At 40.1% G+C, this 144179-nt stretch overlaps 1 protein-coding gene and 1 non-coding gene across 2 annotated transcripts; one reads left to right on the forward strand and one right to left on the reverse strand.

The window, feature by feature from the left end:
- The first annotated feature begins 257 nt into the window (after positions 1–257).
- Positions 258–87771, forward strand: LOC128106999 (cadherin-related family member 3-like). Its single transcript, XM_052732359.1, has 19 exons — positions 258–267; positions 457–653; positions 3387–3558; positions 20704–20792; positions 46918–47012; positions 50763–50870; positions 51598–51794; positions 53509–53686; positions 57208–57370; positions 58685–58787; positions 62577–62675; positions 68590–68822; positions 73457–73628; positions 75129–75370; positions 76379–76578; positions 79594–79613; positions 80718–80785; positions 82348–82396; positions 87277–87771. Exons 1-19 carry the CDS (start codon positions 258–260, stop codon positions 87441–87443), a joined length of 2562 nt encoding a protein of 853 aa, XP_052588319.1. The 3' UTR covers positions 87444–87771.
- LOC128108141 (U6 spliceosomal RNA) lies at positions 50445–50552 on the reverse strand. Its single transcript, XR_008217348.1, has one exon. It is a non-coding gene; the product is annotated as a U6 spliceosomal RNA (small nuclear RNA).
- Positions 87772–144179: the final 56408 nt, after the last annotated feature.

The following is a 144179-nucleotide window of genomic DNA, read 5'->3' on the forward strand; positions in this document are numbered from 1 at the left end:
CTGTTATCTCTTTATAGGTAGATGCATTCCCCAAATTTGACCCTATGAGCTTTTGATTTTCCAGCCTTTTATTCCTCCCCAATTTACTCCACTTCACAAAATAATTTCAACCATATAAGAGCATAGGATATGAATCTGGCAATTTTGGGTTAAAATTCTAGCGCTGCCATTGGTTAACTGTGACATTTAAGGCCATTTTTGTGCCTTTAACTTTCTTCAGCATAAAACAGAACTGACAGTAGTTGTCTCAGGCTAACATGCTAGCTCGTGAGTAACAAAGGTCCCAGATCCTCAACAAGCCTACCAACCCAACTCAACTCATTATCAAGAATCCCAAGTCAAAAAAAAAAATGTACTCAGTATGCATTGTGCTTTTCCTCTGTGGCTTCAAATATGAAAGATGTTGAGAAGCCTCACAGAAATCTTTATAAAGTATAGTTTTGTGTTTTCTCTAAGGTGTTCGAGCTGCTCCGACGTTTTTTGTGGAGAATGCTAGCTCCCTCCTGGAAAACGCCTCTGATCACACAGTGGTTGCCATGGTCACCGTGTCTCTCTCACCTCACACTTCTCTGGTTGGAGATCCTGTTATTCTTAATGCCAGCCCTGTGGTGCATCCTTTCGTGCTGGCTCATAGATTCTCACATCGGTGGGATGTAAGTATGGAGGCAGGTAGTATTAGCACACTTTAAGAGATCTAAATGAGACCATCTTCTCTGCCTTACTTTCTACTGCTTGTGTAATTTGGTATGTGTGTGTTCTTTGTTTCAGCCTTTTTATTTTTTGAGACAGGGTTTCTCTCTCTGTGTAGCCCCTGGCTGCCCTGGAACTCACTCTATATATAGATCAGGCTGGCCTTGAACTCACAGAGATCCTCCTGCCACTGCCTCCCAAGTGCTGTGATTAAAGGTGTACATCACCACATCTGGCTAGTTTTAGCCTTTTGAGATTGTATAGTTTTAGGTGGCCTTGAACTCCTGATCCTCCTTTCTTGCCACTCCAAATCCTGGGATTATAGGCCCTCTTGCATGCTTTTAATTAATTTAACATTCTACTCTTTGGGACCTATGATGTGTCAAATATTCTCAGAATCCATGAGAATAACAAGGAACACCAGTTTTGCAGGTACTTATTAAGGATCCAGTCAGATGCAAGGTAATGCCTGCTTCTCATTGCATCTACTTGTTTGTAGGAATACATGCAAATTAAGTGTATACACACAAATATAAAATTGTCAATATTACCCGAGGAATGAAATACAAATCTCAGGTGAGAGTACCAAACAAGGACATATGATATAGTCAGGGTTCCCTTCAAGTAGAATTATATGCAGTTATTATTAGTAGTCTGTAGAATGGGCAGAAATTGAATAAATGAAGGAGAGAATGTTATAGGTCATGTCGAAAGGTGATGTAGGAAGAAGGATCTTGATAAAGAGAAGGGACTAAAGGATCAGTGTGACCAGATCTGAACAGGGAGCGTGGTGCGAAATCTGACTGCCAAGGAGATGAAGGACAGAGCTTGTAGGGCCTGAGAGATGTGCTGGGAAATGCTATTTATTATTTTGATCTTATAAAGCTAATTCTCCTAATGGGGTGATGTTCAGATAGTCATATTGCTCATTATAAGAGCTTTGGGGTCCCTAAGATCAGGGTTACCCAAATATGCTGTAAACCTATTGCATGCATAGCATTCACCTGGTCCCTTTGCATTGCCCCCAGAGACCTACAAGAGGATTCAGTGTAACACATCTTCAGACACAGTTGAACTGCCCTAGGCTGGTTTGGCCCCAGGCTGTGCTTCTCTCTCCCTCCAGGCACTCAGTACAGTTACTTGCAGAAGCATCTTCCATCAGGGTGAAAGAAAGCAAGAGGATACTTGCTTGAGCCCAGGTGTACATTTAAAGACTCACATCTACTCATAAGCTATTGACTGAAGCAAGTCACATGTCTAAGCCAAAGGAACTGCAAAGTCACATGGCAAAGGGCATGAGTACAGGAAAGAGCAAAGCATCAGAAACATAAAAACTGTGGAGTGTGCCAGAAAAGAGACATGATCTGCTAATGCTCTAAAAGGATCAGCTAGAAGCTGCAATGGGCACATATTCTAGGGCAGTGGTTCTCAACTTTCCTAATGCTTTGACACTTTAATACAGTTCCTCATGTTGTGGTGACCCCAACCATAGAATTATTTTCATTGCTACTTCATAACTGTGATTTTGATACTGTTATGAATTGTATTGTAAATGTCTGATGTGCAGGGTATCTGATATTCGACCCCTGTGAAAGAGTTGTTTGACTCCCATTAGGTCACAATCCACAGGTTGAGAACCACTGTTCTAGAGGAACAGGGAAGGTATTTAATAGGACCTGGGGTATCCTTACCAAGTCTTGGCATTGTCAACCTTTAAAATTTGATCCCACTATGAATTTGGTAGAAAATGCCATCTTGTACTTGTTCTCCATTCAACTTCCATTATAAGCCCAACCAGCAAAATGGTGCCAATCTCGCTGATCACCATTTCCTGTTGTTATAATCATGAGGTAAACTGAGAAGCCTACTTTTCCTCCGTGGCTCCTCTGGTTATGAGCAATATGAACTTGGGTAAATTACTTGATTTTCAATGTTTCTGTTTTTTTTCTGTAAAATGAGATGAACAGTTGTTGATAAAACAATTCTGTGAGATAGTGTATGTAAAGTTCCATGCTGCTGCTTAGGCCATTATAAACAGTTGATACCTAGTATTTGTTCTATATAAACATATTTATAATTCAATACTCCACTATGTTACAATTATTAAAAAACAAGAAATGTGGCCACATAATTAAAATGATATCCTCACTATGTGTGTAAATACACCCCTTTAATCTCAGTACTAAGGACTGAGAATATAGAATCACAACTTTGAGCCTGTCTGAATACATGATGAGGCCTTTGGTGTTGGAACAAAATCAAATTGTCAGGTGTGGTGGCTCACAGTTGTAATCCTAGAATTTGAGAGGCTGAGACAGAAGGATTGCTATGAGTTTAAAGCCATCTTGTTTTAGAAATCAAGATATAGGTCTACCTGGGCTATTGTATGAGACTATGTCTCAACAAACTAGCTAATCAACCAACTAACTAAAACAAAAAGACCAAACCCAAACCAAAAACATACAGTATCATAGACTAGCACTAGATAGCATTAAAATCAGTTTGATGGTGAGATAACTTCATAGTATAAAAACATGCCTGCAAATGAAGATCCACCTTTACTATTGCACAGGAGAAGAGGGCGCCCTCCATTTTACTTAGGGCTTTACATCTGTGTCTTTATTCTTTCTTCTTTGCTCTCTATATGAAGCCAATCATTTGATCCTCCTTTATTGTGCTCTTTTTTACAATTTTAGTTAATTATCACTGGAGTACCCAAGCTGGACTTTGAGGTGGTAGCACTCTACTCCTTAACAATATATGCCAAAGACAGCCACGAGGCAACAGCATCACAGACCATTTTTGTTCAGATTGAAGATGTGAATGAGCCACCTACTTTCACTGGATCGCTTGCTCAGGAAGATCAAGGTACCAGGGGTCTGTTTTGGGGAAAGGAAGCCCTGTGGACATAGATATAGGTCCTATACCATTATGTCTTATGTGCTTTTATGGTACCTTGGCTGTAAAACTAAAGGGGAATAATAATTGGCAATGGTTGTGCTGGTGTGATGGCTCAGCAGGTAAATGCATTTGTGATGTAAGCCTGATGATCAGAATTTGACCTGGGAACCCACGGTAGAAGTAGAGAATTTCCTGAAAGTAGTTTCCTGAATTCCACACACATTATGATATATGCATGCTCCCCTACACACACACACACATACACACACTCACATGCACACATATATGTACAAACACACACATATTAAATAGCTGATGTGTACTGGGCCACGACTATGTACAAACACCATCCTGAAAGCTTTAAGTGGATTGTTTTGTTTAATGCTCACAACACTGGAGGTAAGTTCTTCTTTCCCTTAGTTCCACCACACAGAAAATAGACTTAGGTCTATTAGCTAGAGTTTTCCTGCCTGGCCCAGTCAGGACAAATCTCTCTCACCCGCCATTCCCACAGCCGCTCAGACCCAACCAAGTAAACACAGAGACTTATATTGCTTACAAACTGTATGGCTATGGCAGGCTTCTTGTTATCTACTTCTTCTATCTTAAATTAACTTATAGATAAATTAACCCATTTCTATTTATCTATAAGTTGCCACATGGCTTGTAGCTTACCAGTATCTTTACATGTTGCTTGTCATGGCGGCAGCTGGCAGCGTCTCTCTGATTCAGCCTTTCACTTCCCAGCATTCTCCTCTCTGCTTGTCCCGCCTATACTTCCTGCTTGGCTACTGGCCAATCAGTGTTTTATTTATTAACCAATCAGAGCAACACATTTGACATACAGAACATCCCACAGCATTTCCCCTTTTCTTTTTTTCAAAAAGGAAGATTTTAACTTTTACATAGTAAAATTACAGATAACAAAACAAATGGTGCCCAACATGGTGGCAAGAGTTTCCACCTAAAACCTCAGAAAGAAGATTCCAAAACGGACCTTAAAACAGCTTCCTAGTTGTCTCTCTCAAGTTAGCAGCAGCCTGTGGGTTTGAGCTACTCTATGGCAGGTTTGTGACATACATGCTTGACCTACGCACAGAGGTGTCTCCAAGCTGCACACTCTGCTGTGTGTTGGATATAGTTTTTGCTAGTTAAAAAAAAAGAGATTTCTGGGCTACACACTGCTTTGATAGAAGCATAGGACCATTGTTTCTAAGAGTAGATGGCTCCCAGAGCTGGTGGTAAACTGTACCACTGCCATGTTGGGAAGCCGAGGTGGGCGGAGCCAGCAGCCACAGCAGGCCTTTCAGTCTTAGAATGCTGCAGTTTAAAGCAATAGTTACACAATAAGGCATATTCAGATGGAACAAGACTTTAAATGCTTTACAATGTGTGTAAAAATGTATGTAGACTTGGAAGAGAGAGAAATATATATATATATATATATATATATATATATATATATATATAAAGAAAGAAATAGATAGTTTTAAAAAATAAAATCTTTAAAGAGACAGTAAAGGTAGTATAAAAAATAAGCCATGTAAAGATGGATATTGCACAGAGAATCTGGATTGTGTTGTCTTTGGGATTTTTAACTGCAGAAAAACAATTGATCGTAAAAGCTATTGAGTTAAGCCAATGTATATTTTAAAGGCACCTTGACTTCAAAATTTGGATCTAAGGACATGTTGCTTTGGAAAGGAGGCTCTGCTTTTGTTTCCACAGAAAGTCAGAGACTATGTATTTGTTCCAGATTAAGATACATCAGGTTTGACCAGCCAAGACCCCCTGAAAAGTCTCCGATGACACCATGGCCCAGGTGATCCAACATCCAGAAGAGTTTCAAGGCAACTGGCTCAGATGATACACCCTCACAGACTACTCCACAATCCTAAAATTTTCTTTGTGTCCCCATAAGATACAGTGCCCCCCTCCAGCAGGGCACCCTACAGAAGTAGTAAGAGAAGCTATGCCCAAATTCCCAAATGTACCAAGCTGACTTTGGAGATGGAATTGGCTCACTCCTTCTCTAAACCCAAACATATTGCTAAAATAAAAAAAAAAAGGTTAAGAGATTCTTTTGTCCCATATCAGAAGATCCCTTTGGTATGGGACAGAAAAAAAACAGTATTTTTATTTAAAACAAGTTGATTATAAATGCAATCTCTTTCTTTTTTTTCTTTTCTTTTCTTTTTTTTTTTTTTTTTTTTTGGTTTTTCGAGACAGGGTTTCTCTGTGTAGCTTTGCACCTTTCCTGGAACTCACTTGGTAGTCCAGGCTGGCCTCGAACTCACAGAGATCTGCCTGGCTCTGCTTCCCAAGTGCTGGGATTAAAGGCGCACAACACCACCGCCGGCGCAATCTCTTTCTAAAGAAGAAAGGAGGATAGTATAGATAATGATAGGATGAAAGGGTAGATTAATGAACTTACTTTCAGAGAACAACAACTTGCTTATAAATGTTTTACAATTGCTATAGATTTTAGTTTGTTGATACAAATTTAAAGTTAATTTTGTTATACTGTATGTACATTTCTACTCTTGTTTGAGGTATTATGTTTATGTAACTCATTTAGATTGTAATAGATAATTTAAAAATACAGATTAATAATTAGTCTTCTATGATAGTCAAACTTATAGTCATGTTGTTTTCTAGGTATACATAGATATAATTCAATTAGATAGGTAATCTTCAAACACTTCAAAGACCTTACAGAATATGGCATTTAAAATGTTTTAAAAATTTAGACTTTCTGAACAGTAAGGCATATCTGCTCCTGGTAGCACCGATTTACTTGAGAGAGGAGGCTGGGATTGAAGACACTCTATATAGAGTTTATCTTCACCTTGGCAAAAATAGCCATTTGGGCAAGAAACTGTTCTTGCCTGCACTGCTTGATCGACTGGACATGCAGGACCCATAGGAAGGTGACCACTGAACTTTGCTTGGTGAAATGGTCCTTCAGGTTCCTGCTTCACAGAGGAAGCTGCCAGACATTCTACAGGACACAGAGAAAAGTGATTGAGAGACTCTAGGTCTGTGGGCTGAAGACAGATGCCCCAACTTTACAAAGGAACTTTGGATGACTGTCCAGGCTGCCAGCTGTGTCTGTTTACTCTCGCAAGACTCCCGAAAGTTGCTTGCATCCTTCTCCCATTTCTCAGGTAATATTATATCCTTCTGAGGTCTTTGATGTAGTTGAAGCTAGATAGTTACAATTTTCCTTAGTTATGATAAAAGACAAGTTAGATATGAAACCTTAGATTCACAAATATAGGATAGATAGGATATCTTCTTTAATTTTGCCAAATACAAATAGACTAGATATTATAAATAGACAAGATATTTGTTTTGTTATATGTAATTTTACTATGTGAAAGTTAAAAACCTTCCTTTTTGAAAAAAAAAGAAAAGGGGAAGTGCTGTGGATATCGCTCTGTATAAATAAAATGCTGATTGGTCAGCAGCCAGGCAGGAAGTATAGGCGGGACAAGCAGAGAAGAGAATTCTGGGAACAGGAAGGCAGAGAGTCAGGAGATGCTGCCAGCCACTGCCATGAGAAGATGATAAGATACCGGTAAGCTGTGAGCCACATGGCAACTTATAGATTAATAGAAATGGGTTAATTTAAGATACAAGAACAGCTAGCAAGAAGCCTGCTGCGGCTATACAGTTTATAAATAATATAAGTCTCTGTGTGTTTACTTGGTTGGGTCTGAGCGGCTGCAGGACTGGCACGTGAGAGAGATTTGTCCTGACTGTGGGCCAGGCAGGACTGGAGAAAACTCTAGCTACAGGTAAAGTGACTTGCTCAGTATTGAAAACTATCCACATATTTGATCACACTAAAATCAATATCTTAAATGTGTCTAGTTGTTAAACTAAAAATGTCATGAGGTCTGTGGTGATGGTCTTTTTTTGCTCCTTGCTCTCTTATCATGTAGGCAGCTCTTTCTGTCAGTCTTTCTCATTCTATGAAGTCAAATATTTAATTCCAACTTGTGGAAAAAAATCCATACTGTCCAACTAAAATATAAAATGGTTCAGATGTAGGTATGCCTACTAACTAGACTTAGTTACTTGTCTTGTGTGAACCTCAGTCTCTTCATTGCTGACTTAGATGGGAACTATTTCCCACAGGTTCATGTTTCAACAATCATCCCTAGCAGGTGGCGCTGTTTTGGGAGGTCATGAATGTTTGGGAGGTGGAACATTACTGGAGGAAGCAGATCACTTGAGGCCTTAAGGTTTACTTCCCATCTGTGGTTGATATATTGTACACCCCAATAAACTTTTCTGGGGTCAGAGAACAGAACAGCCACTATATTAAGCACAGATTTAGGCAGTGGTAACACATGCCTTTAATCCTAGCATTCAGGACACAGAGATCCGTCTGGATCTCTGTGAGTTCCAAGCCACATTGGAAACAGCCAGGCATGGTGACACACACCTTTAATCCCAGGAAGTGATGGCAGGAAGCAGAAAGGTATGTAAGGCATGAGGACCAGGAACTAGGTCTTGTTAAGCTTTTAGGCTTTTTAGCAGCAGTTCAGCTGAGATCCATTCAGGTGAGGACTCAGAGGCTTCCAGTTTGAGGAAATAGGATCAGCTGAGTAGTTGGCAAGGTGAAGTTAGCTGTGTCTTGTTCTGCTTCTCTGACCTTTCAGAATTCACCCCAATACCTGGTTTCTGGGTTTGTTTTTTATTAATAAGACCATTTATGATTCGTGCTATACCCATCTACTTTGTTTTCTGTTCTGTGGAGAAATAAGGAGGTAAAGTGTTCTTGCTGCACAGTTCCACTGATATGGAGTCCCAGCTACCATCCTTTTTCCCCATGATATACTTTATCCTCTCAAAATATCAGCTAAACAAATCCATCCACCTCTAAGTAGCTTGTTGTCAGGAATTTAGTCATAGCAGGGAGAAAAGTAACTAACAAAATCATTGATTCAACTGAGATGTCAATTCTGCTTTGATGCAAGTCTTAGAGTTACTATTGATGTGATAAAACACCATGACCAAAAAGTAATTTGAGGAGTGTGGTGGTTTGAAAGACAATGGCCCCCAAAGGGAGCAGCACTCTTGGGAGGTATGGTCTTTTTGGAATAGGAATGGCCTTGTTGAGGGAAGTGTGTCACTGTGGGGTTGAGCTTTGAGGTCTCCTTTGCTCAAGCTGCACCCAGTGAGGCAGACCACTTCCTGCTGCCTACATATTAAGATGTAAAACTCTCAGCTCCTTCTCCAGCACCATGTCTGCCTGTTTGCCGTCATGTCCCACCATGATGATAATGGACTAAACCTCTGAAACTGTTAGCTACCCCATTAAATATTTTCCTTTGTAAGAATTGCTATGGTCAAAGTGTCTCTTCATAGCAATAGAAACTCTAAGACAGAGTTAGTACCAGGGACTAGGGCTTGTTGTGATAAGCTGGACCATGCTTTGTTTGACGGAGTATGAACCTTGCAACTGTGAATTAGAAAAGCATCTCAATGCTTTAGTGCTGCTTAATGGGGCATCCTAGTACGAGCGTGGAGGACATGTTGATTTGAGTGTCTTTTTGAGTGCGATTTGAATCGTGGGTTCTGGATCCAGAGGTTTCATGTTAGTGTGTGGCCTAGCAATCCTTCTTGTGATATTTTGGTGAAGAATGTGGCTGCCTTTTGCCATTGTCTGAAGGGTCTGCCTGAGGCTAAAGTGAAGAGTTTCAGATTAATTCTATGGGCAGAGGAAATCTCAAAACATCATAGTATACTCTATCATATAGTTGGTTATCAGCTAACTTTATTTATTTATTTATTTTTTTGGTTTTCAAGACAGGGTTTCTCTGTGTAGTTTTGCGCCTTTCCTGGAATTCACTTTGTAGACCAGGCTGGCCTCGAACTCACAGAGATCCGCCTGCCTCTGCCTCCCGAGTGCTGGGATTAAAGGCGTGCGCCACCACCGCCCGGCATTAGCTAACTTTAATGAAGATTTATAGTGAAAAGGAGCAAGCTGAGCAGGGTAAATCACAAAATGTAAAATTTGAGGAGAAAAAGAGTGGAAGAGAGCCAAATCCTGTGTTCAAGGAAATAAATGGATTAAGAAATGGAATAAAGGGAGTGGTGACCTCAAGGCAAGATCCCACCCAGCTAAGTTTCCAGCTAAGTGAAAAGGAATTAAAGAAAAGTTTAGATCCAGGTGTAGTGGTGCACACCTTTAATCCCAGCACTGGGAAGGCAGAGGCTGGTGGATCTCTTGAGTTTGAGGCCAGCCTGGTCTACAGAGCAAATTCCAGAACAGCCAAGCTCTGGCAGTGAAAGGAATCATGGAAAAACATACAGCTGGTGAAGCTGTAATTGAACAAGGGGGCCCTGTTCCAGCCCCATCAAGCAGCAGAAGATGGCAGCTTTGGCCACATGGTTCTGGCTTTAGAGTAAAGGATAGAAGAAAGGCATCATGGAATACCCCCACAACTAAGGAAAACCACTGAGGCCAGGCATGTGTCAGGAGTGTCCCTAAATGGAGACCTAGAGAGCCATTGAGTGAAGCTGGGAAGTTGAAGTCTGAATTGCCTTGGAGACCCCAGTATGTTACAGACACCAGAGCTGTGGGATACCTGCTGAGGAGAGCTGCTAACAGAGATAGGAACCAGCCCAAGAGAAAGAAGTGTGCTGCAGTCAACAAAGCTGAAGGGAGTTGGAGATCTAAAGAGCATTTTGACATCAGACATGGAGATGCAGAGTTTGGAGTTTGTCCAGCTGGTTTTCAGTCTTGCTTTGGTCCAGTATTTCCGCACTATGCTCCCTTCTCTATGTTTTAGACTGGTAATGTATATACCCTGTGCCACTGTATGTTGGAAGTATGTGATCTCCTTTTTGATTTTAATTTTATAGGGGATTAGAGTTAAGAAATTGCATGAATTTCAGAAGAGACTTTGAAGTTTGGACTTTAAAACATTGTCGAGACTATGGGGGCTTGTGAAGTTGGACTGAAATGCATTTTGCATTATGATATGGTTATAAGCTAATGGGGGACAGGGAATGGAATATGGTAGTTTGAATATAATTGGCCCCCATAATCTCATAGGGAGTGGCACTATTAGGAGGTGTGGCCTTGTTAAAGTAGGTGTTGTGGTGATATTTTTTCTGTGTACCCCAATAAAGTTTATCTGAGGATCAGAAGAAAAAGCCAGCCACTATAGTAAACATAGAGGCCAGGCAATGGTAGCACACACCTTAAATCCTATCACTTGGAAAGCAGAGATCCGTCTGGATCTCTGTGAGATCAAGACCACACTGGGAACAGAGCCAGTTGTGTTGGCACATGCCTTAAATCCCCGCACTAACCATAAAGGCCTGGAGGTCTGTACAGACAGACAGGAAGTGGCAGAGCTGGGCAGGAAGAGGAAGTGATGTAGCTGGGTGGAGAGAGGAAATGAGATGGCGGAACAGAAAGACATATGGGTATAGTTATACAGGAAGTAGGTCTCTTTGGCTGAGGATCTCCAAGTGGTGAGAACATGGCTGGCTTCTTTCTGCTTTTCTGATCTCTTGGTTATAACCCAATATCTGGCTCTGGTTTTTTTTTTATTAGTAAGACTGTTTAGCAATTTGTCAACAAGGTGTGGCCTTATTGGAGGAAATGTGTCACTGTGGGGTTGGGCTTTGAGGTTTTCTTTGCTCAGGCTACACCCAGTGAGATAGACCACTTCCTATTGTCTGCATATCAACATGTAAAATTCTCAGCTTCTTCTCCAGCACCGTGTCTGCCTGTTGCTGCCATGACAATAATGGATTAAATTTCTGAATGCAAGCCACCCCACTAACTGCTTTTCTTTATAAAAGTTGCCGTGGTCATGGTGTCTCTTCACAGCAATAGAAACCCTAACTAAGACAGGGAGTAAAAAGTTTATTTAGCTTACACTTCTGCATTGTAGTTCGTCATTAAAGGAAGGTAGGACAGGAACTCAAACAGGGCAGTAAATTGGAGGCAGCAGCTGAAGCAGAGGCCGTGAAGGGGTGTGGCTCTGTTTCTTCTTCCTTAGGATCATTGACTGCATTAGACCACAAGGGTGGAGAGAGCAGAAGTGGGCAACAGCGTTCAGGATGGGTATGGGCACAACAGAGACAGCCCTCCAGCACATGACTTCAGTGAATCAGCTCAACTTTATTCCATTGTATAAGAAATATATAGGATTGGGGAGCCTGGGGACAAACTCTAATTTATATTAAGTGGCATGCTCCTATCACAAGGCTTTGTATGTAGCAGTAGGGTCCTATAGCAGAGCTCCTAGCACAAATCTTCTAGCAGGAGACCCTATGCCAAGGGTCAAGCTAAAGATAAATCAGGCATCTGGCTTAGAGACAGCTTTCAGATCAGGTCAGTCATTTGGGCCCAGGGATGTTCTCCAGAAAAGGGCAGGTAGAGGCAGGCAGTTTCTCTGGGGAGGGAGGGTATTGGTGAAATTATTAAGGCTACTCCACTCTATGTAGTTAAAAGGAGATTTATTTAATGGCGTAACTTACAAATTAAGGGATAGGTAGGTTGCAGGGTCTGGGGAAGGTGTATCGCAGTCCAGTGGTGTTCTCTGAAGCTCTACTCAGTCCACCTCCACTGTTCAGGGTCCCAGAACAGAGAGAGGCTGGCCCATCCAGATCTTGGGTCTCCAGGCACCTCCCTTGGCCCCGCCTTGTAGGCGTGACAGTTGCTGAAGTCTCAATGGGGGTTGGAACTTCCAGATCAAAGCTGGAATGGCTACCCACTACATCTCCCCCTTTTTGTCTAAATAAAAAGGTTCTAACCTAATACAAAACTATATACAAAGAAATGATTATCAAATATTGTCCAGGAATAATGAGGGATAATGACCTAGATAAGATGGAACTACAACCAATGCAAATAATATCAAGCAATAATCACATACTAAAATCCAGAGAAGTATAGAGCATAGGTAAATGGCATGCTACAAAGATCATTTCAAATGGTGTCCTATCCTAAAGAACCTGAATCTAATACTTAATATGTTCTATCTAAGATTATATATATATATATATATATATATATATATATATATATACTAAGTTGTAACTATAACTGCTAGTCTTCAATCCCAGCAAAGACATGAGAAGGAATATAATGGTACCTGAGAAATGGTAGATGGATGCAAGCAACTTTTGGGAATCTTGCAAGAGCAGACTAAGAAAGCTGGCAGCCTGGACAGTCACCTAATGTTTCTCAGCATTGTTGGTGCATTCAAATTGGCTACAGGCCTAGAGTATCTGACAGACCATTTTCAGAAGCAGGAATTCTGAAAGACCATTTTACCCTGTCTTGGCAGAGTATAGTGGTCACTTTCCTTGTGTCCCACACATCCAGAAAGGACAGCATTGCATTCGTACTGTCAGCCATCGAGGCAAGGGCAGTTCTTTGCCCAGTAGGCCATTTTGTGCCAAGAACACAAACTTCCAAATGGAAATGTCTTAGAAGCCCAACATTCTCTTGGGATCAAATTGGTGTAGCCAGGAGCAATTGTGTCTCACATCAACAGAATTCTAAGTTATTTAAATGCCATATTCTCTAGGTCTATGAAGTGTTTGAAGATTACATGTCCATCTGACCTATGTATCTGTAAATCTGGATAACCTAACTAACGTAACTATAGAGATGACAAACATAGGTGCCTATAAATCTATAAGTCTTATCTACTGAAATAACCTAAGGACTAAGGCTTCATGTAAACAAGGTAAATAGTCTATAAGCAAATGTATGGTAAAGAATGATGACTTCAAAGTTGTGACAATACACAAGATATTTATAACAGAGGTAGGAATATATAGTGCGATATGCAATATGACAATAATCTTAAATCTATATCAATATACCGAATATCCTAAACAGAAGTAGAACATACATAAAGTATGACAGATATAAATTTACGTTTGTATCAATATACAAATATTTCAAATAAGAGTAGAAATATATGTACATTATAACAAATATAGTTCTATATTTGTATCAATATACAAATTATCTTAATCAGGAATATAAAAATAGTTTACATTTGTATCAACATATAAGAATCCATAACAGTGCAAATTACAGTGCAAATTATCTAAAGCTGCTATTTTACTAAATTTGTTTACTAGTATATACAATAATCTACCATAATATCTTATACCTATCCATTCCATTTCTTCTTTTCCCTTTTTTTTTAGAATACTGAGTCTAATATTTTCTTCCACCCCCAACCCTATAACCATCATCCATAACCCTGAGAATTATGAAACCTAAGGGAGAAGGGGCGTCGTTTTCTTAGAATTGCTTCCTGCTGTTTAGGGGGTGATGTTATCTCTGTTGGGTACTGTGAGAAAGCTCAGATAGTTAAATTTCAGTTAGACTAACTGTAGGTTCTGCAGCAAGTCTTAGAGTAATGGGTAAGATTGTCTGAAATTCTGGCAAGAAGTGTAGTATGATGATGAGTACCATGGCATCATTCTGGATTGGGTAGAGTTGTTGTTAGGGCCCCATCTTTCTTCTGGAGACTTCCGAGATTGCTATTGGAAAAACCCATTTGTTATCAAAATGGAAGGTTTGGATTTAAAGAGGACATAGCATGTAAGAAAGGATTCTGAGAAATCAAGAGTAAGCATGGAGAGAATTAGAATCTTGAAGACATTGGTCCCTTTTTATTGGTTTCCTTCTGTCCCACACCAGAGGGCTCTTCTGATATGGGACTGAAGAATCTCTCAAACTTTTCTTTTAGCAATATGCTTGGGTTTAGAGAAGGAGTGAGCCAATTCCATCTCCAAAGCCAACCTGGCTTATAATTGAATTGGAACCACAACTTTACTAGATTGATAGAGAGATAGATGTTAGACAGTGAGATTTTACCATGTGTAGATTGATACCAATAGATTCTTTCTTTCTGCTGTAAACATCTGGATATCAAAGGCCTTAGGATTTTTGGAAGATTGGTATTTCCATTATCCTGGAAAGACAAAAAGAGAACCCTACCCCAACCTTTGATTGTTAAATTTTTCTTACAACTTGTAGAGATGTCACATTGGTGGATGATCTTTTACTTCTCCTCATCAAGGGTTTTTTCCTGTTCGAATCAAATTTTTATTAATTTTGTTGGTATCCATAGCTTTTCTTCTCCTGTAGAAACAAAGGCAAAACCCCTTCCCCAACGTAGAACGTAGAATATTCAGGTTTCCATTCTGAGGTCAGCACATCCTTGAAATAAACCAGTTGGTTTAGCTCAGGAGTTTTGTCTGTCATCCAATGTCTCTCTGCAGCTATTGTTCCTTTCTCATCAGCATTGAGAAAATTCAAGGTTAATAAAGCACTATGCAATCTTTTTCTAGGAGTCTTTGTTACCTGTTGCTGTTTATTTCGCATATCCTTTAAAGTTCGATTGGATCTTGCTATGACTGCTTGGCTTGTGGGATTGTGTGGTATACCTGTAACATGCTTTATATTGTAATAAGCAAAGAATTGTCTCATTTTATTGGAGACATATGCTGGGGCATTGTCTGTCTTAATTTGTACAGGTATTCCCATGATGGCCATAACTTCTAATAGGTGTGTAATCACAGAATCAGCCTTTTCAGAACTCATAGGAGTTGCCCATTGAAATCCTGAATAGGTGTCAATGGTATGACGTACATACTTTAATCTTCCAAATTCTGCAAAATGAAACACATCCATCTGCCAAATTTCATTTCTTTGTATACCTTTTGGATTGCTTTCTGCAGGTAATGGAGTTTGGTTATAGATGGAACTAGTAGGACATTTTTTTCCAATATCCTTAGCCTGTTGCCAAGTGATAGAGAAATCCTTCTTCAAACCTTTGCTATTTACATGATATTTCTTATAAAATTCTGAGGCTTCTAGCACATTACCTATTAGTAACTGATCAATCTCATCATTACCTTGTGCTAGAGGTCCTGGAAGACCTGTATGGGATCTGATATGTGTTATATATATAGGATGTTCCCTTTTTCTGATGATTTCCTGCAATTGTACGAATAATGAAGTTAATTCTGTATTATCAGGAATAAACTCAGCAGTTTCAATATGTAAAACAACTCTCTCTGCATATCGAGAGTCAGTGACTATATTGAGGGGTTCTGTGAAGTCCATCAGTACCATAAGAATGGCATACAGTTCTGCCTTTTGTACAGAGCTGTATGGACTTTGTACCACTTTACTTAAGTCTCCTGATTCATATCCTGCTTTCCCTGATTTATTTGCATCAGTATAGAATGTGAGGACTCCTGAAATTGGCTTTTGTCATACAATGTGAGGAAGGACCCATTCAGTCTTCTTTATGAATTCTATTCTCTTGCTTTTGGGATAGTGGTGGTTAATCTCTCCCAAAAAGTTACTGCAGGCTCTCTGCCAGTATTCATTATCTTTCCATAGTGATGAAATTTCCTCATTAGTTAAAGGTACTACAATTTCTGCTGGGTTCATTCCTGTCAACTGGCAAAGTCTTAATTTACCTTTTTGAATCAAATCAGAGATCTTTTCTATATAAGTCTTTAATTTCTTATTTGGTTTATGTGGTAGGAATATCCATTCCAATATAATATCTTCCCTCTTCATCAAAATACCTGTTGGGGAATGTCTGGAGGGGAATATGACAAGAATGAATTTAAGTTCTGGATCCACATGATCCATATGTGCTTCTCTAATTGTCTTTTCTACTAGCGCCAATTCTTTCTCAGCTTCGGCTGATAATTCTCTTGGACTACTTAATTCTTTTTCCCCTACTAGAGTATTAGCCAAATTTTGTAGTCCATCTTTGGGTATTCCCATGATACTCAGTAAGTTGGAAATGCTTCCTAATAACTTTTGAAAATCATTAAGAGTCTTCAATCGATCTCTCCTTAGTTGTACCATTTGGGGTCTAATTTTTTGTAGCTCTATCTTATATCCTAAGTAATTAATAGAATCTCCTCTTTGCATTTTTTCAGGAGCAATTTGCAGTCCCCAGCAGGGCAAAACTTTTTTTATTTCTTCAAACATGCTTTCTAATGTGTCTAACTTTGGATCAGCTAATAGGAAATCATCCATATAGTGATACATTATGGACTGTGGAAACATTACATGAATCATCTCCAAAGGTTTTTGCACAAAGTATTGGCACAAGGTAGGACTGTTTAACATTCCCGGTGGGAGGACCTTCCATTGATATCTCTTTACTGGCTGAGATTTATTATAATTAGATACTGTGGAGGCAAATTTTTCTCTATCATTTTCTTGTAAGGGTATGGTAAAGAAACAGTCTTTTAAGTCAATAACTATTTTAGGCCATTCTTTGGGTAGCAGAGAGGGCAAGGGCATCCCAGTCTGTAGGGAGCCCATTGGCTGAATTACTTTATTAATAGCTCTCAGATCTGTCAGCCTCGTATATCTATTTTTGATCTGCACTCACTGGTCCAATGTCGGCCTTTGCCACACCTTCTACATAATCCGGGAGGTGGTTGGGGTCTCCTGTTTAGACTATTCCTAAAAGGAGTATTACTTTGAGGAGTACCCCATGTACAGTTTTTACTTATATGACCTCGTGTACCACATTTAAAACATTTGGTTACACAGAGCCTTCTTTCACCTCTGGGATTTGTCTCTCCTATCCAAGCCTCATTACTGTAGTTATGAGACTCAACACCATTAGTATACTGAATCCATTCTTCCAAAGGAGCTGATCTGATCTTTAATGGTGTAAGTATTCTTCTGCATTTTGCATTAGCATTGTCAAACACCAAGTACTCAGTTAATACTTTTCTTAATTCTTTATCTGATACAGCTTTTGTTATAGCTGTGTTCAGCCTTTGTAAAAAATCGGTGAGGGGTTCGTGCAGTCCCTGAAATATCTTTGTGTATACCTCAGTTGGTTTTCCAGGTTCTGGAATTTTTTCCCAAGCATTTAGAGCTGCTGTATGGCATAGGGATATTGTATGCTCATCATAAGTGGCTTGTACATTCCTGTCAGCGAAACATCCCTCACCAAGTATTTGATCTTGGGAGATCACAAAACCTGTGAGTTTACCTTGTTGTTCTAAATTTTTTGCCTCTTCTCTCAACCAGCTTTTCCACTGTAACTGCTGGCTATATTCTAGAACAGCTGAAATTAACTGATGCCAGTCATCTGGAATGATTATATGTGAGGTAGATCACGAATTTAACATCTGTTTTATGTATGTGGAGTGTATCCCATATGTAACTACTGCTTCCTTTATATTTTTAAAGTCCCATGTTGAAATTGGTTGTAAGGTATATGTTATATATGGCTCAGGTTGTGTGTCATGTGCTGGCTTCTCATGGGTGATAACAGGATAAGCCATTGTATGAGAGCCATTTGGAGATGTTACAACCTGTATGGTCTTGCCCTTCTGCTTATTAGGTCCCTTGTCATGTTTATTGAGAGTTTCCTCCAGGGCTTGTAAAGGAGCACCTAGGGTCTGTTCTAAGGAGTAAACCTCCGCTCTTGCAAGAGATTCCAGATTTCTCATGGAATCATGGAAGTTTTTATGTTCTTCTGAAACACATGATTCCATGGACCTTATCTTATCAATTAATGATAATCTTTCTTCCTTATATACTGTCTGAGTAGCCACAACTTCACTCTGGAGAGTTAGTGTTCTATCTATTAAATATTCATATTTATTATCAATAAAATCAATTTTGGGTACAAGCCTGTTTTGTAAATCCTGATTAACAGATTCTAGAGAAAGAATCTTTTTCTGTAAGCCTTCATTGCTATCTTTGAAAGCCTGTAAATCCTGGTTAGCAGATTTCAGAGAGAGAATCTTTTTCTGTAAGCTTTCATTGCTATTTTTTAAAGCAGATTCCAGAAAGAGAATCTTTTTCTGTAAGCTTTCATTGCTATTTTTTAAAGCCTGTATCAGTCCCAATAATGACTCATCTTTGTTCTTGTTATTAAACCAGTGTTTGAACACTGTGTGAATTATTACGATGAATGCCAAAATGGTACAGGCCAGATATGCCTTAGGAAGGTCGTATATTTCCACACAGATGTCATTCATCATACAGGCAAAAAGGTTTTTAAATTTTTGAGGGTAATATTGTTGGCCATATTACAATAATTACTCAAAATTTGTTAGTCAATTTTAAGATATAAAATGATCAAGTACTTTTACTTGAAATAAGACACTGCTTTGCCTATATTACCTTTCCACGGTTCTGGGGGCATAGTAGGACTTTTCAGCCAGAAGGTGGCGTTGGTACAGCTTGGAAGCAGGGCCTGCTGGTGACCTTAGCTGACCGCAGCTAAAGGCAGGAATCCAGATGGCAGGGAGCCGGAGCCATTTTTTCACTGGTCTGGGGGCTAAGCTAGGGAACTGAGACCAGACTGCTCCCTTTTTTGGGAATGGAACCGTGTAGGCATTCCCTGGTTAAATGGAACTTTGCAGGCGGGTTTAGGTGCTTTCAAGCCAGGGAGGAGGCTGAGGGTGGGAGCCACCCAGGCCTTTGGAATTTGCCCCACATGAGCGCTAGATATTGGTGAAATTATTAAGGCTACTCCACGTAGTTAAAAGATTTATTTAATGGCATAACTTACAAATTAAGGGATAGGTAGGTTGCAGGGTCTGGGGAAGGTGTATCGCAGTCCAGTGGTGTTCTCTGGAGCTCTGCTCAGTCCACCTTCACCGTTCAGGGTCCCAGAACAGAGAGAGGCTGGCTCATCCAGATCTCGGGTCTCCAGGGCCTCCCTTGGCCCCGCCTTGTAGGCGTGACAGTTGCTGAAGTCTCAATGGGGGTTGGAACTTCCAGATCAAAGCTGGAATGGCTACCCACTACAGGAGGGTGTGTCCATGTTGCGACACTTTTGGAAAAAGCTGCCGGGCCATGAGAGACTGCAACCTTGACCAGCCAGCAATGCCTTCCAACAGAGGGGTGCTGCTTGCTCAACATGGCTTGTTCAGCTTCCTTTCTAATAGAACCCAGGACTACCAGCTCAAGAATAGCAACACATAGCACTCCCCTATCAATCACTAATGAAGAAAATGCCTTAAGGTTGGATCTTATGGAGGCTTTTTTTTCAATTGAGGTTCCCTCCTCTCAGATAACTTTAGCTTGTGTCAAGTCAAATAATCCTATCCAGTACAATGCATATGGTATTTGGAAGTGCCAAATAATATGTGGACACAATCAGTGCTCCATGGATATCAATATCCCTCTTTCTCTTCCCCAAACACATGATGAAGTCTTTGGTAGATTCAAGGTTGAATCATGCACATTTAACTTCTCAAACAGTGAGCCAGGTTCCAGAGTGCTTGTGTGAAGCACAAGGATTACAAACAGGTAACCACAAGGGTTGTCTGTTGAAAGTGTAGGCCTATGTGGCCATGGTCCAAGTAGGCCTTGAAGATCTCCCTGGTATCCAGAAGTACTGCCTTTCTCACAAAATGGGGCAGCAATAAGTATGGATGTTCCCCTCTGGATTCAAGAGTCTCACATTTCCCAGCTTTATTAATTCCCCCAAAGACTCGTACATTTGCAAGCTTGCAGTTATTACTACTATCTTAAAATGTAGCAGGTGGGCATGTGGCCCACTGATAGAATATGTGCTTAACATGTGTGAGGACCTAGCTTTCTCCACAATATATATGGGAATAGGGAAAACTTAAGAAGAAAACAAATATTGAAAAAAACGTTGATATGTTGGCTCTGTAGCCTTGGGCTTGTTAGTACTTTTTAAATCACAGTAAAACTAGAAGGATAAAAATCACCAACAATGTTAAGTGCTTAGCTATTAATAAGTGTTAAAATTGTTTAATATTGTTATTTAAAATTTTAAATCTCCTTCTTGTATGCAAGAATGATGATAGACAATACAGTGTTGTCATTATTGTTACTACTGGAATCACTGTATAAAGCATTTATCTGTACTAAGTACAGTATTTTAAGATTTTAATTTTTATTATCATATATTTATTATATATAATAATTTCATTATGATTTTCATACTTGTACATGACATATTTTGATCACCTTTATTCGTTGTTATGCTTTACTCACACATAATAAATGAACTGTTTGGGGTTTTAGTACTGGTGAGACTCAGAGAATCATGTCTATTGTACTTTTTTGGACAGTTACTGAGATTTACATCACAGAAGACACTGCCCCTGGCACCATCATTTATAAAGCAGTGGCCAAGGACCCAGAGGATGCTGTGTTGCAGGTAATTTGTGTTTTGGAATAAAGATTATCAATGCCTGGTAGTCTGTACATGATTACATTTAAATATAAAGACATTAAAAACAATCAAGTAATTTATACCCTTCAATTAAGTCCAAAACTCACCTTTGACTTATCAGGATATTTTAGGTGAAATGATTGAAGTTATCTAGGTAATTGTTTCTATTCTATTGCATCCAGTTCTGTGTAGCAGACCCAGCCTAACTCTCAGGTACTTTTAAAGAAAAGATGTTGAGATATTTCATTTCATTTTTAGGGATCTTGGCTGCACATACTGTGGAGAAACAAACCCAGCTTTCTGAGATTACTGTGTATTTCAGAACCTTAGGTCTTATCCTCAGACTTCATAACACCCCAGAGAGGGAAGAGAGGTGGAACCTCAAGGCTTCAGATTAACTTCTGACTTTACCGGTGGAGATCACTTACCACTTCTGCTTTGCTAGTTCAACTGCAGAGTTGAGAAATGCCACATGCCTGCTTTATCTTTCCTTGTATGGCTCTCTCATTGTAATCAAACATCACAAAGGATTTTAAAGTAGTTTTTAAAATGTGAAACATTTTGTAAATGGCAGGATTTATAATACTGTTTTAATTTTTGATGCCATATGAAATGATTATGGCATTAAGCCAGGATGTTTTTGACTAACTGGTTGATAGGCAAGAATAACATGTTTTAAATTTTTAATGTTGTATTTCTTTTTCAAAGTGGCTAAAAATGAGAGGCTTGTTTATGTTGATACTGTATTTTCAACATTTGCAAATAACTGGATTCTTCTTCAAGGCAACTGAGTCTTAGAAAATTTTATTTATGCAGTAGATGGCCACTCACATCTGGCACAGTGTCCACCTGGCTTTTAAAATTACAATGGAACACTATGGTTGTCAAGATCCCCCACACACATTTGTCTCTTCCTCCTTCCAAGCACAATGCCACCTCCAGGATGGGACTAGAAAGGTCACAGTTTGCTTTACAACATGCAATTAAACAACCTAATCATGCATATTGCTCCAAATTAACATGTTCCAGATTATAGTATTAAATCCAGTACCTAACAACTGCAGCTACACAGAAATCAGCTAAGCAGCAATTCAGGGTTCTTCATGATAGCTCCCCACAATGTTGACATTTTAGTATAGAAAATATGTGACAGTCCAATAGGTTTTAGTTGCGACTCTAACATGCAATCCAAATGTCTTACTAGCCAATTAACACAAGTAATTAATTTCAAATGATGGATTCCCAGTTGCTTGCACATACAGATTAAACACTTCTGGTTCTGGCCCTATACTTTTCTTAGAAGAGGACTGATTCCTGGAACACATTTGGAAGGTCCATGTAATGTTCTTTGTGAATTTTACCAAACATGGAATGACATTTCAGTAGTGATATAGGCTGTGGAAACTTTGATTTAGACACACTCCTACACACATCCTCTGACACAGTAGATTAGACCAGATGTGTTATTTAAATACTATGACTGGATAGTTCATTTGTTTGAACATTTATATTGACTCAGAGATAAACTTACTCTAATGTGGAGAAGAGCTTGTTGCTCTTCTGAGGCCTGACAGATAGTGTTGATGACATAAGTAACTGTATCATTATAGGCATATATTTTTATTATTGAATCACGATGATATCATTAAAGTAGACACTGCCATTTGCTGTGCTATAACCTAGTGAATCAATAGCAAAAGCATCATGTCTTTAATTCATAGACAAAAGCATTTGTTTAAACAGGAAGTTATAGAGTTAATTCAACTCCATGCCCATCTGTCTCTAAATCTTATTGTTTCCTAGCTCACTAACAGTTCCCAAAGTGTATTTCATAAGGCATGTGTTCTATCATAGGCACAATGAGAGAAATGAAAAATCACATGTGTTGTTTTGTTGTTTTCACTCTTTTGGGGGCCCACCACCCATTTCCCAAATAAATCACACAGGGAAGCTTAATTATAAATGCTTAGCCTTAGCTTGACTTGTTTCTCTCTCTCTCTCTCTTTTTTCTTTAAAAGTTTTTTTTCATTTTACATACCAACCAGTTTCCCCTCCCTTCCCTCTTCCCTCTCCTCTTCCCCTCCCTGCCTCATCCACTCCTCAGAGAGGGATAAGGCCTCTCATGGGGAGACAACAAAGTTTGGCATATCAAGCTGAGGCAGGACCAAGTCTCCCCCCGCCCCCCGGTCAAGGCTGAACAAGATATCCCTCCATAGGGAATGGGCCAGTTCATGCACTAGGGATAAATCCTGGTCCCACTGCCAGAGGCCCCACCAACTGCCCAAGCCACACAACTGTTGCCCACATTCAGAGGGCCTAGTTCAGTTGCATGCAGGTTCCCCAGCTGTCAGTCCAGAGTCCATGAGCTCCCATTAGTTCTGGTCAGCTGTCTCTGTGGGTTTCCCCATCATGAACTTGACCCTCCTTGCTCCTATAATCTCTCCCTGCTTCCTTCGACTGGACTTCAGGAGCTCAGCCCAGCGCTTGGCTGTGGATCTCTGTATCTGCTTCCATCAGTTATTGGATGAAGGTTCTATAATTACAATTAGGGAAGTCATCAGTCTGATTACAGAGGAATGCCAGTTCAAGCACACTATCTACTATTGCTTGGAGTTTTAACTGGGGTCATTCTTGTGGGTTCCTGGGAATTTCCCTAGCATCAGGTTTCTCCCTAACCCTATAATGACTCTCTCTATCAGGATATCTCTTTCCTTGCTCTCTCTCTCTCTCTGTTCCTCCCCCAACTCAACCACCCTTTTCCCTCATGTTCTCATGCCTCTTCCCTCCCCAAGCATTCCCAGTTTACCCAGGAAATCTTTTCTATTTCCCCTTCCTAGGGCAATCCATGCATGTCCCTCTTAGTGTCCTCTTTGTTACCTAGCTTTTCTAGGGTTGTGGTTTGTAGCCTGGTTATCCTTTGTTTTATGTCTAATATCCATTTATGAGTGAGTACATACCATGTTTGTCTTTCTAGGTCTGAGTTACCTCACTCAGGATGTTTTTTTCTAGTTCCATCCACTTGCCTGCAAATTTCATGATGTCATTGTTTTTCACCCCTGAGTAATACTCCTTTATGTAAATGTACCACATTTTCTTTATCCATTCTTCCATTGAGGGGCATCTAGGTTGTTTCCATGTTCTGGCTATTATGAATAATGGTGCTATGAACATAGTTGAGCAAGTGTCCTTGTGGTATGATTGTGTATCTTTTGGGTATATGCCCAAGAGTGGTATTGCTGGGTCTTGAGGAAGATTGATTCCCAATTTTCTAAGGAACTGTCATACTGATTTCCAAAGTGGCTATACAATTTTGCACTCACACCAGCAGTGGAGGAGTGTTCCCCTTGCTGCACATCCTCTCCTACATAAGCTGTCATGAATGTTTTTGATCTTAGCCATTCTGACAGGTGTAAGATGGTATCTCAGAGTTGTTTTGATTTGCATTTCCCTGATGACTAAGGATGTTGAGCAATTCCTTAAATGTCTTTCAGCCATTAGAGATTCTTCTGTTGAGAATTCTCTGTTTAGACCTGTACCCCATTTTTAAAATTGGATTATTTGGTATTTTGATAACTAATTTTTTGAGTCCTTTAAATATTTTGGATAATAACTCTCTATCAGATGTGGAATTGGTAAATATCTTTTCCCATTCTGTAGGCTGCTGATTTGTCCAAATGATGGTGTCCTTTGCCTTACAGAAGCTTTTCAGGTTCATGAAGTCTCATTTATTAATTTTGATTAATGCCTTCACCATTGACGTCCTGTTCAGAATGTTGTCTCCTGTGCCAATGTGTTCAAGGCTGTTCCCCACTTTATCTTCTTTTCTCAGGTTCAGTGTAATTGGATTTATGTTGAGGCCTTTGATCCACTTGGACTTGAGTTTTGTGCATGGCAATGATATGGATCTATTTGCATTCTTCTACATGTTGACATCCAGTTATGCCAGCACCATTTGTTAAAGATGCTTTCTTTTTTTCCATTGTACAATTTTGGCTTCTTTGTCAAAAATCTGGTGTTTATAGATGTGTGGATTAATGTCATAGTCTTCAAGCTTGGCTTGTTTCTTGCTAACTTTTCTTAACTTTAAATTATCCTATCTATCTTTTGCCTCTGTCTATTTCTGTATACTTTTCCTTTTTTCTTACTGTGTCTGACTATGGTTCTGGGTGGCCGGGTGGCTGAGTGGGTGGCCAGGAAGTCCTCCTTCCCTTGTTCTCTTGCTCTTTCTTTTTCCTCCCAGATTTCTCCTCCTACTTATTCTCTCTGCCTGCCAGTCCCGCCTCTCCTTTCTCCTGCCTGGTTGTTGGCCATTCAGCTCTTGATTAGACCATCAGGTGTTTTAGACAGTCATAGTAACACAGCTTCACAGAGTTAAACAAATGCAACATAAAAGAATGCAACACTTCTTTGTATTGTTAAACAAATGTTCCACAGCATAAACAAATGTAACACATCTTAATATTCTACAACACACATGACCTCAGAATCTTAGAAATGTCAACTACATATCTTTTTAAAATTTATAATGTACAGTATATGAAATGCTAACAGAGTTGTCTAATTGAGGCTTGTTTGTTTAATAAGTTTTGTTTTAATTATTTGTCATTAGTACTTATAAATGTATCATCTGTTAACATGTTGTAATGTTTAATTAGCATTTCATTGAGTACAAAGTTTATATTAGGTCTTAGTCTAAAAATAATGTGACCTAGCACTGGCATCATCATAATGATGAAAGATGAGGGAGAGGATGTTGTTTACAGACCAAATGTTAATGTCCTGAGGCTGGGTTTCATCAACATTCAGGCTACCTGAACCTCAGGACCTGGCTTCTTCCTGCTGTGCCACCATTGCCCAGGGTATATATTAAGGATATCTGACATTATGGTGCAGTGGATATTCTCAGACATAGAAAATGTGAGACTAATCATCTTTATAATAAAGAAAATCTGAACAAAAATAAAATCAACATTTTTCTTGGGCTCACCCAGACACACTGCTACCCTAAGACCTGGAAGGACTAGGAAATCCATTTTATCACAGCTTAGCTCAGCCTACCTGGAACAGAAGGTCAAAGCCTGCCGGAAGACTCATAGTAATTATTAGAGGCTAAGTGAATTCATATGAGAATGAAAAACTGAAAGCAGTCTTAGTTAGGAATACACTTTCATGGATTTTAAATCAAGGAACTCCACTGGATTTTCACAGTGCATACCCCAAAAAGAGCACCTATGTGTCTAACAGAGTAAAAAGGGATTATCTCAAAACAAACAAACAAACAAAAACATAAACAAAATCTCAAGCCCTTTCTTGTCCATTCAAAGCTTATCTCTCCATTTGAGAGAAAGGAGATTTTGATGGAGTTTTTCCCATCTGGAATATACATACATAGTTATATATGTATATGTATGTACAGGAGTGTATATGTACATATTTCTAGACATATTCATATATATAAAGTGATACAATATCATTTATAGTTGCATGTAGATTAGTTGAAATGTATATTGGAAACTCAGAGAAACAACTGAAAAATCTTGTAACTGATACATTATGGGAGAAAATAAAATAATGCAAAATACTCAGTGAGAACAATAAGGGAGGAAAAGAATTATAACTCATGGAAAACAATTATGACAATTTTAGATATTAAAGTAACAAAAATTCAAAGAAACTGTCATGGTGAATTAAGAGAGTGGAGGCTCAACCATATGTTGTCTACATGAAACTTATTTTAAATATAAAAACTCACATTGGTTAAAAGGAAAAAGATAGAGAAAAGATACATCCCTCTAAACCGAGCCAGGTAAAGATGTACTAATAAAGCAATGTTCATTAGAACAAGCCAAGGATGTCTTGATTTCATCAGGGGGTGATTAAAAGTTGCCATAGAGAACCCTACTCTCTTCATATATCACATTCACAAGGCTGGGGGTGTCAGATGATGATGTTGTTGGCTTTCACTTGAGACTGAAAATACTCCTCTCTGTGGTGATTATTTAGATACCTCACTGGTTTTCCCCAGCTCTACCTCGATAGTCTACATCACACACCATCCTCACCACACAGACCTCCCCACCTCAGCCCATGAGACCTTATCTTTCCCAGTAACATGGTAGTGGTAGTACTACTTTTGGGAATCAGCATGTATCTTTCTTGGTTATTATCTCAAAATTTAGTTGAAAGTCTGAGCACATTGTCACAATTCCATTCTGCTTTAAGCAAAATCTTTTTTTAAGACAATATAAATGCTTTGAAATAAGAAATGGGCAATAGAATATCTTATTCAACATTTATTGGGTCATTGTCCTTCTTAGTGGTGAAATAAATGTATGACCCAAAGGGAAATTCTCTAATGTGTCTTGCCTAGTGTGCTTATGGGAATAGTCAATGAGCATTGGGTGAAATAGGTCCAGGCTCTCAATGATAACAGATGAGAATGAGTGGAGGGCCGAAAGAATGACATTGGAATGTGTCACAAGCAAGGTAGATAAGATACATGTAGTTAGTATAACAGAAGTTATATTTTATTATGCTGAGGGTCATCATACTATGTTCACACTCTAAATTCCTAACTACCATCTTAAGCCTATCTCCCCAAGGTGGTTCATCCGTGCAACAACATCTTAGCTGAAAGTTAAATCCTATCTCAAACAAAAGTCTCTGTTTTGAGAGTCAGGATCTTGGGAGAGACGCTCCAGCCATACGACAGATCAAGGTGGCATCTCTCCAGATGTACAGAGCAGAGCATTGCTCTTGGTCTCTTCTTATAGACCGTCCAGTGGGCATCATGGGGTCTAGGACTGTATCTGCTTATCTCGAGTGAGTGATGTCACTGAGTTCTGGCTATTGTGAAGTTTTGGGTATAGTGGGGCTCCTGACTAAGCTATTTTTACATGTCTAAAAGGCACTTTACTATACTCATTACTGACTGTGATAGGGCTTTTCCCATAAATATGATTCAACTAGCTCAAGGTACCTAGTTTGAGTGACAAGTCTCAGAACATAGATATTAGGATATGTGGTGGTGTTCTGTATACTTTTATTTTCTTTCAGATATGAGGAAGTAATCTGTTGAATCTGAGTTCTAATGACTTACTGTAGAGACTTAAAAGTCCCAAATAAGCAATAATTTCTGAAAATTTCATTGTAGTCATTGAAACAGAAAGAACCATACCATTTTGTGATTGATAAAAAGTCTCCTTCTATGTATGGCTTCATTATTTTTGCCTCTTTGCTAACTGTGATGATTCAATGTAGCCTGCAGATTATATGTGGAAATAAACAATATTTTCTGTTCAGTGAAGTGCATTGACTGAAAGCTGACAATGATCAGATTTTTAAGGGGAAGTGATATTTGGAAATTCTAAGGGGCATAATTAGTGACGGGATCATCAAAAGACTCAACAATTATACTGTAGCCAAGCTTTTAATTATGGGTCTGAAGATTTTAATTACATGCTTCTATTTTATAACACAGCTGTAAAATAAACATTAAAGGCGAGAAAAAGATGAGTCTGTTGCATTAGAAACTAGAATATGTAAATTTTTGCTTTATGATTCTTCTTTGAATGTATTGTTCTAACATATAATAATTTTGGGGAATAAAGAAACCCATATCCTTTGAATAGCAACTACATTTTCTATTTTTCTGTTTCATCAATAGGGGAAAACATACTTCAAATAGGTCAAATGTAGTCACCTGTTGGAAGTATGAGATCATGTCATTTCCATTCATGCATTTCCATCAAAATTAGTAAACAGGAGCTTCTTTCTTACATGGATCTTAGACATTTGGAGAATATATTAGGACTCTTGTGGTTGTAATTCGTAGAAATCTTGACACAAATAAGATCTGTGGCTGCAACCCCTGGAATGGCCAGATGTACAGATCGAGTTTCCAGCACAGTGACTTCAAGTTTGCATGTTAATAGGGTGATGCTCACTCCAGAATCGATGAACTTGGTTTGCCCTGTCCTCTTTAGAAATAGCTGATAGATGGCAGGTTGTGGTGGCATGTACTTCAATCCTAGCACTTTGGAAACAGAGGCAGGCAAATCTCTGAAGTTTTAGGATGGCTAGAGCTACACAGAAAAATCCTGCCTCAGAAAAATGAAAGAAAGAAAGAGAGGAAGGAAGGAAGGGAGGGAGGGAGGGAGAGAGGGAGGGAGGGAGGGAAAGAAAATTGATGGTAGGAACCGAAGTCTAAGAGCCTGCTAACAGGAACTGACCTATGGAAGCTTCCTCCCCAAGATCTCAGGACATCACCATGGTTCCAATTTGCCCATGAACTCATGATTTGCCAATTAATGTGGCAAGACAGAATGCTATATTTGATTGGCTGAGGCCTAGGTCACATGCTTTACCTTATGATTTATGGGAATTCAACTGGAAAGCCACCAGGACTGAAAATGAGGGAGGCTGATTTAGCAAAGAGCTCATATGGGAAGTAATGAAATGAAGGCACTCCTGTCTGAACCAAAAGATCCTCATTATGCTGAGGTTTTTTTTTTTCAGAACTTTCAGGATTGGCTGGCAATATAAGTTCAAGTTTATTCTAAATACTTCACTTTGTCTCCACAAGCCTCTTCTGAGTTCCAGATCCCTCTTCTACATTTACTGGCCTGTGACTCTGCATGGCTCTGGGCAGAATACCTTTGGACGCACCAGTCCCAGGCTCCTATGTTATAGTTATGGCCACAAAAGCACTGAGATATATCACACCCTGAGCTTATAGCCTGCCAAAACTAGCATAACACTATGAGGGCCCGGTTCTGTGCTGCTGGTGACTTTCAGTGGTTGGGATGGGCTTGTGGTTCAAGATAGCTGCAACCAAATCCAGGGGTTGCTAGCTGGGATGGAAGTCTGATATTTTAAGGCTATATATCTTCCCTTGGCTTTGGAGCTATTTCAGATGCTCTGTTGGCAGTCTAAAAATGGACAATTAGGATCTTTTCAGTGTTAAATTTTACCACCCCAGCATTAAGTTCCAGGGTCTTACTTCTATCAAGAGAAGTCTTAAAGCATGCTATGCTGCTGAAGGTTTGGATTGTGTTGGGTTGCAGTCCTTTGTGACCTAGGATGATGTTAAGCTGTCATACCTGAGTCTCACAGTTGCAATGTCCTGCTGTCTTAGAAATACGATGGGGTCCAAGATGCCAGTAGCGCTGACTAAATGTAAGGTCAAAACACAAGTCTGTCCCACTGAGGCACAAATATTTGCTTATTCCCTTCTGTGAGCCACTGAGGTCTGATGGATGGTGGAAATAGTTCTTTGACCATCACTGTCTGGTCTGGTGCTGGGTGTGATGTCTAAGTCCTGAACTTCTCTCTCCTTCTCAAAGCCCCTTCCCTACAGTTGGCTGTTTGGAGTAGAGGAGGGGTAAATAGACCAACCTTTGAACTTCCTACTTTCAATGGTCTTTTCCTTTAGCTATACTGGAAGCAGGTACCACGGCCCCTCTATTGGTGTCTTTGGCTCTCATAGAGAGAGTCTGCTGTGTCTGTGCAGAGTGTGTGAGAGGGACTTAGTGGTCATCTTGTTCTCTTTTTGAGGTTTTTTGGGTTGATCCATCCATTGGCAGTCATCAAATCTTGCTTTATTTTGCTCTGTATAGAAAACTTCATTTAAAATTTTAAATTTTCAAATTCTCCACTATTTCTGTGTTGAGACATATTATTAAAATTACTTTTAAGATCTGGTCACAGTGGCTCAAGTCTGTGATTTCACTGACTTACTGGAGTATCTGGAATTCAAAACTAGTCTGGGCCATGTTAACAAGACCCTGCCTCAAAAGAAAAAAGAATGAAACACAGGAGAACCCACATGAAAACAACCCCTGAACTGTCGCTTACTCTTCAGAAATGGTTGAAGAATAGAAATGATTTGAAACTTTCATCTTTTAGTCCGGGGCACTGTATCACAGAAAAATCATTTTTTTCTGCCTTTTCATTGCCTTAACTACATATTGTCAATTGAAAAACGCCTTTCATGAAGTTACAAGCTCCATAAAAGCAGAGATTAAGTGCATCTTGTTGATAACAGTACCTTGGTGTGCTTAAACAAAGTATTAGAAAAGGCCTTTAAATTAAATATTTTCCAATGTTTTGATATCAACCATAACTTTCAAAACTCTTAAAAAGTTACTTACTGCAGAATACAGTGAAGACACTTCTGAATTCTCAAGTTTTTATTGCACAGGTAGCTGTGAAATGCCTGCTCTGACCATGCTGGTCTAGTGGCAGGATGGTACAACTGAGTACAATATTTATAAGACTTTTAAATCCATGAGCTTCACAGTCTAGCGAAGAAAACTGACAACAATCAAACAGCAAATAAATTTTATCTATAAGTGCCACAGGGATGTGGCAAAGGGAAAAGCAGCAGAAGTGGAGGCAATGGTGGGTGTGATTGTGTAATGGTGTACGTGTGCACCAGGCAGAAAGCTTGGGTAGAGTATTGCAGACAAAGCAGCAGCTTAGCACTGCTCAGACAATAGAAACACACCAATGTGACTGTCAAGTGAGGGGTGAGTGAAAGGATGATGGGATGCAACTAGGAATCAGTTTACAGGAGCCCTTTAAAATACAAGAAAAGATGCCGTATTTTCTGATTGGTGTGGGACTTTGTTTGCATGGAGGGATATATAGTATAATATACATAAGAAATAACAAGAAAGCTTCCGTGTGAATAAAAAAGAAAGATACACAGTCTACAAAGTGAGTTCCAGGACAACCAGAGCTGTAACACAGAGAAACCCTGTCTTGAAAAAACCTAAAAATATACATACATATATATATATATACACATTTATATACATGTACATATATACATATATACATACACACATACACATATATATGTATATATACATATAATACAAGTGTGGGAACCATTTGAGGTGACAACAATAATAGTCATGGGGAGAGAGGATGAGGACTTAGCCTAGGATATTGATTGATAGCTGAAGTGGTTGGAAATTACTTGATTTATATATTTTCCCAATGTTTTACTATGAAAATTTTGAACATACAGAAAATTTGAAAGCTTGAAAGACTTATTATCAATATCCCCACCATGCAGCATCGTCCACCCAATCATAGCTTTTCTGTCTATGTGTTCATCTGTCTACCTTTTCTTCATTCTCTTGTTTCTCTTAGACAGGTCAAGTCTCTGGAGCAATGCAAGGACTCAGCACTGATTTTCTTTACTTACTGGTTAAGTGTGTGTGTGCATGCCTCTGTGTGTGTGTACATGCCTCTGTGTGTGTGTGTGTGTATGTGCACGTGCATGCGCACACACACGTGATTGTGCAAGCACAGGTACATGCATTCCACAGTGCATGTGTTAGAGGTCAGAGAACAATTTCTAGACATCTCATTCCTCCACATGGGTTTCAGGAATCAAACTTTGGTTGACATACTTGGTGGCAAGCATCTTGATCCACTGAGCCACCCGAGAAGCCTGCTTCCCCCTTTTCATTTTGTAATAAGCAATAAATACCAAACAGTTGCACAGTAAGTTATTGCCGATTAGTCTTATCAATTGCAAATGTATAGATTCTGACGATGTTTTCTATGAATTAAGGCTTTTATCTTATAAAGATACAGTTACTTAAGTGTGATTATTTTCAGGATATGCAAAGTGAAGGAAAATGAGGATTTGACAATGATTTACTCACATAGTAATAATAAAGGTGTAGTAGTAATTTAAGTCTATTCATGCAAGGCAAATGAAGATCCACTGTCAATTGGCCCATTTAAAGTCAACACTGCAAGGGAGGTCCAAGAAGATGAGACAAGCAAAAACATTCAACACCCATGTTTGAAAGAAAATTTTATAAGACTAAAATTAAAACATGTATCAAAGACTGTATGGGTCTAGCCCTTTATAACCTTTTCCCAGAGTTCCAGAAGAGACAGAGATACTACCAGTGTTGAAATTTAATCTGAGGGATGTTGAGTGAATCTAAGCACAATGAGCTCTTTAGTCTATTCATTTTATTCTTCTAAGTCAAAATCTATCTACACAGCTTCATTTCTGTACTCACACTCAGCTCCTCTTTGTCCCTTCTTCTATTATCCTCTCATTGTCCTATCTTAGTTCTTTTCATCTTTATCCTTTCAAGTCCAAAATTCTCCCAGTGTTGTCAGAATACTGGTGTACATACACTTACAAGCAGTAATACTTTGACAATGCAATATGAGGCTTTCAGGGTCATAAAGAGAGGTGAAAAGATCCACACAAAGAGCAGTGATTGTCAGCTTCATTTACAACCCAAAGAGGAGTGACTAAAGGAGGTGGGGTCAACTAAGTGCTAAAATCGGTTAAAAGATCTAAAAAGAGAATTCATGTGCTCAAACTATATATTCTTAGAAGTGGTTACATAAAATGTTAGGATTTTATGTCACTATAAGTCATGAGTAAAATAAAACTGCCCTTTTTTCCTTTGGAGCTGTATCTGTCTCAGTTCGTCTTGGCTGAGATGCTTTCTGGCAGGGTAGGGAAAGTGTACTTGTAGCTAGGTAGCCTGTGTCACAGCTTGATGTACCTGGTATGTAAAAGCCCTTTTGTTCTGAGTTAATTGGGGGATTTGGGCTATGGGTGAAAGGACGGTTTAAGCTTAATCTGCACAAGAACAAAGCTTTGCACCTAGCATCTGTCTGGCCTTGGAGGTTGTCTCAGTATGGATATTTACCTTATTTTCAGAAGACCAGCAGGTGGTCTGAAAGCTTATCTATCTGTAGTCTGTCCTTGGATGTTTGAGAAGTATCCCAGATAAAGTGCTTTTGTCCAGAGATGACCCGGCTGGATATTTGATAATGGAGATAATTACAGAAGTCAGACTTCTGAGTCTAAATCTAAACAGAAGGAACAAAAGACTGAAAAAAGGAGGTCTTGACTGTGTGACTGTTGTCAACACACTTGGGGGATGTTATCCAAATACCTCAATTGTGTAAAAGAAAACTGTGCCCAAAGAATGATCAACCATACTGTTAGAAGTTCTTGGGAAAAGAATCAAATGGGAAAACTACAATAGCACACAGGAAATTCATTGCAGGAAACAGCTAATATGTTCAAAAGCCAGTATCACCAAGACTCCTTGAGTTTTGGCTTTATCCTCTGGAAGAACCCTGCTTTTCCAGGTATTAGCTTTTGCCATTGTCAGCTGAATTCCTACTTCATATTTCTGTGACTCACAGCAAACATGATACTCACTTTGGGGAGAATTTATTTCATTATTTTAAGGTATCCTTGAAGACATTTTTTGGGACAAATAAGGAATAGTATGATAATCCAGTAATTGCAATAATAAGATCAAGTGGGATGCTTTTCAACAAATGTAGATGCTAGATCTCTTTCTGATACCAATGAAATCCAAATCTCTGGCAGTGGGCACAGGCATAGGTACTGTGAAAGTCTCCCCAGGCATTCTAATGGCATCTTATACATCATCATTCCCTGACTGTTTTGTGATGTCTTTTCACTTGCTGGCAGGAGACATCACTAATTGAATATGACACTCCTTCCACCTCGGCTCAACTTTTTCTCTATTCAATGCTTCAGGTGTCCCTGCCTTAGTTTTTTTCTGTTGCTATGACAAAACACTCTGACAAAAGCAACTTAAGGGAGAAAGGGTTTATTTTGCCTTATAGTTTCAGGTTATCATTCATCATGGCAGGGAAGTCAAGAGAAGAGTAAATGCATGCATGATGCCTTTCATCTCCCCTTCTCCATTTATATAGCCCAGGATCCCCTGCACAGAGAATGGTACCATCCACAGTGGGTAGATCTTTCCACACCAATTAATAAAATCAAGGCATGTTCAGAGGCTCATCTCTCATGTGAATCCTAGATTCTGACAAGTTGACAAATAACACTAATTATTACAGTTAAAAACAATTTAGAGTTTAAACAAAACTTTTCCCCTTTGTAGTTACAAGAGAACATGGGAAAGAATTAAATGTTAATCACATATAAAGTAATTGGTTTCAAAATATAATTGCTAACCCTACTTCCTAGTAGGATTTCGGCTTCTGTAACAAAGGAAGTTTCAAGGACTGTAGTGGACTATAACTGTGCTCTTCCTGATGTCTTTGGACAAATTTCACCTCTTCTTCCTTGGATGGGACAGTCCCAAAGACACTGGGGAAGGATCAGGCTGGATTGCCTCTGAAGGACTCTGAGATGGCACTTTGGCTTGGGTTCCTCTCCCTTTCCTTTTGCTTCAGTTTTCTAGCAGTGCTAAATCACTTGCATACTCATTTCCATATCAGGATCTATTTCTGGGGAACCCCTAAGATGTACATCAAAACCAGAGACTACCAGGTCAAGATATCCAACCAGACACAATATATAATACAGCGTCTCTGATTTAGCTAGTTACTGGGATAATACATGGCAAGCACACAGAAACATTAGGAAGAAGCAAGATCTTATGTAATTTGGTGCACATTAGAAAGCTATTGCTTTTGTTTATAAAGGGAATATACTTCAGAGGAAACAAAATGATGCCTGTAAAACCCCAAGACTTTCAGGTGTAACATGGATCCCCTGTTTCAGAAAATACTCAGGGCAGATAGTCAAGGAGGCACACTTCTTCAGCTACCATGATCAGTAGACTGAGGCAAGAAGATACCAAGTTCAAGGCTAGCCTGCTGAAATCATGTCTGTATTGATGCTCCTTCAGAAATATTTCCCTGGGTTAGCCTACCAAATAAGACATAGTTCATCCAAACATCAGCACATTCTAATTTTACAGAGTCTATATTAGAATCTGGACTTTCTACTTTCTGGCTGTGTGTCTCTAGGCAAGTCTTATAATTTCTCTGTAATTTAGTTTCTTTAATTATAAAAGAATTATTAGTGGTAACTATCTTGAGGTTATAATGAAGATTAAACTAGATTATACATATGAAAGGTTAGCTTAGAATGTCTAATCTGTGGCCTGGGGCAGCATGGATCCCAGCAAGCGTGTGACTGAGGCCCAACACATTTGTTGAGCACACTGTTGTGTCCCCAACAGGCTGACATCGTTGATCACTTGGCAGAGGCTACTCCGCAAACACTAGCTAATGTCAACAGTGTTTCAGGAAAATAATAATCTTGGTTTTCCTCCTTCTCTGGTCTCTTACTTTCGTTATTTGAGACTCTCAGATAATTATATCTATTTTGATGGAATCCATCCCCACTCCTTTCCCTCTAATTCCCTCATATCCTTCCACTACTTTTTCCTCCCGACTTCATAATACTCCTTTTCTTTTAATGAAAATAGATCTTATACAATATATTCTGATTATGGTTCCCCTCCTCCTACTCCTCTCAGTTCCTCCCTCCCTCCCATCCCATCTAGATCCACACCCTTTCTGTCTCTTGTTTAAAAAAACAGGCATCCAGGAATAATAATAAAATAAAATGAGACAAATAAAAAACAAACTAATTGAAATATAACAAAAATATCAAAAAAGAAAAAGAGCCAAAGAAAAAGCATAAGAAACACATAGAGATGCACGCATGCACAAACACACACACACACACACACACACACACACACACACACATACACACACACACATACACACACACACATACACACACACACACACACATACACACACACACACACACACACATACACACACACATACACACACACACATACACACACACATACAGACACACATACACACACACATACACACACACACACACATACACACACACACACACACACACACACACACACACACACACACACACATTCACAGATATGGGAATCCCATAAAAGCCCCAAACTGGAAGTCATAACATATATGCAAAGGACCTGTAGGTAGAAACAACAAGAAACCCTGACTTAATGTTATTAGACAGCATTCGAAAGAAAACTTCAACTTAAAGAGGTTAACCATACCCAAGAAAAAAGGAATAAACAATATCAGACAAGCAAATCAGAAGAAGAAGGGAAAAACCCACACCACAATAATAAAATAAAATAAATCAACAAACACTGCTTATTGATAACTCTCAACATCAAGTGTGTCAATTCCCCAATAAAAAGACACAGATTAAAAGAATGCATGTGAAAACATGATACATCCCTTCTTCTGCCTCCAAGAAACATACCTTAACATCAATGATAGACATCACCATAGGGAAAAAAGAAAGAAAAAATATTCTAAGCAAATGGATGTAAGAAGCAAGCTGATGTAGCCATTTTAATATCTGACAAAATAGACTTCAAACCAAAACTAGTCAAAAGATTTAGGAAAGGTCACTATATTCTCATCCAAGGAAAAATCCATGAAGAAGACGTTGCAGTTAACATTCATGCACCAAAGAGAAGGGCATCAAAGTTCATAACAGAAACATTATTACAGCTTAAATCACATATTGACTCGTGCACAATGATAGTGGGAGACTTCAATACCCCACTCTGGAGACAGGTCGTCCAGTCAAAACTAAACAGAGAAATGCTGCCACTAACAGACATTATAAATCAAATGGATCTAACAGATATTGACAGAACATTTTCCCAAAATATGAAAGAATATACTGTCTTCTCTGCATCTCATGGAACTTTCTCCAAAATCGACTATATACTTGAACACAAAGTAAAGTCTCAACAGATACAAGAAAACTGAAATAATACTCTGCATCATATCTGACCACCATGAATTAAAGCTGGATATCAACAATAACAGAAACAACAGAAATATTATAAACTCATGGAAACTGAACAACTCATTATTGAGTGAAAAATGGGTCAAGACAGAAATGAAAGACTTTTAGGAATTAAACAGAAATGAAAACACAGCTTAAGTTTCCCAGACTTATGGGGCACACTGAAGGTTGTTCTAATAAGCAAGTTCATAACACCAAAAGCCTACATTTAAAACTTGGAGCTGGGCAGTGGTGGCATACACAGTTAGTCTCAGCACTTGGAAGATAGAGGCAGGTGAATCTCTGAGTTGGAGGCCAGCTTGGTTCACAGAATGAGTTTCAGGACACCCAGGGCTACACAAAGAAACTCTGTCTCAAAAATACAAAGCAAGACAAACCCAAAACAAAACAAAACACAAAAAGACTTGGAGAGATCTCATATTAGTAAATTAATGGTACACCTAAACAATCTAGAGTAAAAGGAAGAAATAACGTCTCAAAGGAGTAGATGGCAAGCAATAATCAAACTCCAGGATAAAACAGAAAAAAAATAATAGAAGGAATCAATGAAACAAAAAGTTGATTCTTTGAGAAAATCAAACCTTTAACCAAATTAACTGAAAGATGGGGAGAGAAGATCCAAATTTACAAAATTAAAAGGGGGACATAACAACAGATACTGAGGAAATCCAGAGAATCATAAGGACATACTTTAAAAACCTGTACTTCACCAAATTGGAAAATCTAAAAGAAATGGATAACTTTCTTGATATGTATCACCTACCAAAGTTAAATCAAGATCAGATAAGTAGTTTAAACAGACATAACCTCCAGTGAAATAGAAGCAGTTATTAAATTCTCCCCAACAACAACAAAAACAATAAAGCCCAGGGCTAGATGGTTTTAGCACAGAATTCTACCAGAATTTCAAAGAAAAGTTAATGCCAATCCTCCTTAAACTATTCCACAAAATAGAAACCTTGCCCAATTCTTTTTATGAGGCCACTGTTACCCTGACACCTAAAGCACATAAAGACTCAACAAAGATTGAGAAGTACAGACCAATTTCTCTTGTGAACATAGATGCAAAAATACTCAATAAAGTACTTGTAAATTGAATCCAAGAACACACACCAAAAAAAAAAAAAAATCCACCATGGTCAAGATGCAGGGATACAGGGGTGCATGGATAGCTCAACACAGATAAACTGATAAATGTAATTCATCCATATAAACAAATGGAAAGACCCCCCCCCACACACACAAGATCATCTCATTAGATGCACAAAAAGCCTTTGACAAAATCTAATACCCTTTCGTGATAAAAGTCCTAGAGATATTAGGAATAAAAGGACATGCCACAACATTATAAAGGCAGCTTACAGTAAACCCATATCCAACTTAAATGGAGAGAAACACAAAGCAATTCCAGTAAAATCAGGAACAAGACAAGGATGGCCACACTCTCCAAACCTATTCTTTAGTACTTGAAGTCTTAGCTAGAGCAATTAGACAACTGAAAGAAATCAAGGGGATGCAAGTAGGAAGGGAAGAAATCAAAGCTCCATGTTTGCAGATGATATGATGGTATACATAAATGACCCTAAAACTTCCTCTAGGAAATTCCAACAATTCATCAAAGTAGCTGGATACAAAATTAACAAACAAAAATACATAGTCCTCCTATATTCAATTTGGCAAACAAATCAGAAAGAAATTAGGAAAATGGCACCTTCACAATAGCCTTAAAAAACATAAAATATCTTGGGGTAACTCTAAACAAGCAAGTGAAATTTATCATTAAAAACTTCCAGTTTTTGAAGAAAGAAATTGAAGAAGATATCAGAAGATGAAAAGATCTTTCATACTCATGAAATTGATCAGTAGGATTAATATAGTAAAAATGGCCATCCTACCGAAAGCAGTCTACAGATTCAATGCAATCCTCATGAAAATTTCAACACAGTTCTTCACAGACTTTGAAAGGACAATGTTCAGCTTCGTATGGAAACACAAAAATCCAATATAGATAAAACACTCTTGAATGAGTAAAACAACAACAGCAAAGACAAAACTGCTGGAGGAATCACCACCCCTGGTTTCAGGTTGTACTGCAGAGTTATAGTAATAAAAACAACGTGATAATGTCATAAAAACTGACATGTTGATCAATGGAATCAAATTGACCCAGACATAAATCTACATATCTGTGGACACTTGATTTTTTGATAAAGAAGCTGGAAATACACACTAGAAAAAAAGAATATTCAACAAATGGTGATCTTTACTGATCACCCTGCACAAAACTCAACTCCAAATAGATCAACATAAGGCCAGATATATGGACTCTCATAGAAGAGAAAGTGAGGAATAATCTTGAACTCATTGGAACTGGAGAAGACTTTCTGAACAGAATACCATTAGCACAGGCACTAAGAACAACAATTAACAAATGGCACCTCATAAAACTGAAAAGCTTCTATATGTCATAGGACACTATCATTCAAACAAAGCAGCAGCCTACAGAATGGGGAAAGATTTTTATCAACTATATATCTGATAGAGAGCTAATATCCAAAATAAATAAAGAACTAAAAAAACTGGACTTCATGGAAACAAATAAACAAATTATTAAAATGGGGTATAGATCTACACTGAGAACTACTGAAAGAGGAAACTCAAATTGTTCACACTTAAAGAAATATTCAATATCCTTAGCCATCAGGGAAATGCAAATCAAAACTACTTTGAGATTTCACCTTACTTACACCAATAAGAACGGCTAAGATCAATAACATAAATGAAAGCTCTTACTGGTGAAGATGTGGGGTAAGGGGAATAGTCATTCATTATTGGTGGGAGAGCAAACTTGTATAACCACTATGGAAATCAGTCTGGTGGTTCATCAGAAAGATGAGAATCAATCTATCTCAAGAGCCAGCTACACCCTTTTGAATATCTATCTATCTATCTATCTATCTATCTATCTATCTATCTATCTATCTATCATCTATCTCTCTCTCCATATATATCTATATCTATATATATATCTTCATGAGACACTTCTTCAACCATGTTTATTGCTGCTCTATTCACAATAGCCAGAAATTGGAAACAACTTAGATGTCCATCAATGGATGAATGGATAAAGAAAATGTGGTACCTTTATATAATGGAATATTACTCAGCCATTAAATGAAATAAAAATTTCAGGTAAATGGATGGAACTAGAAAAAAATCATTCCGAGAGAGATAAATCAGACTCAGAAAGACAAATACAGTATCCATTTGCTTATGTGTGGATATTAGCTGTTAAATCATTGATTTTTAATCTACAGTCTGTACAGCCACAGAGGTTAGGTAGAAGAGTAAGGGACTAGGGGTAGGGATGGCTCTCCCTAGGAAGGGGAAATAGAATGGTCAGTTATGGATGGATGGGGGTGTGGACCGGATTGGGAGGAGCAAACAGGGAGTTGGAGGAAAGAGTGGGGAGAGGGAGGCAATGTGGGGAGTGATACTAAGGGTCGTTTGTGGTATCATATGGAATTCTAATACAGTAGAAGCCTCCTATAATATGCACATATACAAAGGTGATCTAATGAAATTGCCAAATAACTGGGGAGACAAAGCTCCAACTGGACAAATCTTGTCACCAAATGAAGCTTCCAGTCCTGGGACTGGGTTACATCTAATTGAGTTACTGACCGAATGGATTCCCTGGGAACTCCCAAACAATCCAGGCTACTGCCAAAGCTATTGGTGCCTCTCCACAAACTGATGGTAAGGTCTTATTGCTGACGACAATACCTACATGACTCATTGAACATGGAGAAGTCAAGCTTATGCCTACATAGACTCTTCATCCTTTATAGACTAGTGTTCATGGCACTGGAAGGTGCTCTGTTTGCTACTAAAGGAGAAAGGTAAACACCAACACAACTACAAGCCTTTTTCAATCTATAAAAGTGACTTCCCTTCAAAATACACTGGGGCAACAGTGGCACAAAGCTTGTGGGAATAACTAACCAATATCTGATTTGAGTTAAGGTCCACTCTATGAGATGAAGTCCATACCCAATGTTTCTTGGATAGCTAAGAACCTAAGAATAGATAGGTCAGGGACTGAGGGGGAAAACCAAATACTACTATTCTGCTAAAGGATCATAGGAATAAAATAACTCCTAAAGACAGTTTGCTATGTTCATAGATGGCTTTGCCCAGCCATTATCATAGAGTCTTCCACCTGCAGCAGATGTGAACAAATACAGGGACCCATAGGGAGACAATATGCAGAGAATGAGAAACCTTGGAACATTCAGTCCTAAAATGGGTGTCTCCATCAAATCCTTCCCCTCAGAGCTCAGAGAATCCTGGAGAAGAGGAGTCAGAAAGAGTGTAAGAGCCAGAGGGAATGGAGGACACCAAGGAATCAAGGCCTTTTATACATAACAAGGCTGGTGCCTATATGAACCCACGTAGACTATGGTAACATGCACAGGTCCTGCATGGGTCTGTACCAGGTGGGGTACTAGAGCTGAAAGAAGTGAATGCATGCCCCAATCCCTAACCCAGAAGCTGTCTCCAATCGATAGCCACTTGCAACTGAAAAATCAGTTTTCTTTTCCCCAGGGAGTCTCACTGGGGTAAACAAACCACTCTTAAAGGTGAGCCTTATGCCCAGAAGTAGATGGCCAACAGACAACACACTTTTTCTTTCTTTTTTTCTTTTTGTTTGTTTATTTTTGTTTTTACATTCCAATCAAAGTTTTCCCTCCCTCCCCTCTTCCCGGGTCCTCCCCACTCTCCACCTTCACCCCACCCCATGCACTCTTCCTCCACTGTTTTTCTTTAGATACAGGCAGGCCTCCCATGGATATCAGGCAGCCATGGCCTATCAAGTTGCAGTGAGACTAGGCACCTCCTCTTCTATTAAGGGTGGATGAGCAATTCTGTAGGAGGAATGGGTCTCAAAAGCAGGCAATAGAGTCAGAGATAGCCCCTGCTCCCACTGTTAGGGAGCACATGAAGACGAAGTTACACAACTGTAAAATATATACAGAGGGCCTAGGTCAGACCCATGCAGGCTCCCTGGTTATTGGTTCAGTCTCTGTGAGCCCAGGCTAGTTTGTTCTGTGGGTTTTCTTGTGGTGCCCTTGACACCACTGGGTCCTACAATCCTTCCTCTCCCTCTTCTTCAGGACTCCCGGGAGCTTTACCTAATGGTTGGCTATGTGATAAGATTTTGCACCTCGATAAGCCTCTCCGCCGATGCAGCAATCCAAATCAAACCAAATCAGACCGAATTAGAAAAGCCCCAGTTTAATGGGTAAAGAATTTCCGGGTGATTCCCAGCCCCTCAGAGAGGAGACCGTGATGAGAGACTGGAAGAACCCTGTGTCTGTTTTCTGAATGCATCTTATATACCCTGTAGGAGTGGTCTTGTGCCTCTCTGGGGGAGGAGCTACGTTTGGCGGCCTTTGAAGGGGTGGGTTTGGGGAAAGATGTGGGGAGGGAAGTTGAGGTGGATCTTCCACCAGAACATTCCAAACTCTTTGGATATAGGATGCCAGTGTGCCAGGGGATGACGAGGAGCTCCCACCCAAACAGTGCCGGCCTCTGTATCTGTTTCCATCAGTTGCTAGGTGAAGCCTCTTTGATGACAGTTGGTCTAGGCATCAATCTATGCATATATCATTAAATTTAATAAGAAACCATTTCATTGACCTTTATTTTGCCATTCATGTTTGGTTCTATCCTAGGTTTCTGGGGTATCCAGCTTTGGATGCTGGCCCTCAGGGATCAGCTCCCATGCAGGGTATGGGTCTCCAGTCGGGCCAGTCAAGAGTTGGTCACTCCCACAATTTCTGTGCCATCTTTACCTCAATCTTTTTTTTTCTTTTTAAAGATTTATTGATGTATTATGTATACAGTGCTTTGCTTGCATGAATGCCTGCAGGCCAGAAGAGGGCACCAGATCTCATTATGGATGCTTGTTAGTTGTGGTTCCTCGGAATTGAACTCAGGACCCCTGGAAGAGCAGCCAGTGCTCTTAACCACTGAGCTATCTCTCCACCCCCACCCCCCCACCCCCGCCCTCTTCCCCCAGCACATCTTGTAGGCAGGACAGATTGCAGGACAGATCGATTAAGGATGGTGGTTATGGCTGGGTGGTTTGAGGGGTTGTGTGTTTTTGTTTTTGTCTTTTAACCTTAAGTTTTGAGTTAAAACATTTTCAGATGTTTGAGGGGGAACATCCTCATAAAAGGGTCCTTGTGCTTGCCTTCCGGGGAGGCAGTCCTGAGCAGGTGAATACAACATTTGTGCATACGTTCTATACCGACTGCACCTCCTCTTCCCCCAGCCTTTGCTTGTGGGTTGTTACTACTTCCCTTTACTTTGCTAATTTCTATAGTTAAGTTGGTTTTACTTGAATGATTCATGTTTAGGGAAAGAAAGAAAACCACCCTTAAGTTTTTGTTTCAACTCCTCCTACAAATAAAAACAGTAAATGAAGTGACAGATGTGAAAAAAAAAAAAAGATTTATTTATTTATTATGTATACAGTGCTCTGCTTGCACGTATACCTGCAGGCCAGAAGAGGGCACCAGATCTCATTATGGATGCTTGTGAGCCACCATGGGGCTCCTGGGAATTGTACTCAGGATCTCTGGAAGAGCAGCCAGTGCTCTTAACATTGAGCCAGCTCTCTAGTCCCATCCCTCCCGCCCCCCAGCACATCTTGTAGGCTGGACAGATTGTAGGTTGAAAGGTTTGTTGTTGGGTTAGTGTCCCAGTTCCTCCCCTGGAAGTCTTGTCTGGTTATAGGAGATGGCCAGTTCAGGCTCCATTATCCTCTATTGCTAGGAGTCTTAGCTAGGGTCAACCTCATGGATTCCTGGGAGTTCCCATTGCACTAGGTTTCTAACTCATCCCAGAGATGGCCCCAGAGTCTAGTTGTCTCTCTCAGTACTATCTCACCCTATCCTCCTTCAACCTGATCCCTCCTGTTCCCATCCCCACCCCCTCTTCCAGCCCCTTCCCCATCTATTTCCCCCTCACAGTGAGATTCATGCATCTCTTCCCCACTCAGCCCTCCTTGTTATTTAGCTTTTCTGGGTCTGTGGGTTGTATCATGATTCTCCTTTACTTTATGGCTCATATTCACTTATGAGTGAGTACATACCATGTTTGTCTTTCTGGGTCTGGGTTATTTCACTCAGAATGATCTTTTCTAGTTCCATTCATTTGCCAGCATATTTCCTTAGTCGGTGATTCCACTTAGTGCTGACAGCATGTTCATAGATATAGGACCATCTACTGGAGCATAGGCAGCTTATCAGGGACTCCATTCCTGGAAAAAATATAACTCTCTCCCTCTCTCAGCAACCATCATTTTCCCAAAGCTCCTCAGAAAGGGATGGGACTTTATGAGGTCCTCCACTATCCATGCCAGGATTTTGGCTGGCTTGGTATTGTGCAAGTCTTATGCATGCAGTTTCAGCTTCTCTAAATTTGTATGTGCAATGATGCTCTAACTCTTCCTCAACTTTGGGTCATTCCTAATTCCCTAGCTACTCAGAGAACAAACAGTCATGACCAAGCATTCAAAGGAGATAAAGTGGCTTCTGAATGAGTGCATTCAGGTAGACTGAAGGCTTGCTCCTCTGCTCTACATCTCCTCAGGTCCTGGAGTCTCTCCTCATCCCTTGGAATCTGAGAATGGGGGTACCAGGGCTACTTTGATGGCCAAATAGTTCTCTACATATTTATGCCAATTACAGACAAAATGCTAATAAAAAAGCCCCAGGAAAATGAATATTGTTTGCCTAGCCCCAGAGAATTAATTTCTTGTCACTTAGACTGCATTCCTGTTCAGGGCAGTTTTCTTTTAGGTGGTATTCCTAGTGATTGCCCTGGCTGCTTAGCAACCACCATTTCCAGTCTTCCCTGAACACAAAAAGAGTCACTCATCTCAGCACCATAAGATATTTTGTGAAGAGTACTTTATTTTGTGGAAAATCAACCATACAAAACATGACTTTCCAATATTGATTGTTTGAAAAAAATGTTGACACTCATGTAATACTTAAATTAAATTTGAAATTGCAAATTTTGAGTAGCTACAAACAGAAATGTGGGTGTCTTTTAAAAAATCATGTGCATTTGTATATAGGCAGACAATGTTGGTGAGCCTCTTAGGTCATTTAATTCCCAGCCATCCACTGTCATTCCCTTATAAATCAGGCATCATTATCCCCATGTTTGCCCTAAAAGGAAGTAGGTGATGGATTTGCCTGACATTCTTGAATGCTAATATTCTACATTGTTCTAAAGAAGCAGCAGCAATCTGCTCAGTCTTTTTTAGATGGGTAGGCATGGAAGGTATGAACTGAAATTAGTCAGAATATGGTGATTCATCAGAAAATCAATCAATGTAAAGGTCACTAATTTCTCCAAATGATTTTTAGTCTGCTTTGCAGTCCTTCTGGGTTTAATTTTCTCTACTAAATCATCCCCGGGTATACACAATTATTAAGTCAGAAGCACTTGCTGTAATTAATTCTTGATATTAAGCCTCTTGTGGACTTCTTTTCTCCTGGCTTTTTCTGTAAGTTGATTCTCACCTGTATTAGAACCCTGACCTCATCTGCTCTGTTGGCCAGGAACTTGTCTTAGGGATGCAGGTCAAGACAAGACACTGGAATTTTCCAAGCCTTGGATTTCCTGTTTGTGAAATGGGATGACATCAACACCTATGACTTAGGATGCTGAGACTCCAACGTCAATATACTTGGAGCACTTAGTAAAACAGCTGAAAGGAAGGGAGATGAGGTAAAAAGTCACTGAGGCTATAGAAAACTTGATAAGACACTGTCTGTATCTGAACAGACAAAATCCAATGGGTGGATGCTGAGGATGTTCGATTTCCTTCTTCCCATAGATCCTTGATTCACCTCCAGACCCCAAAGCCAGTGCTCACCATCCATACAGATCATCTCAGTGTTCATTAAACACTTGGCATGGGTTTTCTGATTGAACTCCATTTTCTTTACTTTTAGCTTTGAGTGGGGTGTTATAAGAAATACAGAATGTAGAGACCAGAAAAGATTTTTTTATTAGCATTTAAGAGCATGCTGTCTGATCTGAAGTTAGTCGAACAGAATACAGTTTCATCATCATCATCATCATCATCATCAAAATCATCATTACCACCATCATCAAAATCATCATCATCATCATCACCACCACCATTATCATCGTCATCATCATCATCAGCAGCAGCAGCAGCAGCAACATTTTCTGAGCATCTCTGACATGGGACCTGTGGCTGATGAGTCACACAGAGTACTCGAAGATTTCAGGCTTAGTTCTTAGAGGTTAAGGAACCTCACCAGGGAATCAGTTGTGTCTCTATAATATTTTGTTTTCTCTTTTCTATCCAACAAACAGTACTTCATTTCCCCGGAGAGCTCTGGCTTCATCATTGATAGCACTGGGGCGATTTCCACAGCGTCAGCTTTGGATTTTGAGAGGGGCATGAGAAGGTAATGCTGTGCTGGGTTTTCTCTGGAAATGCTGGTCCTTTGGCTTATAGTTCCGCTTTTGAAAACATTTCTCCTTCTCTGATCTTAGTGTGCTCCTCACATGAAGCCACCCGATACTCATTTGTAATTGTACTGTTGCTGCTTTGGATGTCTGTGAGGACCCTCTCTGTGCCACTTGCTTTCATCATGGTGAAGCATGAAGACTGTTTTGGTAGTTTTATTTGTACCCTGCCATGGAGGTGTGCAGGTTACCTCTCCAGACACCTGTAATGTAGAATTGCTTTCTATTGTAGTAATCAGCATTCTTGAGAAGTTAACACATGGCCACTTCGTTATTTCCTCTGCATCAGCTAAGTGGGTTCCCATCAAGTTAGCATTTTTATTTTTATAATGATTTAATGGCTACCTATTTCAGTTATATATTTTGCATCAAAGTGCTTCATAGGAGAAGGAAGTGAACTCTGAAGGCATTCCAATAAACTTTCTCCTGTCTTTTATAAGTGAGTCTTTGCTATGATGAAAGTTGAGAATGGAAAGTATCCTGAACGGCTTCCTGTACAGCAAAGGCCCAGTCAACGCTAGCTGACCACAGCTCATACATCAGGTCCCACTGAAGGAGACTCAGGCCCACAAATGGACTATCAAGATGAACATCAGTCTCGGGGCCAAGGATGTAGCTCAGTCGTTAGAATGCTTCCCTAGCATACATGGGACCTTGGATTTTGATTCCCAGCACTGCATCAACCAGATGGGTCTATACACATAATCTCACCATCAGGCAGGGGGAGACAGGAAGATCAAAGTTTCAAGATAATCTTTGAATACATAGTGAGTTCAAGGCTAGCCTAGATTACATGAGACTGTCTTAAACCAAAGCCCCAAAGAAAATACCCTCAATATTTATAAGTCTTATGATTTGTTAGAAAATGCAAATTTAAGTTTGGGAAAGAAACATTTTTCTGGGTAAGAGAAAATGAAAGACCTTTTCTTCTTATCTCTGAAATCAGAGGAACCGAGAGTAGAAAACTGAAGCTGATTGCAGAATGAGAGTATTAATGGTCAATTGGCCAAGATGGTCATCTATTCCCATCCCTGTGTGGTCACACCCTCCCTCCCTTCTCTTCTCTCTCCCTCCCCTTCCCTCCCCCTTCCTTCCTTCTTTTCTCCCTCCACCCCCTCCCTCTTTCCTCCCTTCCTTTCCCTGATACACATTTGCTTGGGTTGCTGAGTTGACCTTTACTGAAATAAGGGGGAAATTTTGCATAAAAACTGATTTTTATCAATTCTGTTTCTCTCTTACAATCTTTATTTTGTGTATGAGTGTGAAGTGTGGCAGAGCACACCTGCCACGGTGTACCTGAGGAAGTCTGAGCACAGCATTGTGAAGTTACTTCTCCCCTTCTATCCTTCCTTGAGTTCTAGGGGTCAAGCTCAGGTAGAGACAAGCAATTTACATGCAGAGCCATTGTCAGGGACAAAATCTCTAGTTAGTGGAAAAATGCAGACCCCCATAAGACAGGGAACTAGATCATCTTATAGTCAGGTTGCCTAGCAACAGGACATTGAGGCAGAGCCCTTGACCCTTTCACCCTGTAAACATCCTATACAAACATCCTGTTAGCTTGCCCCACCTTATGCAAATAACAGCTTCTTGCTCCCCCCACCCTGCAGGAACTATATAAACCTTCTTGGAGAAAAATAAAGTTGCACCTTGATCAGAATCTAGACTTGGTGTATTTCCTTGTATCTCCTGTCCTTATCATTCCGTCCTTAGGGTGGTGGAGAACCCGTTGAAGCCCTACAGGCGGGACAAGCCATCTCACTAACACTAATATAATTTTCTAATTGTTAATTTTTAAAATTTAAAAATTCAAAATCCTTTTCTTGAAAGGAGGTATAGGGCTATGAAATAACTTGTTTGAATCCTTATGAAAATATTAGGAAGGCTCATCATGGCTTCACTCTCTATCATCATCATCCAGCCATGAAAGTATTAGGAAGGATCATTGTGGCATTACTCTATCATCATCCAGCCATGAAACATTAGGAAGAATCATCATGGCTTCACTCTCTATCCTTATTCAGCCATGAAAGCATTATGAGGGATCATCATGGCTTCACTCTATCATCATCCAGCCATGAAAGTGTTAGGGGGGATCATTATGGCTTCATTCTCTATCATCATCCAGCCATGAAAGCATTAGGGGGGATCATCATGGTTTCGCTCTCTATCATCCAGTCATGAAAGTATTAGGGGGGATCATCATGGTTTCATTCTCTATCATCATCCTGCCATGAAAGCATTAGGGGGGATCATCATGGCTTCACCATCATCATCATCATCCAGACATGAAAGCATTAGGGGGGATCATCATGGTTTCATTCTCTATCATCATTCAGCCATGAAAGCATTAGGGGGGATCATCATGGCTTCACTCTATCATCATCCAGCCACACCAAAACAAAATCTGAATTTGAGTTATAGTGCTATGAATATTGTCCATACTGTATCCCCATTGTTGTAGTTAAGACTTCTCAGAATTATATTATTATTATTTTGAGACAGTGTCTCACTGTGTATCCTTGGCTGGCCTGGAACTATGCAGACCAGACTTGCCTTTAACTCACAGAGAACAACTTGCCTTTGCCTCTCAAATGCTGGAATTAAGGACATGTGCTACCATTCTTGGCTAGAAATATTTTTTAAAATGTCTTTATTTGTTTAAGTAAAATAGCTTTTTACTTTTTGCTAATACTTTTTCTCATAAGCCATCAACTTCTTGAAAGACAAATTATGAAATAAGAAATTGAGAAGTGGTTACACATTGGTGTGGAGAGGAGAGGGAATTTTGGCATCAACTTTGGTATATCAAGATTTTTTTTTTCCTGAAAAAGAAAGTAGCTCTCTCAATTTGCCTGGAACTAGAGTTTGTTGGGTTCAAATCTGAACACACTGGGAAAGTTAGGAGCTATGATTGCAAGGGGGGGTCACAGACTAGGGATGAGAGCAGTTGTCATTAATAAGGAAAATTTCATTTTCTTCATTTCATTACAGTCATTCCTCAAACCCCCACATAACTTTGGGAAATAAAAACTTGTTAATTGTGTAACAATCCTAATGTTTCTTACAGCGATTAGTTTTTTTTTTTAAAGGCTTCTTCCTTTTTTATTTGTGTGTTTAAGTCTCCCTATGGACTTGAACTCTCTCTTCTCCTGCCTGGAGATGTCATCCTGGATGACAGGATGATGTGTCCCCGACCACACTGGGACACTCCTAACATTTTAACCTCGACATCTGTTAGTCTTTAATAAAAGAAATCAATGTTTAAAGGGCATAAACCCATAGCTATGAATGATTTGTTTGCTACAAAATGCTAAGGAATTTCCATAGCTTCCCCCCCCCCACCTATTTATAGGGAATAACAAACTTAAAAAAATCTTTTTTTAACACTTCATGAATTTCTGTGTCATCCTTGTGCAGGACCCATGCTAACCTCTGTATTGTTCCAGTTTTAGTGTATGTACCGCCAAAGCCAGCACTTGGCAAACTTTAAAAGTTCCTGCCTCTCCTGTCAGGTGATTTGACCCATTTGTTTCTTTACAAAGTGTTAGCCATTTCCAGCTGCTGAAACAACTGATCTTAACCAAAGGGATCAATTGCTGTAGCTGGCCAGTTAAGTCTGCTAGGTTTTGCTTCTGGGGAAGCCTGCTATTTATCATTTAGTTGTGTTTTTGTGCCTGTGCTTCCAGTTTTTCACTGGTCATTAAAGTGGTTGATCCTGGAGGACTGTTTGCTACTGGAAATCTGAAGATTTTCCTCATCAACGTCAACAATAAAGACCCCACTCTTACCTGCAGGTAAAGAAATACAGCATATTATTTGATTTGACCTAGAAAACATGGTCTTTCCTTCCTTCTTTTTCTTCTTTTTAGCTGAGGACAATAGCAAGAATTGTATAAACAACCACATAAGATAAAAGAGTCCAAAGAAAAGTCTTACTTAAAAACTAAAAGCAAAAATAGTTTTAAAGTATAAACTGTATTGAAATTGCAATAAACCGAGGTGTTATTCACGCAGTACATCCTTAATACCCGACTTTCTGGCTTAGCACTTGTTTTTCTTAAGGGAGATTCTAGTCAATGTCATAACCAGGGAATTTATAAAAGCGTTTTGAGGGTCAGCAGCTCTATGAAGGTCGCTCTTACTTGAAGGGTAAGAACACAGTGATCATGCACACAGGTTCTAGAGCAAAAGAAGCTTGTGGTCTAACCCTCTCTCAGCCACCTTCTAAAAGTTACTTAATTTCTTCAGTTCTCAGTTTTCACATATATAAAATGGAGACAGACATGGTCCTTACTTCTTAGGGAAGTGTCTGCTGGCAAGAGTGAGAATCCCGTAATAGGTCTTAGGATTTTATGTAAACTGTAGCTAAGTGATCAGTAAGTGGTTTAGATACTTCTGTCATGAATACAGTTTCCATCATGTCAGCAGTCTATTCAATCTGCTACACCTTTACCAACATACGGTACTGAAATGACAGCACGAGATGAGTGCCACGCTAATAACATTTCCTGTTAAAATAAGCTTATTCAACATTGAAAACGGGATCTTGAGTGTTACCTCCACAAACTCAACTCTGCATCATAAAGTCAATATCACACTGGACGAAGAAATTCCAACTGGGAAGATGATTGCAATGTGCCAGGCAGCTGATGAAGATAACTTGGGAGGTTTAACCTTTGAACTGGAGACAGCGGATGATTATTTTGCAGTAGACAAAGGTAGGTTGAAAACTGTGCTGCCCTAAGTAATTGTATTTCTATTATCTACACACCCAGTTTCTGGAGGGGAGGTAGAAAGACTAAAACCTCATCATGAAACATCTCTTGGACACTTTGGAAATGTCTGCTGAGTAATTCTACAGTGTCAACAACCTACTTACTCTCTCTGCTAATCTGTGTCTCTTCATGACTGTTATGAATATTATTAATTCTGTACTTTATATGCCCTTCTAGCACATATTCTTAGACCTAAGTCAACTCCATTCTACTTCAGGGTCAAATGTTTGTAAGGGAGAACCTGATTTGACTAGTTAGAGCTAGTTTTTTATTTCTTATCCAATCAGGCTTGAGGATAGGGTGCAAATTATGTGGTGTTTAAAGCCAGAGCTGCTGAGTGGAGAAGAACAGTGTTGGGTTATGATTAGCACATATAGAAGTTAGCCATTGAAGCAGATATTGTCATTGTCCTACTCACATCAGCTCAGGGTCTTGTCTGCTTGAGGGATTGCTTGGGATCGGCAGCTTCATTTCCTTTTCTCTCCCACAAGTCCCAGGCTGCACCTGGAGAAAGTCTGCTACTCAGGACTTGGTGTAGAAATCCTTCAGCTATTTTCTCTGCCATAGAACAATTCCCAGTATGAACTACTCCAGCTCAGAGAATTCCTCAGTGAGATGAGGCTATTGTGGCTCTTTTATTGGGAGTGGTTTTTCTCTGTTCCTCTTTCCCACATCACATTGCCCTGGATTGCCTCCCAAATAACCTGCTTACACTCACAGTCTGATCTCAGATTCCTCTTGATCTCTTTTTCGGGGTGTTTCTTTTCTAGTTAACTGATAAGCATCTTCACAGAGCCACTAGTGATTTTTTTTTAAATACTCAAATTGGGTCATATTTATTCTCTGTGAAAAAAATCCTCTCAATTCACTTTTGCACTTGAAATTTGGACCAGATTTCTTACCTTATCACTGAGGTCTTGTTTCTGTGGCCCTTGCCTTGTTCTCAACCACCCATGCCACCCTCCCCCAGCATCCCCTATGCCACCCAGATTCTTTCTTCCTTTGCCTGTGAGCCAGCAGGTAGGCTGTCTGTCTTGAGACTGCTCCCTTGCATGTTCTAAGCACCTGATCATTAGATATTATTATTTGTAAAAAATCATATTATAGCACTCATTTCCATAATAACACCATTTGAACTTTTTGTTTTTCTGCACATGTTGAGCTCTGTCTCCCAGCTTTGAATATAAATTCCATAAATATGGAGATTTTATGTCATCATGCTGAATATAGTAGCTACCATGCTTCCTGCTACATAGATGACACTTGGAAAATGTTTGTTGGATTTAAGTGATGGTTGAGTAATAGCAGTCATGTCCAGCAGTGTCTTCATCTGTGGTTCTCTGTGGGAATCATCTCCCATTTACTGACATTTTCTTCTGCTATGTAACCTTCAAGTCCTAGAATAAAAATTTCTTCTAGAGATCTTCTCTAGTCTCCTAAGCCAAAACAATTTTGTTTTCCTGTCATTAACATAATATGATTAATAGCATATTTCAGTGATAAATAATGTAACAGTATGCATGCACTTTGAGTCAGCCCCTTAATTCTAGTGAACAGCACGTAATTTTTACTCTTTTCTGTAGCTATACATGTAATGAAGTAATTTTGAAAATGACAATCTGGTCCATTCTGAGCAGGATGTGCTGTTTCATTGCAGAGAAAGGGACTGTGGTTACGACTACCCGCCTCGATGTGGAGAAAGCTGGGTTTGCAAGTGTTCTGTCCTTCTCCATTAAGGCATGTGATGGTGACCAGAGGTGTGCAACAATTCCAGTGACTACCTATATTCATGGCATTAATGACAACACGCCCTTCTGTGATCAGTATCTGATTAGGTAAGCAGGCAGCAGGTGAATAAGAAGTCAGAGAAGGCAGGGAGTAGGAAGGACTGTCAGATTTATTGGCTAACTCTGACATAGACTTGATCATCAAGTTGAATCTTAGTTACTCAGAAACGTTCCTCACAAATGGCCTGCTGATCCTGTTCATGACTGGAAGTTGAGTTTCTTTTTTTTTCTTTTATTTGTTTTTTTCAAGACAGGGTTTCTCTGTGTAGTTTTGGTGCCTGCCCTGGATCTCTCTCTGTAGACCAGGCTGTACTTGAACTCATAGAGATCCACCTGGCTTTGCCTCCCGAATGCTGAGATTAAAGGCGTGTGCCACCACTGCCTGGCAGAAAGTTGAGTTTCTAAGATCTGCAAGTGAGATCTGAGATTATAGTGACTCTACTCTTATCATCATTAACTGAAGCCCTTTAGTTTTGCTTTGTAAAATGGGATACCAATAGAACTCTTTGAAGAATGGTTGTGAAGAATTAATGGGTTGATTTTTGGTACTGTTTCAGCATAGTGCTGAGCAGATGCTAATTCATTACGGTTTTTATTATATGCCTGTTAGTATTACCAGATACCCTCCTTACCACTGAGTAGGTTTCTAGTTAAAGATTTTGTTCCTGGGACAAGAGAACGTCTCAGTAAAATGTTTTCCTTGCAAGCACAAGGACCTGAGTTCAATGCCTATGACACACATAAAAACACCAGATGGGGTAGCAAGTTCTCAGCACTGGGGAAGTGGAGACAGGAAATTCCCTGAGGCCCACTGGCCAGGCAGTCTAGCATTCTTAGTAAGTTCAAGACCAGTGAGAGACTCTGTCAAAAAAAAAAAAAAAAAAAGAAAGAAAGAAAAGAAAAGGAAAGAGAAAAGAAAGAAAAGAGCAAAATCCAAACAAAATGGTGGACAGTCTTTGAGGTTGTCCTCTGGCCTTCACATGCATGGACACACATGTGCATGAGTACACACATGGACCCGCATACCCACACAGCACAAACACACAGAGTTTTCGTCCTTGGTTCATACCATAAACTGTATAACTTTCTAAGTAGGAGGATAGTAGGTTTCCATATTCAAATCACTGTAAATGAAAAAAATGATCTGACAGTGTGGGCAAAGTCCTGATGTGAAATATTTCATGCAGGGTCAGGATTTGTTGCCAAGTAAGTGATGAAAAAAAAATCTGAGTTTTAGAACTTTTGGATTTTTATATGGGGATAAGAGGTTTGTATTGTTTCCCATGTGGTTTTTCTGTTCTTCCTTCTCCCCCACTCACCCAGCCATCTGCCTGAGAACCCACCTTTTCTGTTTCTACTATTACCCCTCTCCTTCCTTAAGACCTGCTCTCATGCCTCCCATGACCTGTACCTGCACTCACTCTCCCATATGAGAATCAGAAGCCAGGAGCTTCACATGAGGGAGAATATTTGTCTTTTTGAGACTGGGATACCTCACTTAATATAATAATTTTCACATCAATCTATTTCCCTGAAATTTACATAATTTTATTTTTATTTACAACTGAATAAAATTCCACAATGCATATGTACTACATTTTTACTATTCATCCATTAGTTGATGGACATTGAGGCTGCTTTCATTTTTTAGCTATTGTGATGAGAGCAGCTATAAATCTGGATGTGCAAGTATTTCTGTGGTAGAATATAAAGATCTTTGGGTATAGTTATATTTTCAAGTTTTGAGGCGTTTCCACACTTCTTCACACAGTAGCTATGCTAGTTTACACTTCCTCCAGCAGTGCACAGTGAGTCCTCTTTTTCTCACATTCTCCCCAGCATATGTTAGCATTGTTTTCCTTTGGTATGGTCTTTCTGACTGTGGTGAGATGGAATCTCAAAGCAGTTTTAATTTTCATTCCCCTGGTGGACAAGATGTTTAACAGTTTATAGGCAATATATTGGCCATTTATGCTTCTTCTGTTGAGAACTGTTGGTTCAACTCGTTAGCACATTTATTGATTGGCAAGATTTTTTACACTATTTTTTCAGTTATGTATTCTAGATATAACCTCCTATCTGAAGTATAGCTGGCAAGGACTGACCCCCGCCCTGTAGACTGTTTGCTTTGCTGATGATTTTCTTTGCTGTGCAGAGGATTTTTAATTTCATGTAAAATCCATTTGTCACTTTCATGGGTGGATTCCTGTTCTGTTGGGGTCATACTTAGAAAGTTCTTGTTTGAGCCTCTGTGAGTCTCTTTACATAAGGAAAACTGTCCCTGTGTTCCTTAAACATTACTCCTGAAAAATGAAACTTAGCCTTGCTCCTGCCCCATGTGGACCTGTTTGGGCCCTAGTTACAATTCTCCAGTGGAGATAACAGCGGTATCTAACTTATTTCATTGTTATAAAGAACAAATACAATCTGCATTTGGAATCTATTTAGTACAGAAATTTGCCAATATTTTCTCCTTCTGCTAGCTCCCATTTATTCTCCCAGGAGGATCATGGGTAACCAAGCACCTACTCTAGGCTGTACCGTGCTGCAGCTCTGCTCTCCTGGTTTGCTGTAATGGGACTCTATCTTATCAGGGTCATACAACAAAAAACTTGTAAAGCAGCAATGAATACTTAAACAACTAAAAACCCCACAGAACAAATGCCAAAGGATGTGATTCTAAGCCCTTGGTGCCATGTTTCAGCTGTGGGGAGAAGATCGTGTGGCTTCTGTGGGAGTCAGGGAGGCTTCCTGAAGAAAGAGAACTAGATGTGTCATTGCAGGTCCATAGTATGTAGAAGCTAAAGACTGATCACACTGATCTCAGCAGTGAGATCCAAGATGGATAGATGCACAGGAAGGTGAATAAATCTATTCTGATTATAGAATGGCAAGGACCATCTATCTCTCTTTGTCACGTGTATTTGTTCCTTTCTCATAGCTTTGATTTGCCCAACAGAACAACTTAAGGGAGGAAAGATGGATTTGGGCTCACAGTTCAAATGCATCATGACATGGAAGGCATAGTGGAGCATTACAGTTCATGGAAAGGAAAACATGATGGCCTAGGCTGTTCACATGTGGACAGGGAAGTAGTGCGCAAGGCAGGAATGAGGGGTGGAGTTTCATTTTCCACGGCCTGTCTCTAGTAAACTACATTTTCCAGCTAGACCCTATGTCCTAAAGCCTCCAAGAACAGTCACCAGCAGGGGACCTAGTGTTTGAAACATAAATCTGTGGAGACAATTTTAGAGGCAGACCATATCCACCATCCAGATGTTCCAGAGTACAGTAATCCCAGAGAACGAATTGATTCCTACTGGAGCTTTCTCCAAGGATGTGGTGGCCTTGGTCAATTTTCTTTCCCAAAGAAATGTCCAGCTGGGTGCAGAAAGGAACTTTCTAGGAAATGGTCATCTAAATGATGCTCTAAAGAGGGCCTGTCTGATGCAGGATAAATAGGGCACACATGTAGACTTTATCAAAACTAGTGGATGTTTACAGAGAAAACATCACCTTGTAAGAGAATGCCCACCTAAACTGATTTTTCCTTTTGAACAATTAAACAGGTACACGGGCAAGGAGGAGATTGCAAAAGACACAATCATTGCAAAGCTCACATGCCATGACCTTGACAAGCCTCCTGACACAGTTCATTATGCGCCAATCTCTGGCCCAGTAGGTTCTGGACAACTATTTGAGCAAGTGCCAAATGCTGACAATTTCATCCAGGTGAGCCCCGGTGGCTCTCATTCCAGGGAGCTTTCCCAAAAAAAGGGGTAAGGTTGTGGCCAATTGGAACTATTCTAGAAGGTAACAAAGGGGGAGTCCTGATGCAGCAGAGGAGAACTCTGAGCTCCTCTGCTATCTTCCCAGAAGGCATTTGGGCAAGTTCTTAACTATCTTGTTCCTGCCATCATTTTCTCCATTTTCTAATGAGTATACAGTAATTCACTTCCTATTTAGCTGGGGGAATCAGAAGCTAAACCACATGCTGATTTCCTTAGAGGCAAGTCTCTATGGCAGCAGGTGTGACATTGGCTTGCTCTCCTGGCACTGGGAGTCACTGATGTCAGCTCCTCTTCTAGAGTCAGACTTTCTATTGGCAGAGTAGAAAGACTATAGATTTTTTTTTTCGTTTTCTACACATAATTCTGCCTTAGAAGGAATTCCTCTTCTTAACTCCCAATTTCCATGGCTTTTATTTCAGAGTGACAATATGTGATAACTTTGATAGCTCCTTTTCCCCCATATCACCAGCTACCCTCAACCTACCTATTCCTGCACTTAGCTAGAAATATATGACCGAGAAACCTATAGATAAGCCCCTTATTTCCCTGATCTTAACCCCAAATTTTCTTGTCAAAGTCCACAGCTACAAGGTAAGTTTTTGCATGCATGTGAAGTCTGGAAACTTGGGCACAGAACCAGGAGGCTTACTGGGTTGATATTCATTTCGCAATACAAACCCAAACTGTCACCTTTAAAATGTAGTTTGGATAAAGATGGAGGATTTTTAAGCAGTATTCTAAGACTTGAGCATTCACACAGGCTTGATCTGTAGCTGAGTGAATGCCTTTATCCATCATCTACCTCTAAATGACTTCTGTGTCTGCACGTTTATCACGTATGTATAAATGCCATTTATTATCTCCTGCCATTGTAACAGTGCAGCTAGCATGCCACCTATGAAAACATTTAATTTACATTTACAACTATTTAGCTGTTGATCCTATTAGATTGTAAGATTTACACATATTTCTAAGTGGTTATCATTTGTGAGCTAAAATTTGCTATAGTGCTTGGTTCACAGAGGGCACTCATTGGGTGAAGGCACCTGCCTGGCAATTTGAATTCCATCCCAAGTATCTGCAATATGGAAAGAATGGACTCCTTCAAGTTGTCCTCTTACTGCCATACATAAACTATAGCACATGCCTGTACACACACACACACACACACACACACACACACACACACACACACACGTAAAACGGATTAAAGAAATTTTTATTGTTTTTTTCTGAAATAATGTTGTTCTATAAGGTTACCAAAGAACTGGATTATGAAAACCCAGAGGTGGTTGCAGCAGGACACATTTATGAAATGATGATTTCAGTATTTGATGAACTACATCCATCTCATACAGGTAATCATGATAGACTTTTCAAGCTGGTCAATGTGTTACAAAAATTCATCATATTGGGAGAATGAGATAGACTGATGGAAGTTTCCATCCCTGGGAAAACTTTGCACCTCTTAGTAAGTAGCACTTTAAATAATATACAGTTCTTATATCCTGGTCTGGCTAGAGATCTTGGCATTGGAAAAAGTGAGGGGTGTGGGTTCCAGTCCCAATTTTATATATATATATATAAATACATACATATATACACACACACACATATATATATATATATATGTATATGCATATATTTGTGTAATTCTTTAAGCTAAATAATACCAAATATCCCTGACTTGGAAAGAGCTTGGTATCAGGCAACATGTTGCTCAAACATATAGGTAATTGGATGTTTTAAAAAACATTTTACTTAAATGATATTGCATGACATAAAGTTATTATTGATGCAAATAATGAGCCACTTGTCAAGTTCTATAGCTCATGAACTTGGTGAATGTGCTGGGCATGGCTACTGCTCTCTCACACAAGGTCTTCCCATAACTTGCCCACCATTTTGTGCCAGCCTATGGTAAATGAGTCTTTGGGGCAGTGGGCTTTAGACTGCTTGGTTATAAAATCCTTGGCTCTGTAGATTTAATAGTTGTAGTTTTGCTGATAGTGAAGTACTATTCTTTGGGAGTGCGTGTTTGAATTTGGTGTTAAAGATTTAGGCAGAGCAATTAGAAGTGCAGTGCTAAGTAAACTGCCTGGTGCCTTTTTTTTTGTTACTCTTGTACAAATGAAAACATACATCAAGTTTCCCAAGGGATTGGAACTTGTTCAGTTAATAGTTCCAGTCTTTATTTATTTGTTTGTTTTTGATATAGATTTTTCTGAGAAGAGATATTCTCAGAATTTTCAAGTTACATCTGCCATTAACACTGTATCTCTCATACCTGAAAATCACTGTGATAAAAGTGTCACTGAAGAGTACTGATGGATCAGAAGTTATGGAAGAAAACCCAAGTTAAATAGCAGAAAGGCATTGTCTGACAGGACAGAACCCTGGATAAGGGCGACAGTTGGGTTTCTTCTCTTGTAAGAACTCTGAATCTTTGCTGATGGTTGTCTTGATCATTGGGTTGAGATGGATTCTAAGGGTTGCATCTGAGACAAATAAGGAAGAGTTATTGTCTTTCACGGATGTAGAAAGATGGAATTATAGAAGATGCTTGTTTTTCAACCAAATGAAACTTAACAGTGAACTGTAATCAATACACCCAGGATGCATTCAATCCTTGATTCACTGATATAAGAATTTCAGTGGAGTTGCTGTGATTGACAAGACATGTTCCCCACAGTGTTTGAGCACTTGATTTCCAGATGGTGACACTGTTTTGGGAGGTTTTGGAACTTCTTTGAAGTGGCTCTTGCTGGAGGAAGTGAGTCATTAGTGGTGGGTCATGACATTCATATCTTGATCCTACTTCCTGCTCTTTCTGTTTCCTGATCTGCTGAGACATGAGCAAATGTCCATCACTTCCTCCTGCATACCTTTCCAGATTTAACCAAGAGGTGAAATCCTTTCTCCATTAAGTATCTTCTTCATTCCAGTGATCAGAAATGTTACTAATACAGAGACTAAGTTTAAATGGTGATTTATAGATTTATACAGCTACCTGGAGAAATGCTATGTTGGGGACAGGAACCAAGGCATGACATCTTACCCAGAAGTATTTCTGACTTTTCTTTAATGGTATTGGTAGAGCATCATGAAGAAATCTGTCATACAGCCTAAGAGACCTTTTAGGTATATGCTTTTTTTTCTCATGGCTAAATAACTTTCTCACCTCACCAGATTTGAACCTTTCTTGAACAGGAAAGAAATAAAACATCTTTTTCAGTAACATATCCCCTCTGGTCTTCACACCCCAATATATTCACAGTAATTGCTCATAAAATATGCTTGCAGCATTGCACATTTAGTTCCTTCTGTTTTTATAGGCCAGCTAATTGACATGATTTGGAGTCTTTATGGATGCCATAAAAATCATAGTATGGCAGAGCTGTAATGGTACCTGCTCTTGCACCATGTAAGTGGATTTATTGAAAGAAATGTCCAGGTTTAAAGTAAACCACTTGTTTTTGTAGACTAGCACTCTTTAAACTCTCTTAGGGATCATGGATCCTGGTGAGATTGCGATGAAAGTTGGAGACATTATCCTTGAAGTGCATATAGCAGCATATGCTGGAAGGTGAAGCATGCCATGGAATCTCTGGAGTAAAGGTCATGTAGATCTCAGGTTAAATTTTACTATTTGACCTACATTGCACAGAGTTTTAGGAGGGGTGATATACGAGAATTCTTTTGTCCATGAGTGCTAGAGCTAATCACCTAAGGGAGAAGTCTGGGGAAGACTTACCTGTGGATGCTCAACACACACAGAGCAGGAACCTCAAGAAGTCTTGCCGTAAAAGCCTCTTAATTTTTATTTAATTTAGGACTTTGTGTTTGGCACATTAATATCTCAGAGATGATATTAACAAATATAGCTTGTTCCGGCATCTACTCCTTGAATTTTTTCCTTTGTTGCGTTGGACCATGAACTTTCTTCTGCTCATCTCAGTCTCTTTCCTGTAAAACTGTGGTAGTAATACCAATGTCCCACTTAGTGTTTTGTATACTACATTATAACCTTAATTTAAAATTTTCCTGATTTCAAGTTGTTTCCTCTTGTGTTTTAATACCACAATATTTCTTTTCAACAACTCTCTAATAGGCTACCTTAGCTTGTTAGCCCTAAATACAGAGTTCCTTCTTTTACATGCCATGTGCAAAAATTACAATAAATCCTTTATTATTATTTTTTACTATACTTATTTGATTATATATGTGTGTCATGGTGTAGGATATGCCATAATATGCATGTCAAGGTCAGATACAGCTTACTGGCATATGTTCCCTCCTTCCACCATTTGAGTCTCGGAGACTGAACTCAAGTCAGTAGGCTTGGGATCAGGCATCATTACCTACTGACCAATCTGGCTGGCCAATAGTAACTGCTTTTGTCACCTTTTATCATTTGAAATTCTTTCTTGATCACGATCTCCTTTGACTTTAAATCCACACTGTGTTGTAGGAGATTGACACTGACTAGATTGGCTGATGAGGAAACTGAGCTTCCTAGAAGCTCAACCTAGTTTAAGTGCTTAGAATTTATGTTAATTCCAAGCATTAAACATAGGTTTTCTGAGACTCTTTCCATTTCACCTTCTAGGTTTTAAAGCATAGTGCTGTATAATGTATTATACAGCTCTATGTAGAATGTAATAGGTATAATTATAGTATTATATATTTATGTTATAGTTACATATTTTCTACAAGAGCATTTATCTTTACTGGGGGACAATAAATGTGGCAGTAAGAGTGGAATGCGGTCAGTCACACTGCTTCCACAGTCAGGTAGTAGAGACTGAACAGGAATTGGGCCAGGCTGTAAAACCTTAAGGCTCACTCCCCAGTGACTCACTTCCTTCAAGGAAAATCCTCTACCTACAGGTTCTACAACCTTCCCAAACAGAAGAAAGTCCCGTCAGTTGGGAACTAAGTATTTAAACACACTAGTCTGTGGGGGACATTCCACATTCAAACACCACTGGTCCCCTGAGAACACACACTGTGGGAGCACCAATCATTTGGAAGTATGAGACTCCTACAGTAGCTTCATAATCCTTTGCCAATTCTGTAATTGGAGACACGTTTCAGTTTGTAGAATAAAACAACAAAAAGTTTTAATTTACTGTCCAATTTTACAGTGACTGTGACTATCCTTGTGGAGATTGCTCCTGACAATGATTTCAGTCCCAAATTTCAAGCCTCACATTATGCATTTTCAGTTCCAGAAACATCAGGAGGTAAGAATGTTCTCATTTCTTTAACATTAAAGTGTCCACAAGGAAACACTTACCAGGTCTATACTGAGTGACCAGTGAGTGGAACAGGAGCATGAATATTTACAGAATCGGAGTAGATGTAGGAGTCTGTGGGCATCCATGAATCCTCCTCCTGTGTGTGTGTGTGTGTGTGTGTGTGTGTGTGTGTGTGTGTGTGTGTGTGTGTTGTTAGGGATTGATTCAAACACAGGGTTTCCAGAGCTTTGTGCAAATGTTTATTTTCTCTGGTGATATTCTCAGAGTACCATCCTGGTGATGTACCAAAGGCTACCTAGAGATTTGATGTCAGTTTTAGGTTTTGTTTCTGTGGTGGGCAAATGTACATTATTGACTTTACTTCATTTCTCACTCTTTTTGCTTCCAAAGTATGACAGAATGTCAGCAAGTAGGGACAATGTGGTTATTATTCACACAACACAAATTTCATGAACAACTGGGGTCAAGGTTTTAGGTCCAAAGTCAGTATTATGGCTAAGGTTCTGTCTGTCAGTTCTAAGTTAGATATGAGTTAGGACACACTGGTTAGTCTCATTCTATTTGGAAAATACTGCCGTGGTAATAGTTGTGCCCCTGTCATCTAAGACAAGAACAACACGCTCATTTCTCAGTAACTCTGGATACTGAATCCTCCAGCCTTGACTTCAAGGGACAGAACTGATTGTGCCCTGAAATCAAGTCAAACTGCTTTGTAAGCGCCCCATGTTGTAGCAGAAAGACCACATGTGCAGGGTCAAAGGAAGCAGGCTTCAAGCTTGTTTCTGTACCATGAGTTACAATCTCTGTGTAACTCACATCCCTACGTATCTTTGAGGGTTTAATTTTGTTGTAAGTTCATAAGAACTAATTTTTATAGTATAAAAATTTGGAGTAGTAAATTTTGCTAATTTCTTAATAAATAAAATTAGTTACTTCCTAAAATATAAACTTCCAAAATAAACTACTCATGCTGTTTTGGTATAGAGATACCAGTACTTACTTAACAGAAAGGGTATCTTGGTATATTTATGGGTAAGGTTTTCATTTGTCCGGAAGTACTCCAGAAAAAGAGCCAGGCCATTATTTTTTTAAAACTCGACCCCTTCATTCAGTTTCTGCACTTGAATAGAAAAATCACTACTTTCTTTAAAATGTTGTCTATTGGACCAGGCCACAGAAAAGTTCTGAAATACCTAAAAATATTTGGCTTGGTAAGAGAGTTTTCTTGAGATTTGGAACAATCATTCACCACTTTGTGTTTGAAGACATGCCTCAGCAAACTTCTCTAGTGGTTTGGAGAAAAGCTCAGGATCTGGGCTCTTGGAAGGGGCTGCTGCTGGCAGTACACCAACCGAGGGGGGCGTGGCTTGCAGGCATGCTGCACACAGCATCTTTGAAGTGCTGCAGTCATCTGAGAGACTAAATAATTGCTTCCAAGCCCCAGTTCTCATCTCCTGGCTTTGATGTCCCTGAGCAGATGGCATTCTTTTCTTCAGCTCAGTCCAGTAATGCTCTGCAGAAAACTCCATGACTCCTCCTCCTGTGTGTGTGTGTGTGTGTGTGTGTGTGTGTGTGTGTGTTGTTAGGGATTGATTCAAACACAGGGTTTCCAGAGCTTTGTGCAAACAAATTGTAGTCCAAGTCCTGTGTTTTTGAGTTCCCATCTGTAAAGTAAGGATAACAATTATATCATAGAGCTGAGATGAGGCTTTGTGTATGGCTGACATTCCATGTACGTTGACCACAGTAGATGTTAGTTGTTACATATCAGGAATCTTTACTTATATGTCTGTGTGGGAGTATGCACATGAATGCAGGTGGTCACAGAAGCCAGAGGTGCTAGATTCCCTCAGAGTTAGAGTTATAGGCAGCTGGGAGCCATCAACCACCAGTTTTGACAACCGAATTTGAATCCTCTGCAACAGCACTATGTGCTCTTAACTGCTGAGCCATCTTTCCAGTCACTAGGCTGGATTCTTTTCCCACTGCCAATGGTAGCTATACTGCTGATGTCTCCAAGTGCGGGCAGTTTTCAGTGTGCTAGAACATACTCCTTCCTTTTATTTTCTCTTTTTTTCCAAAACAAAAACCAAAAAATACCCCTTGGTCTTTGTTATAGGTTAAAGGTGGAAAGGCAACCTTGGCAGGTTGCAGCCAAGGGGCACCAGAAAGTCACATCATGCAAGAGAACTAATTGGGGGAATGTGGTGGTATTGTGTTCCCTGAAATATTGTGCATGCTAATAAACTTATCTGGGGTCACAGAACAGAACAGCCACAATATTAAACATAGAGGATAGGCAGTGGTAGCACACGCCTTTAATCCTAGCATTCCAGAGGTAGAAATCCCTCTGGATCTCTGTGAGTTCAAAGCCACGTTGGAAACAGCCAGGCATGGTGACTCATGCCTTTACGGCATGAGGACCAGCAACTAGAGGTTTTTGACTGGTTAAGCATTCAGGCTTTCGAGCAGCAGTTCAGCTGAGAGCCATTGGGATGAAGAAACAGAAGCTTTCAGTCTGAGGAAACAGGATCAGCTGAGGAACTGGTGAGGTGAGGTAGCTGTGGCTTGTTCTGCTTCTCTGATCTTCCAGCATTCACCCCAATAACTGGCCTCAGGTTTGATTTTATTAGTAAGAACTTTTAAGATTCCTGCTACAGGGGAAGGGAAGGAAGAGAGCAGAGACTGGCCTCTCGGGGGAGAAGGGGCAGAGAAAAGAGAAAGGGAAATGGGAGGAGTTTGCCTTTATAAAGGGACTTAGCGCATGTACACAGGGAGTGGCCATAGATGATGACATGTTCTGTCAGGACCCTGAGCAGGCCAGTGTAAGTGCCTGAGTACTAACAAGCACTTGTGCACAGGGAGTGCTCTTAGTGGCTGCAGTTGAAGACCCTGAGGGTAGGCCAGCATAAGTGCCTGAATGCTAACATTCCTTCCTTTTGTTTATTATATAAGGGTGAGAAAATGGGAAGGGGTGGCTGATGAGATGGGATTGAGGATGCTGTGTTCTTGAGACTGCTTCCTGCTGACCTGGGGAAGTTGGCACCTTTGGAGGAACCTGAGAAAGCTGCAATGCTGGCCATGTCCTGGGATAGCTTGCTGTTTCACTTCATTGTCCAGGCTCTGTGGGATTGTCTGGCACCGCTTGGACCTGGCAAGATGCTTAAAGCAAAAGATAATGTTAAGTTTAGGGGGAAATTTTTTTAGGTCCTGGTAATTGAGGAAGGGGAGTCTTAAGACCAGGGAAAGGTGGAGAAATTTAGGTTGTTGATTGACAGTACTTATCTGGAGTGCCTCTGATCCAAGTTGACTCCCTGGAGCATTACATGCATAATGCCTGACTGCTAATAGTCTTCCCTATTAGAGCACACAAGCTGAATGGGATTGAATTGTTGGGATTTTTGTTTGTTTTCTTGTTTTGTGTCACAGTTGTCTTGAATAATTTTCTTTCTTTTATTTTTTATAATACAATTAATTCCATCATTTCTCCTTTCCCTTTCTCTCCAAACTCTCTTATATATTTTTTCTTGCTCTCTTTCAAATTCATGGCCTTTTTTAAATTAATTGCTGTTACATACATACATATATATATATATATATATATATATATATATATATATATATAAACACACATTGAGATATTTACAGAAGAGTCAAAACCTCTGTAGTATCCTTACAGTGTCCTTAGGAGGACATTGAAAGTGTCAAACTACTCTGAACACAAACTCCCCTCAGAATATCAGATGCTAGGTCTATAGACTTTGAGGATGTTTAAATACTGCATTAAGGAGCTGGACATGGTGGGACTCGCCTGTAGTCCCAGCACTTGGGAAGTAGAGGCAGGTGGACCTCTGGGAATTTGAGGCCAGCCTGCTTTCCACGGAGAGGTTCAGGCTCGCTCAAAACAAAACAAAAACTTACATTAATAGAATTTTTTTTCCATGCTGAGTTGATTAGCACAGAGGGCTTAAATATGTCTAGCAGATTACATGAAAATTGTAATGGAGATCTATAATACTTAAAGTAAAAAATTATGATATGTGACTAACTAAAAATCTATGGAGGGAAGTAGGTGTAGGCAAAAGAACTCCTTTATCAGTAGTGACTTAGAAGAAACATGGAAATTGAATCAGCTGGGTTGCAGGTCACAAGGGAAAGTGCATTCCTTTTTCAGTACATTTTGATGAGGTTTGGAAGCATTCAGAGCTCCATAATTACTCTATTTAAAATTCAGCTAAAGATGCTCAAGATAACACTTAGACTTTATTGAAAGGTTAATTTTACACCTTCAGAAGAATACTCTTCCCATTGTATTTAGGCAGGTGTTAAATGTGGAAATGATCCATCATTTTCCATGTCTGCAAGACAGTGATCAGTTTTATTGTATATGCTTCTACATGACCATGTATCCATTGCAATACCCTTTTCTTAAAAATGATGTTCTCGCCGGGCGGTGGTGGCGCACGCCTTTAATCCCAGCACTCGGGAGGCAGAGCCAGGCGGATCTCTGTGAGTTCGAGGCCAGCCTGGACTACCAAGTGAGTTCCAGGAAAGGCGCAAAGCTACACAGAGAAACCCTGTCTCGAAAAACCAAAAAAAAAAAAAAAAAAAAAAAAAAAAAAAAAAAAAAAAAAAAATGATGTTCTCACTCAAGCAATAGATGCTTTTCCTTTTGGAACTGGCATAATAAGAAATCTTCTTTTCTATGAATGTGCTTCTTTTGTTGTTGATATCATAGCTATGTTCGCGGTCTGCTTAATAATTCATTATGAGAGATGAATCTTGATTAAAGGAGGATGCCAGATAAAGAAATAGCCTTTGAGGTTGAAAGTGATGGGGATGGCACATGAAATGCTTTCTTCTTCATCACTGCTCAGTGGAAACACCTGTATACCTCTTGGTGAACTAGGTAATTATACATCAGAGCTTATGATTGAAGAGAGGCCTATAATAACTAATCTGTTGCCATAAGTATGTTATGTAATGAACCCCATAAAAGTTAGAGTAACATAGCAATAAGCGTTTTTTCCAGCTCACACATCTGAGAATTGGACTACCTTTCTGGTCTTGCTCAAACTTGTGAGAGTCAGCTGGTTTTCAGTGCTCTGTCCTGGTTTGGTTGGGATGACTGGGGTAAGGTACTTTGGGCCCTCTCTCATCCTTTCATCCTTAGGCTAAACTGAGTATGTTTCTCTGAGTGAAGAAAGAGGTATAGTCACAACTAGAGTCACTTTCATAGGGCATTTTAACAATCAGGAATGGGGGCTTGGTATGTGGCAAGAGAGAGGCAATCAAATCTCTCAAATGCTTCTCATACTGTTGCCTGCACCAGGTTCACTAAAATCTCATTCATCAAAGCAAGTCACAAGCCAGAGTGCTAGGGTTGCCTGCATGGCTAGTAATGTGAACACAGAAAGGGCAAAGAATTTTGGCATATGAGTTTAACCAATGTTAAATGGTCGTTTTTCTGAGAGATCGCATGTGAATACTAACTGGAAGTATTGTGAGGCCATTTTAATACTTTAATATTTTAAAAATTTAATATTTTAATACTGGCTATAGAATTAGTTGACATAGATTTGAGCCTGACTCTACCACAACTAGGTCTGTGGCCTTGGGAGAGTTAACATAATGCTAAGATGAAGCTAATTATTAGTATTATAAAGTTATTTTAAATTGTTTCATTTGAGTGAAACCAGTGGTCTAAAGTGGCTGAGAATTCTCTGTAAATCTATCTGCCATCATGTGGAGTGTTACTTTTCAAGCAGTCATTATTACCCAAAAGGATTTATGTTATCACTTGGGAAAATTCAGGTTATCATTTGGAAAAGATAAACATGGTAAACCTTCATAGTAATGTATGTACATGAGAAAAATAAACATTGTAAAACATTGGCAGCCTTCTACAAAGTTGGACAAGTGATTGCCATTGATGAGGATCACCCACCAAATTGTCTGACATACAAGATAATCAATGGAGACAACCAGGCTGTACAAAGGTTCTGGATTGACCCTCTTTCTGGAGTGATTGAACTCACCAGTCAGCCAGACTATGAGTCAGTGAGACAATATAACCTCACAGTGCAAGCTGTGGATTGTGACAGAGCCCATCCACAAACTGCAGTGGCCACAGTAAGTAGAAACATGCAGGTTTTCTGTCTATATGACTGAGCAATGTATTAAGTTCTAATTTATCATATTGGGGTGATCAGGTCATAATAGTAGTAGGGAATGGAGAAACTTGTGAATTTCTCCTAGTTCTCAAGTGTTCCATAACTTTTGCATGAATTTATCTTTGGAAGTCTGAATGGGGAAGGAGGAACTGGCTAACTTCTCTCTCTGGTGTGAATGTATTCTCAAAAGCGTACATGAATCTTTTTGAACAACGAAGACATGAGGAAATTGGTATTTACTTTAATGTAAAATAGGCAGTATTCTACTCACTTCCACCATACAGATGAGGAGACTGAGGCACAGAGTTTAGGAAATGTACCCAGGGTTAGTATAAGATGCACAGTTCTAGCATTAAATCCAGGCTGCCTCTACCTCAAGGCAGTGTTTGTAATGCCATGTCCTTTCTTTTTGTATTGAGATGAAGGAATCTGTGTGCCTCTAAATTATTTTAGCAAGGTCAAGACTCTTGAGGGACATCAGGAATATATGATGTTTTATTTATTATGGGGTACATGTTATTAATGGAGCTAAAGCTTTGTTATTGCACAACAACCCTTTTTTGAGTGAGTGTGTCACTATGAGGAAAATATGAGACCTATTCACATCAATGATTAGAAGGACTTTCAGAGTGCTGAGGGTGCAACCTTGAGGCTAGAATTATGAGGGTTCCCAGTCTTAGGATGATGCTCACGAGAGTGATTTTTAACATGAGGTATCTTGACCAGTTTTCTTATAGAAATTTATAAATTCTTCACATAGTATAGGATGGCACAACTTGCAATTACCATTCATGTCTTATGATGAAAAGGAAAGTATATTTAATATACGCACAAACTTCAAGTAACTCTCTTCTCATAAAAAGAATTTATGTTTTGCTGGAAGATAAAGAAGAACTTGCTCATTCTTTCTTCCTCTTAATGGATATTTATTAAATGTTTATGTACAGAATCATGGATTACAAAAGTGTAAGACATTGTCACATATGCCTTTGGGGAGCTTAATATATCAAGTGCCAAAATGATCATGCCAATGAATTTGACTTTCCAGTATGAAAAAGGTCTTCAATCTCCAGAATTGAGGGATCCATCCTCATCATTATCACCACCATCACCCTCATATAATTTTTATTAAGAACCCAATACAAATCAAGTGTTATATATGATAAGCTATAATTATATAGTTCATTCTCAATCTTACATTGCAAGCTAGTTTTGAACCCCCCCTTTTAACACAAGGAAGCATTTTATTTACAAGGCTTGGTCGCTATAGAACCTATTTGAGGTTCTCAGCTCAAAGAGACAGGATGAAGTCTGGGAACTTTTTCCCTATCATATGCCCCAAATCCTTTCTTGAGTCCTTCAGACAACCTCTCTTCTCCACTTCTTACCCATCTATTGCTAACATCCTGACTGTGCCCCTATTGCCTGTACTTGGTCTGATAAAGCAGGATGCTTTCTAGAACCATGTCTCAGCTTATGGCCACAAAGTCCACCAGAATGACTCTTGAAAAAGGTCCACTGCCTGTCCTGTGACCTCTTCATCCACTCCACATCACACTGGACTAAGCTCCAGCATCATTCCCAAGGTCCACAGTGTTTGAATAATCTGGGCCTGGCTACATTTAGCTTCTGTTCTTACTCAATCCATCCACTCAATATTCTTTCTGTGTTTTCAATACATCAAAACTAATGCTTAGCCTCTAGGACTCACATTATCAATCTAATAATATTGATGAGTATTAGTGGGTAAATGATCCAAAAAGGAAGGACAAATTAACTCTACAGACAGAAACACAGAAAGGGGGTCTGGGAGACTTTGTGAGAAAAGTGGGAAATAGAAGATTGGCAGCAAAGAATCTGTCCCAGTTGTGTAACATTGCTGCAACTAGACACCTGTCAGGAAGCAACTTAAATGCGTGTGTGTGTGTGTGTGTGTGTGTGTGTGTGTGTGTGTGTGTGTGTGTGTGTGTAGGATGTTCTCTGTTAAGAAAAGACACAATCCAGCCTAGCAGGAAAGGCATGCAACAGGAGTGCGAGGCAGCTGGTGACACCACAGTTACAGTCAGGAAGCAGAGAGAAGATAGGGAGTGAGGCTGGAGCAGAGATCTCCAAGGTCTGCCTCCAGTGATGCACGTTCTCTAGTGATGCTTTACTTCCTAAAGATGCCACAGAAGTTTCCAAAAACAGTGTCATCTGCTGCTAGGGACTGAGTTTTCAAACACAGTCTATGGGAACAGTCTATGTCCAACTGATGACAAGATTGTTTACGCAAACCAGAATCACACCAAACACCATGTTTTTTGACAATACGTACTTGCATAAGGACGTTATTTAAATACAGAGGAGCAGTAGGAACTGGAAGAGTGTGTCAACAAAGAAAGTCTGCCGCATATTGTCAATTGCTATACGGCATTACCAAATATATTATTAATCCATATGCCGCTTATTGTTTGGTACCTCTGTAGAATATGAGCTATAGTAATTCAGAGACTTGGCTTGGTTCACAATCTTAGTGTCAGTGTATAGGTCAGATAATTGGTGTGTAGTAAGCATTCTGTCCAATAATAGTCAGCAAATGGATGAATTTACCTTCTCAATGGCCATAGGAAGGGAAGGAAAAGTAATGCAACTTGTACCAAATGAAAGACCTAATGAGTGGCAAGCTTAGGGTTTTAATGAAGATTTCTGGTTCAAGTCCAAGTCTATTTCCGTTATATCACAGAAATCACCCTAATCTGTTTACTTAATGTTGAAAATACCCTGCACTTATAGTATCAGGCATGGATTCCCTTTTACAAACTGGGCCTTAAGTGCCATGATTGGAGAGGTCATAGACCCTAGAGGAGAACCTACTATTTTCCTAATCCAATAAAATTTCTAATGGCTTCCTAAGTACTTACATCCATTGATAGGTGTGACTTTCACCTTTCATCAAGGAAGCTTCTCTTTGCAGCAGGAAGAGGCTACCATGGAGATCTACAACTAGCTAAAATTGAAAGAATTAGTGGTTATGGGGTATCAAGCTCCATTTGGTACATCTACAGTGCAACCCTTACACCTAAAACTCAGGGAGCATCACAGAAGAGAGGTGACAATACTCTAAGAGCCAGAGGACCAGGACACCTGCTACTAGATGCTGTCTTATAGACATGGCACAGAAGCTGTACCCAGGACATCTCAACAATATGGCTAACTAAACAAAACCTCATAATGACAACACCAGTTCACATGCCAATGTGGATGGGGGAAATTTCACAAGGTCCCAGCCCTTGATGAAGAGTTACTGGCAGTCAATACCTGCTGAGAGAAGGAATGTTCATTTTTCTCCTAACCAAATAGTAAGCCTTAAATACATGTATGTAAGAGGAACACTAGGGGCTCAATAGGTTGTATAGGTGCACATATACTTACATATGTACATATGTGTGTGACATTAGTAATTATAAAAGAGGTCCTGAGCTTGGAGGGGAGCATGGGAAGAGTTAGAGGGGTAAAGGGAGAGGTGGGAGTTATTATGCAAATATAGTACACATATATAAAGTTCTCAAAAAACTAAAAATAATTAAATTAAGATTCAATAAAAATTAAAAAAAACTCAGGCCAATAAGATGGCTCAGCAGGTAAAGCCACCTGCCACTAAGCTTGACAGTCTGATTTGATCCCCATGGACCCACATGGTAGAAGGAGAGAACCAACTCCTGAAAGCTGACCTCTGGCATCACACACATACAGTGCTGTAGTATGCACACACTCACAAACATACGTACACAAAATAAATAATTTAGATGTAATTTTTAAAAATCTCACATATTCAATACAACATTTAACTGTATTCAACCTACAGAGAAGTAACATCAAGAAATGCAGGATTTCTTCCAAGAACTTAACTATGTTATTAAAACATTCCATCAAACATTTTTGAAAAGAGAATTCTTGCAGATGTAGACACACCAGGGATTCTTCTGCTAATGTTATTGGGGAAACTATTAGTCATTGGAGAGGTAGGCAGATAGCCTTTCAACGCTGACTGGAATTTGATCACTGACATTTTCAAATCCTTGATATTTTGATCTTTTCCCATGGAAATCACAGCTTCTTGGTTTATGGTAATTTAATTAGGAAAAGGTTGATAATAGCCCTCATTAAGGTCAGATATACATCCTGCTTGAGAAAACAGTACAGAAGAGGTCCTTAATTAAGTTAGGGGAAGCACTTTCTGGGTGTGTCTGCCACTGAACATGGACAGTTCAGAGAGTCCAAGGCACTTCAGCTTCAAAGACAGCATTCTTCAGCATTGCCTTTTTAATCATTTGTATAACTCTGCTTTCCATGAAGGTCCATCTGATGAGCCCAAAATTCTTCCTAAAGGGGACATAGACTGTCTCAACTGACCCAAGAATAATAAATCACTGACTAGTGATTTACAGCCATAATCCATATCTACAAGAACATATCTGCAAACTCAGAAACACTTAGACTATTTACTTAATAATTCTGGATGATGTGCCCCCAACCAGATGCTCATTTCTGATTTTGTTTATAAATAGTCCCATGATGTGGATGTGATATTTCTTTTCCCTTCATCACTGACAGGTCACTGTTGACATTGAAGATGAGAATGACGAAGCACCCGTCTGCATACCCTATCTATATAAGGCAGTCATCTCTGATGATGTTGTTGCTGGGACAAACGTCAATGGCCTCAAATTAAACTGTCATGACAGAGATTCACACGATTTTGAGATGCGCTTTGAAATGGCTTCTGGTGGATACTTTATTTATTTCTTTTAATCACAAATACATGTCAAGATGACATTAGCTATACAATGTCAGACGTGATATGTAACACTGCAAGTGACTGTTCATAAAGGTTACACTATTTCATACCTATAGTATCTTGTTTCCTCATGGCACCCTTTCATGTCTACAGATGCGACTCAATTGCTCCTGTGACTTCTGAGCTTGGGGAAATGCTATAGGTTTTAGTATAAGAAATTAAGTTTGTTATCCATGGAGCTAGCTGAAAACAGAATCCATCTTTCCATCTGATGATGCTGTTACAAGCTCACAAGGCTAGATGGTTTTGATTATATTATTGTTAGATCTACACAGATTCACATAAACATTATAGTCACCAACTTGTCATCTATAGGAGATCTTCCTTTATTTGAGACCAACCATGTATCAGGCATTATTCTTAGAAATTATTACACAGAACCATTTAAGAGAGATATGGAATGTATTCATGGCACTCATTATTCATTTAACTTGGTACCATCAACACATAAAATCACAAACCAAGAGAAAGTCTACACAGGAAAACACTGTCTTGACATCCATCTTAACCATGGCAATACGACCATTTCATGTGTCTCGGACCTGCTGCTGCTCCTCTGAAAGGATGAGAGTATGGACATAATATTTAATTATGAAGACTAGTTTGATATTTACAACCATTGCTAGGTTCATCTTGTTTATAATAGTGTTTTCTAGGCCCTGGAGAAGACTTAACTTCTTGAGGACATAATTGGTCCTGTGGTCTGACTGACTCATTTGATATTAGTCTAGACCAGTGGTTCTCAACCTCCCTAATGCTGTAACCATTAAATACAGTCCCTTATGTTGTGGTGACCCCAACCATAAAAATTTTTCATTGCTACTTCATAACTGTAATTTTGCTACTGTTATGAATCGTAATGTAAATATCTGTGTTTTCTAATGGTCTTAGGTGACATTTGTGAAAGTGTCATTTGACCCCAAAAGGGGTCATGACCCACAGGTTGAGAATCACTGGTCTAGACCAGGTTGAATGTGACAATCAAATAAAGGAAGAGGAAAAATTAGGCAGAATAATCAGATAGTAGCATGAGGTTTGCTGGCCACATGTGGGGGTTAGAATTATGATCTTAACATTTAAAGACATTTTGTTTTTTTCTTTTCTTTTTCTTTTTTGAGACAGTGTCTTTTGTAGATCAGGATAACCTTGAACTCTCTATGTAGCCAAGGATGACCTTGAACTCTTGATTCTCTTGCCCTTCCCTTCCAAGTGCTAGGATTGTAGGCTTATCCTAACATGCCTAGTTTAAAATACTTTCCACCTATATGTATTGATTTATTATAAGCTATTTATAGATATGAAAATTTATAGTATAACACAAATTTTAATCTATGTACACATTCTGTGTTTTAATTTCATTTAAAGGTAGCTTGAGACCATCTGATGTATTATAAAATAATTCTAACTTTCCCATTATTCCTTTTAAAGGAAATGAAAACCTTCATTTCCAATTAGACCCAAGTCGGGGTACAAATACTCCAAAATTAATCGTGAAGAATCCTTTCAACTTTGAATCTGAAGCTGAACTGCAGCAGCAATACCATCTTGTGGTGCATGTAATCGATGACAACCTGAAATCTGGCAAAGCCGTCACGCCCAAGACAGGAACTGCTGTCATAGATATTTATGTTAGAAGAATCAGCCCACCACCTCCTCCAACCAGTTCTGAAGTAAAGAGTTACAGAATTTAATTTGGATCTATGTTGTAAATATTTTACTGCAAAGTCAAATATCAGCCAGAAATCCTAAAAGAATGATCAGGCCATCACTGTCCCTTATATGCCTTTAGACTCTTGCACTAACCCAAACAAACACTAGACTCTCTTGGACACTGTGAATCTGTGAATAAATATTGTGTGCACAAGAATTAGTGAAAATTACATGTACATATGTAAGGGACCACTAAACTGCCCATAGAGGTCTCCTAAACTGCTGGCCGAATAATATGAAGGTCTTGCTCAATAGAAAGAAGCACTATTCAGTGAATTATAGCTATTAAAATCTTCTACAAATGGACACTTTAAAATGACTATGCCATCATAATAATGGACACCTATGGTGTGCCAGGCATTGCACTGCATGCCTTATGGCCACCATTTCATCTCATTTTCAGTACAGCTCTACAACATTTAGCAGACCTTTTAGTATTTTATCCTTTATAAAGCAGACATGGGAAGCCCCTGCTGAATTATCAGCCAGCCAAGGATGAAATCTCCTGCTCAGTAGACTTTAGGGTGTATTTTATTGTTTTGTGGCCTTTAAAATACAAATTCAAAAGTCTTTTTCCTTGTGTATTTGATTTTCAAGAATGTACTATTACCTCAAGCTACACAAAAGGGTGTAGTTAACAGGGACATACAAGCCTAAAAAGGACCTCATATATCATCCAGCTCAACCTCTGAATTTTATAGATCAAAGGACTCAGGTGGAAAGAAAGACACAATTAGCTTTGGATCATGGAGTACCATTTCATGCAGGTCTCTTCTCTACATTATTAACTTGGTGGCTCTTTTGTGTCATCATGTTTCTCATTGTGACCTGCATACTTACGTAATATGTATGAGCACGGATCCCACCACCTGTTAAGATGGAGGTTCTACACAGATGCTATACTGTGTAAACAGATGTGTTTTGAAAACAGGGACTAACACTTTGTTTGCTTTGAAATAATTTCCTAGCAAAGAAAAGGTCTGACCATTGTGTACACAGCTATCAACACGTACGAAAACAGTGACTGGTACATTCCTTTTATCTTCACTCTGATGGCTGTTTTCTTTGTTGGATTGTTTTCCTGGATGTGTTTTCTTCTTTGGAGATATGGAAACATAAAAAGCTGCTCTCAGAAATTGGCCAAGGAAGACTCCAAGTTGAAACCCAAGTATGTATTTTTTCTAAGCTTTTGATATAAAAAATTAATTAAAGTTTGCTAATCTTAGCTCTCAGTGATTCTGCCTAAGTGTGCATTAGAGAGACAAAATAGTAGGGATACAAAACTCAGCGATCTCTTTTACCAGAGATTCCAAACCCACTCTATCCCTGAACTAGTTGGGAGGCATTCTTTAGTAAAGGGTGACGTTTTAGGAGACACAGTCTCAAAGCAAACTGCCTGACTCCTGGTTCTTTTACCTCCTTTTCCACAATGATCTCTGAACATCAGGTGCAGGAGCTGCACTGTAGATGTATCAGTTGGAAAAGGAGCTCACAACTCTGCATTTTGATTGGTTGTGGTTTTCTGTAATTTTCTGTGTTGCAGAGATGTTTCCTTGGTGAGTGGTGAGGACTCCACTTATCTATGGGTATAAGGTTAAGTATTTAGATGTAGTTAGTGATTATACTCGCTCACTAAAGTGTGGGCTTGTGAGCTGAACAAGGACATGCTGGGGTGAAGGGGAGTGGTGAAGGAAGTTCAGGAGGCCTCAGTCCTATGACAACTAAGGAATGCTGAGTGCAGGAGAAACAGTCCTTCAGGAAAGGCACACCAATCGGTTATCCAGTACCAAGTGATTAGCCCTGAAAACATGCATACAACTATTATTATACATATGGAGCAGGTTGTATAATACACACACACACACACACACACACACACACACACACACACACACACGTAATGCAATTAATGAAAAAGAGGCCATGAATTTGAAAGAGAGCAAGGAGGCACATATGAGTGGATTTGGAGAGAGGAAAAGGAAAAAAGAAATTATATAATTATATTATAATTAAAAGAAAATTAAAAAGCCAGTAACAGAGGTTAGCTTGGTGGTATTTATGAGATGGAGGAAGGAACTACATAGTATATTTGAGGCCAGCCTTAGCTTCAATGCTGAGACCTTGTCAAACACACACACAAACAAAAACAAAAACCAAACAAAGAAACAGGTAGGTATAGACACGGCTTAGAAATTAAGAGCACTGGCTGCTCTTGCAGAGGACTGGAGTTTAGTTTTTAGCACCAACTTTGGGTGATTTACAATTTCTTGTAACTCCAGTTCCAAAGAATCTGATTCTAGCCTTCATGGGAACCTGCCTACCAATTAAAAATAAAATAATAAATCTTAAAAAACCCAACTACCAAATAAAAACAAGAACAAGAACAAGAACAAAAACAAAAACAAAAACAAAATCCTACCCAAACTGAACAGCAACAATAAATTACTAGGCAATACTGTAGAATGTACTATCTGTGAGAATTTTTTAAAAAAAACAAATAAATTTGTGAACAAAGAGACACCTCATATTATCTTGAGGCAAAGTGGTTTCATGGGCAGATGTTTTGCAATCACTAGGAATTAATTTAGGTACTGGTAGGTGATAAGTGTCAGTTTCGTCTCCACACAACTGATTGATTTTAAAGCTCATTGAGGCCCAAGAAATGGATAGAAAACACACCTGCTTTTGTGGCCATTGATCAATACAGTTCTTCAGGGTAGAGAATGCCATAGCTTCAAAGTGGAGTAGGAACCAGGTCTAGAGGCACAGGCCTACAATCGCAGATCCTTGGTAGGATGAGGCAGGAGGACTGCAGATTCAAACCAGCATGAGTTGGACCATTTATATCAAAAGGACAAGGAAAAGGAAGCATGGGGATGAGAGTTACTGGTTGAGTGCTTAACTGGAATATTCAAGGCTCTGGATTCAATCTTAGTAACACACACACACTACACACACACACACTACACACACACACACACCACATACACACACACACACTACACACACACACACACCACACACACACACACACACACTACACACACACACTACACACACACACACCACACACACACCACACACACACACACACACCACATACACACACACACTACACACACTACACACACACACACACACACACACACTACACACACACACACACTACACACACACACACTACACACACACACCACACACACACACTACACACACACTACACACACACACACTACACACACACACTACACACACACTATACACACACACCACATACACACACCACATACACACCACACACACACACACACACCACACACACACACACACACTACACACACACACACACCACACACACACACACTACACACACACACTACACACACACTACACACACTACACACTACACACACACACACCACACACACACACACCACATACACACACCACACACACACACACCACATACACATGCTACACACACATACACACACCACATACACATACTACACACACTACACACACACACACACACACACACACACACACACTGCACACACACTACACACACACACACTACACACACACACTACACACACACTATACACACACACACCACATACACACACCACATACACACCACACACACACACACACACCACACACACACACACACACTACACACACACACACACCACACACACACACACTACACACACACACTACACACACACTACACACACTACACACTACACACACACACACCACACACACACACACCACATACACACACCACACACACACACCACATACACATGCTACACACACATACACACACCACATACACATACTACACACACTACACACACACACACACACACACACACACACACACACACACACACACCACATACACACACCACACACACACACATACACCACTGGGCTTCCATGCAGGGTAACACACACACTTTAGAACTTGAGTTGTATTTTTGTTAACTACACAGGATTTTTTAAAAATGGTGCAGTAAAGCAGATGAAAATGGCTAATGAAAACTACATAATTGCTTCTTTTTAAAAATTTGTTGTGATAACAGTCATGTGTTAACTATTGAACAAAATTATTTTCAACATACATTGTCATAATTTAACTGATGTTTTATCAAATTTTCTTTTTATACAGAGGAATGAAGTATGTTATAGGTAAGATATGATTTACTAATTATTCTTGAATTATGTAATTTTAAAAAATTACATGTATTTATTTTAATACAATATTTTCTTGACTTTTTGAGAATTTCTTGAAATGTATTTTGATCATAGTTATCTCCATTCTTTCTCACTGGCGTAAAATGCATTCAGAAAGCAATTGTTTATCCTATAATGTTTGTGTGGCTCTTGCACTCATGGCCATACCTTGCCAAGCTGGTGGCTGTTGTAGCTCACAGGGTCACAGCTGGGAGTGCTGGCGACTGTTTCTTACCCCCAACAGCTTACGTGGCACTCTGGCTACTGTGGAAGTTATGGAGCAGGGAGAAGGCTTTGTGGTTAATAGCAGCTTGAGTTCTCCCCATCCTGTGACCAGCGTGTATGGTGTCTTCAGCAATGAGTATCACCATCAAGTTTTAGCAGGCAATCGAGGGCAGTGACAAGGAGCCTATATTTTTTGGGAGAGCTCCAGGACACTCCAACTAATAACTTGAAGAGAAGTATCCTATATTTGTGTTGAGCTTTTTTTTTTTTCAAGACAGGGTTTCTCTGTGTAGCCCTTACTGTCCTGGAACTTGATCCATCGACCAGACTGGCCTTGAACTCACAGAGAGCCACCTGCCTCTGCCTCCCAAGTACTGGGATTAAAGACATGTGTCACCACTATGCAGTGGTGCTGGGCTTTTTACTTGGCAATCAGTGTAACTCCAATTAAATTATTTTATATGAATATATCTGTATCTAAATGAACCTTATGAATAGTAGGTTTTTTGTATGTCATTTTCAAACATCTTTAGTGTTATTTTAAAAATACGGACTATATCACAGATCTGCTGTCATCCTTGGGGAAGGGCCACGCTGGTCACTTTAGCTTCAGTGTGTGTATTGCTGATGTGACCACATCTTTAGTTTTTAACAGGAAGGCTAGTGGGGGTCGGATTTTCCCTTTCCACCCTGTGGGCACCAATCCTAGGTTGCCACGCTTGTCAACAAGCACCCCGACCCTTGGTCATCTTGCCAGTCCAAAATGTGTCTTTTAAAAACGCCACCCACTACATACTTGCCATTTAGTTATTCATAACTTTATTTTTTAAATAGGAGACAGAAATCAAGAAGAAAAAAATGTTATCACAGAAACCAGAAATAAAAAGCTAGCAGTACTAACAGTAAGTACATTTTTGTTGCATATTAAAAAGTTTTTCCTTCTAAGAATACAGTAAAATCCATACAAACTTCATAGGAAGGAAATAAAATCATTTTAGTTCATCATTTTTGCTGAATTAGTATGTGTTACAAAGCTAGGATTTCAGATTAAATTTTAGAAACTTGGTGAGGGCAAAATTTACCTAAAATATATGTGCATATAGCAGAAATGACTCTAGGCAAATGTAGATCTAGCATTATTTAATACTACTTAGAATTTAAAACTGTATTTGAAATTATTATCCATGTGACAGACCTGGACAAATTCCTCAACCTTAGAGTCTTTAGAAGATGGTAAATCAACACCCAGAGAAGGCAAACCAGTTCAAACTGGCCAGGGCATAATTGCCCAACAATCCACATAACTACACCAGGCAGGGCTTGCTCTCGGACCCTCAGCACCGGAGAACAAGACAGGACACCTTTGGGTTTGTTCCGCTGCCTCCTGTGCACTCTGGACATTCCTACAAGAGCCCTGGCTGGCCACGGCCTACTTCACAGGCTGGCTCCCTCTCAATGTTTCACTCTCTGCCTTTTCTGTGAGGAGGCTGATGCCACCCAATCTTCTGAATTGGTTTTCTAGTGTTTCCCTAACTGAATACTTTGGATTGGGTGGCTTAAACAACAGAGATTCATTAGTCAGAGTCCTAGTGGTGAGATACCCATGGTTCTGCTGAGGTTCTTTGGCCTTGAGGAAAGTCTGTTGTCTGTACCCTCATTTGCTCTTATAATATTGATCATATTGGGCTAATATCCATAACTTCATTTTACTTCACTGCATCTTTAAAATATTTCAAAATGTAGTGGCATTCTGAGGTACTGGTAAATCAGGAAGCTGGCATACATATTTAGAAGGAAGGTACAGTGTGACCTATAACATATCTCATACAAGATTCCCATGAGAAGTGTCTGAGTTAACAGAGGTCAGGGCAGGCTTACCATCGCAGGGGAGATTGTTGAGAGAGGTAAAACTGACAGAAAGTTTTAGTCCCTACACTGCTAACCTTCTACAGATTAAAAAGATGGGAGAACTTACAAGAAATGATGTCCTAGACTTATTTCTGTTGATGTAATAAAATATTCTGACAACAATTCTACTTGCAGAAGAAAGTTTATTTTCTCTTACAAAGCCGGGTTCATCACTGTAGTGGCGGGAACTTGAAGCAGCTAGTCACATCACAGTCAGCAGCAGAGAGCAATAAATGTATGGAGGCTTAGGATTCAGCTAGTTTTCTCCCCTCCTAACTGTCTGGAGCCCCAAATCAGGGAATGGTGCCACACACTTTCAGGTCAGGCCTTCCCACATCAAAAAACATACCTAAAACACCCCTCCCAGACAGCCCACAGTCCAGCCTGATCTAGATAGCCCTCTATTGAGACTCTTTCCAGGTGATTCTAGGCTATATCAAGTTGATAAAAATTAGAACTAACCATCACAAATAATTTGCTTAAAGTATTCAGCACACGACAAAAGTAATTTTATCAAGTTGACTTTATTACTAATGTGGACATTTTTTTTTTTAAGGAAACCACTGTATATGAGACTGTGTTTGATGGAGAAGCCATTGATCCAGGTATGATGCTTTTGTATCTTTTGAATTAAATCCAGTTTGTGGATTTAGATACTCAAAACTATGAATGGGTTGATTGTTCACTACAATTTGCAAAATAACAATACTGGAGAAACTTACTCTAGGGCTAAGAAGGGATCAGATAAAAAAATCAATGGAATCATCAATGTAATGCTTGGAGGACATCACCCTTACTCAATCCTATCAAATTATTGCCACCTAGAGATAAGCCAGGAATTTAGAATTTTGAGGCAAAAGGAACTGGACATCTACCTTATTATATATGAAATATGCATCTTTTAAATTTGGGTAACAACTTTAACTCTATTTAAAACAAATAAATAAAATATTTTTATTCCTGATTGTATATTTCTGGGTACCAAACCACCCCAAAAGTTACTAGCTTAGGATAATAACCATCTTATTATAACTTACACTTTAGTGTATCAGGAATGTGATTAACTATTGCCTGGTCAGTTCTTTATCTTTATGTGGATAAGTGATGTCTCTCCAGTGCTGTTATCCCAGCAGCTCATTTGATGTGGTGGGTCCAAAGTGGTGATACTCACAGCTTGGCATCATGGGAAGACATTTGCAGGGTGGGTGTAGTTGGGTCCTCTGGCCTCTTCATGTAATTTCTCTGTCAGGATTAGCTGGGCACTGGGCATGGTAGCTTGGATTTCTAGATGGAGTTCCAGGGACCTTGTCACCTTTTGAGACCCAGGCCGAGAAATCACATGACATCACTTCTGCTGGTCTATTGGCTAAGCCACCAATGTCTACCCAGGTTCTAAGCAAGTAGCATTTCAAACCTTTTCAAGGGTCGAGCTCAAATACTGTCTTAGCTATCTTTGTTAGCCTCCATATCTATAGGCCTGATGGTCATAGATTCGCAACTCTTATTCTACCATTTATCTGTTATGAATCCTGGAGTTGCAAAGCAGACCATACCTTCATTTTATAAAATGATGCACAAGTTTTCTTTTCCATGCACTTCATTCCTAAGGGAAGAAAGAGAACTCAGGAATGCTTAGAGGCTCAAGACAAGCCACAGATCTGGAATTAGACTCCCAAGGCTTTGAAGTTGATGTAATCAACATTTTCATGTGATCTTGGAGGAAGCATTTAATGTTCCAGAGTCTCCCTTTTCACAGCTGACAAATGGGTATGATACAGGCTTTGCCTGTCTCATGAGGGTTACTGTACAATTTAAACACAACTATAATAAATATAAGAATTACTTTGTCAAATGTCATATAACATGAGGCATTAGTTACACCAGACTCACTAGTACTACAGAATCTTGTGATATTGCTCTGTAATTTACCTCCTGCCAGCTCTGAATGTCTTGACATGAAATTAGTGATGTTTTGTTGCTAACTTCCAGGTTTTCCCCAAATAAAGTAACTCTTTAAAATATTTTATTAATTGAAAACATATCACTCACCCAGTGTATGTTAAATAGGCTCCTAAGATTTTCAGTTTTCAGTAAATCATTTAAAGTGTATATGTGTTGTTGGTTGCTTTTGCTCTTTTGGGGAGCCTGCTACCCAGCTCCCAAATAAATCACACACAGAGACTTGTTATAACTTATAAATGGCTTGTTTCTTGCCAGCTTTTTGTAACTTTAAATTATCCTGTCTATCTTTTACCTCTGGGCTTTTTCCTTTTCTTACTTCTGTCTATCTTACTTTTACTGGCTGGCTGGGTGGCTGGGTGGCTGGCCCCAGCATCCTCCTCTCCTTGTTCTCTTACTCCTTCTTCTCCTCCCAGAATTCTCCTTCTATATATTCTCTCTGCCTGCCATCCCCACCTATCCTTTTTCCTGCCTTGCTATTGGCCATTCAGCTCTTTATTAGACCATCAGGTGTTTTAGACAGGCACAGTATCACAGCTTCACAGAGTTAAACAAAGGCAACATAAACAAAAGTAACATATTTCAAAATAATATTCCCCAACATATGTGAACAAATACAGAGTGCTTCCTGATACCAAAGGTCACTTGCTATTCTTATTTTTCACAACAATGAAGGTTGCATTTGATTTCTAGATTCCTATGATGGGAATACCATCATTATCCCTGTTTAATCAGGATTGAGTCAGAGGCCCAGAGAATGGGTCACAGTCATATGGCTTTCTTTGCTTTCAAAGGCAGGGAGGAAAAGAGTTGATATGACTCTTCAGGGCAGAGGCTGGATCTTAAGAAGCAGTAAGGCAAAGGCAGATGAGAAGGGTACAAGAGTAGTAGGTGACTATTAAGTGCCTATAAGCAGGTGATGTCTTTTACTAGACTTACTGGTATGAGAATAGGAGAGCAGCGTGTGAGACTCCAGGCCCTCTCCTTGTCTCCTCTGTTGTCACTATTGTTGCTATTTTCCATTGCTTGGGATTGAACCTGAGATGTTGCACACACTAGACAAGTTATTCATCACTGTGGGATCTTGCATGAACTAGGAAAGTGGTCCATCACTGTGGGATCTTGCATGAACTAGGCAGGTGGCCCATCACTGTGGGATCTTACATGTACTAGGCAAGTGGTTCATCACTGTGGGACATTTCACACACTAGGCAAGGGATCCATCACTGAGCTGTAATCCCAGCCCACTACTTTATCATTATTATTGGAAACAATTAAAATTTTTTCATGCCATTTTTTTGGTTTCCTCTAAAATTAGAACTATGTATGCATTTAATCAATATACCATGTGCCAGGCTTGTAGGTGCTTTATAAACATAAGCTCTTTCATTTTATCATGTTAAATATCCACAATACAAAATTATGCTTTTTACTAAAAACCACTTTAATCACTGTGTGTTTGTGTATGTGTATTTTCCTCAATTGCTCTCTTCTTACTTTTGAGACAAAGTCTCCCACTGAACCTGAACTTCAGTGATTTAGCTAGAGTGGGTGGCCAGTGAACTCCAGGAACCTGCTTGTTTTTCCATCCCACTATGCCCCACTGGAGTTACAGATGTGTTCCTCTGTGCCCAAATTATTACTACTTTTATCTAAGGAAAGTTCAAACATTTCATGCATGTAACTCACTTCAAACAAATTCACCCCCCTTTCTCATTTCTAGCTTCTCCCCTCTCCAGCTCCCAACACATTTTCTTCCCAACTTAATGTACTCTTTTTTAAATAAACAAAACACCAAAACAACAACAGCAACAGCAACAACAACTCGCTGAGTCTACTTAGTGTTGCCCGTGTGTGTCTCGGGCCATCGACTGGAGCCTGGGTAGCTTCTCAGCAGCCACATCCACAAAGAAAACTGGCTGTCCCGTCCCAACCCCAGCATCCACAGTTACTAACAGACCCTCCCACGGACACATTGAAATTATGATTGGCTTGATCTTGCACAGGTTTCGTGCATGTAGTCACAGCCACTTAGCTTGTTTTGAACCCTACTGTTAGATACACAATTTAGGTATCCTTTTCAAGTTCCAATGTAAACTGTTGGATAAGGGTATAGTGTGTGTGTGTGTGTGTGTGTGTGTGTGTGTGTGTGTGTGTGTGTGTGTGTGTAAGGGGTTTTCAGTGAAGAATGCTGTCCATATGCACATTAGAGGAAGAACCATCCTTCAGTGAATGGATTTTGAGGAGCTGGATCAACATAGTACAGCTTTACAGGACACTGATATTAACCTACATGTGTTGTTTCATATCATTTTTTACTAAATGTTCAGTAGGACCTAGAATGTGAGGTATAAGGTCCAATTTGCTTTTGGATTCAAATAAACACAGATCACAACACAACTTCCTTCCTACCTTTGGCTGTTAGTTTTAAAGATCTGTAGTCCCTTACAGGTGGTTTAACATTGTCAGTTAACAAATGTGTGCCTCAGTCTCCTCATTTCTAATATGTAAGCCCCTCTCCAGCACATTAGGTTTGTTGTCATGAAAACACTGCATATACTCCCTAAGTACCTCTACTATCTGACCAGACTACAGGAACCATTTTTCTACTATTGTTAATTTTTTTATCTAGCCATCTCCTAAACAGCCATGATATTCTTCTTTCAAACTTTATCTCCACATTCTTTCTCCAATATTTCATTATTATTTCTATAAAGATTGATTAATAAATCCTCAGATTAATTAAGGAACCTGCAGAGGGGGAGGACTTGGTGACAGTTTGGAGTTATTCTTTTTTTAACCTCTAAAAAGTAATTATCGGATCACAAAATTGTCAAAAAGCAGTACAGAATTACAGCATACCTATCTGTTACCAAGGTCCTCCTAAAGCAGTGGTCCTCAACCTTCCTGGTGCTTCAACCCTTTAATACAGTTCCTCAGGTTGTGGTGACCCCAACCATAAAATTATTTTCATTGCTTCTTTATAACTAATTTTGTTACTGTTATGAATCATAATATAAATATCTTATATGCAGGACATCTGATATGTAACCCTGTGAAAGGGTCATTTGACCCCCAAAGGGGTCATGACCCACAGGTTGTGGGACCCACTGTCCTAAAGGGAATATCTTTGATAATTACAATACATTGTCCAAAGTAAGAACCTGACATTGGCACAGTACAATCAATTAGACCAGAGGCTTCAGACTCCATCTTTTTTTGCATGTTCTAAAAATATACCTCTTTATGGAGAGCCAGTCATCTGTGGAGATTAATGTAACTGCTGAATGTATCAGTATATAGTACTGTTCTTCCCATCAAAGAATTCACTAGAAGGTGCAGATTTTTAGATGCATGTGAAGTCACAGGCTGTCTACTTTTGCTTTTTTCTTTTCTTTTGGTAAAGGAAGCAAGACTTAAGAAGGCAGCTAGCCACTCTCGGGGCTGCACAGCATGTGTTTAATAAACCCTTGGTGCAAGCCTGCCATGATTCCTTTCTCTGTGTTGTGTGCTTTCTTTCCCTCAGTCTCTGGGAATGCGTATGCCTACAACAGCCGGACAGGTGCAAGAAAGTGGAAGGCACGCGTCGAGCACCGGGAAGAGTCCTTTGGAAACATATATTCCCTCTCAGAGGCCCGTCCCCTGAAGGAGTCAACGCCTTTGAAAATTCCTGTGCAACAGCAGTTCCTCTGAGTGATGGCATTTTTGTGGCTATGACTGGCATGGCTGCCTAAATTAAGGCTGTACACCTGAGGTCAGCAGCTCTGTCTGTGATTATAGCTTTCCAAGATCAGCTAGTTCAGAAAGAGGGCGGCAAGAGGTGTCGGCTGTGAGTCTCCAGCTGTGTTTGTGCTGAAAACTAGAAACTAAATCTGCTTACAACCTGTGTCATACCTTGCTATGTAGAGTATAGCTCTTTTAGATCTCACACAGTTTTTCTCACTGCTGGAGTCCAGCACATGCTCGGCACAGAGTAGGACTCCATTCCTATTCGGTAAATAAAAGAATTTGAGTATCTGAATTTAGACCTCTTGCCTTTCATTCTGGTCACTTATTCCACTGTGACTTACAGAACAGAAATGGGAATTATCTTCAGGAAAGGTAATTTGTTTTGTTTTATTTCATTTCTTGTAGTCATAAAAAATGTAGGATTTTACAGAAGCACAATTGATCTTGCTTTTAATTTTCTTTTTATAGGTCTATAGAGGATGACCACCTGAAGACTTTACTTATTAATGACTTGCTAAGGAAATGCCAGTGTCAAGCTTTTTGAAATCTGTATACATAGACAGGTTTTTAAAATCTATATGGGCTTTCTGGTGACCTCTGGTCTGGATCCCAGTAGACATGAGAGCAGGACACAAGCACTGTTGAGAGGCTGTGTCAACATTCCACAAAGAAACTGGCTTGGGATAGTTCTACTCATAATTAATCTTAACCAAAGTAATGTATACACCGTGAGCAATAAACTAATACTTGAATCTGAAGATATTAGGGACTTGGATGACCACAAGTGCTTTAGTATTCATCTCTGTTTCCACAAGTTCGAGGTTTGGGAGACATGATCTCCCAAGAGCAAATACCTGAAATGAAGCAGGATGATTTCTTACTTATATCTGCCTTGAGAGATGATCCATAAGAAGTGTTATAGTATGGAGGGTAACAATGAATTTGAAGTGTGACAAGTCCTTTAGTCTCTGTGAATTCCAAAATTTCTTCTTCTAGAAAACATACTGATGTGTTTATTTATTTAGGTGTGTGTTCATGTGTATTTTGTAGGCATAGATGCATGTCAGGTATATGTGCATATGTGTGGAGGCCAGAAGTTAATGTCAGATGTCTTCTCCAATATTCTTCACTTAAAAATTTTTTAAAAGACCTTTATATAGCTATAACTGATCTGAAATTCACTACATAGGCCAGGCTGGCCTTAAACTCACAAAGATCAGTCTGCCTCTGCCTCCTGAGTGCTGGGATTAAAGGTACATATAACTGTGCCTAGTTTTCCATCTTGTTTTTGAGACAGGGTCTCTCACTAAGCCAGGAGCTCACTGATTTGGCCAGGCTGACTGGCCTGCTGTCGCCAGGGATCTTCCTGTCTCAGTCACCTCAGCACTGGGGTTACACTCATGCTCTGCTCTCCCCAGGGTTTCACATGGCTGCTGGAGATTTCTGTGTTTGTGTGGCAAACACTGACCAAGTAAAGTAGTCCACATCCCCAGCCTTCACTGCTTTACTTCAGTCTCATAGTTGAGTTGTGAGAAGAAGCATCAAGCAGCTCAGAGTCTTCCCGTGGCAGCACTTTCTAACCTGTAAACGGAATACGGAGGGGGTCAGTATGGAGTTCTGGGCTAATGTAAGTTGGAACCAGTTGCTAATTAGCTTACCAATGTCTGTGAAAGGAGCAGTCTGCTTCTTTCCAGATGTCAGGATAATTCTCCTCCAGGGGAGAGACCAAGGATTGTCTGGGAAACTGCTCTTCCCTCTCCAGCAAGGCTCTCTTAGGATCAATTATGATTTGATGAATAGAGGCTCCTGAGTCTCCATCTGCCACCACCTGGGTTTTCAGGGGAAAGCACAAACACTTAGAAACTTTCTTTTCAAAGTCTAGATTGGATCAATTTGTATTGGATTTGCCTGTGCCAAAACAAAACAAAACAAAATATTAAGTTGGTATTTGTTATCAACACAAACAGGCTTGTTACAACTTGTTTGGTAGTTTGGAATCTAGTTGCAGACCTGCCAGCCAAAAAGGCTTGGAATGGAAACAGTCTAGCAACAGTGGGACAGTTGGCCTCAGGGCCGGGCTCTGCAGTGGAATCATTGTGTCTTTGTCAACGTACCTCCAAACCACACTCATTTCTGATGTCACTATGTGTCCAATTTAATAATAATTATTTTATCAGTTTCCTGAAGTGCCCTTTACACTACCACAAACTGAGCAACTTAAAGCATCAGAGGCGTTTGTATCCCTGCACCGCTCTGGAAGCTTCGATGCTGTGTGTGGTTGTTAACAGGGCAGATGTTCATCGGAGTTCCTGGGGAAGAAGCGCTCCTGTCTCTTCCAGTCTCTGATGGCTGCAACCCTGGACTTCAGGCACACCTCTCTATGTGTCAGCTACATAGTTAACCTTTTCCTTTATGTGTCTGTCAAACTTCCTCCTGCTGTACAGCTACTTGTCATTGTTCAGGGTGCAATTTTTATCTTGCCCTTTCTATTTCATGCTGATACAGCACCTGCTTTGGGGTGTGGGCTTGGATAACCGTGATAAAAGAATGTTTGCAGTGAGATTCGTGTTCACAGAATCCAGGAGATAGGACATGAGCATTTCATTTTGGAAGTTTGCCATTCAATCTGCTATGGAGATTTTAAAATACTTTGTATGATTGTTAGACCTATTGTCTAATGCCTAGAAACCAAGTATTTGGAAGATGAAACACAATGATCACTATGAGTTTGAGGCCAGCCTTGTCTACAGAGTGAGTTCTAGGCCACCATAGGTTATAGAGTAGAACCCTGACTCAAAAGAACTGTCAATCATCCACTTACTCAGTGTGTATGTGATAAAATAATATAATTTTTATGATAGAAAATAAGACAATTTTAGTTTCATTGAGTGCCTACTCTATGCCAAGAATTTTTCATTGGTAAAAATGCAAATATCATTGATTTGGCAATTTCACTGTTTATACAATAAATATAAGCTAGATACAATAAAATATACTTATACAATAACTACAGGATTTATTTGGATGATTTCTAAAATAGCATTGTTTAGAGAGAATAGTGATAAAAATTAAAGTCTTCATTACTACAGGGCTTGGGTAGGAAGTCACACTCTGTCCATGTTATGGGATGTATGATATAGCAAAAGAACCAGGCATGAAATGGTAGTAAGCAGTAGAACTGGCAAATTATGGAATTTTAGAATATAAACAATCTGTGTGTATGACGGTTGGCATACACATACACATCAGAGAGAAGTGAGAAGTCTGGAACTATTACTAAATGATCCCTTGAGAACATTCACAGGGAAGAGAAAGGCAGAGGGTATGGGACTGCTGCTGTCATGATATCATGGAAATTGACCTTGTAGACATGCTATTTTTATTATTTAATGTAATTAATAGAGGTTATATAGTGATGATAATTTGGGGCATTGTTTTCTTTCTAAAATCTGTCTGTCTGTCGTTCTCTTGTGTGTGTGTGTGTGTGTGTGTGTGTGTGTGTGTGTGTGTGTGTGTGTGTGCAGGCCACGTGTTCCATGGCACATGATGAGAAAGTCAGAGGACAGCTTTAGTCATTGGCATTTCTCTTCCACCTTGTTGGGGACAGGGTCTCTTGTCCGATCTGTGTAGGCCAGGGATTCTGTCTCCACCTCTCATCTTGCTGCAGGAGTGCTGGGACTGCAGACATGCTGCCATGCCTAACTCTATGTGGGTTCTAGGGATTTGAACTCAGGTCCTCACACTGTGCAGCCAATATTTTACCCACTGAGACATCTTCCTAGCTCAAGTATTATTTTCTTTTTAAAGATAATTTGTTTCTGGGGTTCCAGGATCTTCTGAGGTCCAGTGCTCTTCTTTCAAATTATACAAGTTATAGATTCAAGTCCCTCTAGTGTTTGGGGTATTTTCTTCCTCAATTATATAACCACTGTTGATTTTTTTATCCTTTTTCTCTTAGCAAATGAATTCTTTCTATTTTCAGATTTAGTGTCTAGATCTTGTCTCCATCTTCCAATGGTTTCTAGCTCCTCCAGCCTCTACAGTCTGTTACAGACTTCCTTCATGGCCTGCTAAATTCAGACCTCACCAGTGACAACCTCAGCTTCAGCTCACATGCTCATTTTTTGTTTTGTTTTGTTTTGCTTTTTGAGACAGAGTTTCTCTGTGTAACAGCCCTGGCTGTCCTGGAACTCACTCTGTAGATAAGGCTGGCCTCAAACTCACAGAGATCTGCTGGCCTTTGCCTCCCAAGTGCTGGGATTAAAGGCATGTGCTACCACCACCTGGCAAATGCTGACTTTTTTAAGCATTAAAGTCACATTTTGAAGAAGAAAGAAGAAGGAGGAAGATGAGGCGGAGGACGATGAGAAGAAGAGTGCTGTACTTGTGTATGAACACACATGGGGATAAGGTGTACACTTTATACATGCATCTGAGCCTCTGGGTATCTGTTGAAGTCATCTGCCTTTTTTAAATAGTTCCATGTCAGAAGAGGTCTATTCTGAATATTTTATTTGCTCCTCCTTAGGGTTCTTGCCTCCCTTTGGGAGAGCCTCTTGGACTTCCTATTTTCTGTCTGTTTTAGGGTTGAGGTACAGATGTCATGGGTCTCTCTGAGGTGAGAACACAGGCAGTGATGTCTCCCCTATGGGAGCTGATAGTCTAGTGAGGCAGGCCACCAGCTCTGTCATGACAGCTGATCTTCCTTTGGTCTCTCAGTTCCAAAAGTAAGGAACATTGTCCTTAAATACTTTCAATGTATTTCATTTAAATGGCTTTAGATACATTGTCCTGTATCTTGTCTGGCCTTTAATTGTCTTTGGCATTAGGGAGACACAGAGTCCCTTTGTTGGTTCATGTCCAATTCTCTGTTGTGAAGGGGAGGCCCAGTGAACTTCTTATCCCAGAGAGAAAATCTATTTGTATTCAAGCTCCAGGGTGTCCTGTGCTGGTCCTTTGGTACACTTCTAGTTCAGGAAGGGAAAATCTGCCAACTTTTCAATTATTCCATCAGGTCCCTGTCCAGGAACCATCGGCATCCTCTTTGACCCCACGCAGCCTAGGGCACAACTCCAACCCACCTGAAGATATACAGGTCCAATCAGAATAATAAGCAAATGTGCCCACCAGAGGCTCACCTGGGCCAGTCCTCCTGCAGCCTTCCTTTACCCTTGTGAGCTGTAACAACATAGTCAGAACCACTGGTCTTATGCAACAATAACTAATTCATGCTGAAGGAAAGGCAAGATGAAGTCTTTTTATATTTAAAATTACATGCAAAAAAGTGCAATTAAAATTTGGGCCCAAAGAAAATATTTAACATGGGAGGAGCTATCTGCTATAAATTTTACTAAGATGCATTTGTAGGGTCTGGGTAAAAAGGGATTCATAGACTATATTTTGTTTGATGCTAGGAGCTATGACTTGCAGGAAGTTCTGCCCTATAGGGCCTGGCCCAAGGGAAGAGACTAACAATTAAATAACCCTTGACCTGTTTCTAGGTAAATTCTGTCTGTTAGGCTGCTAAGGGGTGAATTATTTCCGATAGAGTATTCCTGTGCTGATCTTGTGTGTCCTTAGTTGTCATATGGACTGGCACTCACTAGTCCCCAGCTGCCTTCTGCTCTGTGTAGCAGCAGTAATAATTCATATTGCTTTACTGAAGCAGAATTCTAATTGGTAAGACACAACATGCACTTAAGAATCAAAAGCCACATTCCCACTCATGAAGAAATCTCCTTGAATCACAGTCTCAGGAGTTGATGACAGAGAGGCTTTGGGACACATGCATAAGAGACTGCTTTCAGTTCTACCACCTAATACTCCAGATCCAGCATTACACCGTTTCATCTGTAATAAACAAATGATCCTTTTTGGATTAATTACCTAGTATTTAACAGCATTTCATCTATGAGCTTATCATCTCAGCTGTCTGTGCTGGCTTTAAATACAGTTTTATTGTCTGCTTGATCTATCTCTAATATAGCTATTACTACACTTGACCATATGGCCAGCCCAGATACTCCCCAAACAAATTTAGATTGTATCTGTTGCAGTGAACAGTAGCATTAGTTATACCCATCTGGGCTGGAGGGATGGCTCAGTGGAGAGGACTGAGGTTCAATTCCTAGTACCCACGTGTCAGCTAAGAACTGTTCAGGGGATCTGATGCTGTCTTCTGGTTCTGCATGTTCTGCATGCATGTGGTGCTTAGATACACATGCAGGGACACTCATACAAATAAAAAGAAAGAAAATCTCAAAAACAAAAAAAAATCAAGGATACTCATCTATTTGACTCTAGGCAGGCACGGGGATAAAAATTAAACTGAGCTCTTATAACTTTCATCCTTTTAATTTTAAAAAGTAAGTGTGGAATGCTCTATATAAACTGGTTAGCAAAAATACTTGACCCACAGTGCTGGAAAACTGTCACCAGTTGCATTATGTTAATAACTAGCTGTCGGAACTGTTACTGCTATTAGCTGTGTGCTTTCCAACTCCTTGTTCAACACTAGATCTTCAAACACTTCCTTTCTGTCACCTTCATTCTCCCTTCCCACACATAGTAGATTGTAATCAAACTCTGAGAAGTAATGTATATATGGGAATAAGCCTTCTCCTTACCTGGCTTCCAAAGTCAAAGCTAGCGAGGCTTAGAGATGAAGGATTGGTGGGATCTCAAAGCCTCATTCATCATGGCCTTTCCTAGTTAGGGCTGCCAAAGATGAAAAGTAGGTTGATGGCACAAATAAAACTAATTGGGAAAACCCCAAAGCTGCTGTGTAAGAAATGCTAGTCTGCTCCACAGATCTGAACTCCGTTATTTACTGATTATCATTTCCTTCATGTACCAACTTCATGCTTGACATATAATGGGCACTTGATTAGTGCATGTGGAATAAGCAAAGCAAGGCAGTGCACTTCCTCATCAGAGGCTGAAAGGATGATTCTATGGTTTGAATTTAAAAATCTCTCCACAGGCTCATGTGTTTGAACACTTGGTCCCCAGAAGATGGCACTGTTTGGGGAGACTGCATAACTTCTGATGTGGGAGGCAGGTCGGTCATTGGGAGAGGGCCTTTGAATGTTACAGCCCAGCCCACCCTGGCCGGAGCTATGTACTTCCCAGTCAGTAGTCAAGTGAGAAGCTGTTGCCATAAGCTCCTGTGACTACAGGCCAATCCGCTCCAGCCACCATTCCTTCCTTACACTCTCTGAAACTGTGACCACTAGGTATTTTGTCAGAATGATGAGAAAAGCAGTTGATAGAGTGACTTGAATGTTCTTTTTGGACTTCTTTAAGACCCAGTTAGTTTTCATGTCTCACCATGATACTGAAATGATAGTCTTTATTTATTGGTCTATGTTTCTAATGTGAAGTTGCCAAATGCCTGGCAGATATTCCGTATCTACTTCACGGCAGACATTACTAATGGATTGTAGCATGCCTTTTCACTGGGAATAGAGTACCTGTGGTACTCATGGAGATGTATAATCTTGACTGCTTTCAAGAAGAGGTTTGCTTTCGAGGGATAAGGAGTATAGGTAACTGAGAGTCCAGCTGTTAACACATGGGGGTCAACTTCAGCTGCACTATAGCCTCCAACTGAAAGTCATGCGTTTTCTGGGGTAGTCCTCCCCAGGATGGTCTGGGCCAGGGTGGTGACTAGGAAAGGACATTTATAAAGACCCAGATGCCTAGGCCACTCCCAGTCAGCTCTTGGGGAAACACTGGCTCCAGTGCTTTCCCGGAGGGTGAAGGCTTTGTTGGGCTCACACCCAATCCCATCTAATCCTAACTCTCCTCTTTCCTTTTCATATGTGTTGATCTCTAATAACTATCTCATATGTCAACCTCCAACTCCAGGTGCCTTGAGAAAACCCAAGCTAGAAGTTCCTGCCAACACACTGGAGCTGGCAGGTAGAACTAGCTCTTTCCTTGGATGCTTATGTTGCATGGTATAATCAAAGAAAGTGATTCTGTTTTGTCCTGCTGACTATGGAAAGGATGTATCAGTTATCTGGGTCTCTCTATAACAACAACAAAACACAAAAAAAAAATGCCTGTCTTCAAAGCATCTAAATCATTTCCTCCATTGTCCCACACAGGATTTCTCAACTTTGGCACTGTTGACATTGGGCAGAATAAGCCTGCTTTGTCCTGTGCACTGTCAGACAGTTGCCAGTATTCCTAATGTCTACCTACTACATGCCAGCCATACCCCATGAACACCTTGCCAAACGTCTTCCAGAGAGGGAAAGCATCTGCCCAGCTGAGACCATTGGCTTAAGAGTTCTGCCTGAGGATGCAGTTTCCAGGAAAAGGAAACCAAACTCTCAGAATGTTTTGAAATTCTCCTTTTTTTTCATGGGCCAAGATCCTGGTTTGAGATCTTTCCTTGGAAAGGGAGCATAGTTCCTTGAATTGATCATCAAACAGACAGAAAATCTGATTATGCTTTGAACACTGTCTCTCAGTTAACAGGTGGAATTTCTACAGAGGCTGCTGGCAGCTGTCCGAGATCCGAGAACCAGCGTTTTGACTCTCATTACCCACTCTTGGGTCCTTGGGAAGGGCGTCTCACCCCCACACAACTGCATGAGGGTGGTGGCTTCTGCTTTCCTAACTAGGGGAGGCTGCATTCCTCATCTGACAAGAGTGCTGGAAACTGGACTTCTGTGTTTAGGACTAATTTGAACTTGAAGGAAAAACTGAGTTTCTTGGGAACTTCTAAAAAATAATTAGCATTTACAGTTTGTTGAGATGTTTGAAATCAAATGAGTTAATGCAAGTGAACACTGACCTGGTCACTTCAAGGGTTCCTTTGATACCTTATTTTTATGTTTTATTACATTTCTTTCTTTCTTTCTTTGTGTGTGTGTGTGTGTGTGTGTGTGTGTGTGTGTGTGTGTGTGTGTGTGTGTAGGTCAGAGGACAAATTTAGGAGTCAGTTCTCTCTTTCCTTTCAACTTCTGGATTTGGGGAAGGAGACTTTCATGTCTGGCTTGCAAGCAAGTGCCTTTATCTGTAGCTAGAGTTTTCCTGCCTGGCCCACAGTCAGGACAAATCTCTGACACCCGCCAGTCCCACAGCCGCTCAGACATAACCAAGTAAACACAGAGACTTATATTGCTTACAAACTGTATGGCTGTGGCAGGCTTCTTGCTAACTGTTCTTATATATTAAATTAATCCATTTCTATAAATCTATACCTTGCCACGTGGCTCGTGGCTTACCGGCATCTTCACATGCTGCTAGTCATGGCGGTGGCTGGCAGTGTCTCTCTGACTCGGCCTTCCACTTCCCAGAATTCTCCTCTCTCCTTGTCCTGCTTATACTTCCTCCTGCCTGACTACTGGCCAATCAGTGTTTTATTTACTAACCAATCAGAGCAAAACATTTGCCATACAGAACATTCTATAGCACTCCCCCCCCTTTTTTTTTCAAAAAGGAAGGTTTTAACCTTAACATAGAAAAATTACATATAATTTGGGAATTTGGGCATAGCTTCTCTTACTACTTCCTGCTGGAGGGGGGCGCTGTATTTTATGGGGACACAAAGAAAATTTTAGGATTATGGAATAGTCCATGAGGGTGTATTGTCTGAGCCAGTTGCCTTCAAACCATTCTGGATGTTGGATCATCTGGGCCATGGTATCATCAGAGACCTTTCAGGAGGTCTTGGTTGGTCAAATCTGATGTATCTTAATCTGGAACAAATCCATAGCCTCTGGCTTTCTGTGGGAACAAAAGCAGAGCCTTCTTTCCAAAGCAACATATCCTTACATCCAAATTTTGAAGTCAAGATACCTTTAAAATATATATTTTGGCATAACTCAACAGCTTTTGCAATCAAATGTTTTTTTTTTTCAGTTATGAATATCAAAGAAAGCATAATCCAGATTATCTGTGTGGTAGCCATCTTTCCATGGCTTATTTTTATATTACCTTGAGCCTATTGCTTTAAACTGCAGCATTTCAAGACTGAAACTGTGCTGTGGCTGCTGGCTCCGCCCACTTCAGCTTCCCAACATGGTGGTGGTATGTTTACTGCCAGCTCTGGGAGCCATCATGAGTCTATGCTTTTATCCAAGCTGCGTGTAGCTCAGAAACCTCTTTTTTTTGTTTTGTTTTGTACTAGCAAAGGCTAAATCCACCACGCAGCTTAATGTGCCACTTGTAGAGGCCTCATTCCCGCCATACTGCAGGTCGAGCATGCATGCCAGGAACCCGCCATAGTAGATAATTCAAACACGCAGGCTGCCGCTAACTTAAAAGAGACAACTAGGAACTATTTTTAGCTCAGTTTTAGTATCTTTTTACTCAGGTTTTAGGTGGAAACTCTTGCCAACATGTTGGGTGCCATTTGTAGATGTAACCAACAGTCTTATTAAATAAGAAACACAGAACCAATGCAAAGAAGAAAGCCAAGAGATCAGAGCTAAGAGCCTTACCCTTCATGCTGAAGCTAGCCTCTTCAGCCAAGAGACCTCTCCGAAAGAGACCTACTTCCTGTCTGTCTTTATATTGACTTTCTGTTCTGCCTTCTCATTGGTTGTAAACCCAAACACATGACTGCCTCATCACTGCCTGTATGTACAGCCCTCCAGGTCTTCTATGGTATTGAGATTAAAGGCGTGTGTCTCCAATGCTGGCTGTATCCTTGAACACACAGAGATCTACCTAGCTCTGCCTACCAAGTGCTGGGATTAAAGGCATGCATCACGAACGCCCAGCTCTGCTACGGCTTGCTATTAGCTCTGACCCCCAGGCAACTTTATTAGCATACAAACAAAATCACATTTCAGTACAATTAAAATATCACCATATTTATCCACTGAGTCATCTCTTTGGCCCTCTTGGCTCTTGGATAACTTTTTATATAAAGAATGACTATCCACTGAAGAGTATTCAAAATCATAGATGGCTGGCTGTGGCAGCATATCCTGGTAATCCCAGGACTTGAAGGGGCAGAGGCAGGAGGTACCAGACTGACCTACATGAAACTCTGTCTCAAAAAACCAAAGGCTGGGGCTGGGATGTAGCTCAGCTGGTTGAGTGCTTGCCTAGAATGCATGAAGCCTGGGTTTGATTCCTGGGTCTCACATGATGAATGGAGAGAACTGACTCCACATGTATGTGCATGTGCAGGCATGCCCATGAAGTTCATGCACACATGTACACAATAAATGAATAAAAAGAATTTTTAAAAACCAAGGGTTGAGACTACAACCCACAGTTCCAGAGAAGCTAGCTAACAAGGAGGACCCTAAGAGGGATGCATGGCTCTCCCTGGGAAGGGGAAATAGATCAGATCTCCATGAGCAAACTGGGGGTGAGAAGGGACAATAGAGGGTAGGGGATGGGAGATGAGAACATAAGGGAAGGAGTTGTTCAAGCTGGGACATAGTTGAAGAGCAAGGAAAGAGATACCATGATAGATGGAGACATCATAGGAATAGGGAGAAACAGGGTGCTGGGGAAGTTCCCAGGAATCCACAAGGACGACCACAGCTTAGACTGCTATCAATAGTGGAGATGGTACCTGAGCAGGCCTACTTAGGTAATCAGATTGGTGAATACATAAACTGTCATCATAGAGCCTTCATCCAGTAACTGATGGAAGCAGATGCAGAGATCCATAGCCAAGGACCAAGCTGAGATCCATGAGTCCAGTCAATGAGCAAGGGATATCAAGGTCATGACAGGAAACATACAGAGACAACCAAACCAAACTAGTGGGAACTCATGAACTGTGGACCAATAGCTGTGGAGCCCCCATGGGACTGGACCAAGCCCCCTGATAGGCCATAGGCGAGGCAGTTGTTTAGCTTGAACTGTTTAAAAGGCCTCTTGGCAGTGGAATCAGGATCTGTTCCTGGTACATGAGCAGGTTTTTTGGAGCCCAGTGCCTGTGGTGAGACCTGCCTCAACTGAATGTACCAGGCTTTGCTAACTCCCTGTGGGAGGCCTTGCCTTGGAGGAGATGGGGATGGGAGGTGGGTTGGGAGGGAAGATTAGTGGGGGGAGGAGAGAGGAGAGGGGGATTTGGGGTTGGTATGTAAAATGAATAGAAAATTTCTTAATAATAAAAAAAATAGAAAAGAAAAAACCAGGGGTTGAGGATGTGGCTCAGTGGTAACACATTGGTAGAAGGTTGAATCACTAGACTCCAATAAGAAGTAAAAGTAAAACCAAAATAATATAAAAAAGAAAAAATTATAGATCAACCAGAAGTAGAAGAATTAAAAATATTTATATTATTCCAACTTAATGCTAAATAGTTAATATTTTGAGAACTAGCTGTTTGAAGTTTCCTTCTATATGCTAAAATTATTCTTTGTGATATAAATCAGATCATATTGAAATGGTTTTCAACTCTCTTTGGCTCTCTGTGCATAGAATTAGCAATATTCTTGGGTTAGGCATATTCTCTCTCTCTCTCTCTCTCTCTCTCTCTCTCTCTCTCTCTCTCTCTCTCTCTCTCTCTCTCCCACCTCTGACTAACTTCATTCTGACATCTGAAAGGGATATCTCAGAAAGCAAGAGTTGCTGCCTGTGTTCTTGGCTGACAACCCATCATATTCCCTTAGGTCTGGGGATAGAACACTAGCTACATTGAACTTCGATGATTCTCCTGGAAAAATTGAAGACGGCCCTGGGAGAAAATCTCTCCTGATCGTATAATAGCTATACCAGAGCTTAGAGCCTTGAAATAGCATCTACAGAGGTTGGCTCCTGGGCTGTTAACACCGCTTACATCGCTTCAATCAATCCACAGGATTTACAAGATAACAGAAAATGTTTCCCATAAAATCAAACGTTTTTTTTATCTGCCAAAGTAAGTTTTTAGTAAAAATGCTTGGGGCTGATCTTTGAAAACTTGTTTTTTCTCAAGAGCAGTGGATTGATCTGAGGGAGGCTTTTAAGGAATTTCTGGAAGGTTCTAGGGCAATATGGTCTGATTTGCATGTTGGTAATTAGTAACTAGACGTGATCTATCCATAGTTATTCCTATGACCTTGAACCAATCACCTCCTTTCTCTAGACTTTCTGTGGGAACCCACAGAGGTTTCCTAGTGAGATCTGAGTTTGCTTTACACAGCAGGGCTGCCTAAGAGGATGGACTGACCACATGTGTGGTTACCAGGTGTTTGGAAGGGTCTGCACTTGGCTGTGCTAGGGTGAGGGTCTTTTGCTCCACCCCTTGGCATTCCTTTAAATAGCCCTTTAGAAGAGACAGAAGGGGCTGGTGGGTTTTGACCCAGGCCCTCCCAAGCTATCCTGTGTTTCTATATGTCTCTCTCCTCTGTATATCTATCTAAATATTTCCCACTTCTCCCGGCTCAAGAGCACCCTGGCATAAAAAGTGGGAGCAGGTTTCCCACAACTTTCACTTTCCTTAGTACAAGTATGTATGTATGTATGTATGTATGTATGTATGTATGTATGTATTTACAAAATGGATCTCCCTGTGTAGCCTTAGGTGGCCTTGAATTTGTAATACTTTTGTCTCAGCCTCTTGAGTGCCAGAATTACAGGTGTACACCACCATACCTGGGTCTAATATTGTTTATAAAAATCACAATGTGGCAGGATTCAATCCATGCTCTTCCTGACTAAAGTGCTCAGTGCTGCTTGTCTGGGTTTCATGCTTAGTTTTTTTTCCCAAATTGACACAAGCTAGAGTCATCTGGGAAGAAGGAACATCACTTGAGAATGTGCCTCCACCATATTGGGCTGTAGGCAAGTTTGTGGGAGCATTTCCTTCCCTGTGCTAAAGGAGGGCCTGGTCCACTGCAGGCAGTGCTGTGCCTGGGAGGGTGGTCTAAGTTATGTCAGAAAGGGAGCTGAACACACCTGGGAGAGCAAGCCAGTAAGCAGCACTCCTGCATGGCCTCTGTTTCTGTTCCTGCCTTGAGTTGCTGCTCTGACTTCCCTTCATGATGGACTGTAAGTTGTAAGATGAAATAAACCCTCTCCTCCCTAAGTTGCTTTTGGTCATGGTGATTATCACAGCAATAGAAGGCAAACTAGGAGAGATTGGGTTGGAAAGTGATGATAATCTGTGTTTCTGGTCTTTTTTCAGTTTCCATATCTTACATCATTATGCTTACGAATAAGCCCAAGAACCCCTTTCCACCATCCCTCTTGCTAACTATGCTCATCCGTTACAGTCTAGCAAACCTTAACATCCTACTCACAGTCACCCAATATTCACATCTACTCTTTTCTCTTTTTCTTTCTTTCCTAGCATTGCCATGTAAGCATAACTATTGACTAGGGAGACTCTCATGAAGCAAAGTGGGGGAAATTTGGGGTTAGCATGAAGACTTGGAATTAGAGTATATGATCATCTCAGGAGGAACTAATGAAGGAAATTATCATTTTGGAATCAGTTGTAATCCTGATCTTTTCCCAGAAAATTAAGCATCTTTGTGTGTCTCGTTGCAAGGCTCATATATTATGAAGACATTGTTCTTTGCACACATGAATTGGATGTCTATTTAATAGACCTGCAGATTTTTTCTGTCATGGACTAAGTAGTAGACGTGAAGCTCAATTGTTTTCTTTATAGCACTTAGCAGCTGTGACACTATATTTTGGAAGAGGACATAGGAGGAATACACACTGTAGTTGTACTTTAAACCTTTATTTATGGATACTGTCAATTGAGCTCCATGTAATTTCATGTGTCATGGGATAGTATTACTGCTTTTCTTTTAACAATTTCAAAATATGAAAACCTATGTTGCTTGTGGGCCAGATCCAGCTTACTTGAATGTTTTGTCATCCCCGAGTTTACCCTGTGTAGTCAGAAGTTTTGTCTGGTCCTGCCTGGCACTGCAGTCCTGCAGCCACTTATAAAATAATCACCCAGAAGCTTATATTCATTATAACTGCTCAGCCATTAGCTCAGGCTTACTACTGACTAGCTCTTACACTTAAATTAACCCATAATTCTTATCTATGTTTAGCCACATGGCTTGGTACCTTTTCTCAGTTCTGCCTTGTCATCTTGCTACCTCTGTGCCTGGCTGGCATCTCCTCACTCAGCCTTCCTCTTCCCAGAATCCTCCTATTCTGCTTATCCCACCTATACTTCCTGCCTGGCTACTGGCCAATCAGTGTTTTATTAAACCAGTGTGCAAGAGCATTATCCCACAGCATTTACCCTTTTTTGTTTAATTAAAAAGGAAGGTTTTAACTTTAACATGGTAAAATTATATATAACAAACAGTTAGCAAGCAACAATTACAGTTATAATATCTAGTCTATTTGTATTTGGCAAAATTAAAGAGAATATTCTATCTATCCTATACTTGGGAGTCTGAAGTTTCATATCTAATTTATCTTTTATAATAATCAAGGAAAATTTTAACTATTTAGTCTTCAACTACATCAAAGACCCCAGAAGGATATAATATTACCTAAGTAAACAGGAAATGCATTGTAAGCAACTTCCAAAAATCTGGAATGACAGATAAAGCTGGCTGCCTGGACAGTCACCCAAAGTTCCTTTGCAATGTTGGGGCATCCATTTTTAGCCCACAGGCCTAGTCTCTCATTCACTTTTTCCTTTGTCCTGTAGAATGTCTGGCAGACTCCTCTGCAAAGCAGGAACCTGAAGGACTATCTCGTCTTGTTTTGGCAAAGTTTAGTGGTTATTTTTCCATAGGTCCTGCATGTCCAGTCGATACAACATTTTGTCAAGCAGTCCAGGCAAGAACAGTTTCTTGCCTAAATGGCTAACTTTTGCCATAAGGAAAGCAAACTCCCTATGGAGTTTCTTTGATGCCCATCATCTTCTTTGAAGTAAATCAGTGCTGCCAGGAGCAGACATGTCTCACTATCTAGAAAGTGTAAGTTTTTAAAAATATTTTAAATACCATATTCCATAGGTCTCTGAAGTGTTTGAAGATTACCTACCTATCTGAAATATATCTCTGCATATCTAGAAAACCTAATTAACATGACTATAAGTTTGACTATTATAGATGACTATTAATTTGCATTTTTAAATTTTATATTACAATTTTAAATGAGTTGCATAAACATAATAATTAAACAAGAGTAGAAATACATGTATACACATACATACAGTATAACAAAATTAACTTTAAATTTGTATCAATAAACTAAAATCCATAGCATTGTAAAACATTTCAAACAAGTTGTTGCTCTTTAAAAGTAGACTCAATAATCTACCCTTTTATCCTATCATATCTATACTATCATCCCTTTTCTTCTTTAGAAAGAGATTGCATTTATAATAAACCTTCTCTAAATAAAAATAAACATTCATAAACAATATTTTGGGAGTTTGGGGGTAGCTTCTCATACTACTTCCTGCTGGTTAGGGGCACTGCAATCTTAAGGGGATCCTGAGAAAATTAAGAATTATGGTCAAGTCCTGACTGGAGTAGTCTGTGAGGCTGCATTGTCTGAGCCAGTTGTCTTGAAGCTGTTCTGGATGTTGGAACATCTGGAGACCTCTCAAGGGGTCTTTCTTGATCAAACCACATTAGCCTGTAATCAATCCACAGGTTCTCATCTTCTGTGGAAACAAAAACAGAACCTCTTTTCCAAAGCAATGTATCCTTAGACACAAATTTTGAAGTCAAGATAATATATATATATAGGTATAACTCAGAAGCCTTTACAATCAAATGTCTTTCTGCAGTTAAAAATCCCAAAGACAATATAATCCAGATTCTCTGTGTGATTTCCATTTTTACATGGCTTAACTTTTATATTACTTTTACTGTCTATTTAAAGACTTTATTTTTTAAGACTATCTATTTCTTCATATAACTGTCTATCCTCCTTTTCCTTTTTCTCTCAAGCCTGCATACATTTTTACACATATTCTAAATTGTTTACAGTTTTATTCCATCTGAATCTGTCTCCTTGTGAATTTATAATCCTTCTCTGACCATGAGAGATTTTAAACTGTTAAACTGCATGGCTAGGACCAATGTGGCAGCCTTGGCTGCTGATTCTGCCCACCTCAACTTCCCAACGTGGCGGAGGTACACCTATGGCCAACTCCGAGAGGCAGTGGGTCTATGTCTCCAACAAGCAGCGTGTAGCCCAGAAACCACTTTTTTTTTTGTACCAGCAAAAGCTAAATCCTCCACGCAGTGTGCTGTGCATGGCTTGGAGATGCCTCTGTGTACCATGGCAGGAATCCACCATGCTGCAGGTCAAGCCTACATGCCTGAAACCCACCATGCTGTAACTCAAGCTGGCATGCCAAGGTGTCTCTCATGTGAGAGACACAACTAGGAAGCTGTTCTTGGCTCTGTTTTAGAACCTTTTCTTAAAGCTTCCTCAGGTTTTAGGTGGAAATTCTTATCAAACATTTGGGTGTCACATGTAGTGGAGTGTTTCTCCGGTCTCACCCTGGCCCCAAGATCTCACAGCCACTTATAAAACAATCATTCAGAGGCTTAATATTAATTAACAGTTCCATGGCCTATGGCAGGCTTTTTGCTAGCTAACTCTTACAACTTGACCCATTTCTATTAATCTGTAAGTTGCCATGTGACTGTGGCTTACTGGTATTTTCACATTTTGCTTCTCCTGGTGGTACTGGTGTCTCTCTCTTCTCTGCCTTTCTTCTTTCTGTCTCTCTCTTCAATTTCCCGCCTAGCTATAACCAGCTCTGCCATGGCCAAATGACTTTATTTATCAACCAATCAGAGCAACACATATTCACAGCATAAAGAAAGACATCCCACAGCACTTCCCCTTTTCTGTCTAATCAAAAAGGACTGTACCAAGCACTGTTAACAAATGGGCCTGGAAGGAACCCTCACAGAGCTTTCCTGAAGTTCTTCAGATTATCTGAGCTGTAACACTTGCGCGCGCGCGCACACACACACACACACACACACACACACACACACACACACACACACACAAGTCTATATTCAAAACCATGAGGAAATCCTGAGTTTGAGCAGTCTTTCTTGTCAGATACAGTATGTCAAATAACACTGTGAATTTCTAAGATGGAGATAACAAGAGGTAGATTTGCAAGGACAAACTTACTTTAGATCTTTTCAGTATACAGAACACTTGCCATGTCTGATATAGGAAACTCCCTTTCTTTTCATTAGGAAAATGAAGTTACTTATAAAGTGACCTAGTTGCATGATTAAATCTGTACCTGAGTCTTCATTCTCTATCTCCCAGTGACCAGACATTATAGTAGAGTGACCTACACCATTTTAAAATTTTGATTGTGTGTATTTGCTATACACATCACAGGACATTTTCATACAAGTAGGCACTGGACATTGAGCCAATCCCCCCATGTCCTTTTACCTTAACTTTTCTTCCACATTCCTCCCCAAACCAACATGGTCAGGTTCTTCACAGCAACAGCCATTATTTGGAATCAACTTCTGCATTATTCAGTTTTCTGTTTCTGTATGAAACACCATGATCATCTTATAGAAGGAAGTATTGTTTGGACTATGGTTGCAGAGGGGTAAGAGTCCACCATGGTGACAGAGTGCTGTTGCAAGGACAGGAAGCTTAAAGATCACATCTTCTACTGCAACCACAAAGAGAGAGAAAACCGGAAGTAGGGTGAGGCTACAAACTCACAAAGCCTTCCCTCAGGGGTACGCTTCCTCAAGCAAGGCTGTATGTACCTCTGAAACCTCCTCAAACAGTGCCATCAACTAGGGACCAAGTTTTCAAATACATGTGCTTATATGGGATATTTCTCATTTAAACCACTCCAGTGATGACATATTCCTTAGTCTGTTAGCCTTCTCCATTCCCATTCTCATTTGTCAGATAGCTTTCTTCATCCATCTTCTTTTATTTTTCTCCTATGATGAAAAACTCAGGATTCAAAGTGACTGTGGTCTGGCAACCTGTCACACTTGCAGAAGAAACTCACACAAAGTATTGGACGTGACCCTCTTGCAGCTCACAGTGGAGATGTGCTCAAAGAAACAATGCAATTGGAAAACTAAGAAATACTCAAACATCCTGTGAATGAGGGCTCCCTGGAAGCTCAAAGTGGAAACATATCTGAAGAGACAGAGGAAAAGGAGCAAGTTATAAACATCCCATCCCACCCACATCTACCATGTTGACCGATGTCAAAGCAGTGTTGTGGTCTCCTGTTTCAGAACCAAAAAAGAAAGAGAGAAATGACAAATGACACAGGGTATGATACTAAAGCAGCAAAAACCAAAGCAAGCCCCGCGGCTCCCGAGGAGACAGACGGCATGTGCAAAGCTAGCAGATAGGAAGGAGGGCAGCGATGTGCCCAGGCTGCCCCTGGGACTGACAGGTGTTTTCGAGGACACCTCATTTGTCACCCTGTCTAATCTCATCAGTGAAAACACTCTGAAGACTGTGAAAGAAATGGTTTTCATGAACATGACCAAAAACTAGGACAGAAGTGTCAGGTTATTTTGGGAGACAGGGATCTACCAAGCGCAGAAACAAAGAGTGGCAAACGCCCAGCTCACTGCTCTCATCCCTATGATTAAGCTGAAAGTCCCTGCCCAGGAATGGAACAGCATCCCTGATTCTCTAATCTCCAAGAGAACTGGCCGTGCAGACCTTTGGTGTTCTCAAGCTGCTAATGACACACCATGTTCACACACATAGCTAGCTCATCATGGGCAGGAGTAATCGAGCTGCCAAAGCACAGAAGCTTGCAAATGGAATCAGCATCACAGCTGCAATCCCAGGCCAGTCCCTGGACCACAGGCAGAACATCCCAGGGTTTATGCACAAAATTGTAGAGTGCCTGATTATTGATGAGTCTGACTGTATCTTGGATGCTGGGTTTGAAGAGGAATAAAAACAAATTATTAAAGAATTTTGCCAACACATAGTCATGCTATGATTTTTCTTCCACACAAATGGTAGAAATCTGAAGGTGGTGTGAGAAATTCTCTGAAAACGGAGCTTGTTATATAAGATTCTTGATGATGATAAAGCCACACACATGTACACACACTCACACGCACACTGCTTTCACATTCCTTAAAAACTGAAAGAAGGGTCTCTGCACCATGAATGAGGAGAACTATGACCCTCTGTGAAGCACATTTGTCTGTCTTGGCCATGCATGGAAGGCAGAAGCCAAACAAGCAAAAAACTACGTTCTTCCATTTCTGCAACTTAGATTCAGGGATATCTGTACAGACACCACCGAGAGAGAGCATGACATACCTGGAGAGGACCGGACTATTTAGGATGATCCTCCAGATGGCCCTAAGAAATGCTCATTGTGTAGGTAGAACAGTCAGGGGCCTGCATAGAAGAGGGCACGCCCCGATCATTCCGTGTAGAGGTGAGTTGGGTTTCCTTCCCTGTTGAAGTTATCCAAGGTTCCATTGAATCAGGTTGACTTTCCTTGGCCAGAAATTTCTGACATTCAGTCTCATATAGAAAAATTGAGAAGTACTTAAATCAGAGCAAGAAGCAAATAATTGGTGTGTGTGTGAGTGAGTGAGTGAGTGAGTGAGTGAGTGTGTGTGTGTGTGTGTGTGTGTGTGTGTGTGTGTGTGTGTGCCTCCCATTTTCTGAAGTACATTTTTGATGTGAAGGACTTAAATTTGCCTCAGGAGCTGTCTTGAGGCTGCAGGGTGCCTCCTTTAGTTTGTTCTGAGTGGGAGCAGCAGTAAGGGCAAGCACACAGAGAGGAGGTGCTGGTGCTTCAGCAACCAGAAAACTAAAAAAGTGAAGTCCATCGCTGTAGAATAAAAGTTCTGAGCCCACTTCTGGGTTTGAAAACCTACCAAAAGCTACCAGTTCCTTAGCTTAAAATCCCACTAATCCCCTCCCTGGAAATCTATACCCTGAAAAACTTCTCTGCCAAGAAACCCTGTGTAAACCTGTCTCCTGCTCAGTTCCCTGATGCTTCTCACCTGAGCAGAGGCAGCCACCCTCTTGTGTCTCTCCCAATAAATCTCTCGTGTGAGGTGTGCTGTCCAGTGTGACTTCGTGGCATTTCTTGGCTCCTGACTGCCAGGACACCTTTCCCTTCAGAGCTGTAACACTTGCGTTGGGGAAGCCTTTTTCCTCAGAGGTGGAGCACTTACAGTCTCACAGCAGGATGGAAATATTCTTCCACCTGAAGGAACTTCCCCCACTGTTTACCCAACTTTCTTTACAAAAGAACTTTTGTGGCTTTTATAATCCTTTGGTCTTTTATTCATGATGATATTATTTTAATTTAAAACATTCTCCATAAAACAAATTATGTTGTTTTAATGGGTTCTTTTGCATCTCTCCTCTCTGGCATGTAGAGAGTTCTGTGGTTGAATTTCTAGGCAGCTCTAAGTGACTTATAGTGAACAGGTGGGGGTGATGTACAGCAAAACAGAACAACAACCCCAACCATGCCCATGCAGTCTGCCTTGGGGCTATTTGCTCTGAATTGAAACATTCCCCTTCTGAGGGAGCAGAGGGGTCTAAGCCTGGGAAGTAAATAGAATTCTAAGGTTCTTCCCCAAGATTAAGTAAGAAGGAAGGGCCCTCTATTCAGTCGAGCTGCCTGTAAGTTGTCCAGGGAGCTCCAGGGATTCCGCTTTTGCGATTCTTAACCTTGCTGGGGATGCTTTCAGATGAAGCAGCTGCCTTGAGTCATGCCTGCTGCAGTGACTCCTCTACAGTGCTCCAGTAGGTAGCCCCGATAAGCACATTGGTGTTACATTCTTTTATGTTGCATTTGTTTAACCCTGTGAAGCTGTGCTACTGTACCTGCCTAAAACACCTGATTGGTCTAATAAGGAGATGAATGGCCAATAGCAAGGAAGGAGAAAGTATAGGTGGGGCTGGCAGGCAGAGGGAATAAATAGGAGAAAAAGAGAAGTAAAGATCAAGGAGCAGGATAAAAAGGAGGACTCCCGGAGCCAGTCACCCAGCTACACAGCAAGCCATGGAGTAAGAAGTAAAGAAAAGTATTCAGGATAAAGATATAAGCCCAGAGACAAAAGGTAGACAGGATTGTTTAGCTGGGAAGCTCCACCTCAGCCCCCTCCTCCCTCTCCAAACCCTGCCCCTCAGAAAGCCCATCAAGCATCGGCTCCTCCCTGGAGCTGCTTAAGACTGAGCCTACAGGGTATTTAAGCTCCATTCCATAAACCTGTCATGTGATTTCTTCTTCCCTCAAGATGACCCAGGAATGCTTTACTCATTAAACCTGGACTTCTAATTCAGTTTGATTTGGTTTACTGTGTTGGTGGAGAAACCTAACACCAGGGATCAAAAAGTACTTATCAGGCATAATTTAAGTTAAGGAAAGCTGGCAAGAAATAAGCCAAGCTAAGGCCAGGCATTCACAAGAAAGAATAAGTCTCCATGTATTTATTTGGGAGCTGGGTGGCATGGTGGGCCCCCAAAGACCCAAAACAATAAAGATCCAAAGAATAAAAACAACAACTGCACATTGGCTCATCAAAGTAGACTTGGGTGGAGTCACTTCTTTGGCCAGTGCCCTGCTTAGAAGGAGTGGATGAGTGTTCACATTTCCCTAGAAAGTCACAGAACGCCATTACTGAAATCTTTGGACAGAGGTTAGTGTTTTGATGGCATAAATAAATACGTAATTCTCCTAATGGAGGTACCCCCCCCCCCAACACACACACACTTTTCACTTTGTACCTAGCAAGAAGGATCTTGTGAGACCTGGGTTTTTGTTTTTAAATTCTAATAGAGTTTATTCATTAGTAAATATTTAAAAGAACAGAAAGAGATTGCTAATGGACAGTAAGTAGCCTTGTTCTACAAATACTGTGGATCTGTGAGGAGGGTGGAAGATGAATTCTCACCAAGAGTACAGTCTAGAATTGAATAGAAAAAGAATTACAATTCTATTAGCCATAGTTCATACACCCAGAGCACTTAGCTTGCCCAAGGCTCGGGCAGAGGACTCTGCACATTTGTTCTCACTAAATTTTCACAGCTTACCAGATAGGAGGCATCTTTGGCCCCATTTGCCAGGTGAGAATATTGAAGCTTAAGAAGTTGTTAGAGGCAGAGACCTGAATGGTTGATTGTGCAGTATAGGAAATCCGAGAGCCCAGAAATAAGACATTTGTGTGCTCCAAGGAACCAAGGTCTTCACAAAGAAAACAGTCAGGAAACTTCAAAACAGACATGAAGTTCATGTGCTTTTGTAAGGAGGGGAACATTCAGAATATGTTTGGAAATAATGCTTTTTTCACTGTTCTTTACTGTATAATTACTTACTGAGTCTAACATGTGCCAAGCTCTAGAGTGGGAGCAGGGGGTAGGATTAGAAAATGGTTCCTGCTCTTGCAGGGCATAGGATGTAGTGTGGGAAATGGATGGAGAAGTTAGGATGGTGACATCAGGAAAGTGACTCCAGCACTGTAAGGGCACCTGACTGTGCAATGCCAGAGTGGGAATGCCCAGAAAGAAAGCAGAGCTTTCCTGAGGATGAAATGTTTCCATTTATTTCAGCATTATGGAGGAGAATTGACAAATAAAAATTGTACCTGTTCAAAGTGTGCAATGTGATGTTTTGATATCCATAAACCTTGTGAAATCACAACCATACAGAAGCTCTTTATTAACCACTGCTTCATAGAGTTATCTTGCTTTTCATCGTGAAAAAACTACCTACTCTGCTGATAGGTTTCAAGTACACAGAATGCTATTATCAACTATAACCCCCATTTGTACCCTGAGTTATAACTGAAAGTTTCTAACCTTAGACCACCATTTTCCCATTCCCCACCCCTATTTTGATATACATCCGTTCTTTTCTACTGTTTTTGAGTTCGGCTTTTTAAAATGGAATGAGATTATGTGATATTTGTGTTCTTTTCTCAGGCTTATCTCATTTAGCATAATGTTCTCCAGACTAATCTAGGTATTTGTAAACGGCTTGATTTCCCACTTTGGAAAGTTGGATAATATTCCACTGCACACACATGTGCATGTATGCCTCCCCAATGCACATGCGTATGCACATGCAGACACACACACACACACACACACACACACACACACACACACACACACAATGTTCTTTATTTGTTTATCAATTGACAGGTTATTTCCATGTCTTGGCTACCGTGAATGAAGTTGTACTTAACACAAAAACAAAGATACCATTTAGATATTCTTGATATATTTGTGTGCATATATATGTATATGTGTATATATGCATAAGACATTTCAGTATGCCCAATTCCATGCTAAACACCTTGAATCTTGAATAAAGTTCTTAATTATTTATCTATAACTCTGAATTATATTACCATTATCATTGTACTTTACAGATGGGAAAAATAATGCATAGAGATATTTAATAGCATATTTAAGGAAATAGACATTACTGTAAGCCAGACTTTCAGATTTCAAAAATCTCACTTTCAATCTATGTTTCCAACCCCCATGTGAAAGTGTTTAGAGAAGGAAGGCCTAAGATTTTACCTTTCTAAACAGTCTAATTCTGCTCCACCTCAGTAAATGACACTGCAGTGCTCTTATTTGCTCAAACAACCTGGGTTTCATCCATACATCTTCATTTATAGCCTACAAATTGTGCCACCAAAGTCATCCAAATTCCTTTCTTATTTTACCTGAGGCAGCCAGGCCACCACCATCTTTCTCCTGAACACTGCAACAACTTCCCAGTAGATCCTTCCATCTCCAGTCTTATTCCTCCAATAACCCTCCATCTACTCCATGCTGAAGCAATCTTATTAAGCTGCAAGTCATGCTACTATTTCCAATCTCCAAATAAGCCCCATCTACTATAGAGCACTTAGTGTGAGTCAGACATTCCTTAATGGATCTTACATATATTATTTGTATATTAATTATTTTACATGGGATTAGTTTATGCCAGATTCTGAGCAGAAGTTGTGGCAGGCAATCTCTCTCTCTCTCTCTCTCTCTCTCTCTCTCTCTCTCTCTCTCTCTCTCTCTCTTAAAAAAATGTCACTTTAAAGCTTACGTCCAGTTAAGTTTTAGTGTGACTTTTGGAAAGCATAAACATCAGGTCCAACCTGGTTTTGTCTGATCATTTCTTGTGCCCTGGATATTCCAAAGTGAATTTCTTACAATTGATGACTCATTAATAGCTTCTAATACCACATTTCTTACCAAAGTTCTGCAAGTTCTGTCTTTACTTCTCATTACATATCATTCTTTCTTTTTTGAATGCAGTTTTTCTTTAATTTTTATTTTATGTATATTGGTGTTTTGCTGTGGGTGTCAGGTCCCCTAGAACTGGAATTGCAAGTATTTGTGAGCTGGTATATGGGTGCTGGGAATTGAACTCAGGTCCTCTGGCAGAGCAGTCAATGATCTTAACCACTGAGTCATATCTCCAGCCCCACACACCGTGATTTTTAAGACTTTCTAATTTTCTCTCCACAGAAGAGCTGGGAAGAAAAGTACAAATCCCAGTCTCCACCTCTCTGCCTCCTTCCCTTTCGCTATGCTTGCACAGAAATGCATATACACATACTTCCCGAGCTTTCAAATGCATCTCAGCTGCTCTTTATTACCTCTATCTTCAACTCATTAAACATTTATTGTGCTTCTTTAGTGATGTTACTTGTGATTGCGTGGATATTTCCCTCTGTCTAGCCTCTCCAGAAACATTCATCTTTATACTCAACAAGATCAATAAACTCAACATTTAGGGATTTGAAATTAAACATTGGTCTATAGTTCGCACATTAAAAAAGATTCACCTTCAACAAAGGTGGAATTTAATTTCATTTGGTTGGGATGATAGGTTGGAGGAGGGCTGGAAATACTTTGGAAATTACTTTTTGGCTAATCTTCTTCAGGGAGGATGACTATTCACTAGGGCTGTGTTGTAGGCAGGAAGCTTCTGAAATGAAGACAAGTAGAGCCGTTCATCCCGAGCGACTCACAAGCAATCATGCCGCTTCCAGCATTCAATTAGATCTGCCACCACTTTGATCTAGCAAAGGAATTTGTTATTTCCCTGATCTGTTCAGCGCTGAGTGTCATTTCCAAACCGCAGGCTGGGACACTGGTTGGCAACATCATGTCAAAGTGGAACACAACTTAACTGACAGCCTGGCAGAGGCCTGGGGAAGACAAGGGGTCGTTTTATGCCTTTGTGATGAGTCAGAGGCACTCTATGCACAGAGTGCCCAGGCTTCACTCTGGGGCTGCCACAAGGCATTGTGACCTTGGGCCATGTAATCTCCCTTTTTCAGGTTCTGACATGAGTAATATAGAACAGGAGGTATGCATACCTGGTAACACTGGCCCTGCCCATCACTGACCCATCGTTGTGGTCTCTTCTGCAAGGTAGCCTGAAAAATTGTCAAATATGTGTGAACTCTCTTCCTGTGAGCTGAGTTCTTCCTCAGGCTGGCACCAGACTTTGATCTTTTCCTTATCCTAGCATGGGGAAATTTTATTCTTTGGTGTCCATTTTTTTATATAGTTTGATAGACATAGGGTCCAAGTATCTCTTTACATTATCTCCTCTGCTGTCAGAACCATTACACTGTGTGAGAACATTAATTGTGTATAAAACATTTGGAGTGAATTGTGTCTACAATAAATGCTCACTGCATGCTTTTACGATCACCTGTGTTAACTGTGCAGCCTGTTAAGTATTTGTCTGACTTTCTACAATAGTTCTGAATTTACCCTGGTACATGGCATACTCTTAGATATAACTTAATGAGTACATGAATAAACTGGACAGAAGAAAAGACACAACTGCACTAAAAATCAGGAAAGAATAATAAGCCAATATTTTTCATGAGGCCAAGTAGCATGGTGTACTTCACTAACTCTCTCATTCCTCAGACAAATCCCAGATGGTCACTTTTGCTGCCACATTTTACACATGAGGCAGCTGAAGTCCAGGGGTGTGAAACCATCAAACAAGGCCACTGGATGATGGGATTAGTTTCCTTTTTCATTTTCAGGCAAATCTACATTAAGATGTTCCATGTATGCGCTTTCCCTTCACTGTCAAGCTTGTGTTTGGCTGTGGAGGAATGGCAGAAAGAATACTGGTGGTAGGTGGGGTGGGGGTACCTGCCTCAGGTGCGTTAGTGAAAGTAGATGTCTTGGGCCCACGTGCAATGCACATGTCCACAGTCACCTTTTGAGAAAGGTTACCAACTGTTTCAGGTGGTGCATGCATGCTAGATACTATATCAGACGTTTCCTTCCTTCCTTCCTTCCTTCCTTCCTTCCTTCCTTCCTTCCTTCCTTCCTTCCTTTCTTTCTTTCTTAACAGTGCAACATCAATGATAAAAAGACAATGACTGCAATCTGGCCTCTGGCAGTTCTAACAAGTTAGGTTTGACTGCCTCCTCAATGTGCCAGTCAACATGGAGAAAAATGGAAATACTTACTCAATGTGGCCACACTGGAAGAGAAACAGGTAAGGGTTATACCATGATCCTGAAATTCATTTTGGGATACTGACATAGCATGAATTCTAACAGAATGCAGAGGTATACATAATCAGACAGTAACAGTCCTGGGTAAGGTCAAGCCATCTTGTCTCAATTCTGGTTCTGCAAAGAACATCATCAATATTTATTTATATTTTTATTGCACCAACATTTTTTACTTCTTGCTTTCTTTCAATATTCTAAACATTGTATAAATGTTATAAACTGATTAATCTTTGACACTCAGGGTTGTATAGGTCACAAACCTATATACATTGTTGTATAGATTACACTGTATACATTACAATCACATGGTATACATTACAAACTGGTACCTCATCTTTGCCTGCTTTTTTTCCTGGCTCCTCTCAACCTCTGGCTATCACTTCTTTTGTCTTTCTTATTAGTTATCTCTTAATAATATATTCTAACTCCTGTGAAATAGTGACTAAAAGTATTAACCTCAGATGTCTTGAGGTTTAAGAAAAGGCCAGGCAGTAAATAAACTAAGTTCTCTGGAACATTCAAACTCCCTGTGAGTGTGCCTTTTCATGGTATGGGTAAGAAATCATGAACTTAGAAACAAAACCCATAGATCACATGAGGGTCTGGTGATAATGTACACAAGCTTGTGACTATTGCCAAGTTTCAGCCTAAGGACTGGCTGGTGACCATTTGCAAAACCCATGAGTTTGTATATCCTGAGGATGGCTCCCTTGTACCTTTATCCTGCCTGATACATGTAAAGTCCTCATGTCACACTTGGAATAGACTGAGGGATGCAACAGAGGCCAAAGACTGCCCATCCCCAGTGAGTCAGTGGGGAACAATGTAATACCCAAAGTTACCCTGTAAGCACCACATGCCCAACGACCAGGAGACCTGCTGGAATGCCTCATGAGAAAACGCAGTGGCTGTGTGGATTTGTCCTTAAATGGCTCTGCTACACGCTTGTTGGGGGAGGGGGCACTCATCTGGGAATTCCAGGGAGTGTCCCTGACCAAAGTCCATCTTAAATTTTGGCTCAAAATGGTGGAATTGTTTTTTGTTTGATGAATCTTAGGATTATCAACATTAGTAAGGCAATTAATTGCAAGAATAGTTTCATTTGCTCTTCCTGAGGAGATGAGAGGCCTGAATAAAGATGGCCACTGGAAAGTGAAGTCCTCTTGATTCTCAGTAGCAGTGGTTGTCAAGCTACAAAGGGCAGTACGAGACATACGCTGTAACTGGGCCTGTTTCTCCATCGGCTCGGGCAACTTCACATGCAGCTTTCCGAGGTGGGCCTCAGCCATTGCCTCGTCAAGTACTCAGCTTCCACAAGTCAAACAGCTCTCCCCTACCATGCCCTTCCACCATAGGCCCAGAAACCATAGAGCCAGCCAAGCATGAACTGTAACCTCTGAGTCTCTGAACCAAAACAAACCCTTCCTATTACCATTATGTCATCTGCTAGAGTGGTGGCCTTGCAGAAGCAGGTGGGAGGAGCCCACACAGAAACCCTCAAAGGGCTGCAGCAAATATTTTTTTTATTAATTTTTTCCATTTTACATACCAATCACAGTTCCCGCTCTCTCTCCTTTTCCTGCTCTCCTCTCCCCTCCATCTACTCCTCAGAGAAGGTAAGGCCTCCTTTGGGGAGTCAACAAAGTCTGGCATACCAAGTTGAGGCAGGACCAAGCCCCATGCATCAAGGCTGAGCACTATATCCCACCATAGGGAATGGTCTCTAAAAGGCTAGTTCATGTACCTGGGCTAGGTCCTGGTCTCACTGCCAGGGACCCTACAAACAGATCAAGCCACATAATGGTCACACATTCAGAGGGCCCAGTTCGGTCCCATGCAAGCTCCCCAGCTGTCATTCCAGAGTCCATGAGCTCCCATTAGCTTGGGTCAGCTATTTCTGTGGTTTTCCACATCATGATCTTGACCCCTGTTGCTCATATAATCCCTCCTCCCTCTCTTCAACTGAACTCTAGGAGCTCAGCCAGTGCTTAGCTATGGATCTCTGCATCTACTTCCATCAGTCACTGGATGAAGGTTCTATGATGACAATTAGGGTAGTCATCAATTTGATTACAGGGGAAGGCCAGTTCAGGCACCCTCTCCACTACTGATAGAAGCTACTAGCCTTAGAAGGGGTCATCCTGTGGATTCCTGGGAGTTTCCCTGGCACCAGGTTTCTCCTTAACCCCATAATGGCTCCCTCTATCAAGATATCTCTTTCATTGCTATCCCTCTCCGTTCCTCTCTGTCCATCCCCCAACTTGGTCATCCCTCATGTTCCTATACCCTATCCTCTCCCTTCTACCCACCTTCCCAGTTTACCCAGAAGATCTTAACTATTTCCCCTTCCTGGGGCGATCCACGCATGTCACTCTTAGAGTCCTTCTTTTTACTTAGCTTCTGTGGGGTTGTGAATTGTAGCCTGGTTATCCTTTGCATTGCATCTAATATCCACTTAAGAGTGAGTATGTACCATGTTTGTCTTTCTGGGTCTGGGTTACCTCACCCAGGATGATTTTTTTCTAGTTCCACCCATTTGCCTAGAAATTTCATGATGTCATTTTTTTTAACCACTGAGTAATACTACACTGTTTAAATGTACCACATTTTTTAAATCCATTCTTTGGTTGAGGGGCATCTAGGTTTTTCCAGGTTCTGGCTATTATAAATAATGCTGCTATGAATATAGTTGAGCAAGTGTCCTTGTGCTATGCTTGAGCATATTTTTGGTATATGCACAAGAGTGGTATTGCTGGGTCTTGAGGTAGATTGATTCCCAATTTTCTGAGAAACCACCATACTGATTTCCAGAGTGGTTGTACCAGTTTGCACACCCACAAATACCACCCTTGCTCCACATCCTCTCCAACATAAGCTGTCATTGGTGTTTTTGATCTTAGTCATTTTGACAGGTGTAAGATGATATTGCAGAGTCATTTTGATATGCATTTCCCTGATGGCTAAGGATGTTGAGCAATTTCTTAAATGTCTTTCAGCCATTTGAGATTCTTCTGTTGAGAATTCTCTGTTTAGATCTGTAATCCATTTTTTAACTTGATTGTTTGATATTTTGATGCCTAGTTTCTTGAGTTCTTTATATATTTTGGAGATCAGCCCTCTGTCAGATGTGGGGTTAGTGAAGATCTTTTCCCATTCTGCAGGCTGCCATTTTGTCTTATTGACCATGTCCTTTGCCTTATAGAAGCTTCTCAGTTTCAGGAGGTCCCATTTATTAATTGTTGCTCTCAGTTTCTATGCTACTGGTATTATATTTAGGAAGTAGTCTTCTGTGCCAATGTATTCAAGGCTACTTCCCACTTTCTCTTCTATCAGGTTCAGTATAACTGGATTAATGTTAAGGTCTTTGATCTATTTAGACTTGAGTTTTGTGCATGGTGATAGATATGTATCTATTTGCATTCTTCTACATGATGACATCCAGTTATGACAGCACCATTTGTTGAAGATGCTTTCCTTTTTATATTGTACAATTTTGGCTTCTTTGTCAAAAATCATGTGTTCATAGGTATGTGGATTAATGGCAGGTCTTCAATTCAATTCCGTTGATCCACATGTCTGTTCGTGCCAATACCAAGCTGCTTTTATTACTATAACTCTATAGTAAAGCTTGAAGTCAGGGATGGTGATACCTCCAAAATTCCTTTATTGTACAGGATTGTTTTGTCTATCCTGAGTTTTTTGTTTTTCCATAAGAAGTTGAGTATTGTTGGTGGGGATTGCATTTAATCTGTAGATTGCTTTTGGTAAGATTGCTGTTTTTACTATGTTGATTCTACCTATTCAAGAGCATAGGAGATCCTTCCATTTTCTAATATCTCTAATACAAATTTCAAATGGTCTTATTAATAAAAAAAACACAGGAGCCAGGTATTGGGGTAAATTCTGAAAGATCAGAGAAGCAGAACAAGCCACAGATAACCTCACCTCAACAACTCCTCATTGGATCCTGTTTCCACAAATCTTCAGACTGAAAGCTTCTGAGTCCTCACCCAAATGGATCTCAGCTGAACTGCTGCTAAAAGTCTAAAAGCTTAAAAGCCTCTAGTTCCTGGTCCTCATGCCTTTTATACCTCTCTGCTTCCTGCCATCACTTCCTGGGATTAAAGGCATGTGTTTTTCCCAAGCAAGACATGAGATCTCAAGTGCTGGGATTAAAGGTGTATGTCATCATGCTTGGCTGTTTCCAGTGTGGCCTTGAACTCACAGAGATCTGGAAGGATCTCTGCCTCCGGAATGCTAGGATTAAAGGCATGTGCTACCACTGCCTAACCTCTATGTTTAATATAGAGGCTGTTCTGTTCTCTGACCCCAGATAAGTTTATTGGGGTACACAATATATCAACCACATATCTTCTTCTATTTCTTTCTTCAAAGACTTAAAGTTCTTGCCATATAGGTCTTTCACTTGTTTGGTTAGAGTTACCCCCAAGATATTTTATGTTATTTGTGGCTATTGTTAAGGGTGATGTTTCTCTGATTTCTTTCTCGGTCCAGTTATTATTTGTATATAGGAGGGCTACTGATTTTTTTGAGTTAATCTTGTATCCTGCCACATTACTGAAGGAGTTTATCAGCTGTAGGAGTATCCTGCTAGAATTTTTGGGGTCACTTATGTATACTATCTTATCATCTGCAATACCAAAAGTCTGACTTCTTCCTTTCCAATTTGTATCTACTTGATCTTCTTTTGTTGTCTTATTGCTCTAGCTAGAACTTCAAATACTACATTGAATAGATATGAGGATAGTGTGCAGCCTTGTCTTGTTCCTAATTTTAGTGGAATTGCTTTGAATTTCTCTCCATTTAGTTTGATGTTGGCTGTTGCTTGCTGTATATTGCTTTTACTTTTATTATGTTTAGGTATGTTCCTTGTATTCCTGACCTTTCAAAGACCTTTATCATAAAGGGGTGTTGGATTTTGTCAAAGACTTTTTCAGCATCTAATGAGATGATCATGTGCTGTTTTTCTTTCAGTTTCTTTATATGGTGGATTACGTTGACAGATTTTCATATGTTGAGCCCTCCATAAATCTCTGGGCTAAAACCTTCTTGATCATGGTGGATTTTTTTTTGATGTGTTCTTGGATTTGGTTTGTCAACATTTTATTGAATTTTTGCATCAATGTTTGTAGCTAGAGTTATCTCCAGTCCCGCCTGGAAGCCACTCAGACTCAAATAAAAACATAGACACTTATATTACTTAAACTGTTTGGCCTAATGACTCAGGCTTCTTGCTATCTAGTTTTTATATCTTAAATTAACTCATTTCTATAAATCTATACCTTGCCATGTGGCTCGTGGCTTACCAGTACTTTACATCCTGCTCCCCATGGTGGTGGCTGGGAGCGTCTCTCTCACTCAGCCTTCTTCCCTCCAGCATTCTCCTCTCCTTGTCCCACTTACACTATCCTTCCTGCCTGGCTACTGGCCAATCAGCATTTTATTTATCAATCAATCATAGCAACATATATTCACATCATATAGGACATCCCTCAGCAAATGTTCATGAGGGAAATTGGTCTGCAATTCTCTTTCTTAGTTGCATCTTTGTATGGTTTGAGTATCAGGGTAACTATAGTCTCAGAAAAAGAGTTTGACAATGTTCCTTTTGTTTCTGTTGTGTGAAACAATTTGAGGAGTGTTGATATTAGCTCTTCTTTGAAATTCTGGTAGAATTCTGTGCTGAAGCAAGCTGGCCTTGGGATTTTTTTGGTTGGGAGATTTTTGATGACTGCTTCTATTTCCTTAGGGGTTATAGGTCTATTTAAATTGTTTATCTGGTCTTGATTTAATTTTGGTATGTGATACCTATCAAGAAAATTGTCCATTTCTTTTACATTTTCCAATTTTGTGAAGTACAGGTTTTCAAAGTATGATCTAATGAGTCTCTGGATTTCCTCAATGTCTGTTGTTATGTCTCCCTTTTTATTGCTTATTTTGTTAATTTAGATATTCTCTCTCTGCTGTTTGGTTAGTTTGGATAAGAGTTTGTCTATCTTTGTTGATTTTCTTAAAGAACCAACTCTTTATTTCATTAATTCTTTGTATCACTCTCTTTGTTTCTATTTTATTGATTTCAGCCCTCAACTTGATTATTTCCTGTCATCTACTCCTCTTGGGTAAGTTTGCTTCCTTTTGTTTTAGAGCTTTCAGGTATGCTGGTGAGTTGCTAGTGTGAGATTTCTCCACATTCTTTATGTAGGCACTTAGTGCCATGAACTTTCTTCTTAGCCCTGCTTTCATAGTGTCCCATAAGTTTGGGTATGTTGTGCATTCATTTTCATTGAATTCTAGGAAGTCTTTAATTTCTTTATTTCTTCCTTGACCTAGTGGCAATTCAGTTGAGCAGTGTTCAGTTTTCGTGAGTTTGTAGGCTTTCTGCAATTTGTGTTGTTGTTGAATTCAAACTTTAAACCATGGTGATCCAATAAAATACAGGGGGTTATTCCATTTTTTTTTATCTATTGAGATTTGCTTTGTTACCAAGTATGTGGTCAGTTTTAGAGAAGGTTGCATGAGATTTGCTGTGTGAGGTTATCAATTGCCTGTGTTTTGGTAGGTGCAGCTAACTTTCTTGGGTTAGAGTTTTCCTTCTACTACTTTCTGTAGGGCTGGATTTGTGGATAGGTATTGTTTAAATCTGGTTTTGCCATGAAATATCGTGTTTACTCCATTTATGGTGATTGAGAGTTTTGCTGGACATCATAGTCTGGGTTGGCATCCATGGTCTCTTAGTGTGTGCAGAATGTCTATCCAGGACCTTCTGGCTTTCAGAGTCTCCATTGAGAAGTCCAGTGTTATTCTGATGGGTCTGACTTTGTATGATACTTGGCCTTTTTCCTTTGCAGCTCTTAATATTCTTTCTTTATTCTATATGTTTAGTGGTTTGATTATTATGTGGCAAGTGTGGCAAGGGAACTTTTTTTGGGGATCCAGTCTGTTTGGTGGTGTGTAAGTTTCTTGTATCTTCATAGGCATTTTCTTTTTTAGGTTGGGAAAGTTTTCTTTTATGGTGTTGCTGAGTATATTTTCTGTGCCTTTGAGCTGGAATTTTCCTTATTCTATCCCTATTATTCTTAGGTTTGGTCTTTTCATGCTGTCCCAGATTTCCTGGATTTCTTGTGTTAAGAATTTGTTGGATTTGACATTTTCTTTGATTGATAAATCTATTTCCTCTACAGTATCTTTAACAGCTGAGCTGAGATTCTCTCTTCCATCTCTTGCATTCTGTTGGTTATGGTTGCATTTGTAGTTCCTATTCCAGTCACTGGGGTTGTGATTGGGGGGAGGGGCACAGAATGTGCCTCTGGGGCCTAGGGTCCAGCCAGCTCAGACACTCACCTCTTCCTCCAATTGGTGCAGGTGGGGCCTGTGGCTCTGGGGTTCACTAATGCCATGGGAAGGCAATGTTCTGTGGGAGGATGCTGCTGCCCAGTTGCTGGGCTGTGGTAGGTGGGAGGGGGAGGGATGCAGATGGGGCCTGTCCTGTAAGTCATTCTTATTGATAATTCTTTTTCATTTCCCAAAGCTTACCAATCTTAGATAATAGGCATGTTCTTCAGAGTTTGGATCTTGGCTATGTGAAACAGAATAATTGTCTTCAGTGATATCCAGGTCCGTATTCCTGCAATATGTGAATACACTCTTTTTTTTTTAAATTTATTTATTTATTATGTATACAGCATGTATGACTGCAGGCCAGAAGAGGGCACCAGATCTCATTACAGATGGTTGTGAGCCACCATGTGGTTGCTGGGAATTGAACTCAGGACCTCTAGAAGAGCAGTCAGTGCTCTTAACCTCTGAGCTATCTCTCCAGCCCGTGAATACACTCTTATGTAGTAAAAATACCTGTGCAGATAGGATTAAGTTATTTCTGTCTTAAGGGACCAGGTACAATCACAGGGGGGCTTAAGTAGTATGAGAAGGAGACAGGAAGGCCAGGGCCAGAGATAGGGATGTGGTTGTGCTACTTAGATTTTAAACTCTGTGACATACTGTTCAAGAAAACAGCCCCCCAAAGCAGATACTCAATTTCAAGGCAGTCTCCTCTTTGCTCCATTGCCTTGTGCAGCAATATACCATATTTATCTAAAGGGACGTTGGTTACATCTGATGGATGGGTCACTACTGATCACTATACTTGGAGTAATGGGATTCTTGTATTTTGTTCTAAGGGAAAAAAAGGAGATTAGCCTATGGCATTAATATGCTCAAAGTATATTATATATTCTTATAAAATGGCAATAAATAACCCAGTGTAATAAGAAAATACTTTATCAAATATTGTTTTCTTCTTCTTCTTTTTCTTCTTCTTCTTCTTCTTCTTCTTCTTCTTCTTCTTCTTCTTCTTCTTCTTCTTCTTCTTCTTCTCAGCCACCCTCAATAACTGGATCTTGAATGGTCAGCACAATGTGGTCAGTTTGGAAGATTTCCTCAAGTGAGATTCATAGAAATACAGTTTTTGTTGGTGTTGCAAAACTTGTATTTCCAAGGCCTCCTTAGACAGTCCTTTTGGTAGCAGTGATTTCACCTGTCAGAGCATCAGGATTTGGTGGTCTTGAAGGAGGTAGGGGCTGTATCTCAGAATCATGTATTTCTTGGCACAAGGTCAAGATGTCCTCTAATCATTACCTTCATATCTATTTTGAGGCTCTTGTTCAGTTTTGACATTGGTGAGTTTTGGATTTCCTTTTTCCCCTTCATGAGACTTCATAAGGATTCTTTAGTTTTGCTGGCCTTTGTGAAGAGCACATATAGCTTGGTTATTTCTCTGTCAAGTTTCTTTTTTACTGTTTCTGTTCGCATCTCCTTTTTGTTGCTCCCTTTGTTCACTTACTTTATATTTAGTCTTTTTTCCAGTTTCTCAAGGTGCAAACTTAATTTATTGATTTTTATAACATTTATTTTCTACTACAAACATTTAAAACAACAAATTTCTTTATAACCATGCTTTTATCTACACCCAACACATTTTGATGCATTACATTTTCATTTCCATTCAGCTTGGGATATTTCATAAATATTGCTTATGGTTTCTTTGGGGACTCATGGGATATTTAGAAGTATATTATCTTAATTTTAAGTATTTCTATTTATTTCTACTTTAATTGGGTTATAGTTGAAAATGTGGCTATAGGAACCCCATAATCTTTACTGAAGGCCAATAGGTAGACTGAACCACATGGACAGCCTCAGGCCAAGTGGCCAGCTAGCAACATTAAAATTCTTGATTTGTAGAGTGGAAGCAAAATTCTACCCTGCTAGGAAGTAAAAAACCAGTAAGGAGCTTTGTCTCAACACTTAGTGACAGACCCTTTTGGGTAAAACTCAGCACTCAAAAGAAACAGGCCTGGCCTCATAGACGCCACCTTAGTACTTGCCCTGGTGTCAGATAGAGACCTGTGCTGAGACTAATGTCATTTCCAGTCTTGGGTAATCCCAGGTTATAACTATCCTCTTCTTGAGGTTGCACACAACTGTGAGGCCTCCCACCACCAGCTGCAGTGTAGCTTAGAATTAGCTTATAAGGCCAAAGAATCGTACCTCTCAGTCCTCCCCCAGTCACAGGCAGCACAGCCATCACCAGACCAATACTTGCAAGTAAGACTCCAGATCTGCTTCCACACCAGGCAGATGATGGCACTTCAGTGGAGAGACTTGTGTTTCAGCTGGCATCACGACCATCTGTGGTGTGGGTGTTGGCATTCCCCTGAGAATGTTCAAGCCCTTGTTTCAATAAGACTCAGATACAACCCAGCTTAGAGCATCAGTCTAGGTGGCCAAGGGGCTGCCACCACCAATACTACCCAAGCCTCTTACATTGTATGAGACCTCATTTGCTTGGTGTAGGACAGATCATTAAGCATAAGAATTTTAAAATCTAAAACTAGGCAGGGATATAGCTCAGTGGTTCAGAGCACTGGCTGCTCTTCCAGAGGACCCTTATTCAATTCTCAGCACCCACATGGCAGCTCACAATTATCAGTAACTCCAGTTCCAGAGATTCCAGCGCCCTCATCTGACCTTCTTAGGCACTGCATGCATGTGGTGCATAGACACACATGCAGGCAAAACACCTACACACAAAAATATTTTTCAAAAAAGGCTAAAACTAGGCAAATCTTAATAGTTCCATCTCTACACATTCCTTATACCAGACAGACTAAAAGATAGCAAGTATTGGCAAGGGTGTGAAGAAAATGGAATCCTTACACACTTGGTGGAAATGTGAATTAGAATGACTATGGAGAACAATATGGCTGTCTTTAAAAAAGCAAATACAAAATAAAAGCAAAGCTGCCATTTGATGTAGCAATCCCACTCCTAGGTAGATAGCCAGAGAAATGATGACACAATATAATATCGTGTTGGATCAAGGGGTGTTGTTCGACAAGATGTAGTATTGAGATGGCAAAACTGAGCATTGTGATTGAACAGTTCAGCATTGTGAAGGCAAAATGGATCATTGTGATATCACAATGCAATGTAGTGAAGTCACACTGAATCATGACATGACAAGGTGGCATTGTCATGCTCGGTGGATCATTGTGTCAAAATCTAGCACTGACTGATCATTCCTTAATAAATATGTAGTGCTCTTTAAAACTTTTCTTCTCATTAATTTTGAAATTTTGTCAGATGTTAAGTTTCATGCACCTGATTGGTTTCTAGTTTCATTGGTTTGGAAAATCTTTTTCATCTCTTTTCCCTAAGGCTATGTTTGTCTTTGCTGTGAGATATTTATTTAGGCACGATGGATCACTTACAAAAATCTAATCTACTACCTGTACATTTGATGGGTGAATCAAGACTATTGATATCAGAGTTGTTTTTAGAACATATGTACTAATTTGTGTCATTTTATTGGTTCATTCACAATCCCCATTTGATTATTCACCATCCAAGGAGATGGCCTATTCTTTCCTGTGTCTTTGTGGGGGGTATTTCTCTTTCCCCTTTCTTCTGTGAGTGTGATAGATTCCATAAACTGTCTTCTGTAGTCCTGGCTCAGTAGCCATGAGTTTCTTTAGTTTATGTCTGTCATGGAAACTGTTTCTTTCTCCTTCAATTATGAATGATAGCTTTCTGGCTATAGTGATATTGGATGGCTTTATTGTCTTTCACAGCTTGACATACATCATTCCATGCCCTTTTGGCTTTTAGAATCTCTGCTGAGAGCTATGCTCTTATTTTGATGGATTTTCCATTATATGTGACATGATTTTTTTGCTATCTTTTTTGCAATCTCTCTCTTGCAATCTTTAATGTACTTTTTATCCCATATATCTGGTATTTTAACTATAATACAACCTGATAACTTTATTTTCTGGTTTTCTTTTTCTATTTGATGTTCAAAATATCTCTTCTACATGGATGACCAATGGTTTTCCCAGACTTGGGACGCTTTCTTCTGTGATTTCACTGAATGTGTTTCCTGTGACTTAACTAAAAATCATTCTATTTTTTCTATGCCCATAATTTGTAGATTTCTCTTAATGATATCCCATAGATCTCAAATGTTATGTTCAGACTTCCTTATTAGTTTGTCTTACAAGCTCTGATACTCTGTCTTCCATTTGACTAATTTTGTTGATGAGAATTCTTACTCAATTTTTAAAAAATCTAACTTATTAAACTTTCACTTCTAATATTTCAGTTTGAAAATTTGATGTTTCTATCTTTATTGAATTCCAATTTCATACTCTATGTTGATATCCTTACTTTATTCATGTCATACTTAATTTCAATGACATTCTTATAATCATTGGTTTTAATTATTTGTGTGGAATTTCATATAATTCACCTTAATTGGAGTTTGGTACCATAGAATTTATAATCATTTTAGGAGTCACATTGTTTTAGTATTTCATGTTTCTTGTGTTTCTGCATTGATACTTGTGCATATGGGATTAGGTCATTGATTGGATTTATAAAAAAAATCCATTGTTTTTCAGTTGAAGTATTTACAGTGTTCAAATAGGACTAGATCAGAGTACTATTAAGATGTTACATGTCACATGGGCCAGGGAGAGTTGCCTCCCCCTTGCTCCTCACCTCTGGGTCAGGTGGGAGAGCTGACTCCTCGTCAGGAGAGTTGTAGAGCTGGCCCTGCCCCTAACAGGCTGCAGGACTCAAGAGAGCAGGTCCTGCACTGCCCCTGGGCAGCACAGTAGAGCTGACCCTGCTGGAAGGGGCATGGGTGAGCCTGCCCTGAGGTTGTGAGAGTGGGAGAGCTGGCCCCACATCCCTTGTCTGTCATGTGGTGACAAGGGAGAGGGAAAGATGACCCTCCACCTGTGGTAGGTGAGACAGCTGACCCTGCCCCTGAGCAACTGAGGCACTCAGGAAAGTAGTCCCTGCACTTTGCCTGGGCAGTACAGTAGAGCTGGCTCTGGTAGTGTAAGCACTGGTGAATTGGTCCCAAAGGCATGGGAACAGGAGAACCAGCCCTGCCCCTTGCTGTTTACTGCATAGGGTGAACTAGCTGGGGTGGTGCTGGAGAGCTTACCACAGTGGTGAGGATGAGGGAAAGCTGATGGACTGACCAACACAGCAACCATCCACGCCCAGATCCAGGGCTATGAGTTGGCTCATCCGAACATCCACCACATCTATGATCTGCTGGAGCATGTAAAGGGGAGGGTCCTGTAGACCCAAAGCTGCAGGATCTCCATGACACAGGACAACAGAATATCCAAGAGGAGTCCCAGTGAGGGCCCAGTGTCGATAGTGTAGCAGAAACTAGAGGCCTCTGACACTTGCAATGAACACTTGCAAGTAAAGATGTATGGACTAAAGGGTAAACTGTGTGACTCACTGTATCATACTACAGCTTTTACTATGAGATTTTTCTTTTTCATTTCTTTTAAATTTTATTTTGTTTTATCTTGGGAGGGGGTTGCAAGGGCAGAGGGTGGATGTGAAGGAATTGGGAGATGAGTGGGATCAAGATGCACAATATAAACTATACAAAAAATCAATAAAAAGTTAAATTACAAAAAAAGCAACAACAACAAAAAACAAAACAAAATAGCAACAAAAAATTTCACTTGTCTCTAGTTGACTGGGGTATAATCCAGTAGTAAGGTGTAATTCAAGTAAGTATAATTCAAGTCTGCTCTACAGTACTACTCTGAGAGTAGAATACCATCTATAGAAGCAACATCAATATACGCACTATGAAAATACAGCATTAGTCCAAACAATGGCCTCTTCACCTCTAATACTTTGTGGTTGGGGTGATATAGGAATACAGATGGCACCGTGTGCTCTAGGGTATTTGTTGCTGAGGGACAAATGGAGAGTTGGTCTGAGGATGATGGAGGGAAAATAGAGAAAGGCAAAGTGAATTGAAGAGAGGACAACAAAGACAAGAGTGGAGGTTGCTCTGATCGAAGGTAGAATAAAAAGAAAAAAGGTAAAGAAATGCCAACAGACAACCTGAAACAATCACTGCACTTCGGGGCCTGAGGCAGAGAGACCCACAATGCCAGACAGCCTGTGTTCCTTGGGGAAGCCTATCAAAATGAAAAGGAAAACATAAGAGAACACAAGGGTTGGTCCACTATATTGAGATTAATATTTAAGTGAAGAATCTATGACTTCCTTTCTTGTTGTGTCTGTATCTGGTTTGGGTCCACTGCAGTGCTAGTGCCATAAGAAGCATTTGGAAGTGTCCCGCCTTCTCTTTGAGAAGTATCAATTTTAATTCTTTCAAGTTCTGGTAGAATTCTGTGGTACATCCACCTGGGCCTGGGTTTTTGGTTGTGGGAATTTTTAAAAATTACTGGTTCAGTCTCATTGCTTGCAAGCTGGTGAGAAATATTGAACTTTAGATGCCTAACCACCTAACACAGAGTTAAATTTCAGGATTGATAAACTTTTAGGCAATTAATCAATGAAAGAGAGAGAAGATATATTAAGAGAATTAGAGCTGAAAGGTGAGATGTGTGCCAGTGAGATATTGGGGCTGGGTGACTGTAGGGCCACACTTCAAAAACCTATTCCACTGAATTAGAAAATCTAAAAGAAATGGATGAATTTCTTAATTCATATGACTTACCAAAGTTAAACCAAGAAGAGACAAAATGTAAACAGATTAATCACAAACAATGTGATTGAAACAAGGTCAGGTCAGTGCTTGGGGTGTTCCACATGTTTCAGCAGCTTCTGGAAAGCTGTGGATTCAGGAAAGGACCAGATTTAACTTTGAGTTATTACTCACAGCCACGGGGAAGTTCCACACCTCCCAGCATCTCTAGCTTATAAAGCAGATCCATGAGAGTAACAACTGGTTCTTTGACAGCCATGAAAGCCTGTGGCATAACTTGAAATGAGGGATGGTGATGCCTCCAACAGTGTTTTTATTAGTCAGGATGGTTTGGGCTATCCTGGGTCTTTTGTGTTCCATACAAACTTTGTGATCTTTGTTTTCAATTTCTATACAGAACTGTATTGGAATTTTGGTGGGGATTGCTTTGAATCTGTAGGTTGTTTTTGGTAGGATGGACATTTTTACAGCGTTAATCCTATCAGTTCATGAGTGTGGGAGGTCTTGCTTCTACTATCTTCTTCATTTTCTTTCTTTAGTATCTTAAAGTTTTCATTGTCCAAGCCTTTTGCTTCCTTTGTTAAATTTATTCCAAGATATTTCTTGAGGCTGTTATGGGTAGGATTGTTTCCATGATTTCATTCTTTTTTAAAATTTTTATAAATTTGATTATAAAATCTTGAACATAAATAAAAACATCACACCCCCAAATTAACCAGACCAAAAGACTATACAACTCGATGAACTTATATACAGTTACAATACACATTTGGTATGTTTCTTGTTGGTATATAAAAGGCTACTAATTTAGTGTGCTGATTTTGTATTCTGCCACTGTCCTAAAGGCAGTTGTATGAGATTTCTGGAGAAGTCTTTAGAATATTTGATGTGTCTTTTGGGGTGGGTCTTTTATGCAAATGACAATGCTTTGATACCAAGAGCCATGGCATAATACAGCAGATGGCAACTAATATTCAAGAGGTCAACCCACCAGATAAATAATTCTCTGGTAGGGAAACCCCATTAGGCATGGACCACAGGGCCACAGCCTCTGTATACCATTTGCTTCTGTCTGTAATTTTCTCATGTGCTACTACAATTTTTCTCTAAACAGCTATTGGAATTTTTTCCTACACCCTTATGGTAGTTTGTTCTCCTCATGAATATGTATTCCATCTATTAGGTACATTTGTATCTGTGAATTTTCAGGAAGACGATTTCTCCTTAAGCTGTATAATTTTGATGAATAAAAATGTTTTCATAGCTAGGCCTGTTATTCCACAAGAACTCTGAGATACTTAAAATCTGTTTTAGATCATAGCTCAGGCTAACATAGGAAAGTAACAGTATTTTCAGCTACTAAGACAGCTTTTACACCATTGGCTGATTTAAAGCCTCAAAGTATCTTCAGATTAGACTAGATGCCTTGCTAGTGGGTTTTAAGATAAACTTTCCCAAGAAATGCAGTCAAGTTCACAAGGACGGAATTGCCAGCTGTCCGATTTGTTGAACCAAGGTTATAGGTACAAAGCAGCTTTATCATGGTCCCAGCCCCTCTCTTGCTAGCCTGGCTGTTACCTAGGACAGCAATTAACTCTGTGTACAAACTCTCAATCTCAGTTTCATGATATGAGACTCAAAGTTCAACCAACTAACTTCTTTACGATAGATCCTGAAATTGTGTGAATGACAGGATATGATTCACCGAGGTCTAGAGATGAAATAGTTTTCATTGAAAGAAACCACGGGAAAAGTTTTTCCAAGCAGCCAGGGCTACAGAGTATAATCTGACTTCATAGCCCTAAAAAGAGCTGCAAGTTTCCTTTTTTATGGTCTAGAGCTATACACAGTTTAGGATTTGTGCCTTGGAGAGTGCTAATAAAGCTTAGCTGTGCTTCTCTCTCTGTAAACATTTCAGTCCAAGAGAAACTGACACCTTTATGATTGATATTCATGAAATGTTAGCCTAAAATGTTAGTTACACTTAAGAAATATAGGATAGTACTTGATTTTATTATTTCTTCTTAGACTCCCCAGTAGTATAGCCCTTTATAACTCCCTTGAAATTCCTTCATAGGCTATCTCCTTAATAAGATAATGGGTTGACTGTCTCCTTATTTATAGCTGCATCTGAGAAATTACAGATCTACCAATTAAGAAGTTGAGATTTATTACTTGTGTGTTATTGGGATGGCTCTGTCTCTTATTATTTACTGGAATGTGACCTTAAAATGTAACTCCTATATTCAGCATGAAAAAAATCTGTTGGGTATTATATGCTGTAAGAACAAAGAGAGAGGAAGATTCATCATGAGAAAATAAAGGAAGTAACCATCAGATCATGTATGTTCCTTCCTATACCCCTCAGATAGAAAAGTTTAGTTTCTGCCAACACCATGGACTTTTTACAAACCCTGTGCTGTCTAGAGGCTGGAACTCCAGGATGGCAAAACTTTGACTCCTTCCTTTCCGATTTGTAGCTCCTTTATCTTCTTTTCCTGTCTTACTGCTCTAGCTAAGATGTAAGCACTATGTTAAATAGGAACAGAGAGTAGATATCCTTGTCTTGTCATGATAGTCACTGGATTGGCTAGATGGCTGACTAACGAGCTCCAGGAATCCCCTGTCTCTACTACTGCACCCCCAGTGCTGAGGTGTCCCTTCCAGACCCAGCACTCACTATTCTTGATGATCTTCCTTCTTTTCAGAAGTGTCCTGTTTTTGCGACTGTTTTCCTTTTCAGCCCCAACACTTTCTTAGTCTCTGTTAGCAATGAATCTTATTAAAGATTTTATTTTTAAACCTGGAGACATTGTTTTTGCTTTCATTCTAGGAGAATACTTTTGCTTATGCAGAATCTGGGTCTTCAGCCTTTGCTTGCAACCCCTTTAAAGTATTCCATTCTTTTCTGGTTCCCATAGTTCTGAGTAAGGAGTTTTTGTAGCTTTGTATTTCAGTTCTTTGTGTGCAATGTGTTGTTTTTCATTTTCATTAAAATCATTTTACTTTTCACATGCAGGTTGGACAATTTTCCTAGTATTAAGAGACATCTTCACACTGGAGTCTGAATTCTACAGGGCACCCTAATGTCTATAGATTTCTAGGTGCCATATTTTTAATTAACTACAGATAAGTTAGTGGTTGCAGTGACTAAAGTTCTACCTCGTTATATATAAAACCATTTTTTTTGTGAAGTACACACAGTCTTCAATTATCTCAAATATGTTTCCATCTCCATAAGTGATGTGCACATGTACCTCTGCAACAGTGGTTAGTCTGATTAGCCCATGTAACAAGGCTCTATTTGTTTATTTATTTCTGGGAAACTAGGCCAAAGTGCTTATCAATTTACTGAAAATTTGGGGATGTTATCCAGCTCCCCAGTGTAGCTATAGTTTTCCTGCCTGGCCCACAGTCAGGACAAATCTCTCTCACCTGCCAGTCCCACAGCCACTCAGACCCAACCAAGTAAACACAGAGACTTATATTGCTTACAAACTGTATGGCCATGGCAGGCTTCTTGCTAACTGTTCTAACAGCTTAAATTAATCCATTTCCATAAATCTATACCTTGCCACATGGCTCGTGGCTTACCGGCATCTTCACATGCTGTTTCTCATCGTGGCGGCTGGCAGTGTCTCTCTGACTCAGCCTTCCACTTCCCAGCTTTATTCTCCTCCTTGTCCCGCCTATACTTCCTGCCTGGCCACTGACCAATCAGTGATTTATTTATTGACCAATCAGCAACACACTTGACATACAGACCATCCCACAGCACTTCCCCTTTTCTTTTTTTTTCCAAAAAGTAAGGTTATAACCTTAACAAAGTAAAATTACATATAATTTGGGAATTTGGGCGTAGCTTCTCTTACTACTTCCTGCTGGAGGGGGGCGCTGTATCTTATGGGGACACAAAGAAAATTTTAGGATAATGGAATAGTCCATGAGGGTGTATCGTCTGAGCCAGTTGCCTTCAAACCATTCTGGATGTTGGATCATCTGGGCCTTGGTGTCATCGGAGACTTTCAGGGGGTCTTGGCTGGTCAAACCTGATGTATCTTAATCTGGAACAAATCCATAGCTTTTGGCTTTCTGTGGGAACAAAAGCAGAGCCTCCTTTCCAAAGTAACATATCCTTACATGCAAATTTTGAAGTCAAGATATCTTTAAAATATACATTTTGGCATAACTCAACAGCTTTTACAATCAAAGGTTTCTCTGCAGTTAAAAATCCCAAAGACAACACAATCCAGATTCTCTGTGTAATATTCATCTTTATGTGACTTATTTTTTATATTAATTTTACTGTCTCTTTAAAGACTTTATTTTTTAAAACTATGTATTTGTTTATATAACTGTATATATCACCTTTTTTGTCTCTTTCAAGCCTACATATATTTTACACACATTGTAAACTATTTCATCTGAATCTGTCTTATTGTGAATCTATTGCTTTAAACTGCAGCAGCTGTGGCTGCTGGCTCCACCCACCTCAGGTTCCCAACATGGCGGTGGTACGCTTATCGCCAGCTCTGGGAGCTATTGTGGGTCTATGCTTTTATCCAAGCAGCGTGTAGCCCAGAAACCTTTTTTTTTGTTTTGTACTAGCAAAGGCTAAATCCACCACGCAGCTTAATGTGCCACTTGCAGAGGCCTCATTCCCACCATACGGCGGCGGCAGGTCGAGCGCGCACGCTAGGAACCCACCAGTAGCTCAAACTTGCAGCTGCCGCTCATTTGAGAGAGACAATTAGGAACTGTTTTAGCTCTGTTTTAGAATCTTTTTTCTCAGTTTTTAGGTGGAAACTCTTGCCACCACGTTGGACGCCACCCCAGAATTAGTGTATGTCATTAACTCTAATTTAAATCCAGTTTTCATGGAAGGTGGCCATACTTTAAAACCTTGCCATCTACTCAGAACTGAGACTTAACCACATAGTTTAAAGTGATGACTTAGAAGAAGGTAATTTATACAAGGTCTTCAACATAAATCTGATTTCTCAGTTATTTTAGTAACTAAGTTTTAAAAATCCCTAGAAGATAAAGGATAAAATATTAGCTATTAATATCTAAAAGATCTGTGTTCAAGTCCATGCTGGTTCTTAGCTGGGTTACTTCAGGAAAATTACCTTGTCTTTCTGATCTCAATTTTTTCCCATATTAAAAATGATTTCTCTATTGGTACAAATAACACTTATTATTATAAAGCATATATAAAATATGAAATTAGAAAATAGACATAAAATCAGTTGTAGTTCCAGCCCTAGTGACAATTACAGTTATTGTTTTATGTTTGGGGGACACTAAACATTTAAATCGAACTCACTGGAGCTCAATATAAAACACAGTTCTGACTTAATGCCTGTAACAGGCCCAGGGAGCCATGCTTGCCTGTCCAGTACTTGGCCCAGCATGGTTGGGACTTGACCTGTAACTGCCAGTGGCTCAGCTTTTGCCTCATTTCCAAGTTTGTACTATCAGGGGAGTCAAATACACACTCCTCAGCAATCCCACAGATGTCCCTTCTAGTCAGTCACCTATGGCGTTGGTGCTAGCAGTCTCCTGTCCGTGCACACCTGAGACCTTCTCCTCAGTCACTGTCCGGCTCCCACCGTTCAGTCTGTCAAAAGCATGAAGTGGTTGCTGACTCTTGTTCAGTACACTCCGAGTAGTCTCTGTGTTCTCTCTTCAGGGTGCTCTTCAGTTGCTCCCGCACACTGTTCTCCGTGCCTCTCTCTCTTTGCCTCCATTCATTTTTCATATGCTATCATCTGGATATTCTGTAGTCTGTAGTTTCACCTCCCATTCCCTTTCCCTCAGCAATGCACTAAGGCAAACGTGTCAGGAAGAGTTCACATGGCTGCCAACATTGTCTGATAGATCCTCCCTCGCCTAGTTAGCTGTTGCCCTGATGGTCAGCACTTCAGCTTCTCTTTGCTCGTCTACAAAATAGACATGCTAGCACCAGTTCTACAGAATAACTTTAAGAATAAAATAAAAAGAGCTTTGCATATTCTAGCACGACTCGCAGCACAGGGTAGAACTGTAAAATCTTCATGCTGCCGTGAGTCAAACAATCAGGGAGCTTTATCTAAAGTTGCTGCCATCCCCACTCTCCACACTCCTCCTTGGCTCTGGGTGCCTTGCAGGTTCCTCGGCTTCCTCACTGGGGTCAAAAGAATTCCTGCACCCAGGGCAGCTGTTATTGCTCAAGTTTTGCAGCTGTTTCTACAGCTAAGTGCTACTCAGACAGAACCAGGCAATGAGTAAACAAAACCCCAGTAGACTCTGCTCTTGTTGACATGGCAACCTGACTACCAGCTGCAGGGCTGTCAAGCTGCACATTGAGATTTTACCATCTGTACCTGATTAACAATTCTCAGCTGAACAGGGAGAGAGAGAGTGATGGGTTTGTAAAAGGACTAAACTCTAGGGGCTTCTCCAGCACCCCAACCAATGTAGGCAAGCCCCTCTTTGAAGATGGTCTTAGGGTTGTTTTACTCCCTGTCTCCACAGCTGCTTATCTCAAGGTATGAGTGGCATCTGCTTGCAGACCTTTGTCTTCAGCTTCCACCTGACTGACTTTCAAAAGCATCCCAAGCATGTACTTACAAGCAGCCACTAGGAAAATGCAACAGGAGAACAGCAGTGGGCAGATCACTGTGATTGGAGACAGAAGTCACAGGAAGATGGAACAGGAGAACAGCAGAGGGCAGACCCACTGTGATTGGAGACAGAAGTCACAGGAAGATGGAACAGGAGAACAGCAGTGGGCAGACCCACTGTGATTGGAGAAAGAAGGCTTCTTAAGGAGTAACTCATTACCCTGGGGCTGGAGAGAAGTCTCTGGGATGTAAGTCATAACCAACACAGGGCATGGTGGGACTTTGCTCTCTGAAGAAATGGATTCATTCTCCCCTTTTGATTGCTTCAACTTTAGTAAAAGGGTCTGATTTCTTTGCTGAAGGTCTGGGCACACAATTGTCTGAGAAGATAGCTTTTATTTTATTTTATTTTTTGGCCTTTTGGCTAAGATCAGGTACAGTCTCAAGGTGACTATAGTGTTTGCCCCCTGTTGCTATAACAAATGGCCTGAGATAAACTTACAGAGAGGAAAGGTTTATTTTTCTCAAAGTTTGGAGGTCACCGTGTGTGAATGGCTCATTTTGCTCTATACTGTGGCAAGTGGTACAACATGATGGGAACAGAGTACGTAACGTGGGAAACTGCTAAGCTCATCTACCAGGATGGGGGTGCATCTCCTACAATCCCTTTAATGACATATTCCATTGACCTGAGAACCTCTCATAAGGCCCCTTGTCCTAAAGATCCACAGCATTCTGGTGCACAGCCACCTTGATGACAACACACAGGACTTGGGGGGACATTTAGCATCCAAACTATGGAAATGATGAAGGTTTCATTGCAGTGCCCAGACTCCCTGACAGAGGGGTTAAAGGCAGTGAAACCTGTGTGCCACCCACTTGTCCTGTCCACGTGAGGTCATCCCTAATAAAAGGCCCTAAAAAGGCTTTGGAAGTTAACATCTACCATGTAGAAGAGACAGAAGAAAAATTAGCCTGAATCTCATATTTCCAAAATCATTAAATTTAAACTTTTCATGAAGTCCAAGTAAGTTAACAAATATAATCATAGAATTAAACCAAGAAGTCTAGAAAGGTAAAATAGCTATGGTTTTTATAACATGGTTTGGAGAATGTTTTCACATTCTATTAGAACAGGAACTTGGCTCTAAAAGGCATGGACCATGCTGGAAGCTTCTTCATCCCCAAGGCTTGGATGTCGAAGCTTGGGTTCAGTCCTGGGCTGGATGTGAGTGTGGTCGGGCCATGGTTCAGTTACCTTCATTGCAGGAACTCTTACTGTTTTCTGTTCTGAACTTAGGAGCCGATACCACATTTTACTGTATAGCAGGGCAGTCTTCTGAGATGGTAATTTGAGCGTTTTCCTCTTGTCCCCTGCCTTGAGTCGGGGTGAGGAAGATGGACTTCAAGTCAAGAACAGGAGACATAGAGGAGGAGGGTATTCACTTCTCAGAAGTGTTTGTTTTTTTTAAATTCCCAAACCTTCATTACCTGGTACTCAGTGGTCTTAGTTTACTCATGACTTTTTGGTTTTAGTTCTAAAACCCCACATCCTGGGAAACTTCTAGGTCCTCAACAGTCTGGGATGAGAAATGGTAGCACTCTGAGGATTTGTTAAACCAGTGAGTGAATGGAAGGCTTTTTGTCCTTCATATGAGGTCTCTTTGAGGCCAAATCCAGAGCCCAGGTTGCTTAGCCCTTGTATGTGTGCCAAGCAGAGACCACTGTCTATGGCTTGTGTGCTAGGGTGTTTGTTAAAAGGTTAAGTAAAGAATGTTCAGCGACATGTGAAAAGTTTTTTATAAAAGTTGATTTTTAGAGCCCATAAATAGTGTCATTGAAACATAGCCACACTCATTTTGTGCATTGTCTGTGGCTGTTTTTGGAGCATGTGGACTCAGTTGGACCATAAGAGGTTGCAAGACCATGGCACACAGCAGCAGAATCCCAGGCAGACTTGGGATACTGCCTCTCTGCCTTAGAATGATTTTTGTTCTCATCTGAGCCTAGAGCTTCTCAGAGTGACCAGAGGCTACTGCTAGCTGTGCAACCCTGGTGCTGTGGGTGGAGTGTCAGGGGACCTTTTCTGTCTTCTGGGTACCTTGAAATTCTCCTGGATTGTAAAAGGACTCTGAGAGGCAGGACAGCAATGGTGGTCAAGATCTTCTCAGCCTGGTGGGGTTAAGGCTTGGATTTGTATACACACTGAGCTTACTGGAAACAAACACATAGTGATTCCATATGCATCTGGCCACTGAAGGTTCTGTGGTCACAGTGCGCACACATATAATGCAGGAAGTGCTGTACCAACTGTGAGAACTGCCAGTCAGGTGGTTCACTTCATACCAAGGGAGGGACAGTCACAGTCTGTAGGCTGAACTCTCCTCCACCCCCTCAAGCCACAGCAAACTTGCCGCCTAAATAAATTCTTAACGTGTGGGGCAGGCAAAACCTTCTCTCTTCTAGCACTTTATAACTTGTTATAGTCTGACTGACCTGGATAATTTACAGGCTTGTATAATGTTTGTTACTAAACCTGAACCTTAACAGCCAAATGAAAACATATTCTTCAGTTAAAGGATTCAGACAGCACGTTAGTATATGTCCAAATTTTAATGAAGCTTCTAAAATCAGTACTCTGTTAAAAATACTTAGAGCAACTGTGTACCTAGTAGTGTCTAATTTATGAGTCCTCACAGACATGCTGTAGAAGATATTACTGGGCAGATGGATAAAGTGAAATGCAAGATGTCAAGAAACTGACTCAAGTCATGTAACTACTGTTTTATCCTCTTCAGTCTTCTGAACCCCTAGCAGGATGCAAGCGCCTGGGAAACATTTTCTTTTTCATTATGATGAGTTAGAATTGTGGACGGTGAAAGAGTTCACCAAGGTCAGATGACAGGAGAGTAAGACAAGTTGCTTGAATAGGCTGCAAAGGATCAGGGTAGTAAGAGAAGAATAAACTGCCCCACGACAGTGGACAATGGTAATGGACTAGGGTCATTTCTTGCCATACAAAGGAGAACAGCTATGACTGGTCAGACACTGGGCTGGGACATCAGCACTGTGGAATGAGGTTGTGGTTAATTTTGATTGGTCAAGCTCAGTTATAACTGCTGCTAAAGTGCCCCACATACTTCATGTAGACTTGAAACCCCGCAAGGTTGGATGCTCCTAATAATCTTCTTCAAATGGAAGCCTTCATTTTTATGCTATTGTTAAGGACGTTCTTGGACAGTCTTTCACTGTAGACAGTCCTTGATAGGACTGATAGAACCTGTTCCTCTTTGGGTCTCTGGATCATGGTCTTCTCTCCATATCCATTCCCACAGAGCAACAAACCCAATCCAAGGAAGTTGGCTGGCAGTCTCTTCTACCATAGCTTGTTTAAGCAGGAAAAGGGTAAAACATCAGCCTCACTATCTTATATTATTCTGGAGGTAGATATTGGGATTTTCACTATCTTGTTTAAATTTTCCTGGCTGGTCATAGCTCAACATAAATCCTGAACGGTCATGGGAGGAGACATCACTTGACCATCCAAGATGGTGATACATGGAGAGCCTGGAATTATCATCAAGGAGACAGCCAAGAGCATCCCAGCATGGGCACAGCAACATTCCTGTTTCTCCCTTTGCTTCTTAGTCATCTGGTCCTGCTTGGTTATTGAATATTGAAGGCTGTATTTAATTCACTTTACTAAGTTCACTTTCTTCCACAGAAAGAGTTTGGGGTTCTTGTCTAGCTTTGAAGTTTTTGTCTAAAGAGGTCTAGCTGGTAAAAGTGGCCTCCAGGACAGTGAAAGCCTTTGGAGCTCTTTGGGTCCAGTTGCTATATTCATGTATGCATATCCGTGGCCAAACTGGAGTAAAATAGGCCAGGATGTTCAGTGGCATTGAGGGTTCTCTCTCTCAGTTTGGTGTCATTAACAGGTTTTATTACTGTTTTTATACTGTTTATTAAACACTAAGAGTACGGAATTATGGCACACTATACACAAATCTTGATTTCATTTCATCCCTCTATGTATTGTTTTGGGAGCACCATCTTACCCAAGAGAATCACTGAACAAGTGAGTAAATGTAGTTTTTTTCCCTTATGGGTACAACAAGTAATTAAAATGTTGTATTTATCCTACCATTAATTCAAAGGTGATGGTGAGGACTTGAAGTGCTTTATGAAGGTTTTGGTTAAAAGAATGTTTGGCTTCTGTCTAAGCATGATTAAAGAAGAAACCCATACTTTGGGAGTCTCCAGTTCTCCACTGGTTACCTCATACAGGCCTCCTAAGGGAGAAGAAATATTTGTTCTTTATAGGAATTTGCTGAGTAGTGTATGATAGGGGCCAGTGGTGATTAGGTTCCAGAAGAGGTGGTCCTTTGGCTAAAGTTTTACAGAAAAGCCAGCTCCTCTATCCTTGAGAGCCTAGGGAGACATTCAGGTTCCACCGGAGAATAACCATCCTTGGAAACTGTCAAATGTCTCTGATTCTCAGTAGAGTCCTCTGAGGGTACCAAAGGACAGAGAAAAGGTTACTATAAAGGGCCAAGTCTCTCAGCTTTAAGGTTAGGGATGAGCATGCACCAGAGGACAGAGAGCAAGTTGTCACCCTAACCAAGTAATGTTGGCTCTGAGCCTGTACACGACTCGAAGGTACCGAGTTTTGAGAAGTGGAAGGGGAGAGTTGAAGCTCCCTGCTTCCTAAAAGGGCCACCAAATGTGGTGGGTTAGAGTCATGGGCAGTGGAAGAATTTACCCAGGGCAGAACAGAGTGGCTATGAGACACTGCAGGGAAGTCTCAGCGGGGCAGTAACAGAACTGCCAGCCCTGAGGTGATAGGTATTCTGTCCTGGTTTTTTATTTGGATTCTATCATGCAAATGAGGGCAATTCTGATTGCTCAGTGTTTGAGTCTGGGCTGAGGCTGGGCACACAGGCAGCAATTCTGAGGTACAAGGTCATGGTTAAATTTGATTGTCTATGCTCAACCTTGTGACTGTTACAATGCTCCTTAGACTAAAGCTAACTCGAGACTTCTGGCCAGCCTGGACACAGCCTAGTTTGTTCTTGAAAGTCCCTGTTTTCACACTGTTATCAGGGACAGTTCTTGGTTCAGGCTTGTACTGTGGAAAGTCTCAGGCAGGGACCCGTTTTGGTTTTGGTCCCTCAATCTCTGCCTTCCTAAACACTGTTTTCCAGAAGAATAGCAGGTCCCTGGAACTGCTCCCTTGTCCTTCCTTCTCCGTGTTTGCTGAATACCATCAATCACAGGGCTGTGGTGGACTCTTGCTTACAGAAAAAGTAGTGAGCCTTTCGCCTCAATCCTTTCCTAGTTATACACAGCTGGAGTTCCCACCCTTCATCTCCGAAGGAACACAGATAAATCCTGTTTCATTAATTTCTTCGGAGCCTGGGGAAAGTTAGCAAGAGAAATGCATCATTTTGAATAATCAGCTTTCTAACTAGACATTTCCTCATGTATAAGAAAGTACCTGGGTCTCAGGTCCCTGGCTGGCCCTCTAATTTGTACACATGAAAGTCTGTGTCATGAAGACTCCATTTGGCAACATTCCCAGCAATCCAAGGAGGTGGGAGCTGAGGATTAATTTCTAGCCCTGTTCCTAGGCCCATTATTGAACAGACTTCAAAATCCAATTAGAAATTATAATTCAGTCTAACACATCCCCTGTTCTCACTGCACGCAGGGACTTGATGAAAAGATTTACCTGGGAGGTATTTACATTTATTGCCTCTTGTTTTCATGAGGCCAAATACTTGTAATTGTTATTTAAAGATTCCTTTTTTTTTTTTTTTTTTTTTGGTTTTTTGAGACAGGGTTTCTCTGTGTAGCTTTGCGCCTTTCCTGGAACTTGCTTTGGAGACGAGGCTGGCCTTGAACTCACAGAGATCTGCCTGGCTCTGCCTCCCGAGTGCTGGGATTAAAGGCATGCGCCACCACCGCCCAGCTTAAAGATTCCTTTACTGAATTCTTACTCTGCTGCTCAGCGTATTAGCATCGAGTTGGGAAGAGGGGCTGGCTTTCTATGAAGGAAAGAGAAAGTTCTCCAGCACCTGAAGCAAGGTGAGAGCTGCTGCGTATGGCTTGGTGTCCACTTTAGTGCAACAGTAAAGTCTCAGACTTCTAAAAAATGAATGACTTTCTCCTCTGCCTATAAAAAGTAAACAGCAATTTGAAAATTATTAATTGGATCATTTAAATACAAAAATAAAATTCTTTTAATTCCACCACGCAGTTATTGCAGCCTCTAATATATTTGGCATATGCATGCACAAGCATTATCCTGGTTGTAGACTGATTTATTTTCATCTTTCAGCCACCTCAGGAGACAAAGATTAATTTATCCACATTTTCTAGATGATGTGGAATTCTAGACTTAGCTAAGCAGTCTGACAGAAGATTTCTCAGCTCAGATTTCTTCATGTCCTTGGGGTTATGTTTCCATGGAGGGATGCACTAACATGATGTTATGTTAATGACTGTGCATTTTATGTTTAGCTTAGTTATGCTATGTTCTTTCTTTTTTACTTAAAAAATCTTATTCACACTTATTTCTCTGTTTTAAATTATTTCAAACAACATTTTAACTTGTGGCTGATGAGTTGGTTGCATCTTTAGAAAATGGAATATTTGTGTTTCATTTCACATCAGACCCAAAAGATGGAATAAAAGATTTCTTTAGGGGCTGGAGAGATGGCTCAAAGGTTAAGAGCACCGGCTGCTCTTCCAGAGGTCCTGAGTTCAATTCCCAGCACCCACATGGTGGCTCACAACCATCTGTAATGAGATCTGGCACCCTCTTCTGTGTACATAATAAATAAATAAATCTTTAAAAAAAAAAAGATTTCTTTAATTATAAAGAACAGTTCAAGAAAATGTTGGGCCATTGACATTTCACTGGGAATGGAACGGACTCCCTCCACTGAGGGATGTGGCAGTTAGTTAATAGTTTCTGGGAAAAAGATCTCATTTTCTTCAGTGGTATAGCAACTGAAAAGTAGCCCATGTGCTAGTGAAGAAGTTCCCAGCCAGGTTTATGCAGGCAACCCCAGTCAACCCCACTGACTCAAGTGCAAAGACATCAAAGTAGGAGGAAGGAAGGCTTCTTGGGAAAAAGAAGGTTACCAATGAAGGAGTGGGGCAAGACTGGGTAGTGGAATGAAAATGACTAAAATTCATTATATACAGGTATAAGATTATGAATAATTTAAAAAAGAAAACACATGGTAGCAACTCCACTGAAGCTAAGTGTTATCCTCCTTGTCCGACATGGCTAGATGTGACCATCAGCCACCATGAAGCAGAGATAACTTTTGCCCTGACTTGGCAATGATGTAAGCAACATAATTAAGTGATGCTTAAGTCTGTGATAATGAAAAGGAGGTCTAGGGGTTGGAAGATGCTAGAGTATATAGAAGACAGAAGGTAAACTGAAGGTAGGATGCCTTGATGCAACTTCCCTGAAGTTATTACCCACGACAAAGAGGGTTTTTTTTTTTCAATGATGCCACTCTTCTCGAGTCACCCACACTCCTGTAAATTTATACGTGCTCTTGTAAGAAAGCCATATAAGCTCATTGGTTCACCATGTTGGGCTTAGAAGGTAACCTTTCTTTGGTCTGTCATTAGGACCCTATCTGAGGTGAACATAGATTAACAAAACACCCCCACCCTGAGTTTGAATCCTTTTCTAGCTATTTACAACTCTGTCACCTGGGAGAATGACTTAACCTCTTAGAGACTTTTTAAAATGGATCTGGTGCTGGAGTTCTGACCCAGGATCTTGCACATGGTTGGCAAGCCCCATCACTGAGCTACATTCCTAGCTAGCAGAGATAGTTTCTGAGTTGAGGATTGTTAAAGGATTAAATGGAAGGATTGCCATAGGCATATATAGCAAATGCCAAGAAAATATTAGATATTGTTAGATATGAGGAAATAGAAAAAAGATTTCAAAACATGAAACATCAAACCCCAATTCTAAGCAACTCATCTATTTGCACACTTGAATTTCTACCCTCAGTCTTGTCTTTCTAGGAGAAGTTTATTCTTATTGGCATCTAATGAGGAGTTGCTTTTATTCTTACACATGGCTTGGGTGAATTTAACCAACTTGAAATTGAGTTCAGAAATGAAAACGTCTTCCTTCCTCTCAGCCTTTTTTCTCTTTGTTATTCAATCACTAACAAGAGGTTTGGAGTATGAGTTTGCATATTTGAAGAGGCAGAAATCTGATTTCCATACCTGTATTTCTGTCTCAAAGGAAAAGAGCTGGAGTAATTGCTAAGCAGAAATGGTGGACAAAGCCTCCTCAAGAGTCCTGGCTAGATGCAGATTAAGCTGCCTTTCATATGAAGCCAAGGTTGTTAAAGAGCCAGAGGGAAATTTGCCAAATGTTCTCAATTGCAAATCTGTACGAAAACCTTGCTGTGTGCTCAGGTTGTTGGGGTTTGAAGGATAGTGCTAGACCATAACTTTTATCAGAAGGTGTGAGAAGGGAAAGGGGCCCCTCACCCAGGGCTCTGATTAAAAAATCCCAGCACAACCACTAGCTGCTCAAGGCCTTTCTCTC

Source organism: Peromyscus californicus, unplaced genomic scaffold, assembly GCF_007827085.1.
Source record: "Peromyscus californicus insignis strain IS unplaced genomic scaffold, ASM782708v3 Scaffold_12__1_contigs__length_115047231, whole genome shotgun sequence".
In the NCBI taxonomy this organism is placed as follows: Eukaryota; Metazoa; Chordata; class Mammalia; order Rodentia; family Cricetidae; genus Peromyscus; species Peromyscus californicus.

Bases quoted from the DNA above. Each gene is read 5' to 3' on its own strand.
- LOC128106999 (XM_052732359.1), top strand. The intron at 20,793-46,917 runs GTAATTTGTGTT...TCCAACAAACAG, and splicing joins CAGAGGATGCTGTGTTGCAG to TACTTCATTTCCCCGGAGAG. The intron at 58,788-62,576 runs GTAATCATGATA...CCAATTTTACAG, and splicing joins ACTACATCCATCTCATACAG to TGACTGTGACTATCCTTGTG.